Source organism: Callospermophilus lateralis, chromosome 5 (genome assembly GCF_048772815.1).
Source record: "Callospermophilus lateralis isolate mCalLat2 chromosome 5, mCalLat2.hap1, whole genome shotgun sequence".
Classification (NCBI taxonomy): Eukaryota; Metazoa; Chordata; class Mammalia; order Rodentia; family Sciuridae; genus Callospermophilus; species Callospermophilus lateralis.
The window spans coordinates 74,806,618-74,949,134 of NC_135309.1; the positions used below are offsets into that span (position 1 = coordinate 74,806,618).

The window sequence follows — 142,517 nt, forward strand, 5'->3', positions numbered from 1 at the left end:
TCCCTTCCTGAATCTGGGCCCCTGGATGGGGCCCCAGAGCATTAGGGTCAGGGTGTAACTCTGTTCTCAGAGTCTAATCCCCTGAGCTCGGAAGGCAGCATATTGGTTAGTTTGGTCATATGTTCTCATGCAGTGTATTAATCAGCTTTTTATCTTTGTGTGACCAACAAACTTGACAAGAACAACTTAGAGAAGAGGAAGTTTATTTTGGCTCAGTTTCAGAGATTCAGTTCATGCTCGGCTGTTCCATTGCTTTGGGCCCAAGGTGAGGCAGAATATCATGACCAAGGAGCCTAGTGCAGGAGTGCTTTCACCTTATGGCAGCTGGGAACGGGGGAGCTGGGGGAGGGCTGGAAGGACATGGTCCCAGTGACCTACCTCTGCCGCAGTCTGGCTGGGCACAAATCACGAGCCACTGAAGCAGGAACAAACTTTATTTCTGAACTCCACCAGCACACTCCACACAAGCTCCACGGGAACTCTCCCGAACACCACCCACGCGGCTCCTCCAGGAACACCACATACCAACGGGAATTCCCCCTCCCAGAACTGCCCCAACCAACTCGAACTCCCCAGGCAATCCTCGGGAGAACTCCAAAGTAGCGGACAGTAAAGGTCTAATATACAATTGAATCAATCCAGCATCATCTTAATGGCTCGCCTCTCAACCAATACTATTGGAAAAATGCCAGGGGCCATTCCGACTTGCTGTGGCTCTCAACATACCTCCCCAAGCCATGCCCTACCTGTCTACAGTTAGCACCCAGTTACTCCTTTTAAACTAGGCTAGACTGATTAGGTTACATCACTTATAATGTAATCATCTCACCTCTGAATACTCCTGCATTAACACAGGAACTTTTGGAGAAGACCTCATATACAAATAATAACATGCAAGCTAGGAGGGAGCTTCATGAACAATGAGTAGACACAATGCGGGCTCATTCACAAGTAAAAATACAAATTGTGACTGTGGTACAGATACCTGAAAGGGGTTAGGGAATTGGGCCTCTGTTCACTTTTGAATTCTTTTCCCCTTCAAGGGATCTGTGTAATATTTCAAGGAGAGGAGGGTTCTGGTTATAGAGTAAGTGAGGTAATGGGAGACTTAGGTCTGAGAGCTCTTGACTTTTAGATTGATCTTTGCTTCTGAGGGGTGTCAATTTTCCACTGAGAGAAGGAGCTGCACATTTCAAACATAGCAATGACACATTTCTCACTCTCTTTGAATTGAGTAACTACTGTTGCCTATGCAGGTCTTGAATTCAAGGATTCAAGTGATCCTCTGGCCTCAGCCCCCTGAGTAGTTGGGACTACAGGTGTGCACCACCATGCCTGGCAACAGTGACTTTTTAACTCTTAATTACATCATTATTTTAAAATTTATTTACTGTTAATAAACTTAAAACAAGGAAGTTACTGCCTCCTAATTTTCACAGAGATGATTTGAGCTCCAGTCTCCAACTGGAATTTATCAGAAGTAGAAGGAATCTTGGAAATTCTCTTGCTTAACTCTGTCATTTTAAAAGGGCCTGTGAGGAAAGGGAGTAGAAGAGGGGAGGAGATTTTGCAGATATATTTATTTATTTATTTTAATATTTAGTTTTTAGTTGCAGCTGGACACAATACCTTTATTTTACTTATTTATTTTTATGTGGTGCTGAGGATCGAACCCAGGGCCTTGCACGTGCTAGGCGAGCACTCTACCGCTGAGCCACAACCCCAGACCCTTGCAGGTATATTTAGATCATAGCAGATTTCAACTCTCTCTCATTCTCTAGCTCTCTCTGTCTCTCTGTGTCTCTCTCTCTCTCTCATTGGGGATTAAACCCAGGGGTGCTTTACCATGAAGTGCCATCGAGCTACATCCCCAGACCTTTTTATTTTTTGAGACAGTGTCTCACTTGCTGAGGCTGACCTCAAACTTCAGAACCTTTTGCCTCAGCTTCCAGAGGAGATGGAATTAAGATTTCAGCTCTTCTGTACCCCAATCCTGGGCTGCTTTTAGAAGTGGTAGTTATGTATGGGGAAGAGGCTTGAACTAGAAACACTGAGTCCTGGTTTCTTTACCTCTGAATATCTGGATAATCCCCAAACCATGCTATTTCCTCTTAGAAATGGTGATACATACTAAGGAATATTATTCAACCCCAGGGCTGAAAATGTCACAGTATTACAGTTTACCAATCCCAAAGAAAGAATTTGGAGGACTCAAAGAGAGTATTTGGACATTTTATTACTCATGTGCTCCTCAGCGTGGCAGACCAAGATAAAATGAAAGACCATACTGTGCCAATGAGCAGGGGAAAATATATACAGGATAGATTGCAGGCCAACCACTTGTATGGCTTTCTTCAGAGGTTTTATGAGTACATGATTAACTTTAAACCAAGGTTTGATTTTTAAAAAAAATTTTTTTAGTTATACATAGACACAATATCTTTATTTTGTTTATTTATTTTTATGTGGTGCTGAGGATTGAACCCAGGGTCTCACACGTGCAAGGTGAGCACTCTACCACTGAGCCACAACCCCATCCCCAGGTTTACGTTTTGATGCCCACCAAAAGATTGGAGATGAGGGAAGTGGTGAGTTTCCTTCCTCCTTGCCCTTCCCATCACATCTTTGGGAGTCTTTCTTAGTCCATATTCAGAAACAAGCCTTCACTGACTTGTATTTGCCCCACCAGTGTACACATCTGTAACTATTATAACAATGCCATAACATGGGTATTATTATTATTGCTGTATGTGTGTGTCTGGTGCTGGGTTTTGAACTCAGAATTTGTTTCTACTACCACTGATTTACATCCCATGCCTTAAAAATAGGTGTTAGTATCATCTGAAAAACGATATAGGATCTACTTCATAGGCTTCAATAACATTTGAAAATTATTTGTAAATGGCAAAATACACAAATAAGAAATAATAAAATGTTGAAATTATGAAAACATAGTAGAATATGGGCTTTTTTTGAATAGGACTTGAGGTCACCTCAGATAAACTGTTATCTGGATCTATTTTCTATTCTGTAAAATAGGAATAATGATTCCTATCTTGCTGCGTTATCAAGAGTGAGATAGAAATTTAGGGAGAGTTCACTGAGTCTCCAAAGGAAAAAATATCCCTGTTAAATTATAGAATGAATAGACAACTCGTGAACTGGACAAAGGTACCTAAGGGACAGAAATCCCATAAAACTCTGTAACTTTCCAGTTCCCTATATAAGTCTTCTGGAATATCACAAAATGGGAACAAGACTTTAGTAGTGGACCATTAGCCTTGTGAGGCTAGGGTTTAACTACTGGACCATGACCCTCTGATCACCCAATGGGCCACCCACCTCTACATACTTGGATGTAAGCTGAAACCTATATTCCAGACAAGATCCCCTAATGGGGAAACAGGATGTTGCTCAATATTTCCAAACCAGGAGAGAAGCCCAATCCCTTTGGAGCACACATTTCCCACCTAATTATTTTAAAAACCTAACCTTGGGCTGGGGTTGTGGCTCAGTGGTAGAGTGCTTGCCTAGCATGCATGAGGCACTGAGTTTGACCCCCAGCACCACATTAAAAAAACTAAATAAAAAAATAAAGGTATTATGTCCACCTAAAATAAAAGTGTTAAAAGAAAAACAAACCTAACCTTAAGCCCTGGCATCATCTCTCACTCTTGAGATTGAACACATTCTCTCACCCTCCTGTGTCCTTTCTAAAAACCTCTTCCTCTCTTTTTAAAAATCTGATTCTTATCAGGTTTGGTGCCATATGCACCAAATAGAGCCAGGCATGATGGTGCAGGCCTGTAATTCCAGTGACTCATGAGGCTAAAGCAGGATTGCGTTGAAACCAGCTTCAGCCATTTTTCAAGACTCTCAGAAACTTAGCAAGATCCTATCTCAAAAAAAAAAAAAGGACTGGGACTGGGAATGTATTCAGTGGTAAAGCCCCCTTTGTTCTAGTCTAGTATCAAAAATAATAAATAAATAAAACCTGACTTGGCCTTAAATATTTAAATATTTTGCAATGACTAAGAACAGAACAGGGAGGAAGAGCATGAGGAAAAGATTAACATTAAACAGAGACGAGTGGGGGGAGAGAAAGGGAGAGAGAAGGGAAATCGTATGGAAATGGTAGGAGACCCTCAATGTTACACAAAATTACATGTAAGAGGTTGTGAGGGGAAAGGGGGGGGGAAACAAGGGAGAGAATTGAACAACAGCAGATGAGGTAGAGAGGGAAGATGGGAGGGGAGGGGAGGGGGGATAGTAGGGGATAGGAAAGGTAGCAGAATACAACAGTCACTAATATGCCATTATGTAAAAATGTGAATGTGTAACCGATGTGATTCTGCAATTTGTATTTGGGGTAAAAATGGGAGTTCATAACCCACTTGAGTCAAATGTATGAAAGATGATATGTCATGAGCTTTGTAATGTTTTGAACAACCAATAAAAAAATAAAAAATAAATAAATAAATATTTTGCAATGGAGACAAGAGCCTAGAAGGTTCAAGTACAGGTCTCTCATATCCTCTTCATATCTCTTCTCTTCATTCCTCCTCAGACATCAACACAGTGACAAAGAGGATTAGTGATTCAACATGTCAAAATCCTTGCAGGACCCAGGACCTGTGGCATATGCTTGTAATCCCAGTATTGGGAAGATGAGGCAAATTTGAGATCAGCCTGTGCAGTTTAGCAAGATCCTGTTTCAAAATTTAAAAATCAAAAAAGCTGGGGATGTAACTCAGTGGTAGAGCACCCTCGGGTTCAATCCCCAGTAAAGTAGGAAAGGAAAAAAAAAAATTAGGGAGTAAGAGCTCAAGAATAGCTTACCTATAGCCAGTATTTACTATATGTTTAAAAAAATTGTCCTAAATATATTACACGGAATATCTAATTTAATTCTTATCCAACTGAATAACAGGAATCATTATCATGATCCTTATTTTATCAAGGAATGACCTGAATCCAGATAGGATGGATCTGAATTCATGTTCTTGAGTTCTGTCCTCTACTGTTTCTCAATTTAAAAAAAAAGAATTTGCATTCATATACTGTATTTTATTTATGTTATACAGCAATAAAATTGGTTTTATAGTCTTTTTAAAAAATTTTATAGTTGCAGATAGACAGAATGCCTTTATTTTATTTGTTTATTTTTATATGGTACTAAGGATCAAAACCAGTGCCTCACACATGCTAGGCAAGTACTCTGCCACTGAGCACTACAGCCCCAGCCCATGGCTTTACAGTCTTTAATATTGTATTAATCAGAACCAGGCATGGTGGCACATGACTGAAATTTTAGCAACTGGGAAAGCTGAGGCAGGAGCATCACTAGTTCCACACCATACTCAGCAACCTAGTGAGACCTTGTACCAAAATAAAACATTTTTAAAAAATATTTTTTTAGTTATAGTTGAACACAACATCTTTATTTTATTTATTTATGTTTATGTGGTGCTGAGGATGGAACCCAGAGCCTCACATGTTCGAGGCAAGCACTCTAACCCTGAGCCACAACCCCAGCCCCCGAAATAAAACATTAAAAAAAAAAAAGGGACTTGAGATGTAGCTCAGTGGTAAAAGGCTCCTGGGTTCAATCCCCAGTGGTTCCCCACCTCCACCTGGCAAAATAAGTATTAATCTACAACTATAACTCTTCTAAAATCACTTCTAAATCTCACCCAATGAGCCAGGCATGACTGTACTCCCAGCAAACCAGGAGGCTGAGGCAGAAGGACACCAAGTTTGAGGCCAGCCTCAGCAATTTAGAGAGACCCCAAGCAACTCAGTGAGATCCTGTCTCTAAATAAAATATATAAAAGGTCTCGAATGAGGCTCAGTGGTTAAGTGTACTGGATTCAATCCCCAGGACCAAAAATAATTTAATAAATGTAAATAAATAACACCAAAAGAATGACACAAATGGTTCAAAAAGTTCCCAAGAGAGTAGGTAAAAAAAGTGCTGTCAGGCACAGTGGTACACACTGGTAATTTCAGTGACTCCAGAGTAAGAGATAGGAGGACTGAAAGTTGAAGGCCAGTCTCAGCAATTAGTGAGGGCCTTAGCAATTTAGCAAAACACTAATTCAAAATAAAAAAGGGAATGTAGCTCAGTGGTAAAACACTCCTGGGTTCAACTCTTAGTACAAAAAAAAATTTTTTTTTTGTTTATTGTTATGAAAAGTCTTCCAGGTTTTTAAAAGCAAATTGCAAATCTTCATGTATTTTATTATTATTATTATTTTTTTCAGTGCTGGGATTAGAATCTCAGGGCTTCTGACATGCTCACTCCTGGTCTTCTTTGTAATATTAAAGAACACCAGGCTTTGGAATTAGATCAGGATCATAAACTAGCCTCTTTACTGGGCTTGTTTTCTTTTCTTTTTGGCACTGGGCATTATGTCACTGAGGTACATCCCCAGCCTTTTATAATAAGAACAGGATCTTGATAAATTGCTGAGGCTGGCTTTGAATTTGCTATCCTTCTGCCTAAGCCTCCCTAGTCAGTCCCTAGTGCCTAGGTGACACCTCGCCCAGCCCTTGCTTTCTTATCTGTAAAATTGAGAAGATACGAATATCATAGTGTTGTTTTCAATTATTTATTTAAATTAGGTTATTATTATTTTGAGGTACTGGGGATTGAACCTAGGGGCCCTTTGCCACTGAGCTATATCCCCAGCTCTTCTAAGTTAAAAATTTTGAGGGAGATATATATATGTAAAAAGCAGCTAAATTAAAAAAATTTTCTTGAAACAGTCTCGATTTAGCGAGATTAAGTTGCTGAGGCTGGCCTCAAATTTGCTATCCTTCTGTCTCAGCCTCTGGAGTAGCTACTAGTACAGGCTTGTGCCACCGTTCCTGGTTCTTACAGCTGTTTTTAGAGTTAAACCAGATTATGCTTGTAAAAGTACAGAACCTGTCACCAAGTAATCCATCATGGAATGTTACCTTTCTCCCGGCTGGGGTGCAATGAAGGGAGATAAAGAGGAAGAATTCTCCGTAAAGTGAGAGATACATCCTCTTACAGTGCTTCGGGAAACCATTCATTCTTCTTAGACCACAAACATCACTTTTATCCCATGGCACAGAATCTGCCCAGAAACTACACACTATCTGCCAGCCAATCACATCACCCCGAAGGAATACAGTATTGTCCCTTCTCAATCCTTTCATGCCCTTACTTTCATCCCCAGCTTTCCAGTCTACCCAGGTGAGGGCTCTCTCCCTCCACTTCTTGCTCTACTTTTCTGGCCTCAGTAGCTTTTGGCCAAATGAGAACGTAATTGTTTTTTTTCCCCCCTCCCTGTTCACCGTGATGGTAAGAGAAAGATTTCTGATTGGTTGTTCCGGAGTAAGAACTAGCCAATGACAGTCACTCTTTTTCGGAGCAAGGGAAGCAAGTATTATTGCTGATGATTGGTCGGAGTGGTCCGAGTCAGGAAAATGGCTGCGAGTACCTCTATAGTCCCGGTGGCGGTGACGGCGACGGCGACGGTGATGCCCTGCCTATCCACGAACGCAGATTTCTCAGATTTGCGGGAAATTAAAAAGCAGCTGCTGCTCATTGCGGGCCTTACTCGAGAGCGGGGCCTGCTGCACAGTAGCAAATGGTGAGATGTCGGGGTCGGAGGGGACCAAGCTTGGATGCTTGGCCTTGGGGGCTTCTCAAGCTGATCCAGTTTGTGTGCGTGTTCCAGGTCCGCGGAGTTGGCCTTCTCCCTCCCCGCGTTGCCTTTGGCCGAGCTGCAGCCGCCGCCGCCTATTACAGAGGTAAGAGCATCTTCACAGTGAGCAATCCTCGCCAAAGCAATGTGCTTGAAGAGGCACATTGAATGCCCTGTCCCTGGAGAGGAGCTAACCGTTTAGCAGCAGTGTTTGCTAGAGGGAATACAAGCGTTTAAAGAGCTGGGTGTTATAAGTGGTTTTTATCCGTGGTGTTTTCGTGTTTCGTTTTGTTTTTGGTTTTGGTGGTGCTCTTACTTTAAGCCAGAGAGACCACGTATACAATAATTGCTTAAGATTTCAGCTTTTAGGGTTTTGTGGCCCAACCTAGAAAATATCAGAGATGAGAAAAAGCAAAAGTTTTCGCAACAGCTTGGGACTATTTTTTTTTTTTTTTTTTATTGGTTGTTCAAAACATTACTAGGGACTATTCTTACTGTATTGTTTGATCCGCATTGCAAAATGTGTGTGGGCTCTGGGTTCAAATCTAAAACTAATGACTTTTGGCAATTTACTTAACCTCCTGAGCCCAGTTCTTTTATCTGAAAATGAGAATAATAATGACTACTTTGGGAGGGGACAATTTAGGGAATTAGATAATATCAGGCACTGAGTAAGTAAATACCGGACTCAGTAAAATCAGGTATTCTCAACATTCCCATTCATAAGAGAGAGGTGGCTTGGTAGGGTGAATATTTTGCATCTATATTCCAGTCATGTTCTCTGCTCCTATCATCATTGTGGGCAAGTGAATGCTAAGTGACAGCCTTCCATCTATAGATAATATTAACAATAGTTGGGTTTTCAAGATTAATTAAGACAATAGAGGTAAAATTTTTATTTTTATTTTTTAGAATTAAAGGTAAAACTCACTCTTGTATGATTATTTTGAGTCAGTGTGATTTATATCTCTTATTAGCTTTTACTGCCCTGTGATTATTGTCACAGTGCCTAGGCACATTGATGGTCCTGAATAGAATAAAAATTGCTGAATGAGTAATAAAGCACAATGCCAGGTGAGACATAGAGCCTCAGAAAATAGTCCTTGCTCCTAACAGTTCATATAACACAGGAATTTTATAGACATTTCAGAAACCTAACCATTATTGAATTATTAGAAAGTAATAGCTATTGGTGCTGGGTATTGCATGCCTGTAATCCCAGAGACTGGGGAGGCTGAGACAGGAGGATCACAAGTTCCAGGCCAGCTTCTGCATTTTAGTGAGACCCTTCTCAAAATAAAAGGGTTGGAGCTGTGGCTTAGAGGTAAAGTTCAGTCTCCAGAAGCAGGAGTGAGGGTGTGAGGGGTGATATTAGCTATTGGTTAATTTCAGCTTACTTTGAGTATATTGATTTAGCAGCTTCTTTTTTAAATTGTTGGGCATTTAGTGTTCTCTGGGGAGTGTCCCTAAAAAATGCCAGAGAAACATATTAATCTCATTTAGCCTTGATCCAAAATTTAAACTAGAGTAAACCTTAAAACATTGGTCTTCAAAGAATTACTGAAATTGAAGATTCTTTTGCTGTGTTCAAATCTGTGTAGTAGCCATTTGTTATATAAACATTCTTGCCAGGTGTGATGGTACACCCTGTAATTGCAGCAGCTCAGGAGGCTAAGGCAGGAGGATCGAAAATTTGAGGCCAGCCTTTGAGACCCTGTTTCAAAATTAAAAAATGAAGAGGGCTGGGATGTGCCCTTGGGTTCAATCCTTGGTACTAAAAACAAAACAAAATGATGTGATTGGTACTAACTGTGGCTACTTAAAAACTCAGCTTTAATGCTAAATACGTCTGAATCACATAGTGTGTAACCTTCATTAGAACATTCTAGGTTCTCATAAGCAAGAATGAAAATATAAAGCTATATAGTTCAAATAGTAAAACTTTGTGGACTTTGTGGATTTTTTGTTGTTGTTGTTGTTTGTTTTTTATTTTTTATTTTTTTATTTTTTGGTTCTAGGGAATAAATCCAGGGGCACTTTACCACAGAGCTATATTCCCATTCCTTTTTAAATTTTTTAAAAATTTGAAACAGGGTCTTGCTAAGTTCCTGAGGGTCTAGCTAAGTTGCTGAGACTGGCCTTAAACTGCTTCTGCCTCCTGAGTTGCTGGGATTACAGGTGTGTGCCACCAGCCCTGGCAAAATAGTAAAACTTTCCGAGTTATAAATGTGTGTGAAGAGTTATAAATGTTTTGTGTATGATCTATAATATGTATGTTTGCACAGTGTTGTGTAATTGGAATGATTTTTATCATTATCCATTTTTCCCTGAATATGCCAGTTGATTTTTTTCTCATAACTATAAAACAGTGACTATTTCTTATTTGGCAAGGTGTAATGCACTAGTACTGCAAAAACAGAGAGAGACAGGTGCATAATGAAGGGAGGGGTTCAGTGGAAAAGAAATAAGCAGCTGGTGAGTAGAATGTGAAAGGGACCTTCAGAATCCTAAGCTGAATGGCAATATTTAGGACATGTTGATCCAGTGAAGAAAATGCTAAATATGTTGTGATTCTACTTCTGTACTGGTGATATTTGGGTCAAGATGGATAAGAAGAAATGAAGTTTTTCATGTTTTAGTTAACTCATTCCTAGAATTTGGGTGATCATACATTTTTCTTTTTTTGTTACCTGGAATTAAATCCAGGGGCATTTAAGCACTGAGAAGGCCAGCCCTTTTAAATTTTTTTATTTTGAGACAGGGTCTCACTAAATTGCTTAGGGCCTTGCTAAGTTATTGAGGCTGGATTTGAACTTATCATTCTCCTGCCTCAGCCTCCTGAACCACTGGGATTACAGGTGTGCACCTCTGTGCCCAATATGTTTGTAACTATGTTTTTAACTTAAATGTGCTATGAATTATAACTGTATTTTATTTTTTTTAAATAATTTTTTTAGTTGTGGGTGGACACGATAACTTTATTTATTCATTTATGTATTTATTTTTATGTGGTGCTAAGGATTGAACCCAGTGCCTCACACATTCGAGGTAAACGCTCAACCCCTGAGCTATAACCCCAGCCCCTATAACTATATTTTATGTTATCAACAATGCTAACATATGATAAGACTTTGTTGAAATACAGAAAATATAAGTGATCACACACTTGTATGTTGTACTTATGTAGGAATTTAAAAGACGAGAAGGAAGAGAATGCCACATATGATATTTTAAGTGACTTTTTCACATTTTCCTCATATCAAATCTGTAAGATCAATATTACTTATTCTACTTTACAGAAGAACAGATGTTCAACTAGGTGTGGTGGCACACTCCTATAATCCCAGTGATTAGGAGGCTAGGACAGGAAAATTCAGGTTTGAAAGCAGACTGGGCCACTTAGTGAGACCCTATCTAAAAATAAAAAATAAAATGGACTGTTGAGACCCTGAGTTGATTTTTAAATTTATAGCTCAATGCTGAAGTGCCCTTGGGTTCAGTTCCCCTCCAACCTCCCCCAAAACTTGCCAAAAAAAAAAAAAAGAAAAAGAAAGAAAGAAAGAAAAGAAAAAGGAAAAGGAAAATGCATGCTCATGAAACAGAGACCAAGAATCAGAAAATGAATTCAGGTCCTGAACACAAAACCATTTGCAACTTCCTAATGACATTTGAAGAAACAATATAAGTTTCTGAGTATGTTGATTTAATGGTTTGTTTTGTTTTTTTTGGTACTGAGGATTGATCTCAGGGACACTTTTTTTTTTTTTTTTAAAGAAAGAGGGAGAGAGAGAGAATTTTTAATATTTATTTTTTAGTACTTGGCGGACACAACATCTTTGTTTGTATGTGGTGCTGAGGATCGAACCTGGGCCGCACGCATGCCAGGCAAGCGCGCTTACCACTTGAGCCACATCCCCAGCCCCTCAGGGACACTTTACTACTGAGATACATCCCCAGTCCTTTTTATTTTTTTATTTTGGGTCAGAGTGTCTCTAAATTGCTGAGGCTGACCTTGAATTTGAAGTATTCTTATCTCAGCTACCCAAGTTGCTGGGATTATAGGCATTGGCACTGCACCCAGCTATGTGTGTTGGTTTAATTTTTAAGATTTTTGTCTTTTGCCAGGTTTTGTGATGCATACCTGTAATCCTAGCTACATGGGGCTAAGGCAGTAGGATTGCAGATTCAAGACCAGCCTGGGAAAAGTTAGTGAGACCCTGTCTCAAACAAAAACAAAAAGAAAAAAGAATAAAAAGGGCTGGGGATGTAGCTCTGTGGTAGAGTACCCCTACATTCGATACCTAGTTATTTAAAAAAAAAAAAAAATGTGTGTGTGTGTGTGTGTGTGTGTCTTTGTCTTTTTCACCACCTTTTTATTTGAAAAGTATTTTGGAAAGAAGTAGTTCTTTCCAAAGAAAGAACTTGCCTGGTAGTACATATATAAAAATGCTGCATGAAAAATCTACATATGTGTTAGCTTTCTGGAAATAGAAAAAAAAAACACTTTTCTTATATCTTGAAATTACTGAATATGTTTCTTATGTTTGAACTTTTGTTGTCCTATTTTCAGTTATTTACATGGACTTGTCTCTTTTCTAGGAGGATGCCCAGGATATGGATGCTTATACCCTGGCCAAGGCCTACTTTGATGTTAAAGAATATGACCGGGCAGCACATTTCCTACATGGCTGTAATAGCAAGAAAGCCTATTTCCTATATATGTACTCCAGATATTTGGTGAGGGCAATTTTAAGGTGTTACTTTGCTTTCAGTGAGGCATTCATATTTAGAATTAAATAGAAAAATCCCAGCCTGAGTTGATTTTTAAATTTATAACAGTGTGGGATGGTGGTGCATGCCTATAATCTTAGTGACTTGAGAGGCTTAGTCAGGAAGATTACAAGTTTGAGGCCAGCTTTGGCAACTTTGTGAGACCCTGTCTCAAAATTAAAGGGCTGGAGATGTAGCTCAGTGCCTCAGGGTTTAATTCCCAGTACCAATAAATAAACTATTCAGTTTTCACTTTATTTGTAGTACATTTGTTGTTTTGTTGCATGGCTGTTAAATTGTAAATGTAAAGGGCAATACAAGTATTTAATTCTGGAATATTATGAATGTATTTTCCTACTTTTTTTTTTTTTTTAGTTATTTTATGTGTGAACAGATCTTTTAAAATATTTTATAAGGCTGGGGGTAGCTCAGTGGTAGAGTGCTTGCCTATAATGTATTTATTTATTTATTTTTATGTGGTGCTGAGGATTGGGTTTGATCCCCAACATTGCAAAAAAAATTATATATATATACTTTATATATTATATACATTTACAAGTGTAAGCATTTATAATATAATGTAATCCTTACATTACTGGTGTAAAGATTGAATTTAGGGATGCTTAACCACTGAGCTACATCCCCTGCTCTTAAAAAAAAAAAAAAAATTTAAGTATTTATTTTTTAGTTGTAGTTAGACACAATACCTTTATTTCACTTATTTGTTTTTATGTGGTGCTGATAATTGAACCCAGGGTCTCACATGTATGAGGCGAGCACTCTACAGGATCTTGATAAGTTGTCCAGGCTGGCCTCCAATTGCAATCCTCCTGCCTTAGCCTCCCAAGTAGCTGGGTTTATAAGCTTGTAACACCAAGCCTGGCTGGATTCCTATATTTTTAATTATTTATAATTATTTACTGTACTTACTGAACTACTTTGGTACTCAAAGTATCCCACATTTAGGCAGTGGGAGCCCCCAAATGATTGTTTGAAATTAATGACCAAAAGCAGATGCCATTTTTGTTGGACTTGAACTCTTGGGTAGTTTTAAAACATGTTTCAGAATAAATTGAAAAAAGACCTACCTGCTTGTTGAATTTCTTTTACAGTCTGGAGAGAAAAAGAAGGATGATGAAACTGTTGATAGCCTAGGTATGAATTTTTTTTCTCTTATCTCTTGGATTAAAAAGTAGCATTGCAGATTTAAGTGCCTGTTGGATCCAGTCAGGTAATATAACTGGACTGAGATGCATTGTTGCAAATTGCAGAGCACATGGCTTATCTCATGTACCCTGTTGGCACCCAGCTTCAGCTGAGGGCTGCCTTGTGGCACTCTGGGCCTGATGTTATTAGGGCCTTCTTCCTTTGGCCCTTCTCTGTTTCCTGAAGCTAAAAACTCAGATTTTTAATTGAGGCTTCTGATTTTTAGACAATGATAACTAATTCAAATTTAAAAACCCAACAACTATTTGGGTGTAGGTCTACAGACCCATTATTAGCTGCAATTTCTAGAATAAAGTAAACGGAACATGTAAGATATCAGTGGACACTAATGAGTATTTGCTGGAGGTTTCAAGTATAGCCTTCAGTTGAAACTAAAGGGAATATATACATCTATGAAAATGAAAGCCAGCATCCTTCTCTTAGATCAGAGACTTTGTTTCTTTCCTAGGTCCCCTGGAGAAAGGACAAGTGAAAAATGAGGCTCTTAGAGAATTGAGGGTAGAGCTCAGCAAAAAGCATCAAGCTCGGGAACTTGATGGATTTGGCCTTTATCTGTAAGTGGTTTTTATAGTAATTTGGAACTTTCTATATCTTTTTTGTGTGTGAGTGAGTGTGGTACAGGGAATTAAACACAGGGCCTCGCACATGCTAGGCAAGTGCTCTACCACTGAGTTACATCCTTAGCTATCTTTTTTATTTTGGGACAAGGTCTAACTAGGTTCCCAAGGCTATCTCCAACTTGTGATCCTTCTGCTTTAGCCTCCTGAGTAGCTGGAATTATAGACTTATGCCAGTGCACCCAGTTTCTATAATATATTCTTGAGTAGAGGGGAGATATTATAAAGCATTAACTTCTCCTGTGATTATTTCCTTCTTTCCCAGGTATGGTGTGGTGCTTCGAAAACTGGACTTGGTAAAGGAGGCCATTGATGTGTTTGTGGAGGCTACTCATGTTTTGCCTTTGCATTGGGGAGCCTGGTTAGAACTCTGTAACCTGATCACAGACAAAGAGATGGTAAATTGAGATGATCCTTGTGAAGATCCCTCTGCTTCCAATGTAATTGGGGGGTGGTGAAGTTTTGCCCATATGACCTCTTTAGCTAACTCTTTGCTGTGTCTTTAGTCCCTGTCACAATTTCAGAATTTAGATCTTCATTGGATGATAACTAGATCTTGCTCAGTAGCTGCTGTTGGATTCAAATCCATTGATATTGGAATGTTTTTTGTATTCATGTTTTGACATTCAAGTTTTCCTATAACTTGTTTTATGGAATAAGTGTTATAGTTTCTCCTCTAATTCTAGTGATACTATAGGAAAGATTTCTCTGATATCAAGGATTATACTAAAACATTTTCAGGCCTCTTTTGAGATATCATGGATTCTGTAAATATTTAGAAATTTATTAGTGAAATAATGTAAATGAAACTGCTTTATTATCTGCAATTGCTTTATTAGTCACTGTTAGAAGACTTTGTCTATGATGTTCATTCTGCTATTCTTCAGTGGCTAATGGAAGCAACAACACAATTCCTTTTGTTGGCTTTAAAGAGCCAAAGTAATGATTTATGCTAAAAATCTGTGTCTGAGATCTGACCTTTGTTTACTTATTTTCACCTATCTCTAATTACCTCCTGGATTTCCACTGAAAGTTTTACCTCTGAACTCAAAATATGCAAAACCAAATTTCTCATCTTGCTTACCAAATTATTCTTGCTATCTTGATATCTCACTACATTTGCTATTTCTCAAGACACTCACATCTTGACACCTCAGAGTCATATTTATTTGTCTTTCCCTTTCTCTTATTTTCCTTAATCTAGTCAATCATGAGACAGTGCCATGATTGCTTTCTTGTGTACATCTCTTTGTCTTGGTTCTCTTTGTCATCTCTGTTATCTCAAATTTGAATTACTTATAAGTAATAGATACTTTATCTCTGGCTTTCCCATTTTACACTTAACATTTCAAAGTCATCCTACATATTGTTTCAAAATTTATTCTTGGCATGAATGACACATCATCATGTCATTCTCTTGGCAGAAATGTATAGTAGTTTCCTGTTGTACCCCATTATCTGTTGCATGGTAGGATCTACCCTACCAGCCTAATCTTATTTTTCCTCTTTTTCTGGATATAGCTTCCTCAAACCAAGCTAGTTTCCTCATCTTATTCACACACATCATATCTGTTTTGGCCCTACTTAGGTTGTTGCCCTTGCCTCGAATGTTATCTTCTTAATTTTCCTTCCCCTTTTCTCTATTTAAACCCTACCCATTCTCTAAGACTCACCTTTTCTTTAAAATTCTCAGTAGATCATTCTTCCCTAATTGTGCTTATAAGCCATATTCACTTAGTTGGATTACCCTGTACTCATTATTAGGTGCTTTAATAAAATTTTAGTGGTAAATCCCTTTAGACAATAAAGATCGTTCCTTGATTTTCATTTGGGAGAGAGGTCAAATTTTATTAAGTGTGTCCCTCTCTCTCCTGCTGCCAGCTGAAGTTCCTGTCTTTGCCAGACACCTGGATGAAAGAGTTTTTTCTGGCTCATATATACACAGAGTTGCAGTTGATAGAGGAGGCCCTGCAAAAGTATCAGAATCTCATTGATGTGGGCTTTTCTAAAAGCTCATATATTGTTTCCCAAATTGCAGTTGCCTATCACAATATCAGAGGTGAGTGAATAAGGACAATGAAATACCCTCAGACCCTGATAGGTGCACTGTGTTGTTTTCTGAACTTGCTATGTTCTTTCTGCAGATATTGACAAAGCCCTTTCCATTTTCAATGAGCTAAGGAAACAAGACCCTTACAGGATTGAAAATATGGACACATTCTCCAACCTTCTTTATGTCAGAGTAAGCTGCTTCTCTTGCTTGGGTTTGATTAAGCTCTTTTGTATTTTAGTCTCCTGGATTGGATTGTTACCTGTTTGTGTTAGCTATAAGAGAAATTATTTAGAGAACCCTTTTCCATGACTTAGATTTTTTTTTTTTTCTTTTTTCTCCCCAGAGCATGAAATCTGAGTTGAGTTATCTGGCTCATAACCTCTGTGAAATTGACAAATACCGTGTAGAAACGTGCTGTGTAATTGGTAAGAGTTAAGTACATTTTTTTCTTTTAAGACTTATTTTTGTTATAAATATCACGAATGTAAAAATAACAGCAGTATTAAAGTGTCAAAGATGAGAAAATTATGTAACCAGAGAATATGAAAACTTACTGTTATCCCACCCTAAGGTTGTTTGGTGAACGTCACTCACTCCAGAATGTTTTTTGTGTGAATGCCAAAAATATGTGTGTGTTTATAGTGTGTAAAAACTAATCATTATATATACTATACTATATACTGCATTATTGGTATTAGCCTGTCTTATATCCACTAGGTATTGTGTAATAAGTTTTGTGTAATAACCTATTTTTGTGTAAATACTGCTTTGTAGCTTTTTTTTTAAAACGATATATGTTTGTCATCTTTCCATATTAGTACATTTTGATTTGTTTTACTTTTGATGATAGTACCTTGTTTTTGGTGTTGGGGATTGGATCCAGGGCCTTCCACAGGCTAAGCATGCACCCTATCACCAAGCTATGCCATCAGCCCTCAGCATCTTATTATCTATTTTTTCTTTCTTTCTTTCTTCTTTCTTTCTTTTTAAACATTTATTTATTTGTAGTTGAACACAATAACCTTTATTTATTTATTTATTTTTATGTGATGCTGAGGATCGAACCCAGGGCCTTGCACATGCAAGGCGAGTGCTCTACCGCTGAGCCATAACCCCAGCTCCTTATTATCTATTTCTATTAAATATTTCTGCTTAATAATTTTGTTTATTGATTTATTTTTTGGGGGGTGGTGCTGGGAATCGAACCCAGGAGTACTCTACCACTAAGCTACATCCCCAGCCCTATTTATTTATTTATTTATTAGTCTGTTTATTTATTTATTTTAAAATATTTTTTTAGATGTTGATGGACCTTTATTTTATTCATTTATGTATATGTGGTGCTGAGGAATTGAACCCAGTGCCTCACACATGCTAGGCAAGCGCTCTACCACTGAGCCACAACCCCATCTTTTTATTTTATTTTTTTGGTACTGGGGATTGAGCTTAGAGGTACTTTACCACTGAGCTACATCCCTAGTCCTTTTTATTTATTTATTTTTTTGTTTTTTAAAGAGAGAGTGAGAGAGGGAGGGAGGGAGGGAGAGAGAGAGAATTTTTAATATTTATTTTTTAGTTATCGGCAGACACAACATCTTTGTTTGTACGTGGTGCTGAGGATCGAACCCGGGCTGCACGCATGCCAGGCGAGTGCGCTACCGCTTGAGCCACATCCCCAGTCCCTATTTTTTGTTTTTGAGATAGGATCTCTCTAAGTTGTTGAGGATCTTGCTAAGTTGCTGAGGCTGGCCTTGAACTTGTAATCTCCTGCCCTCAGCCTCTGGAGTTGCTGGGATTACAGGCATGCACCACCATACCAGGCTTTATTTAGTAATTTTTTATAATATAAGTTGTGACTAGTCTTTGTTAATATAAATAAAAATTGCTTTAAGAAACATCTTTATGCATATACATTTGTTTTTGGATGCTTGAACCTATTTTTGTGTAATAAGTTCCTAATCGTAAAAGCCTAGATCAAGGGTGTGTGTGTTTGTTTTATACTTTAATATGACTAAAAAGTGTGTTAGAATTTCCAGTCCTATGAAAAGAGATGAGCGTGTCTATTTTCCTGTACCTGACCATCTCTTCTCTACGGTATTGATGATTTGGGCTGGATAGCTTTTTTGTTGGAGGCTGTCCTGTGCATCATCGGTATTAGCATAGCCTTGTCTTATACCCACTAGGTACTGGTAACTTCCTTTCCCCAGTAGTTATAAGTAAAAACATTTCTAGATGTTGCCAAACACCCTCTTGAGGGTTGAGAACCATAACCCTGTATAGGCCATACTATGTGGCCTGATAATCAGTGGATATAGACAAGTGAATGACTACTCCTGGAGAAAGTAAGCATGGTGGGTTCTGATTGAAAGACTCTGTTTTCTGAAGATGAAAGGAATATCTGTTCCTGGGTCTTTGGTCACATTATATCAAGATCATACATTTGTACCTTTCTAGGTCAGGATGTTATTAATAAACTAATGAAATTTCAGTTCATCAGTCATTTGATTAAATACTTTTAGCTCTTGAAATTATGGTCTATAAAGCAAAGTAAATATTAACAAAAATATAGTAAGTCCTTTGGGAACACAAATAGGCAAAGAACAAATGGTCTTTTCAATATCAGAATACTTTGAATGAACTCTAATGTACATTAGGTAAGGGTGGAACTCCAGTTTATTTAGAAATGTCTCTTGAGTTTCTTCTGTGTGCCAAGTCACTATGCTTTGTATTGCAGTACCTACCCTAATTGCCTACTGAAGAAGACTAATAAGAAAACAACTATCAGCAGGTTGAATGTTATAATTGAAGTAAACACAGGATGCTAAGGGAGTACACAGGAAAGGTATCTAATTTACAGTCTGTGATTAGGGAAGGCTCATTAGAAGTGATACTTGAATGATGGGCAGGAACAAAAGAATTCAAGAAGAGAGGAGAAGGGTTGACTCAGGAAGAGTATCATTTGACCAGAGGTAACAGACATTGTATCTGAAAATATTTCATTGTGCCTGGGCATTTTGTGAGAGGTAGGAATGAACAAATTTCAGGTAGCCTTTTGTACCCAATAGGTGTCTTCTGGAGGATTTAACTAGAGAGTGATGAAAGTGGTCAGATTTTTATTTTGGAGTAACAACCAGAAACAATTGTGCTGGGAGGATTAGAAAAAGGGCAAGAGTAGAGGTAGAGAGACCAGCTAGGAGACTCTTGTGTAGAGATGATGAGAGCCTAAGCTGACACATTGGCAGGAGGAGTGGAGAGGCTATTGGACTTAAAAGATATTTAGGAAGTAGAATGAACAGGAATTGGTGATTGGTTAACCAGATTGATAATAGTGACTTTTACATAATGAAAGAAAATAGAGGTAGAGGAGATAATGAATGATTCCTTTTTTTTTTTAACCTATTGACTTGAAACCATTTGAAATCAAAGGAGAACCCTAATATAGTTCTAGAGATAATTGCAATTGGTATTTTCAGTATGTCCTTCCAGACTTTTTACATGTATATATGAATGTATGTGTGATTTTGTATATGAGATTTAATCACCCTAGGTTTATCAGATATTAATATTTTGCCATATTAAAAGACCTTTTTTAAATATTTATTTTTTAGTTATAGTTGGACACAATATCTTTACTTAATTAATTTATTTATATGTGGTACTGAGGATCGAACCCAGGGCCTCGCACATGCTAGGTGAGCGCTCTACCACTGAGCCACAACCCCAGCCCCTATAAAAGACCTTTTAAGAAAAAAAAAGGGGTGGGGGAGATATGCCTAAGAAGAATAATGATTAAGGAGTTTCTTGGGTTTTTTTGCTTTTGTTTTATTTATTTTCTTTTTTCTTTCTTTCTTTTTTTTTTTTTTTTTTTTTTGTAGTTGTAGATGGACAGAATGCCTTTATTTTATTTGTTTTTATTTTTATGTGGTGCTGAGGATCAAATGCAGTGCCTCACACATGTCAGGCAAGCGCTCCACCGCTGAGCCCCAACCCCAGCCCATGCTTTTGTTTTATTTTTAATCATTCAATGAAATGTTCTTTTTTCCCTCAGTATATCCATAATGCCCAGCAAAATTACTGATATATAGTCAATAAATGTTTGTGGAATTCAGCCCACCTACCTTAAAAATTTAAGAATAGGGAACATTAGGTATGACAAAAAATGAACTTCATTTTTCATATTATAGCCAGCACAGAGAAAGTGGAAAGGAGAAAGAAGGATGGAGAGGAAAAAAGGAAACTGAGGACTTGAGAGAATGAAACAACCTGAGAGGAGAGTGATGGCAAGAATGGTTTAGTCCTTGCTTCTGCTTTTACGTCTTGATATGAATTGTTTCCTTCTGCACTTGTTTAGGCGTCCCAGTCACTTTCTCTAAGAGCCAGCATTATATGTATATCTTGGCATAATTAAGATTTGGACTCTAGACCCAGACTGCTCAAGTTTATTTATTTTATTTTTTGTGGTGCTGAAAATTGAATGCAGGGCCTTGCACATGCTAGGTAAGCAATGTATTACTGAGCTACATCCCAGCCCAGACTGTGCAAGTTTAAATCTGGATTCCGATACTTTTTTCCCTGCCCTGTACTAGGGATTGAACTCATGGAGCACTCTGCCACTAAGCCACATCCCCAGCCTCCCCCGCCCCTGCCTTTTTTTTTTTTTTAACATTTATTCTTTAGTTTTAGGTGGACACAATACCTTTATTTAGTTTTTATGTGGTGCTGAGGATCGAACCCAGTGCCTCACGCATGCTAGGCGAGCACTTTTCGTCTGAGCCAACCCCAGCCCTCCCCATCCCTTTTTGAGTTTTTATTTTGAGAGATGATCTCACTAAGTTGCCCAGGCTGGCTTTGAATTTGTGATCCTCCTACCTGAGCCTCCTGCGTGGGATACAGGCAGGGGCCACTGTACCTCACTAGGTTCTGATACTAAGTAGCTGACTTTGGACAGAGTTCTGTGCTTTAGTATTTTCATCTATAAGAGGAGAATAATAAATAAAACCTTCTTTCATGTAGTTGTAAAGATTTAAAAAATAAATACATATCCAAAACTTACAATACTGTAAATTGCCAGAAAAATTATAATCATTCAGTACATTTTAGCTCTTACATCTACTTAATCCTTATGCAGAACTTGCTAGTTCTGTCCTCCCTAATATCTTCTTTGTTATCCTGACTTCTTTAACTACTGAGTCTCATACCCTTGCTGTCACTATCCTACCTCTTCTTTATTACAAAAGTTCATCTTTGGGCACTCTGCCTAGATCTGCTTACGCTTCCATTTCTGAATCTGAGTCAGTGGCAGAAGCAAAGATATCTTTGTGTAGGACATAAAGTCCTCCATCCCGCTTTTTCCTAGATGAACATGAAATTGAGTTTAAACTTAAATAACTAGGTATAGAGTACAGATAATTTATATAATTGATTTCTCCTTAATCAAACTAAAAGGCTTGAGTCTAGACAGATTTAAAAGACATAAATGGAAGACTTGGGGGTTTTTTGGTTAGCTTATCAAAATGGAATCACATTATGTAATTACTCCATAATTTCTATTTTTTACTTGGTAGTTTATTATGTTTCTTGTAAGTGTATGTATGTGTAAATGTGTGTGTGTTTGTGTATCTAAATCTATTTTTGAATCTAATTTGTGCACATGCAATTAATACAATATATAAAGGACTTTTTTAAAAAAAATTTTAAGTTGTAGTTGGACACAGTACTTTCATTTTATTTATTTATTTTTATGTGGTGCTGAGGATCGAACCCATGGCCTTTCATATGTGCTAAGCGAACATTCTGCAGCTGAGCCACAACTCCCGCCCATAAAGGACATTCTTTTAAGTACAGGTTTTTTTTTTTTTTTTTTTTTGCTTGTTGCATTCTTTACCCTTAAGTTATTGTATTAACATGTTCTCATACCACATTAGAATATATACATATATGCAGGGTATAATGGGCTACTTGCTTAACAAAAGTAGGATCAAATTTTATACTAATGTTCTGCATTTTGCTTTTCTCATTAGATACCTCATGAAAATTCCACCAAGTCTTGGTATAGCTCTAATTTATTCCTTTAAAAAAATAGCTTTATTGGGGCTGGGGGTGTGGCTCAAGTGGTAGCTCGCTCGTGTGGCATGTGCAGGGTGCTGGGTTTGATCCTCAGCACCACATAAAAATAAAAAATAAAAGATGTTGTGTCCACTGAAAACTAAAAAATAAATATTAAAAAATTCTCTCTCTCTCTCTCTTTCTTAAAAAAAAATAGCTTTATTGGGCTGGGATTGTGGCTCAGTGGTAGGGCACTCGCCTAGCATGTGTGGGGCCCTGGGTTCGATCCTCAGCACCACATAAAAATTAATAAATAAAATAAAGATATTGTGTCCAACTACAACTAAAAGATATAAAAAAATAACTTTATTGAGGTATAATTTACATAGCATAAAATTTACCTATTTTAAGTTTACAGTTAAATGAGTTATAAATTTACAGTTTGGAATCATCATCATCATAATCCAGTTTATAATATTCCATCATCTCCAAAAGTTATCTTGTCTGTAGTTGGTCCCATTCCCATCTCCTGGCAAACATTTCTATTTTCCAGGTTTGTAGTTTTGCCTATTCTAGGAATTTGATATAAATGAAATTTTGCAGTAGTCTTATTGTCTGACTTCTCTGAATTAGCATGTTTTTGAAGTTTATCAATGTTGTTGCAGATATCAGTAGTTCTTTTTATTCCTGAGTAATATTCCATTGTTTGGATATACCACTGTTGTTTATCTATTTGCCACTGATGTAAGATGAATGGCTTTTAGGTTCTTAAAATAAAACCTTTCCCAGAATACTAAAGTCTTTTGCTTGCTGTTTTTGGAACAAGTGATTAGAACTGCCTTGTTTCTTGAGGAGGGAAAACTCTCTGAGCTCTATTTTTTTTTAACCCTTAGGGATACTTCCTTACAAATTTAGGCTTGAAGGGATATAGTTTGAAAACCACCAAGCTAAAGTATACTATTGAAATTTCATATACTATATTAAGAAAATGAGTATATAAATGCTATTTCCAGATGAGATTAATGAAGAAAAACTTGCAGTATTTGGGAACAACTTTATTTTTTATACTACAGGGGATTCAGCCTAGTGGTGCTTTACCTATGAGCTATATCTTCAGCCCTTTAATTTTTATTTTGAGACAGGGTCTTGATAAATTGCCTAGGCTGGGCTTAAACTTGAGATCCTCCTATCTTACCCTTCTGAGGTATTGGGATTATAGATTCATGCCATCACACCCAGCAGGAACACATTTGTTTGTGTGTGTGTGTGTGTTAACCAGAATTTGTGATAGATTAACTATATTTGCTAAGGGAATGATAATATTCCCCTTGTTTAAAATTTGGCTTTTCTGCAAAGTTTCATGCTTACCTGGTAGAATGTTATTTTAGAAGACTTATTTTTACCCTTCTGCCTTTATATATAATATATATATATATATAAATATATAAATATATATATATAAATATAATTTTTTTTATTTTTTTAAATCAGGCAATTATTATAGTTTACGTTCTCAGCATGAGAAAGCGGCCTTATATTTCCAGAGAGCCCTAAAGTTGAATCCTCGGTATCTTGGGGCCTGGACACTGATGGGGCATGAGTACATGGAAATGAAAAATACATCTGCTGCTATCCAGGCTTATCGGTGAGCATCTAGTTGGGGGTTGAGGATTGCTGTGTTAGGAGCCTCAGTTGAGCCTGCAAGTTTCTAGCCTTGATTATGCTTTCTTAACATTCTTTCATTTTCATTTCTTAGACATGCCATTGAGGTCAACAAGCGGGACTACAGAGCTTGGTATGGCCTTGGGCAGACCTATGAAATCCTTAAGATGCCATTTTACTGCCTATATTACTACAGACGGGCCCACCAGCTTCGGTAAGTCTGGTCACTTTACAATGTATCTGGTGTGGGAAGGGCTGTTTCAGTAGCTATTCATGAATCTCAGAGAATGGTTTCGGCTTTTGGAGACCTGAATTTAAGCTTGCTAAAGCTGTTTGGTCATTTTTATTTAATCTCTTCCACTAATGGATTAATAGTACAATTTATGAACACAAAGTAACCTAATTATATGAAGTATTAGAATAAAGGTCAAACCTTGCATAGATTTGAAATAGTGGTGCTAGTTCCTCAATGGAAGACTTCAGTTATCAATAAAGTCTTTGCACAAACTACCTATTCCTCTTTTTTCTTAGGCCCAATGATTCTCGTATGCTGGTTGCATTAGGAGAATGTTATGAGAAACTCAATCAACTAGTGGAAGCCAAAAAGGTACCTGAAACTGAGGTCTAGAGAATTTGAGTAGAAATCTGCTGTTTAGAAAAAGATTGGGCTATATGCTCTAATTTTCCTTTATATTGATCTATGTGTAAGGAAAAGTCTGAATATTTACAGGTGCATAGGCTAAAAAAAAGGTGTGCTGAGATCATTAGTGGGAATGCTGTTTATAGCCTGAACCTATTAGAAATGGCAAAAATGTCTTGTATTTTGCAAATCTGAATTCCTAGGAAGCTTGTAGGACCTTTCCCTTTATGTGATTAATGATGGCACATGGGATGATGGTCAAAGTAACTGGTTTAATTTTTTTTGACAGTGTTATTGGAGAGCTTATGCTGTGGGAGATGTGGAGAAAATGGCTCTGGTGAAACTGGCAAAGTGAGTGAAAGGAGAGAAATACTATTGATATTTCTGTTGTCCTTTTTTTTAATATTTATTTTTTAATTGTAGTTGGACATAATACCTTTATTTTGTTTGTTTATTTTTATGTGGTGCTGAGAATTGAACCCAGGGCCTTGGACAGCACTCTACTGCTAAGCCACAATCCCAGCCCCTCTATTGGCTTTTCTAGGATCGTGGGTCTTGCATGTTTTAAAGCCTCCCGCCCTTCCATTGTCATACATGAGTGTGGGAATTTGAATCTCGAAAATGTCATTCCTCTTTGAAGGGGAAATAGTTTTCCCTATTAGGCAAGGGATCAAGATGAATTGAAAAAAGTAAATGGATGGGTGGGATATAGCTCAGTAGTAGAGTGCTTAAATGGCACATATGATCCCTAGCACTGCATTTAAAAAAGAGAGAGAAGGCTGGAGATGTGGCTCAAGTGGTAGCTTGCTCGCCTAGCATGCGTGAGGCACTAGGTTCATTTCTTAGCACATAAAAATAAAATAAAGATATCATGTCCACCTAAAACTAAAAAAAATAAATAAATATTTTAAAAAGAGAGAGGGCTGGGGTTGTAGCTTAGTAGTAGAGCACTTACTTACCTCACGAGGTGTGAGGCACTGGTTCAATCCTCAGCATCACATAAAAAAATTAATATAAAGGTTTTTTTTTTTTTTAATTGAAAAGAAAAGAGAGAGAAATGACATTTTTGTGTTAGAGCAGTCTAGGAAAACTACGTTAAGGATCAATCTCCCTCAAAGGAAAAATTGGTAATAGCTCAAAATAGTTGGAAAAGAGGTATTTAAATGCAATTTAGTTTCTCCCAGTTTATTTATAGATTCTTAAATCTGAATTGCTTGGTTTATTTTTCAGTCTCATTTTCAGTATTACCAGGGAATTTTTACGAGATTATATACCCAGTTTAAATATTTATTCGTAACTCTCCCTCCGTTGGTAGTGGTAAAATAATGGTTTTTGCCATGTTGAGTATCAAACCCAGGGCATCACACTTGCTAGGTAAGCATTCTACCACTGAGCTATGTACACACCTTTTTTTTATTTTAAGACAGTGTTGTCTAGGCTGGCCTTGAACTTGAGATCCATCTGTCTCAGGTTTCCAGGTAGCTGGGATAATAGATGTCCCACTGCCCACCCCCAATCCTCAGCCTTTTTTTTTTCCCTTGTGCTAGGGATCAAACTCAGGGCTTAATGCATGCTAGGCAAGTGTTCTACCACTGAGCTACTCCCAGCCCCTGAATCTAAACTTTATTATAGTAACCGTAACATCTTGTGGGTACTAAGACTTTTTCAGGGTCTTGTGTCATTTATGTCAAAATTTGTACTTGTGTGTGTATTGTCATTTTTTTAGAACTTACTTATTTTTTTGTCACTCATTTGCTTTGAGGTCTGATTTGTATTTAAAGCCAATTTTCTTTTGTAGGCTTCATGAACAGTTGACTGAGTCCGAACAGGCTGCCCAGTGTTATATCAAATATATCCAAGATATCTATTCCTGCGGGGTATGTGTCATAACATGAGAGTTGTGTTGCCAGTCTTATTCTTACTATCTCAGACATTTCTGCTTTTCTTGTCTAGGAAATAGTGGAACACTTGGAGGAAAGCACTGCTTTCCGCTATCTGGCCCAATACTATTTTAAGTGCAAGCTGTGGGATGAAGCTTCAACTTGTGCCCAAAAGTGTTGTGCATTCAATGATGTACGTATCAGTTCTTTCGTAAAGGGTTTGGATTTGAGGCTAGAATGTATGATCATTACCATGATGTATAGGTGGAAAGTGGGTATGAATATCAGTGGAAAGCCTTCTTTGATCTGTGGAACTTGTATATCATCGTTGTCTTAATAACCTGTTTTTGAGAATAGCCTTGAATATATTTTGAAACAGTTGCCTGACTTTCTTTCAGACCCGGGAAGAAGGTAAAGCCTTGCTCCGGCAAATCTTGCAGCTTCGGAACCAAGGGGAAACTCCCACGGGCGAGATGCCTGCTCCCTTTTTTCTCCCTGCTTCATTGTCTGCTAATAACACCCCCACACGCAGAGTTTCTCCACTTAACTTGTCTTCTGTCACACCATAGTTGGCTACTTTCAAGTTAGCACTTTTCTAGACCCATATTAAGCCTTACCTTCATGTAAAGAATGGCCAGGTCTGTCCTTCCAAGGACTGCAGCTCTTTTTGTTTCTATAGATGGAAATAGCTCCTTGGGGACAGTTTATATAATTACCTTCAGAGGCAGATAGAAGAATACTGGCAGAAACAGATTCTGTCTTTTGCCAGTTAGAAGCAGAAGCACTTCTATCTTCCTTCTATTCAGAGTGGCTGTCAATCTTGGCCTTCTTCTCAGTGCCCTTTCTCTCCACCCCCATTAAAACATACCTTTTACAGCACTTTAGCACAGGCAATGCTACAGGAACAAGGTTTTAATGCTGCTGGGAGTGGGACAGGCAAGAAAGGGAGAGAAAATCTGCCACTCTACCCTTTTCTGGCAGTAAGGGCACTAACTACCCTAGGAAAGAGTCAGGGCACTAGACAGAAGTGACTCCTTGAATTTGCTGAGTTACGATCCCTATTCCGATATTAGAGATTAGGTTTAAACAAAGTGGAGCTATACATTTGTTCTTAACCTAGGAGACATTCTTCAAGACAGTTTTGAAAAGGAATCTGGAAGTAACTTACTAGGGTTGAAGGGCAAAAAAATCTCCACTTGAACTATTAATGACCCTTCCTAAGGGCAAAGATGGCTATAGCACTAGCTATACCTCTACCAAAGCAAAGCAAGAATTACAGATAATTCATGGACTTTTGAAAATAACATTTTTGACTATATTGAGAATAAACTTAATTCATGCTGGTTTTAATAAATTTTTGATATAATTGTTTTTTTCCTTCCTATCTCCAAAAGAATACATTTTGTCAGCCTTACCTGTCTAGACTAGGTAAAGGGAATCATTTTTGTGGTGCTCTTGGAGGATTTCAGATCTGTGCACATGTTCACTAGCAGGTAATATGCTTTGACTGTGATGTCAGCTATAATGAACTTGTAGATGCTATGAACCATTCTCGGCTCAGGATCTAGTTTTCCTTCTCTTGTTCCCAGAACATTTTTATTACCTCTTTACCTCCTAATGTATGATACTCATTTTATATTTAAACATGTAGACTATCTAATATCACTTGAATTCATTATTATTAAACCTTAGACTTGGTATATGCTAGTTCCTGGTCTTCGTTGCCATTTCTATGCAAAGTTCTTAGGGGCCAGAATGACATTGAGTACCAGGTTTTCTGCCCTTTTAATAATTTGTTTTAATGATTTTGCTAAATTTGATATTTAAATAAAAAATGTGAACAATAATCTTTATTTAATATAACTTTTTTGTGTACATAGAAACCATGAGTGAAAAAACATGAGATTACAAAAGTGATTATAATACAAAAGGTGTGGGGAACTAGTATATGAGTATTACATGCTGCATACAGTTCCAGGTATATGGTAAAGCTGAAAACAGGTCTGTTTATTAAGCTGAGCAGCTGACCCACATAGGGAGATGACTGTGTTCTTCCTCCCCAGTCTTAGTATTTTTTGCCAAAAGGCCCAGATTTGAGTAAAGGAGAGCGCCTTGAGCGCAAGATCCGAGCATAAGGGCTACAGTCTGTTGAGCTTTGGCAGGTAGGTGTTCGGGGAAGTAAGTTTCGAAGGAATGGTTTCTTCCCTGGAGGTTGCTGGTTTGGTTGCTGGTTTTCCTGGTTGGTACCAAGGCGCTTTTTGGCAGAAGCAGCCTGGCCTTGAAGCTTTTGCACAGTATGATACTGCTCAGCAATGCATGTTGCCTTCTTCTGAAGGTCCAGTTTCACTAGCATCATGTTGTTCTGCAGCTCAGCAAGTGTCTGGTCCTAGGGAATATCAGTAAAGTTAGAACAAATGCATCTTTGTATGGTATATTTAGAAAAACAAGGTGGCATGTATCCATTATTAGTAACTAGTAACTATTTCTTCAAAGATAAACTCTTTAAGGTTAGAGCTCATAACTGAATAGAGGATATATAATTTTAAGACCAAGCACAAGCAGTGCTGAACAGGACATTTTTTAACACAAGTTTATTTAACTTCCAAGAGCCTCAGTCCCTAGACACAAAATTTTGTGCATAACACCTGTAATCCCACCTATTCAGGAAACTTAGGAGGATCAAAAGTTCAAAGGTAGCCTGGGCAACTTGTAGGTCCCTGTCTCAAAAATAATAAAAAGAGCACACGCCTATAATCCCAGCAGCTGGGAGGCTGACATAGGAGAATCACCAGTTCAAAGCCAGGTTCGGCAACTTAGCAAGGTCCTAAGAAACTCAGTGAGACCCTGTCTCTAAATAAATTTTAGATTGAGTGTCCTTGGGTTCAATCCCCGGTAACAAAAATAAATTAAATAAAATAAATAAAAAGGGCCGCAGAGCACATGTCTAGCAAGTGTGATGCCCCATATTCAATCCCTTACTACCACTGAAAAAAGAAAAAGGTATGCTTAGTCTAAGATGTACATTTTTCTTAAACATTTTAAGATCTCTGGGATTAGAATGTATTGCCTTGGTTCCAACCCCAGCCTCATAATTAAAAACAAAAAAACAACAACAACAAAAAAAAACCAGTTTGTTAGTTTTCACAGCTTGTTAGTTTTTTTCTTAATAATATATAACATGATGGGCTGGGGATGTGGCTCAAGCGGTAGCGCACTCGCCTGGCATGCGCGGGGCGCTGGGTTCGATCCTCAACACCACATAAAAATAAAGATATTATGTCCACCTAAAACTAAAAAAATAAATATTAAAAAAAATAATAATATATAACATGATGCCAGTGGCATCTTAGATGAAATATGATAGTATATGCCTCCCTATGGTTGTTATGACAAGGTGCACATACATTACCACAGTACCTATTAGTATTTAGTAAATGCTTCACAAAGAATCATTTCTTATTTAGCAAGGAAGAGAAATTCCTCCTTACTCTAAGTTTATCCTAAAAATCTTTTTCTCTTATGTTCCTGATACCCTTTTTCACATATATACTGGAATGGGCTAGTAAGAGAAGAGGGGTATTTAGGCTGTTCTAACCTGTTTGATTAAGATGTCATCACAAGTGGTCAAAGCTTGACGAAGTTTTCCTGCCCCAGTGCTGTGGCAACAGGCTCTTTCTGCTGACTGAAGAGACTCACCAAGTTTCTGAAGCTCTGACCGCAGTAGTCTTATATTCTACAAAAAGGAGTAGGATCAGATTGTACCAAGATCAACCAGGTAATGATGTGGAGGGGTTAGATCACCATTTGAAGAGAAGTAAAAGCCATTCCCCAGAAAAAGAAAAAGCCATTCCCCAGAACCCTGCACAAAAGAACCCCTTGTCCTCATGAATCAGAAACTGCCTTAGGTAACAGCTTTTGTAACAGAAAGGTTACCTTCTGGCCCTCCTCTAACTTCTTGTCCACATCACTGGTAAAGGGCTTTGCTGAGGGTGGTGGTTCTAACATTCTCTGATACTTCTGCAGCTCTGAGGGAAAGAACAAGGAAACTTGAACACATAGATTTTCTAGTTTTAGACCTACCTCTTTTTAACGTAGTTAACAGTAAATATAAAAGGTGAGGCCACATAGAGCCTAGAGTGAAAGGTCAGGGGGACCTTTTCTGCAGCTTGGAGTTGAGGAAATTATGTTGAAATTAGAATCAGAAAGCCCAGTTTTGAATACGACCTTTTCCCTGAATCACTCATGCTTTCTGCCTTCTCTCCTTCCTCACCTTTAGTGGTAGAGTTTAGCTCTCCTTTGCATTGTTGTAGTTCAGCATTAACCTCCTGGAGCTGCTGAGTAGAGGAAGAAGCTGCCAACCTTTTTGACCGCCGCATGGATAATTTAGACCCTGACTGTTGATGGGCCTCAGATTGCTGTCTGGTTTCCTGCAAGAGATCTTCTAGTTCTTCAATTTTTTCATCCCGTTCCTAAGAGGGAAGTAGAGAGCACAATTCTGTTAAGGGTCAGACAAATACTTGCAGAAACAGATGACAAACAATGAACAAAAACTTTCCCAATACTTCAAAAACCTATTTGCTACCACTTCTATTAATTCTTGCCCAACTAAACCCCTTAATTCACTAAACATACATTAAACATGTACAAAGCACCTAAAGGGAATACGGAAAAGGAGTTCTATATATTATAAATGCTTGCTCTTACCAGAGTTTATAAAGTCTGTTAACCTCAGGCAAATTAGTGACAGAAATCTGAGTAGCTAATTGGGGCTGGTTCAGGGTAACTTACCTGAATCTCCTCGTGGTAAAAACTTGTGAGTGACTCCTTGAGAATCTTTAGTTTCTCTTCATACATTTCCTCCATTAGTTCCTTTTGGGTGTCCAAATGCTCACTGTCAGAGGAGAAAAAAGAAGTGAGTGAAGATTTTTTTTTTTTTTAAATATCTTTATTTTCATGTGGTGCTGAGGATTGAATCCAGTGCCTCACGTGTGCAAGGTAAGCACTCTACTACTGCCCCAGCCCGTGAGTGAAGATTTTGAGGAGTAAACTTGGAGGATGATCCATTCCCTGTCCCACTTGACAGTAAGAGGGGTCAGTATGCCAGTACCTGCACCACTGTTCCCGTTGTTGCATTTGTTCTACCATCTCATTGCAAATTTCATCACGGAGTTGCACCTCCAGGTGCAACTTTTCCTGTCGTTCTTTCAAAAGCAGAGTTTTCAAGGCTTCCACCACCTGTAGGAGCTCCTAAAAGGAACATACTTGTCAGATGTATGCCCATGACCCCAAAAGGCCCAAGACTACGTGGAAAATGTATAGCCATTAAGCTGCTGCACCAAAGCTTTTTTGTATTCTCACCTCCTTGCTGTACATGGAGATGTCAACTTCATTTTCAGCGTGGTTGTCAAGGCCTGGATCTGCCTTACTCCCTTTCTCTAAACCAGGGGATGCCTGAAGACTCTGTTCCTTGATGAATGAATGCAGTGATGGGAGTCCTAGTTGCACAGGTGGGCCATGCACAAGCTAAAGGTGGGGAAAAAAACCTTAATTATAAACTCCTTAACTGTTCACTGGTAAATTTCTATAAAGTTAGCAGCCCAAGGTAGGCACAATCAGAACACCTACAGCTTCTCACCTGGCTGGCAATGGCTGAAAACTTGGCCACGTGAAGAGTCTCATCATAGGTAGAAGCACAAGGATTCACATTGACAATCATGCAGGATCGGCCTCGGCCTGTGAAGAAGCCTTGGAACACTCGAGTCAATTTGCTATCACGGAAAGGAACCAGGTTCTGCTTTGACCTAGCAAAGAACCAGAGGTAATAAATCTGTGAATAAGAACTCTAATCCTTAGGTATCCTAAGGCTATCCCCAGTTGTGACCAGGAAGTCTTGGTAAATTGCAGAGTCCTAGGCCATCCCAGCCCAAGTTTACAGTCGAAAGCTCACCGGTTCTGTTGGTTTTGGCGCAGAGCAGCAATACAGCGGCCCAGGGTGTGCAGAGAAGTGTTAATGTTTCCTGCTTCCTTTAGCCGTTCACCACTCTTTTGATCTTTGCAGCGCTCTGAACCAGCCAGATCACAGAGTGAAAGCCTAAAATGATGCACAGGATCAGGCATAAGGACCTCATATAATGTAAGCTTATGGCCCATCATATTGTTTTGGAGAGGAGAGGGCCCACCAAGAATCTCTGTACCCAAGTAAGAACAAGTAATTCTGAGGACCTCCCTCTGCTCCCACAATGACTAAGTGATCAAGAAAATCAAACTTTCTTTTCTTCCTTTCTTTTTTTCTTAATAATGGGATTGAACCCAGAGCCTCATGCATGCTAGCCAAGTGCTCCATCACTGAGCTACATCCCCTTTCCAAGTGGCCTAGACTGCCTTTCAACTTGTGATGCTCCTGCCTCAGCTTCCTGAGTAGATGTGATAAGAGGTGTGCACCCACATCTGGCAAGATCAAATTTCTAAGTGGAAAAACTTACTCGCTGATCTTGGGAATTATATCCCCTTCTCCCTGAAGGTGCAAGATCCGGATTGAGAAGATGCTATGACTGAAAGTTAAGAAAAAGAGGAAAATCATTGAATATCTTTCCTGACCAGGTGGAAGACTAATGTTTCCTAGATATAGTCAAGGGTTTATTCTCAAAATTCACTCACCTACGGCTAGAGTTCTGGTTCAGGTGTGTACTGGCAAAGCTCTGGTTCTTACGACCCACTTTTAGGAGTCTCCAGGCTTCCTCAGCATCTTGAACATGAATCCAGTTGAGATCTGGGGTCAGAGGAGAGAAAGGTGTTAAGATGGTAATATTCAACCCCCTCCAGGGTTTCTTCCTGGCTTTTCTCCACATTCACATACCTTTCACATAGGGATTGCCATTTTGATCCTCGCATAGCCGCAGAGTCTGCCTTTTCCGCTGCTGGTTAGGTGGTTCTAACAGGTCATAAAGCAGCTCATTGTAGATCTCAAAGAAGGAGATCCAGATGGAGAAGCGAATGTCTGCTGGTATGCTTACTGGGGCAGTGTCTGGCTGTGCCCATTGGTGACTTGTTTCTGAGGAGAAAGCCAATGTATAGACTATCAATCCTTGGGCAATTCATCTAACCTCTGGACTGCAGGGGCCATTGGAAGGTGGAGCTCAAGTTGTAACCTTGGGTCTGCTCCCCTGGTAGCTGCTAGGAGGAGGGAGTAGGTTCCTCTTATTACTTGGCAAAGAGCACATTCATGATACGTACCATCCAGCTGGCTACTGCTGATAAATTGACTGGTAGAAGAGAGCCCAGCAATGCCACTGTCAAAGCTGGTAGTGGTGCCCATCCGACTTTCAATGTAGACACTCCTCTTCAAAGAGGTAGATAGCTCCTCCTGAAGGGACATGGGGAGGAGGTAAGCACAAAGCTTTCCTGAGATTTGTATCCCCTACCCCTGCCTCATGTATACCAACACTTCACCTCTTGAAAGCCTCCACTGAGCAGGGACATCTTCTTCATTTCTTCCTGTCGAATCTGCCTACTATCTAGCCAGATTACCTCATTGGAGAGTGAGGGCTTCAGGTCAGGTGTTGAATGAAGTTGGCCTTGGAGGCTATTGAATATCAGAGCCAATGACCGAGGCAGGATCCCTCCATCTTTGATGGTACCTAGAGGCATATGAATGATGGACAGCTGAGGCAAGTGTCTTTCTCCCTCTGATTCAGAGCACCAAAAAGTAATTACAGGTCAATCCACCATCAAAGGCCAATCAGCAATACTGTGAAGCCTTACTACTCACCTTGAATCGTGTGAGTTTTCCCTGAGTTGGTGACTCCATATGTATAGATAAGCCAGTTCTGCCCTTTGAGTACATCCTTTACCATCTCCTTCACCGTCAGGTTGAAGAAGGATGACTGTCCCACTTCTGGCCCAAAGATCTGTAGACAGACCCAGTAACTCAGAGGTCCATTCTTCATCTCCCACTTGCATTCTATGCAGAGCCAGCATTCTATGCAAGCCACCCTTCCTGGGTGGTTGGCTCTGGAGCCCATTACAGAAGGTTCTATCTGCCTTGCTGTCAACTATTCCTAATCACTGAGGACTCAACTACTCTCTATTAGTCCATCTTTCATCCAAATCAAGAAATACTTAAAGAATGCTATGCACCAAGCCTGATTTGCACACACTATGGGCTAATATAATGGTCACAAGCAAGGGCTTTGGAGATGGATAGACCTAAATCCTAGTCCTGTTTCTCCCACTGATTAAAATCCCTGCATGCTGATTCCTTGGTTAAAGACTAGTATATCCATACCTGGGAAAAGGTGAACTTGTGGGTAGCTTGGCCAATTCCCCGCTCGTTGCTTTTCAAGGCAAAGGAGTCCTTGGGTGCTTGCAGAACAAGGGTCTCCATATTCTCAATTCGAACACAGCCCTGAGAAGGGGGAAATACAGTTTTTATAGAAGGAAATGTTGCTGGAGAATCTCTTCTTTACTGTATCATTCCACTTTAAAGCCTCCTCCTCAAACACTCACCTGATCCTCCTGTCGTTCCAACTCGGAAGGTAACAAGGGCCTGACCCTCAGGTATACTTTCACCTTCTCTGTACTGTCTTCACATGGAACCTGTGGTAGAATTCCAGCCCAGAATCACATATTAATCTCGGAAGTTACCTCTGAACAAATGGGCAAATAGCACACTTCCTAGGAATCAGGTTAACACAAGCCCATTCCATCTCAAATGTTTCTGTGCAACTACTCTTTGGTTCTACAATCATTCTAACCCACATGACCTTTTTTACTCCTTTGTCACCCTCTCTCTCTCATCAGTACCCTGCAAACCTGGCTTGCCACACCAATTATCTGAGTTAGAATTGGTTGAGTGGTATGAAAATCAGCATGTGATACAATAGCAGAGTATAGTAGTTAGAGCACCTTGGACATAGACACACCTAAATTTGAGTACCAATTCCATTATTTAATAATTATGAGCTCTTGAACAAGTTCTTTAAATTCTCTTTGCCTCAGTTTCCTCATCTGCATAGTGAGGTTAATAATAGCACCAACATCATTCATTCAACAAATAGAGAATGCCTACTATGGCCCAGGAACTCTAAAAGGCTCCAATAGCTCCTAATGAGGGATGTTAAAGGCTCCAGTAGTTCCTAATGAGGGATGCTATCAAGGATTTTGCTTTCATAAAAACTTTGTTAGTTCCTAAGAGGGGGGAAAAAAACAATGTGATGACATATGTTAACATTTAGCATAAGGCCTAGCACAATAGTTTTTAACCAGGGCCATTATTTCCCCTCAAAGAACACTAGGTTGTTAAAGTGGGAAGGCATTACTGACATCTAGTGGGCAGAGGCCAGGAATGATGCTCAACATTTACAATGCACAGGACAGCTCCTTACAATAAAGAATCCAGCCTCCAAATGTCAGAAATGCTGTAGCTGAAAAACCCCAGCTTTGCAGCAAGAAAGGCTAAAAAAAATGGAAGCAATGGTAGATATTATTAAAACCTGAATGTACATTCTACTTATGTAATGTCACCATGTGCAAATAATCGTGGGGGGTGGGTGGGGGAGTGGGGGGGGGTTTGAATCAAGGGTCTTACATGTTAAGCATGGGTTCCACTTACTGAGCTACCCTCTCCAGCCTGTACAAATCATTTAACATAACTGGGTCTCAAAATGGACAGAAGCATTTATCCTTGTCTCAGAGATTACCTAAGAGTTATGCACTTTATTTAATTAGTGCAATGCAAATAGTAGTTATTCTTTTTTTTTTTTTAAGAGAGAGAGAGAGAGAGAGAATTTTAATATTTATTTTTTACTTTTCGGCGGACACAACATCTTTGTTTGTATGTGGTGCTAAGGATCAAACCCTGGCTGCACGCATGCCAGGTGAGCGCTCTAAATAGTAGTTATTCTTATGGGCATACAAGTCTACATTTTTTACTTGTCATGCCCTTAGTTTAAATTGTTGTCTCAGACCTTAGGGATTACTGGTCGTTGACATTAAACTATCCTATATGGAGGATTATAGGCTGAGAATATAATTTTCTGCCCCCAAGCCACTATCCAATTCTTTATGTGTGTTTGTTTTTTGGTACTGGGGATTGAATCCAGGGGCACTTAACCACTGAGCCACATCCCCAACCCTTTTTTGTATTTTATTTAGATACAGGGTCTCAATGAGTTGCTTAGGGCTTTGCTAAGTTGCTGAGGATTCCTTTGAACTGGTGATCCTCCTGATGCTGGGATTATGGCATGTGCTGCCGCCGCCGCCGCCGCCGCCGCCGCCGCCGCCACCACCACCACCACCACCACCACCACCACCACCACCACCACCACTACAGGCCACTATTCAATTCTTTTACCTGCTGCTTGTCCTCCAGGGAGGTGGAGATGACAGAGCAGTCTGATAGTAGGTCTGTCCGGATCACAGATCCCAAATCTGCAGCTGTGGATTCAAACATTGGGGAGACTACCACATTCTCATCAGACAGCAGGCCCACAGGTGGAGAAAGGATTCCTTGAGACATGGCAGCAGAGGCAGCCTAGGTCTAAAAAGAGACAGAGTATGTAGGAAGAATAACAAATGGAAGGAGCAACAATGCCCTTGCCCCAGGGCACTCGGTTCACAACCTGAATTGCAACTCTGTATTTTCTCTAATTACTAGCAAAGAGGAAGGGGAGGGGATATTGAATAATTTAAATCAAGTCTAAGGCTTCTTTTCTAAACGTGAACAGCAACTAATAGATATCTGGCTCCAAAAGTGGAAGGCCACGCTCCAAGCAGGGTGCCTGGCCTGCCAATGCTGTGGAAGTGATGTCAGGATCCAAGAGTCCATTTGCAACCTCACCCGAAAGCCCACCGAAAGAATACAGGTATTAAGGGAAGAAAGAGAGCGGGTAGTGCGGAGAGGGAGATGGCTGCAGTTCCTCTTTGTGAAAGCCTACTCTGCATGGGCAAGAGTTGGGAACCTCAGTTCCAGCCCGGCGGCACACTTACTGGAAGACGCGGCCCTCGCTGCTTCTCAGGTACCAGCTGAATCCCAGCAACAGAACCTGGACTTTCGCTACCGGAGAGCTCAACTCCGCCCATGAGGTGCAGCTTTGTTCCTAATACAATGTTTTAAATTATGCACTGAGTTCGTTCGGCCAATCAGAAACGAAGCCTGCAGTTACCAATCAGCGTAAGGAAAGGGGCGGGGAAGACCCGGGAGACCGTTTGATTCAGCTTGACCTCTCACCTGTAATGTGGATCCGGGTTACCAACTGTCATGCGTTTGGAGTTGTTTCTCCTGGGATTACTTCCCTTCAATTCTTTTCCTTGAACTCAGACATTTCTTTTATAAAAAGCCTAAAGGAAATCCTGAGGCTTCGGTTGCCATCTCTGCCCTACTTTGGCAACAGTGCTTTCCAGGAAAGCACAAGATAACTGGTTTAAGGCTCTTGCTTCGACTTGGATGAAAAACCTACATTTCCCAGGAGGCACCGCGAACCAACGCCCGTACTCTATTTCCCAGAGTTCCCGGTGTTGGGTCTTACATGACTCTAGCTCGCAGGCGTTGGAGACTTCGGGGCCAAGATGGCGACAGGATCGGGCAGTGAGTATCTGCGTGGAAGGCTTTTGTGGAGCGAAGCAAGGCACAGCATTTTTGGCACACACTAAGGAAGTGGGAGGAGTGGGATAACAGATCCTAAAGTGTTCAACGGCTTCGTGAGGGCCGGCGTTTGGGGTTTGAGACATAACTATAAGCTGCTGCGTCTCAGGGAAGGAGGGAGGTTTGAGAGAAGCAGGTCAGCGAGTCTTTGTATCAAGAGTTCTGCGGGGTAGGAGAGAAAGGTACTCTAGAAACTTGGGCGTTAAAACGAAGAGATGGGAGCCATATGGTGTGGCCGGCAGCTCAGAGTCATTCATTTTCTGAACAATGTGAGGCATTCGAAGTGTGATCACTTTAAATCACGAGTTTTTTCTGTCACTGGGAAATTGCGTTTCGTGAAATTCAGTCATTTTTATCCGTTTCATAGACAATGTTTTTAGGTTCGTCGGTTGGGGGAGGGGCTGAAAGAAGTAAACAAGTTTATGCTAAGAGGGAGGCGGGGCAGTAGGAAGGGCGGGCGCTAGGAATCTTGGGAAATAAGCTCGCGTTCAAATTGGAATAAAGGCTTTTAAAAAAAAATTTATTAGCCCCTCCGTGTCGCTTTGGGATTGAACCCCTCAGTGGCATCTTACCACTGAGGTACAACCCTATCCCCCCTACATTCCCCCCCAACTTTTTTTTTTTTTCCGGGCTGTCCTCGAAATTGCAATCCTCCTGCCTCAGCCTACCTAGTATCTGGCATTACAGGAAAACACCCCTGCACCCAGGTGGAATAAAGTATTCTTTAAACTGAACTTTCTAAAGAATTACTTCATATTAATATGACTTTCCCAATTTTTAAAAAATAAAGCCGAGCTTAAAGTCGTGGCATCTGAGGAAATAGAATGTTCTACTATAATTCACATGCATACAATAGATAAGATCAATGTAGTTAATTGTGGTGGTGAAAATCGAGTGTTGGTGATTGCTTAAGAGTGCTGGGCTTGGTGGCTCATGCTTGTAATCCTAGCGGTTCTGGAGGCTGAGGCAGGAGAATCACAAGTTCAAAACCAACCTAAGCAATTTAGCGAGACCCTGTTTGAAAATAAAAAATAAAAGGGGCTGGGAATGTGGTTTAGTGGTTAGGCACCCATGGACTCAATCCTTGGCACCAAAAAAAAAGTTGCCGTGGTGCAAGCCTGTTACCTTTGCAGCTTAGGAGTCTGAGGCAAGAGGATTGCAATTTGAGGCCAGCCTCAGCAAATTAGCCAAGCCCTAAGCAACTTAGACCCTGTCTCAAAAAGGGTGTGTGTTTGTGTAGCTTAGTGGTAAAGATCTGGTTCAAGAATCAATCCTAGTTTAAAAGAAAGTTGGTGATAGTAGCTTGTTTTGTTCTAACAATTGGTATATTTTGTATTAGGCTTTTAGTTGTTGTTTTGGTGCTTAAAACTCCTCAGAGGTTGTCTCTAAGCCTTGTTTCTTTTCAGAACACAAGCTGCTGAGTACTGGCCCCACAGAGCCATGGTCCATCCGGGAGAAGCTGTGTTTAGCATCTTCAGTCATGAGGAGTGGAGATCAAAATTGGTAAGATATCTAGGATGTCTCCGTTCTTGGGTCTTAGAAACTTGTCCCCCCTCACACACACACACACACACTTTGGTGGATTCTTACAGTAATATCAAATAGTATTTTTTTCCAAACAGTTTTATTGAAATATTTATATATCATAAAATTAACCCACTTAAAATGTAGAACTCAATAGTTTTTTAGTATATTCACAGAGTTGTGCATCCATCACCACAGTCTAATTTTGAACATTTTCCTTATCCCTACAATAAATCCATTACTCCTTAGCTGTCATTGCATTCTCTCTTCTCCTCTCCCAAGCAACTACTTATCTACTTACTTTTTCTACAGACTTCATTTCATATAGAAGGAATCATATAACATGTGGTCTTCTGGCACTGATTTCTTTTTCTTTTCTTTTCTTTCTTTTTTTTTTTTTTTGGAGGTTAAAAAAGGTTTATTACTTAGAAAAAGGTTTATTGCTTTGCTAGCAAAGGAAAAAAAGTGGGACTCTTGTCCCAAAAGCTGGATTCTGCCCATCAGCAAGAATAGGCTTTTAAAGAGGTGATTCAAAGGCTACATTCCTCATGTTCTCTGTTTCAGTTGTAATTCGCTTGTTAATTTGGGAGATATTCATTTCTGAGGTCTTTTGGTACCATCCCCAAAGTCTCATTACTTTGTTCCTATGGTGGGTTTGTACTCAAGGACAGATAACTCTGCCTAGGAAGGGGTAGAAAGGTAATTCTGTTTCCCCAGAAATTAGGGAGGAGCAGGGAGAGAAAGAAAGTAACATGTCCATTTAAAAAATAAGTTACAGTGGCAGAGCAACAAGAGCTATATTCAAAGCATAAAGTAGACACTCTTACATTTCCCCACTGTCAATTTCTACATTCCATTTCTATGGAAAGATGGGTGATGACATCTTCAAAACTGTTCCTGCTGCAAGGGGGTGAAATTGGGGGAAGTAACCCAAAGCCCTTGTTCTCTATTAGGTGGGGTGTGGACAGTTAAGGGGTTTCAGTATCAGTGTAGTCCATAGGTCCACAGTTGGCAGGTGGCAGGTGACTGGACAAGGTGTACACAGGCAGGGATCATGAAAATGGTCAAAGTTGTCCCACTTTCCTGAGTTCAATTTCCTTTTTCTCAAAGTGGACCAGGATGGAGCAACCTTTATTGCTTGGGGAGAGAAGGCAGGAGTTCCATGAAGCAAAAGGAGTTTAGGCAGCTGTTGGGAAGCTCCTTCCTTCAGTCCCTTTACTCACAGGAGTATCTCCCCTTGTTCAACCCTAGGCAAACTCACCCATCTCCTAACTCTCCTGCAGTTGGTTCTCAACAAGTTTTGCCAGTCACCTTGCTGACTCAGCATGAAAATGAGGTTCCTTGGAGAACCAAGCCTGCCTAAGAAAACTGGAGCAGGGGCTTCTTTGGGGTTCCTGGAATGCCAAATTTGTTACTGAAAGCTTGGTCCTTGTCTCCAGTGCCAATCCAATAAGGACATGGTTTTGAGAAAAAGGGAAAAGAAGGTTTATTGCTTTTCTAGCTAAGGAGATACTCAGGACTCCTGTCCCAGAGGCTGTGATTCTTGGCACTGGCTACTTAATCAGTCAACAGTACTTTTTCAGGGTTCACCAACGTGTACTATGTATTAATGCTTCATTCTCTCTCTTTTTTTTAGAGAGAATTTTTAATATTTATTTTTTTTAGTTTTCGGCGGACACAACTTCTTTGTATGTGGTGCTGAGAATCGAACCCAGGCTGCACGCATGCCAGGCAAGCGCGCTACCACTTGAACCATATCCCCAGCTCGCTGCTTCATTCTCTTTTAAGGCCAATAACAGTATGAATATATTATCACCCCTTTGTATGCATTGGAGATTGGTTCTAGGACTCACAGATACTTTAAAATTATCTCTAAATTACTTGTTACCAAATATGATATAAACAGTTGTTGTATTGTATTATTCAGGGAATGATGACAAGAAAAATAGTCTGTACATGTTCAGTACAGATGCAGTCTTTTTTTTTTTTTTCTCCCCAAGTATATAATTTTCAACCCATGGTTGATTGAATCCAAGAATGCAGACCCTGGATATAGAGAGTTGGCTTCTTATTCAACACTTAAGGATCATTTGGATGGTTCCTCCAATTTAGGACTAATATGAGTAATGCTGTTATAAACATTTGTTTACAAAGTTTTATGTGAACAGTATTTCAATTCTCAAGTTTTCCACCCCAGTAGTGGAATCTCTGCATCATATGGTAATTATATGTTTAACTTTTTGAAGAGCTGCCAAACTTGTTCTTTTCTCCTGTTCAGTGTTTTTCTCCAATATGAGGGATTGAACCCAGGGCTTCAGTCATGCTAGGTGAGTGCTCTACCACTGAGCTACATCCCTAGCCCTTTGAAAATTTTTATTTTAAGACAGAATCTGACTAAGTTGCTCAGGCTGGCCTGGAACTTGTAATCTTCTTGCTTTAGCCTCCAGAGTAACTAGAACTGTAGGTAGCCACCTACAGTGCATACACCTGTAGGTGTATGCCACCATGCTGAACTGAATACGAATTCTAAGAAAGTTCCTGGCAAGAAAAAAAAAAATGACACAAACTGAACAAGTAGAATTTTTATCAAAACTAAGCATGAAAGCTGGGCATGGTCTACATACCTATGATCCCAGCAACTTGATAAACAGGAGGATTGCAAGTTCAAGGTCAGCATTGGCAACTTAGTGATACCTTGGCTCAAAATTTTAAAAAAATAAGAAAGGCCTGAGGATGTAGTTGAATGGCAGAGTGCCCCTGAGATAAGAAAAAAGAAAGCAAAACATGATTGTGCTAATTTTAACCAAAAGCTGAACTCTGTGGTCAGTAAAATCCAATTATATGGAATATCTATGGTGTATGTACTCCCCTTTATGCCTCCTGATTGACAGACTTAAGTCAAACAGACAGACTTCATTTATTCTTTTTTCAATTTGGACTTTCAATTGTGACTTTCTTTTTTCTAATTCGAGCAAAAATTGTTTGAAACCAGATATATAGTTCTTGGAAATTTCCCAAGTGCCTCAGCAGAATGGCATCTTCCCAAGAAAAAATGTTTATTCTTTTTTGCACCCAGTCTCTAAGAAAGGAATCCTGGGCTAGGTCTGCTTTTTGCTAGATAGTCCAGTTGCATGTAGTTGCTCTGTAATCTTGGCCATAGTTCAGAACTGTCATCATCTTGTGTTTCTCTGTATCATTTTTTTTTCTTGTTTGTTTAATTGCATTTCTGGGGATTGAACTCAGGGCCTCGTGCATGCTAAGTAAGCAGTCTACCACTGAGTTTCATCCCCAGCCATGTGTCAAAAAGGGCTAAAGATGGTAGCTCAGTGGTAAAATCCCCTTGGACTTTATCTCAAGCACCAAGGAAAGAAAGGGAGGGAGGCAGGCAGGCAGGCAAGTTTAATTTGAAAAAGGAATAAATGAGGTGTAACTATCTGCCTTAAATGTCTCAATTTAGGAAATTGGAGGAACAGTACATAGACCATAGTTCTGTCCCAATTAACTGGACTTAATTGACCAATTAAAGGAAAAAAATGAGCAATAAAAGAGGGGGAGATAAGATACTTCTTTCCAGGCTTTATAATATTATCATCTACCAGGTATCAGGGAGGTGTGGGGGCTTGCTGCAGAAATTGGTTCTCTTTCATGTTCCTACCATATGGGTTGGGACATAATGCAGGCTGCATCCTGTTTGGTGTTTCCCAGTAGACAGGTTAAGGGATTGTTGACCAAGACAGCACTATATTCTTTGTATTTACTCCAAAGGCTTTTTCTATTTGCACCCAGGGTTGTGGAGAAAGAGCCAACCTCACCAACCAAGCTTTGACATTTTGTGAACTAGCAGGGTGGATATATACTCACTCCTGAGTCTCTCAGTCTGTGCACCACAGGGCAGGGCAGACATCCACACCTTGTTGTATTCCCCAATGCCTCAGAGAGTTGGAGGAAGCAATCAAACCTCTGAATTGTGTGCTGGAGATGGGGGTGCTAGTTTTGAGTACCAAGCAATTTTATTCTCAGTCTTAGAGCTTTCAAACATGGATGCTGTGCAAAACCACATGGGATTGGTCTCTCTCCTTGTCCTAGAGAGCAGGACCATGAGATGATTAGCCCTTTGGTCCCCTCACCATGATCCCTATTGCTCAGTCGGGTTTGTGACAGACACTCCCTTTCCATGAATGTCTCCTGGCTATTTCCCACCGAGTTGTGTTGGGCCCAAATAGTGATGCATGTTTTCTGATCCCCAGAGCAGGTTAGTCCTTAACAGTAGAATCCTTGTAAAGTTATTGTGTTGTGCAGGAGTAATCACTTTCAGACCAAATCTCAAACTGGATTTAAAGCTTGCAAAAACTGGGCTTTGCTGAGTATGATAGCGCATGTCTTTAATCCTGATGGTTCAGGTGGTGGAGGCAAGAGGATTGCAAGTTCAAAGCCATTCTCAGCTTAGTGAGGCCCTAAACAACTTAGACCCCATCTCAAAATTAAAAAAAAAAGGACTGGGAATGTGGCTAAGTTAAGTGCCCCTGGGTTCAGTCCCTGGTACCAAACAAACAAAAAGGATGGGTTTCTCCCACTGTTTTCTTCAGAGTTATCTGCACTCTTTGGCTTACCTTAGCTTGCAGAGTTGGGTTCATTTCCCCAGTTAGGGGCGTGGGTTGAAGTTGGAAATTGCTTTCTGCTTTTCTGCCTCTCCAGTTTTGTGTGCTATTCAGGTTTCCCTTCACTTCTTTATTCTCAGAATTCTTCTCTTTCTAAAACAGTTTCCTTTTTGTACTGACTATTCTTACTCAGAGTTGCTAAAATGGTACCTCTCTTCCTTCATCTTGTTGAAGACCACCTTATGTCTTTTGTGTGTGATGCTGGGATTGTGTCTTTTTTTTTTTTTTTCCCTCCTCGTTCTTGCCAGGATTTCAATTGAATTGATGTTAGGGGTATAGCTCAGTGGTAGGGGGACAGGGCGTGTAGCTCTGTGGTAGAATACAATAGAGACAGACCTTGAGTTCAGTTCCTAGTACCCAAGAGGAAAGAATTAATGTTCAGTTGGATTAATATTTTTGGGGGGGGGGAGCAGTGATAGGTATTGAACCTAGAGCCTCTGCACATAGTAAACAGGTGTTTTACCACTGATGCACATGCACAGCTTCCCCCATCTTTTAACTTTTCTTCTTGGTGTGGTGTTTTTGTTTTGCATTACTGGGAATAGAATCCAGGGTGTGTCATGTGCAAAGCAAACACTTTACACTAAACTACATTATAAGGTTTTGTTTGTTTGTGGGTTTGTTTGTTTTGAGACAGGGTCTTGCTAAGTTGCCCAGACAAGCTTCAAACTTATAATTTGATTCCTACCTCAGCCCCGGAGTAGCTGTGTTTACAGGTATGTGCCACCATGCCTACTGAGCAAATTTTTAATGGTGTAATTGATTTGTGGTAAATTACACGTACTTGAAGTATAAGCCCATGGTATTTATAACATATGGATACATCTGTGAAACTCTTCACAATCAAGATAATTTTGAACAGTGTTCATTAGTGGTGAACAGGTGAAGAAAATTGTGGTGTATAAATATGCAAAGGAATATCATTGTTATAAAAAAAAGAAAGAAGGGAACCCTAACATTTGTGACAACATGGATAAACCAGGAAGACATCATGTTAAGTCAAAAAAGTCAGGCCCAGAGACAAATACTGCATGATCTTACTCATGTGGAATCTAAGAAGGGTTATCTCAGAATTAGAGATGGTGGTTACTGGTGGCTGGAGTGGTTGAGGGTATGGTTAGGTGGAGTGAGTTTAGAGAGTCGGTCAAAGGATACAAATTTTGAGTTATATTCAAGGAATAAGTTCTGATCTGTTGTAGAGTATAGTGACTATAGTCCTCCACCACCACCACTACTAGAGGCATAGACAGGTTTATTTTGGAAAATAGAGGCATATTCAAGAAACAGTGTGGGCCATCTCCTCAGGAAGAAATAGTAGCCAGTTGATGGGTATTAATATTTATAGAGGGACAGTTGCAGTTGCTAGGGTCTGGACTAGAGTTAGAGTTGGGGTAGAATTGCACCAATTTGGTGTCAGTTTTTCCAGCGCTTGCACATTAACCTTATATTACTTTTTTGCAGGAAGGGGTCAAGAGTATGGGTGGGGCTGCTCTGGAATATGTTTTGCATTTCAAAGATTTATGGGCATTTATTGCATTCCGGTGGCTCATGGGCTACTCTTTTAAGGCTCAAAGTTTATCTTTCTTTTTGTGTATCCCCAAGTTTCCATATGATTCTCCACTTCTACCATCCAAACTTGGGACCCCTTCAGGGTTGATGAGGGCCAATCTCTAAAGAACCTTTGGGTAAAGCAAGGAATATACATTCAAGGGAGAATGTGGGCCACATCTCAGAAGCAGTCACGTGCTGCTTATATTTATTAACAATATTGTATTCTCAAGAAATGCTAAGAGTACATATGTTCTCACTTCAAAAATAACTACGTGAACCAGGCAGCCTGTAATCCCAGCAGCCTGGGAGATTGAGGCAGGAGGATTTCAAGTCCAAAGCCAACCTCAACAATTTAGCAAGGTCCTAAACAACTTAGCAAGACCTTGTCTTAAAAGAATTTTAAAAAGGGTTGGGGATGTAGCTCAGTGATTGAGCGCCCCTGGATTCAATCCCTAGTACCAAATAAATAAATAAAATAGGGCTAGGAATGTTGTTCTGTAGAAGAGCACTTATCTAGCACGTACAAGGCCCTCAGTTCACTCCCTATTGCCACAGAAACAAACTGGTTTTGAAATAAAATCCAATTTGTATATTTCCTCATATTTTTGTAAGAAAAATAGTATAGAGGCTGGGGTTGTGTCTCAGTGGTAAAGCACTTGCTTAGTATGTGTGAGTCACTGGGTTTGATCTTCAGCACCACATATAAATAAATAAAATAAAGGTCCATTGACAGCTAAAAAATACTTTAAAAAGAAAAATAGTACAGGAACACTATGTTTATGACTTTTTATAAATCAAAGTGTAGTGCATGTTATCAGTGTTTGCATTATTGTCTTTCATCTATCAGTGTCAGTTTCTTGTGAATGTCATATTTTTGATTTGCATTTATCTTAGGTGTGAAATTAAGTGCCTTTATATGTTAAAAAGTCACTTGCATTTCCTTTACTGCAAATCATTTTCCCAGTTGTCTTTTTTTATTAGTAGTACTGCCTTTAATTGGGGAACGGGGAGGGTTCCATCTAAATTAGGGAGATAAGCTGCTGAGAGCCACAGCCTAGTTGGATGATGCATGGCATTTTTGCCAGAAGGGAGTGGTTGAGAGGTGTCCGCCTCATGGCTGGGCACAAAATAACCCGAGCCTCCTTGAGGCACTTGTAGGTTTTATTACCCGAACTCCCTCAGGGCCACCCAGGCCACCCACGTGGCCCTTCCAAACACCACCAATCAGAAATCCCTCCTCCAGAACTTCCCCTACCAATGAGAACTCCAAAGTAGCGGGACAGCAGGGGTCTAATATACAATTGAATACACAGCTTAACATAACCATCATCCTCTCAATGGCTCTCTGGTCACCTCTCAACCACTCCCTTTTGGCAAAAATGCCGGGCTGTGGCTCTCAGCAGTAAGCTATTTGCCTGATCAATGAGATACATTTTTTTCTATTTTTGCTATCATACCAATTAACTTATTTTACTATTTTTACCTTGTTTCCCCCCCCCCCCATACCTTTTGGTGTTTTCTTTTTTGAGACAGAGTCTTGTTAAGTTTCCCAGGCTGGCCTCCAGCTTGCAATCCACCTGCCTCAGCCTCCTGAGTAGCATACACCACCTTACTCAGCTAAGACTTTTTTTTTTTAAAGAGAGAGTGAGAGAGGAGAGAGAGAGAGAGAGAATTTTTTAATATTTATTTTTTAGTTATCAGCGGACACAACATCTTTGTTTGTACGTGGTGCTGAGAATCAAACCCAGGCCGCACGCATGCCAGGCGAGCGCGCTACCACTTGAGCCACATCCCCAGCCCTCAGCTAAGACTTTTAAAATATAGTGTATGAAGATTTTTCTTTTATGGTTCTCCGCTTTTGCATCATGATTAGAAAGGTCTTCTTTGTGAGACTATAAAGAAATTATGTTCTTCTAGTTCTTGCATGATTAAAATCTTGGATCTACTTGGGAGTTTTTCTGCTTATGAGATATGAGGTCTCGATCAAACTGTAAGGGTCTGGCGAAGCGTCGGAGGAAGAGACCACCAAGAGACTGACTTTATGCAATAAGCAGGAGGGGGTTTATTGGGGATCCATTCCAATGCGCTGGGGCTCCCGGCCCACTCAAGAAGGGAGAGAAGCCAAGAGCCCAGAGCAGGGGCTGAGCACTGCTTAAGTACACTTCTTGGGGAGGGCGGGGACTTTACATACATCACAGTCTCCTTTAACAAATCATCATACACCTCGGGAAAGTCAAACAACAATTCCTAAACCTGATTAGCACATTCATTGGCAGGTACAGGTCAGGCGAGGGTGATAGGTCAGTTCCAAAGCGGGGTACACAGTCAAACTGATTGGTTCAGGCCCTGCCATGCCTACGTGCAAGATCGCAGGGGCCCTAGGCTATTAATCAACTTAATGGCCAGTAGGGCCTTGTCTTAACTGTCTCAGGAATTTCAGGTTCTGGGTGTAGCAGAGGAACTTAACAATACAATGCCCAGTCTTTTACATTTTAACTCGGGCTTTGCAGTTTAGAAGCAGCTTAGAAACTTTACCCTTTCAAAACTTTCTTTTTTTTTTTTTTTTTTTTTTTGCCTTTGGTACTGGGTATTGAACCCGTGGGTACTTTACCACTGAACTAAATTTCCCAGCCCTTTTTATTTTTTATTTTGAGATAGGGTCTCATTAAGCTACTCAGGCTAGTTTCACACTTGTGATCCTCCTGCCTTAACTAGCAAGAGTAGCTAGGATTACAAAAGTGTGCCACTGTGCTTGGCTTAAACTTTTTCCTGATAGGTCGTCATATAACCATTATGCCAACACAAAATTTAAAAACTTTTTTCTGGGAGCTGGGGATGTGGCTCAAGCGGTAGCGCGCTCGCCTGGCATGCGTGCGGCCCGGGTTCGATCCTCAGCACCACATACAAACAAAGATGTTGTGTCCGCCGAAAACTAAAATATAAATATTAAAAAATTCTCTCTCTCTCTCGCTCTCTCTTTAAAAAAACAAAACAAAAAAAAAAAACTTTTTTCTGCAGCTGGGAATGTAGCTCACAGGCAGAATATGTGCTTAGTATGCTTTTGGACTTTAATTCAATCTCCAGTACCACAAAATAAGCACCAAAAATAAAGTAAATAGTGGGCTGGAGTTGTGGCTTAGTGGTAGAACTCTTGCCTAGCATGTTTGAGGCACTGGGTTTGATTCCCAGCACCATATAAAAATAAACAAGTAAAGGTATTGTGTCCATCTACAAAAAATATATATATATATTTTTAAAACTAAGTAAATAAAGACTTTTTTTTAAGGGCTGGGGATGTGGCTCAAGCGGTATCGCGCTCGCCTGCCATGCATGCGGCCCGGGTTCGATCCTCAGCACCACATACAAACAGAGATGTTGTGTCCGCCGAATACTAAAAAATAAATATTAAAATTAAAAAAAAAGAAAAAGACTTTTTTAAGATTGTGAAGTTTTTTAAACTCATAGAGAAGGGTAGAGAATAATATATAGTACAGTCCTTTTACACCCTTTGTTGATCCTATTTCACTCTATTTTCATTTTTGCTTGTTTTCTTTTTTTGTGTTTATACATCCATCATTTTGGAAACTTGGTTGGCTTTGTTTTGTTGAGGAGGCCGTGATGGAGAGTCTTTATTTATGGTCCTAGGGATTGGACTCTTGTGTTCTAGGGAAGTGTGTTACTACTTGAACTATATCCCCAATCCAAGGCAGTTCTCTTTTAAAAGAACCAAACAACCAAATCAACATAAAAATGTTTTTCCAAGTGAAAAAAATTTTTAGTATCTTTACTTCATCTAGTAAATAGTATATCACCCAGGAAAATGGTTCAGCAATGACTTTTTTTTTTTTTTTTTTTTTTGGTACAAGGGATTGAACCCAGGGGTATACCACTGGGTCACACCCCAGCCCTATTTTTATTTTTTGAGACAGGATCACACAAAGTTGCTTAGGGCCTTGCTGAGCTGCTGAGGCTAACTTTGAACTTGCAGTCCTCCTGCCTCAGCCTCCCAAGTCACTATGATTATTACAGGCATGCGCCGCCATGCTCAGAAGCAATGACTGTCTTTAAATGGTTTTATTTTTTTCAAGGGGTTGGGAGATAATGAGGATTAAACCCAGGACCTTGAACATGCTAGGCAAGCTGTCTTTTGCTGAGCTACACCCCTTTTATTTTTACTTGGAGACAGGGTCCTGCGGAGTTGTCCAGACCAGCTTTGAATTTGTGATTCTCCTGCCTTGATCTCTTGAGTGACTGGAATTATAAGCATATGCCACCAGGTCCATTTCTCTAAATTTTTTTTTTTAAAGGTCACAATTTGATTCTATTTGAGATTCTGCTGAGCTTCAGACTTGAGCAGACTTTATAGTCTCTTTTTTTTTTTTTTTAGAGAGAGAGAATTTTAATATTTATTTATTTTTAGTTTTCAGCAGACACAATATCTTTGTTTGTATGTGGTGCTGAGGATCTAACCCGGGCCACACGCATTCCAGGCGAGTGCGCTGTCACTTGACCACATCCCCAGCCCCTCTCTAAGTTTTTTTTAGGTAGTTGTGTCATTTTTCATAGTCAGATATTCTGTGACTGGGGGTATATAGCTCTGTAGTAGAATCCTGGGTTCAATAATACTAATTAAAAAAAAAAAGATATTCCAGAATACTTCCCATTTGGCGGTTTTTATTCTAAATTTTGAAACTGCAAACCTTGAACTCAACCAACTACCTCTCCCGTTTTTTTTTTCTTTTTTTTTCTGTTTGGTGTGTAATGAGACTTCTCTTACTTCATAGGGTATCAGTTAGCAGAGCCATCAAGCCCTTTGCAGAACCTGGCCGCCCTCCAGACTGGTTCTCTCAAAAAGTAAGTTACTAAATAGGTGCTTTATTATAGTCATTGGGATTTAAAGTAGGGCTCTCTACCAAGTTCTGCCTTGTAATTACAAAGCTTTTATACCATGAAATGAGAAAATAGTTGAAAATGCTTTTTTTTTCCTCCCACTTTTCTAATCTGTGTATGCTCATTCTTATAAAATCTTCTTGTCAGTGTTGTATAACAGTTAAGAGCCCAATTTTGGGTGTTAGACAGATTTGGGTTCTGTATGATTCCATTTAAAAACTTTAGACCATGATCCTCAGTTCTCTTGTTTATGAAATAGACATAAAAATTGCTTCGGTAATGTTGTAAAGTAATTGAGCTGATACATGTAAAACACTTTAGTAGAATACTTTGCATATGGTAATTACTCTGTAGGTGTTATTATAAATATTGGCTAGTGGGTTGGCTTTCCCCAAGACACCTGAGGACAGAAGACTTCTTTTTCTTTCCTGGTATTAATTATTTTGAACTGATTGGATTGCAAAGTAATTTGTCCTATAAACTGTACGCACTGCTGGGTCCTGTGATGTATGCAAAAGAAACCACATACATCTTAAACATAGCTCTCTTTTCTAAACTTTGCTTAAATTTGTTGAAACTTGAAAAGCTTATTCGTTTCCAGGATTGCTCATCACATTTTTACTTTTTTCCATAGCATTGTGCTTCTCAGTACTCAGAGCTCCTAGAAACTACTGAGACCCCAAAGTGAGTATAAAGCCAGATATTTTAGGCAGATCCCTTTAGTGGCAAGTGTTTACTGTGGAAATCTAGTTTATACCTATTTTGGGATGATAAAAGTATTGCAGAGGGATGGGGTTATGGCTCAGTGGTAGAGTGCTTGCCTAGCATGAGTGAGGCACTGGATTTGATCCTCAGTACCACATATTGTGTTCACCTAAAACTAAAAAATAAATTTATTATTAAGTAGTAGAGAAGTCTTGAAGAAAGCAAGTGGGAGTGGAAACAAATGTCCTCTTAATAAGATATGAATTTTTCCCCTCACAGACGCAAAAGAGGTGAAAAGGGAGAAGTAGTAGAAACTGTGGAAGATGTGATTGTTCGGAAACTGACTGCTGAAAGAGTGGAGGAACTGAAAAAAGTGATAAAGGAAACCCAGGAGAGATATAGGTACTCAACTCATCAGAGCACATATTAAATGGTTTGGAAAGACAAAGGGGACTAATTTCTTATACTGGTCAGAATTTTTAAAATCGATTATTTTTAAAAACCATTATATTTTTAAAAGCTACCAGAATGGACTGGGAATATAGCTCAGTTGTAGAGTGCTTTCCTAGGTCCTGGGTTAAATCACTAGCACCATAAAAAACAGTTGAGCTAGGTGTGGTGGTGCATTCCTATAATCCCAGCAATTTAGGAGGCAGGCAGGAGAATTGCTCGTTCAAAGCCAATCTAAGCAATTTAGACTCTGTGTGAAAATTTAAAAAAGGGCTGGAGAATTGGCTTATTGGTAAAACACCTCTGGGTTCAATCCCTAATACCAAAACTAAAACTAAAATAAAATAAATAAAATACCAGTTGTCAATTTGAAGATTGAGGTGGAACAATCACTTAAGCCCACAAGTTTGGGACCAACCTGGGCAACATAGCAAAACCTTGTTTCAAAAAGATTATCATTCTGTCTGCTTTTTCTTCCTATAGACGGCTGAAAAGAGATGCAGAACTAATTCAAGCAGGGCACATGGACAGCAGACTGGATGAGCTTTGCAATGACATTGCCATGTGGGTTATAATCTTCCATCTGTGCTCCTTTCTGTCTCACCTCTTTCCTTCCCAAGTAATCTATCTTCTTTCCTCCTCCTGCCATCCCTTTTGACTTGAGACAGATTCTAGGAAAGGAATAGCACTGGTTTGGTGTGTGGGAGTGGGGAATGAGGCCTTAGAGGGTTATAGAATATTTCAATATGAGAACATATTAATTCTAACTTAAAAGGTCTCTGTTTTGCCTGGGTGAAGAACTGAGAGTTAGTATACCCCAATTCCCTGTTTTGATGATTAGACTCCCTGCTTTCAGAAAGGGCGGATGTGGGCTGGGGATGTGGCTCAAGCGGTAGCGCACTCACCTGGCATGTGTGAGGCCCGGGTTGGATCCTCAGCACCACATATAAACAAAGATGTTGTGTCCGCTGAGAACTGAAAAATAAATATTAAAAAATTATCTCTCTCTTTCCTCCCTCTCTCTCTCTCTCTCTCTCTCTCTCTTTAAAAAAAAAGAAAGGGCAGGTGGTGGTGGGGGGATAAAAAGGGCTGGGATTGTGGCTCAGTGGTAGAGTGCTTGCCTAGCATGTGCAAGGCAGTGGGTTTGATTCCTGGCACCACATAAAAATAAAAACAAATAAGATAAAGGTAAATAAATGAATGAATGAATAAATTAATTAATTAATTCTCCATGAGGGCTCAATGAACTATGGGAAGGAACTAGATATATGGCTACCATCTAACCCTTAATTCCCTCTTTAGGAAAAAAAAATTAGAGGAAGAGGAGGCTGAGGTGAAGAGAAAGGCTACAGATGCTGCATACCAGGGTAAGCTGAACTTAGTGCTTCTGCTTAACGGTTAATTATACGCTGCATGCTATGATAGACTACTTTGTAAATTTAGTAGTTCAAATTTACATGCATATTTCTCTCTTGCCATCTTCTTTCTCTCTCTCTCTTTTTTACATTGTACCCTTTTGGGGGTTTGGGTGGGGTTGGTGCTAGTGCTAGGGACTGAACCCAGGGTCTTGTGCATGTTCCATATTTTATTGAGTCAATCTCTTAAGTCCTGGGAGTAGGTCAGTTTAGTTCTGTGTCATTCAGGATTTAGTGTTACAGGTGTGCTCCCATCAAGGTTAGGCATCCATATGGTGCAAACTAATAGACTTTTAATAAGCTGCATTTCCATTACACTGGAAAATCAGAAACATGTACTTTTCTGAATTTTTCCCATCCTTTCTATATACCTTATTATTATCATTTTCGTCATGTCCCATAAAATCTTAGGTGTAACCTCTGGAGGAAGCAGAATGTTTTGGTATCCTGGCTGGCTTGCCAAAATTTTCCCTCTCTGAAGTTTCAATAATTTGAGTCTGTGGGTCAAACTGACATACATAGATTAATAAGAGGAAAACCATACCAATTTATTATTACATTCATATGCACAAGAGACTCACAAAACATGACTCCTGGGCTGAGGATGTACCTCAGTGGTACAGTGCTTGCTTAGCATATGAAGTCCTGGGTTCAGTCCTTAGCACTGCCATAACAAAAGATTCATGTTACCAGAATAAAAATAATTCTTCATGTCCAGGAAGAAACAAGAAAATGAGCTCTGCTCAGATGTCCCCATGTCTCAAATTTACTTTTAGGACATAAAGTCTTTTTAACAATATATTGAACATAATTGAGGTTTTAGAAATACAAGGCCCGTGAAAAGATTGAGAATAATTTAGTTATTAGACAATGAGAGAAACAATTTAAGCATTTGCAATTCTGGGAATGTCTTTCCCTCTAGTTATTTATGTGTTTATTTATTTATGCAGCACTAGGAATTTGAACAAAGAGTCACTTCACTACTGAACTACATCCCCAGCCCTTTTTTCATTTTGATACAGGGCCTCACTAAATTACCTAGGCTGATCTCAAACTTGTGATCCTCCTGCCTCAGCCTCCTAAATCACTGAGATTATAGTTGAGTACCACTGTGTCTGGCCTTTCCCTTTTTTTAAAAGCAGAATCTTGAACTGGTGACGTAGCTCTGTGACAGTGCCTTGCATGTACCATGCCCTGGGTTTGGTCCCTGGCATCAAAAATTAAAAGCAGAGTCTTTATAAGTTACTAAAGAAGATGTTGTTTTCCCACTCCTTGGAAACTTAAATAGTAAAGAGTTTACTTAGTGTAAGAATTGCAGTTAGGAAAAATTAGGCTAAAAAATTACTCCTCTCTAGTGTTAAAGTAAGTTTTTAATCCACATTCATAATTTAATAATGCAGCATTCCTATTTGACCTTTGTTGTACATCAGTGGAGTAGTGTCTAACTTCACTTATTTAGTACTGAAGATTTGGACTTTGTTTTAATGTTCTAGCTCGTCAAGCAGTGAAAACACCCCCTCGGAGGTTACCCACTGTGATGGTCCGCTCTCCTATAGATTCAGCCTCCCCAGGAGGTGATTATCCACTTGGGGACTTGACTTCAACCACTATGGAAGAGGCCACCTCTGGGGTGAGTGTTATTTCCATCCATTGGAATTGATCAGTGAAGGGTGCAATAAGGCAGCAGAGAGCTGAGTGATGAGGAAACCACTTTTGACCTAGGAGCAACTTCTTGGTCTGAACACTAAAGACTATAATTTACCGTGTTCTATGCTCTAAGATAAGGATGGACCTAAAAGCACTGAGGCTTTTGACCTTTTTGAGAGATAGGGAAAAGACTGCATTCAGGAATTCTTTGCTGTGTATCTTAGTCCTATGAAATTCCTGCTGAAATAAGAGACAATTCCTTGTAAATATAATACTGGTAGGAGGTGAGGAGTTTGTAAATGGCAGATTGGATGGAATGGTTGGGTCTTTATGGGTTTGAGTCAGTAGAAGAGAAAATAACATGGGGAAGAAAAGTATAGCTAAGATTAGGGGGTAGAGGGTTCTGGGCATTTCCACTCAGAACTAATAAAACAATAGACACACTAACCCATCCAGATTAGTAGGGAGCCTTCCATAGTTTGAGAAGTCAGATAAAGGTTCTCTGTTGTCTCTTAGGTAACCCCTGGGACTTTGCCGAATACCCCAGTCACCTCGTTTCCTGGGATTCCTGACACCCTTCCTCCAGGCTCTGCACCCTTAGAAGCCCCCATGACCCCAGTAACAGATGATTCACCCCAGAAAAAGATGCTTGGACAGAAAGCAACTCCACCCCCCTCCCCTCTGCTGTCAGAGCTCTTGAAGAAGGGCAGCCTCCTGCCTACTAGCCCCAGACTGGTATGGAGACTTCTGTGGGTGTTTGAGAGCTGTGGTGATTTTAGTACTTGGAAGGGAGTGCCTGGGACCTAAAATGTGACATGGACAAAAAAGTTCAAAGGAGGAAGAGATGTCTTAGTTAAATGTTAATTTAAAACAATAAGTTGATAGTATCCTTGGGTCCTGAGGTATCTGAGCCACAATTATTTTGGTTTTCTTCCCAAAGAACTCTTGACAAATAAGTTCTGAACATTAGAGTTTCCCTTGGGTTTGAATTACTCTCTGTGGATAGTAAGTTTTAGTTTTCAAGAAGTTTGGTTGACAGAGTTTTGGGGGGAAGTAGTAGTAAAGGAAAGCTTGAGTGTAGCCTTCACCTCTATTCTTCCCTGGTAGGTCAGTGAGAGTGAAATGGCTGTTACTTCTGGCCATCTGAACAGTACAGGTGTCCTCCTGGAGGTAGGCGGGGTCCTTCCCATGATACATGGTGGGGAGATACAGCAAACACCCAATACTGTTGCAGCTTCCCCTGCTGCTTCAGGTAAGTCATCACTCTTCCTTTGTCTACTTCAGAGATGGTTTCATTATTATTAAGGAATTGTTAATCCATAACTACTTTTTTTTTTCTAACTTTGTTTTGGAGCTGCTTTAGCTGTTAAAACACATAGTGCTTGAAGGGCTGGGGTTTTAGCTCAGTGGTAGAGTGCTTACCTAGCATGTGTGAGGCACTGGGTTTGATTCTCAGCACTGCATATAAACAAAAAAAAAAAATAAAGGTCCATTGACAACTTAAAAGAACAAACAGTGGCTTGAAATTATTAATCCATTCCATCTTCAAATTGTTGACATCCCTGATTAACTACAGCATAGCTATTGATGAGAGGAACATGAAGTTAATAGTGAAGCTGCTTCTCTGTGGCTTGTAAAATTGTGTAAAGGTGCTGGAGATACCTGAGATAATAGAATATGGGAAAGAGATTTGGCTTAAATCTCAGGCCTGCTACACATTGGGTTTGTAATCTGATAGAAAATTGAGCCTCAATAGTTAAGTCATCTGTTTTATTAATTGTGATGTATATGCTATTCATTGATATAGTGAGAATTAAATGAGATAAAATAAAGCAAAAAAATGCTTTACAAAATACCTTATAAACATTAGATATTGGTATTTGAATCATGTTGAAGTTGGGTAGTGTATAGCATGTTGAATCTCAACAAAAATGATATTTATTCAGACCAGTTTTTTTATTCTTGGTGATTATTTAATTTTCCTCTGAGGAAAGGTACTACCCATTTTTCTTATGTTGTGTATTCTAGTACTTTGGTTTATTCCTAATTTAGAATTTTGGTTCATTCCTAATTTAGAATTTTGGTTCATTCCTAACTTGGAAAAAAGTAAGGTTAGAGAAAATAAAACTATAGCTCAACATAGGAGTTGCTTTCATTCTTTGAGACCATAAATTTTTTCTTGGTTAAATCTTAGAGTGGCTATTGCTTCTTGTTGGTGTGCTTTCTTCTTACCTCATTTTGTATACCTCTTTGTTAGGTGCTCCCACTCTTTCCCGGCTTTTAGAAGCTGGTCCTACACAGTTCACCACACCTCTTGCTTCCTTCACTACTGTTGCCAGTGAACCTCCAGTTAAACTTGTGCCACCCCCTGTAGAGTCTGTGTCCCAGGCTACCATTGTCATGATGCCTGCGCTGCCAGCACCATCCTCTGCTCCGGCTGTCTCCACTCCTGAAAGTGTAGCTCCAGGTGCGTCCTTGACCCACGCCCTGAGCAGCCACTAGGACCAAAATTTCATTTTGAACTTCAGTTAAGGAGAGATAACCAAGAACATTAACTCTAATTTAGATGCTTCTGTTTTCCATAGACATGTGCCATCTTTATCCTTAGAAAAACAAAGATGTGAAAAGGGTGGGTATTTGTTGGGGGAAAATGGTTAAGTGTACAAATAAAAGCAGGCTTGAGAATGTGTTCTCACCTTATTTTTTAAGTAAATGGGGGAGAAAAAAAAAAACATAGGCATATATGTTTCTGACTTTAAGTGTACTTGACATCTGTCTATAACTCTAGTGTGATTTTTCAGGTGGTCACTTGGTATCCAATAAGCTGAGATACTTTTCCCTTTTTGTTTAGTGAGTCAGTCTGACACCTGTGTTCCCATGGAAGCTGTGGGGGATCCACACACTGTGACTGTTTCCATGGATAGCAGTGAAATCTCCATGATCATTAATTCTATCAAAGAAGAGTGTTTCCGATCAGGGGTAGCAGAGGCCCCTGGAGGATCAAAGGCTCCCAGCATAGATGGAAAGGAAGATTTAGATCTGGCTGAGAAGATGGATATTGCTGTGTCTTACACAGGTGAAGAGCTAGACTTTGAGACTGTTGGAGACATCATTGCCATAATTGAGGACAAGGTAACCATTCAGCAAAGTCCCAAAGAATCTCATAGCTTCTCTCCTCTGCCTTTCTTTTTTTTCTCATAGTAAAACAGCTGTTGTGCTTCATCTCTGTAATCTGAAAGCCTTTGGTATTTGGCATTAGTCATTTCCCCAGCCATTCCTATATTATTGATTTGCAGAGGGCAGGTGTCTGTCCCTACATGGGGGAAGAGAGAGAAATGGCAGGTTTATTTTCATTCAGTGCTAGCAAATTTGAGACACTTGGATGGGCTTCTTTCTGTGACCTCAACAATCTGTATATTATGGGACAGGTAGATGATCACCCTGAAGTGCTAGATGTGGCAGCTGTGGAAGCAGCACTGTCCTTCTGTGAAGAAAATGATGATCCCCAGTCTCTTCCTGGCCCCTGGGAACACCCAATCCAGCAGGAACGGGATAAGCCAGTACCTCTCCCTGCACCAGAGATGACAGTCAAGCAAGAGAGATTGGACTTTGAGGAAACAGAAAACAAGGGAATTCATGAACTCGTGGACCTCAGGGAGTCTGGTGTTGACATTAAAATGGAACCTGCAGAACCAGAGCCAGGCATTTCAGGGGCTGAAATTGTAGCAGGGGTTGTTTCAGCCACAAGTATGGAGCCACCAGAACTCAGGAGTCAAGACTTAGATGATGAACCCAGAAGTACCGCAACTGGAGAGATTCCTGAAGCAGATGGTTCCAATGGGAAAGGCGATGAGATGCCACTTGCAACTGTGAAGACAGAGGTAAATAGTAAGATCAGGAGCTGGGAGTATGTAAGTTTATAATTATAATACTGTAGGTAAGAAGTGATGGGTTTCCTGTTGAATTCCTGAGTCTTGGTGTGTTTCATGTATCCGTAGCCCATAAGTTGTGATCAGTGTTAAGTATGCTTGTCCTATTCCTGTTAAGGTGACCATTAGAATCATATCACATTAGTAGGACTTAAAATTTCTTCTATAGTCTCATTATCATTGAAGAATAAGATTGTGTGAGCTGTAGCAGTTTACCAGTACTTAAGACACTTGTTCTTTTTTTGATCTTCAGGCATCCCCCGAAAGCATGTTGTCTCCATCACATGGCTCAAATCCCATTGAAGATCCTTTAGAGGCAGAGACTCAGCACAAGTTTGAAATGTCAGGTAAATAAAAGACAGGAAATCTATACTCTGTAACTAACTTGAAATAATTTGCTCTGTCTTCTGAGGGATTGTGGGTTGTGGGTAAGTAGAGGAGATAGAACAGGTAGGAATGGAAAGGAAAGCTGCAGGGGATTATGGTCCATAGGAAGGGGAAGGCTAAGGTGGAAAAATCTTCAGGTAGTCTTTCTCTCCTCTGCAGACTCATTGAAAGAAGAATCAGGGACTATTTTTGGAGGCCAGATAAAGGTATTTCAGACTTTTCTTTATTCCTCTTGCCATGTGATTAGATTTCCCTATAGCACTACCTTTTTAATAAATTTTGGTGTACTCTCACATCTTTATTCTCTGAGACTGGTAAGGAGTTGCATGGGGAAAAGCTGCAGTGGACAGTGTGGCATAGTGGGAGTACTACAGCAACATGCACTTCCCATCTGAAAGAGTTTGTAAATATCACACAGTCCTTTCTTTACATTTAGTGCACAGATAAATTTTGATATACCTAGAGTGATTTAGAGTGAATAGGGATATCAGAGCCAGGGAGAACATAGAAGAAATCAGATTATTAATTATCCAGTGAGATATATAGAAAATTTTTCTTTTTTAGAGCAGTGGTTAACAGAGACTTAATGTGATGTGAGTTTACTCCATCAGATGAGACATGAAATAAAACTTTTTTTTTTTTTTTTAATTTCTGTTTATTTTTAAATGTGGTGATGGGGATCTAACCCAGACTCACATGCATGCTAGGCAAGTGCTTTACCACTGAGCTATCTCCCCAGTCCCCAAATAAAACTATTTTTGATAACTTTGTACCCAGGGTCAGAATTCCTCTTAAAAGCAAGGGGAAAGAAGGAATGCCTCTTAGCTTAGTCTTAAGAAAGTAGCTTTTTTTAGATCCTGGGTTTTATTCTTAGTCAAGGTTTGAGATTACTTAGCCAGTGGCTATAAGTAGATAGTAGTATAAGTGATAGAGGGCTCAGTCAAGAATCAGTGTCAGGCCATTTCTAGAACTGATCTAACTCAAAAGGCAGATCATGTTTAATGATGCTTTGCTGGATAGCTTTGTTTGCATATGTTGACTGGAGCACACTGTGTCTAAGGATGCCGCAGGTGAGGAGGAGGAGGAGGATGGAGTCAGTGAAGCAGCCAGTCTAGAGGAACCTAAGGAAGAAGATCAAGGAGAAGGCTATTTGTCAGAAATGGATAATGAACCCCCTGTAAGCGAGAGTGATGATGGCTTTAGCATACACAATGCTACCCTGCAGTCACATACACTGGCAGACTCCATCCCCAGCAGCCCTGCTTCTTCACAGTTGTAAGTATCTGAAATTCTTTTTTTTTTTTTTTTTTTTTTTTGAGGCAACACAGTAAAGATGAGAAGGAGGAGAAGAGAGAATCTTTATTCTTTCTTTCTCATCTTCCCTTTCTGGGCTTGGAACAAATAGTTGACAAAAAAAATAATTAGGACTTTCTTTTTTTTTTAAACTTGTGCCTGCTAGAACTCCTGTATCTCTGTTTCAGCTCTGTCTGTAGTGAAGATCAAGAAGCTATTCAGGCCCAGAAAATCTGGAAGAAAGCCATCATGCTTGTATGGAGAGCTGCAGCTAACCATAGGTAAGTGAGCCTTATTAGTTTCTCTTGCTCCTCATTGTTGGAGTGGTTTTCTGTGGGACTGCTGGTGTCTGCTCCTTACTACCTTCAATTACTTAGAGTAAGCTTCCTCTCCTATGCTTCCGGAAAATAAATCAGTATTGCACCTCATTCTTTTTGGACAGGTATGCCAATGTCTTCCTGCAGCCTGTTACAGATGACATAGCACCTGGCTACCACAGCATTGTACAGAGGTAAGCCATGGTTCATCCAGTATACTGACTTGCTTAAATTGAAAGTCATCCAGACTTAGTGAGTATTTGTTTTACATAATAATAAGTTCAAAGTTAGCATTTTTGATGTAAGGGTATCCACATGCTAAAACCATTCTAGTGACCGGATCACCATTGATTGTCTAAAAAAATTAACACCCACATACACACTTCACAGGCTGAGGTTGTAGCTCAGTGATAGAGCACTTGCCTAGTATGTATGAACACCGGGTTTTATTCTCAGCACCAATATAGATAATAAAGGTCCATTGATAGCTGAAAAATATTTTTTAAAAAATTAACCCCTTTAATTACCTTTCTCACTGCTTACTATACAAACTGACCTTTTTGGAGCTAAGTTTATGTTTTGGGATGAGGGGTTGGCATTACAGAGTCCTGGAGGCTGAAATTGAGATATGTAAGAAGTTGTATATCTTAATAATGTTTTCAGAAATCCAGGCAAGTTTTCTTCCTACCTCCACTGCCATTTTACCTCTTTTTTTTTTAGGCCTATGGATTTGTCAACTATTAAGAAAAACATTGAAAATGGACTGATCCGCAGCACAGCTGAATTTCAGCGTGACATTATGCTCATGTTTCAGAATGCTGTAATGTATAACAGCTCAGATCATGATGTCTATCACATGGCAGTAGAGATGCAAAGAGATGTCTTGGAACAAATCCAGGTACTTTGAGGCTCCTTTGTGTTTCAGCAAGGATGAAGTGAAAAGGATGAAGGGAAGGACTCACATTGATGACAGGGAAGGGTGCCATAGCTTTTACTTGAAATAGCCATAAGGAACAACGTTAGGAATATAACATTTTTGTTCTTGTGCAATTCGTGTTGATTTTCTCTCTTTGGGGAAGGAGTTAGAAGATTCTTCCTTTCTATCACTACTTGGCATGTGTGCATAACAAAAAGAGTTTCTTCTCTGTTCCTTTTTATCACAGGTAACTTGCTTCTATCCTATAGTTGCATAACCAGGCATCCTTTGGGAAGTTGACCTTGAAGGAATGTTGTATCTTTGCATGTATGCCAAATTACTTGAATTGCCAAATGGTCTTGGTTCATCCTATATTTATTCTTTTTCTCGTTCTTAGAGGTTAGAGCTCTTTTGTTCTGTTCTTGAGGGTAGAGATTTTGGTCCTATTATTATAAACGTATATTAAAGCAAAAAAAGACATTTTGACATTTTCAATTTCTTTAGAATACCTATTATAACTAGAATTAAAACCTAATGTGGGGCTGGGTTGTGGCTTAGTGGTAGAGCGCTCGCCTAGCACATGCAAGGCCCTGGGTTCGATCCTCAGCACCACATAAATAAAATAAAGATATTGTGTCCGACTTCAAAAAATAAATATTAAAGAGGAAAAAAACAAAAACGTAATATGCTGGGCTAGGGTTGTGTGGCTCAGTGGTAGAGCACTTGTCTAGCACACATGAGGCATTGGTTTGATCCCCAGCACCACATAGAAATAAATAAAGGTATCGTGTCCATCTACAACTAAAAAAAGATTTTTTTAAAGGGGGAAAAAACAACAAAAGCCTTAAAAAATAATAATAATAAAAAAACCTAATGTGCTAAACTTCCAATAAGGCAAAAAACTTTTGATGCTGGATGCAGTGCTATATACCTATAATACATATACCAGGTACTTGGGAAGCTGAGGCAGGGGGGTTGCAAATTTGAGGTTAGCCTTGGCAACATAGTGAGACTCTGCCTCAAAAAATAAAGATAAAAAGGACTGGAGGTGTGACTCACTGGTAAAGCACCCCTAAATTCAAAACAAAAGCAAACAAACAAAACTTAAAGTGTCTTAATTTTTTCTACTATATCAGGTCTCTGGCCAACCCTGTTTCTTTTCCCTATAGCAATTCTTGGCCACACAATTGATTATGCAAACATCTGAGTCTGGAATCAGTGCTAAAAGTCTTCGAGGAAGAGATTCTACTCGAAAACAAGATGCTTCAGAGAAGGTGAGGTGATAGATCAGAAAAGAGACTATTCACCAGTGTTCCAGTGCTAAAAGTCTGAAGTATTCAAAGAACCTTATGTTAGTACTTGGTATTGCCAAGCTTCTGCATTCTAATGGTGCACAGAAACAGATCATAGAATAGTAATTATTTGCTCCCATCCAAACAAAGAAATATGCTGTTAACTGAGAGGCCCAGTAACATGGCAGAAATTTTGAACTGAGTGAATGAAATATTAATTCCTTTTGGGAGAGTACTCTCAAGGGGGTGGGGGGAATTGACCTAGCTTGCAGCAGTTAGGGACCATCAATTCCTGTTCCACAAACATGATGACTAGATTGCTTTTGTATCTCTTTCCTCTTATTCTTGGGTTTTTAAATTTTGTCTTTGTGTGTATGGTGCTTGTGTCTCTGTCCTGAGGTTTGGGGTGCTTGTGGCTGAGTTTCCGTGGAACCTGATCAGTGTTTGTTTGTCCTCTAACAGGACAGTGTCCCCATGGGCTCTCCTGCCTTCCTTCTCTCTCTCTTTGTAAGTATTGAATGGCTGCAAAGGGTGGTGTTGCCAGAAAGGTTCTCAGCTCCTGCTGGGGGTGGGTGGCAGAGGGAAGTCCAACACATAGACTGTGGCAATGTCTTAAACTTCTGTTTACTTAGGTCATTGAATAAGAAACTGTCTTTTCTTCTGCGTTTCTGTCTTCTTGCATGTGTGTGTGTGTGTGGGCTGGGTAGGGAATGTTGATGGTATCACTGAGGTATTCTTGGGGTAACGATCTAGGATGCACCTGCTCTCCATTTCTTGACTCCACCACTTACTAATTCTTTACCTCCAATAGAAAATTACTTAGAGCAGCAGATACTACCCGACTTTTTATTGGTGTTCTTTATGCTGGCAGATATTTAGCAAGTACTTTTCTCCTTTCTCTTAAAATAAAGTTTCAAAAATAATCCCTGATACACACTCAGTAAAACTTAAGCTAAAGATCTCAGTATTAATGCCCACTATAAACAGTAGTGGCTGGTGGAATTAGAGGTAAGCTTAGTAGAACTAGCCTAAAAACTTGTATTCTTTTTCTCCATGAATTAAATGATTTTCTTATTCTGTGTGGTTCATTATAGAACATGAGGCATACTATACTGGAAGGGCATCAGGCTAAAAAACTATATGGTCTTAAGGTCATTGGGTAATTTCTTGGGGCCTTGTTTCCTCCTCTGTGTGATAGAACTAATATATAATGAGGTACCTGTCCAGCCTACCTCACAGGGTTGTTGTGAGGATAAAATGAGAATGATAATTATGAAACTGGCTTTAAAAAAATTTAAGTGTGTATATAAATGCAAGGTGGTATTTTTGTTCTTACAAAAGTTACCTCATAGGTAACTTAGGTTCATGAGCTCAAAATATTTTAGAATCCTTGCATATTAGAAATGTAAAAATGGTCTGGCCCAGCAAAAGTGTTCACTAGTTCATCTTGCCTACAGGCCTTTCAGCCTGTACCACAGACAGAACACTATGGTCTCCGTTCTTTCTTATTGGCCTGCAACAGTGACTCTGGATCACCAAGCAGTTGGCTGGCTATTGCAAGGCTGGTTAATAGGATCTTTTATCTATTGAAGACAGCAAAGTATTGCACAAGAGGAAGGAGCTGGGCTGCAGGGAGAGAGCAGCAGATGGAAAGAAGCCTGATTGTCCTGATCTCATGGAAAACAACTGTCAGGAGGTGCTAGGGAACTAGTGCCAGGGTCAGTCTGCAGGAAAGGCCTTTCTTATAGGGACCAACAGCTGGACAGGTATGTTAGCCAAGAACCTCACTATCCAATTCCCTTTCTAACTTTCCCACCTTTAGTTTACTCTTCCTGTTCCTTTGCACATGATTTGGGCCTGGGTGGTATGACTAACAGTCATTCTGTGGGACCCCAGGTGAATTCCAAGGACCTCTGTGATGGTCATGATCCAGATAATCTGTCCTACATTTCCTCTCACAAACTACAAGGTGTTTTTTTTTTTAGCTACTCTGTGGGAAGAAAGAAATATGCCCCCTCATCCCTCTGAAGTTTTGGGCTGATTCCCCCCCCCTCCCCCACTAAACCAAATCCCTGCATTCCTGTTGCACCTTGTCTCTTAACTCTTAACCAGCTTATTCATACCCTCTTTCTTTCTCTGCTGTCATCTAGGATGGGGGCACCAGAGGACGCCGCTGTGCCATTGAAGCAGACATGAAGATGAAAAAGTGAAGCCTCAAGAGTGTTCTCTTTGAGCTAAACCTGAAATAGAAGTAAACAAGATAGAGCTCGGGCTTGTGGGCCCTGTTCCAGAACTGGGAATTACAGAAGAGGAGGCGCCTGGGCCGCATGTCATGAGCTGGAAAAATCTCTCTCAGAGAGTTGGAAGTAACACATTTGCCTGTTTTAGGGCAAAAATCATGGGCTGTGTTAATGCCCTCATGTGTAGCTAGCAGATTGTAGCTAGTTTGTTGTACTGTCTTGTGAAGTGTACAGACTTTTTAAAAATAAATCTGTGAAGTGCGTGTGTATACAATAAAATGAAAAAAAATCTCTGGCCTTTGGGGTGTCTTTTGTTTGTGTGTGTGTGTGTGTGTGTGTGTGTGTGTGTGTTTGTGTTTGAAGCTTGTGGTTTCTTCTACATTATCACTGTTTACTCATTTGTGAAAATGAGATTGTCAGGGAAAGTGGTCTTATGAGCTGCCTGCTGCAGCCAAGAAAAGGTAAGTAACCAAGATCAAACTAATAATGTTTTAAAGTATTGTGCAATAAGGACTATCTTTTCTTAAATGTTAGGGAAATTAAGGGTTATAAGAGATCTGTTCATGGCATCGCTTGAAGATTAATAAGATTGTAGACAGAGGTAGCATTGACCTTTATCTCAATGACATTATGTCATTTAACACTCTTCACTGATGTTTCTAGGGTATTATTTTCTCCTTTTTTTTTTTTTTTTTTTTTTTTTGGTCAATGGACCTTTATTTAATTTATTTTTGTATTGAACGTGGTGCTGAGGATTGAACCCAGTGCCTCTCACATGCCAGGCAACTCTCCACCACTGATCCACAGTCTCGGCCCTCCTCTTTATTTCTACGTGTAGAACTCTTATGTACAGAGTTTTTGTTTTGCTTTGTTCTTTTTATTATTTATTATTATTATTATTAGTTGTAGAGGAACACAATATTTTTTGTTTATCTTATTTGGTGCTGAGGATTGAATCCCAGGCTCACACGTGTGAGGCAAGCACTTCACCACTGAGCTACCACCCCAACCCTTGCTTTATTTTTATTGAGAGAGGATCTCACTTTGTTGCACATGTGGGTGTGAATTCACAATCCTCCTTAGCCTCCCAAGTAGTGCACCACTGCACCCGCAGAGTTCTTTACATTGTAGTTCTTGAAACGCTAACCTCAGTTTAAGAATTACCAATGTTGAGCTGGGGTTGTAACTCTGGTAAATTACTTGCCTAGTGAGTGCAAGGCCCTGGGTTTGAGCCCCAGCATAGCACTGTAGTGTGTGTGTATTATTAGATACATATAATATGTATATATTTATAATTTTATATATATAAATACTATTTTTATATATAATGAAGCAAGAGGATCTCAAATAGTTCAGTGGTAGAACTCTTTGCCTAACAAGTGCAAGGACTTGGATCGAGTCCCAGCACTGCAGAAAACAAAAGATGGGGGGAGTAAAGGTGAATAGGATGTTTTGTAGCACTTTATACCATCTTGAGAAAGATGAGTTTAAGAAAGATACAATTAGGACTGGGGATATGGCTCTGTAGTAGAATGTTTGGCATGCACAAAGCCCTGTGTTCCATCCCCAGTACTGCCAAAAAAAAAAAAAAAGTAATGTTTAGAAGTCACAGTTCTTTTCGCCTTAAATAGAACTGTTTATAAAGCCTGTTAGAAAGATAAGCAAGTAGAAGATAGTCTTTATGAGACTGTGGAAAAGAGTTCAGTCCAGGAGTTAGAAAAATGTGAAATAAAGCCATCCAAACAGGCATGTGATGTTACTGAAGCACTAAAAGGTGAAAAAGGTCTATTAAATAAAGAACATAGATTTAGGGTTGGTAGAGAAAGTGATGGATGAGATTAGGAAGCCGAGTTGAAGTTTAGACATAGGTGGTGGGGGCAATAAAGTGATTAATTAGCACAGATCATAGTAAGAAAATACACCAGAGGGGAAAAAATAGGGCCATCTTAGGACTTTGAATAGCCAATTGAAATTTATATTTGAGATTTCTAAAGCCTTTAATAAGGAGACTGTTGAGAGCAGATTGAATATAGAAAATGAAAGAGATGTATTTGTACAGCAACAAAGGCACAGAAGAATCATAGTGGGGGCAAATTGGGAAGAGAATTTGCTTACTGAATACAAGAGAAGTGTTAAAACACAATTAACAAGTTCTTATAAAGTAATAGTGTTGGTGATGGAAATAAGGAAGTTGGAAAGAACAAATTATTTTGGGTTTAGGAAGAGGTGATTATAATTTTAGAAATGTGGAGTTGAAGCAGATGGTAGGGTATTGACTTAGATACATAGAGAAATAAGATAAAAGTGCATATAATTAAAGATGGAGAGATTTGGAAATTACCTGAATAGAGGACAAAATTGGAAATTAAGTGTGTGTGTGTAATTTTTTTTTTTTTTTTGAGGTGTGATATGGAGGTTCAAACCCAGGGGCTCTTTACCACAGCCCATTTATTTTTAGAGCCTTGCTAAATTGCTGAGGTTGGCCTTGAACTTGTAGTTCTCCCTCTTCCACCTCAAGATGCTGGGATTACAGGCATGTACCACTGCACTCAGCTTCTGTATACATTTTTTGGTTGGTTGGTTGGTTGGTTAGTACTTGGGATTGAACCCAGGGGCACTCAACTACTGAGCCACATTCCCCAGCCATTTTTATTTTTTATTTAGAGAGGATCTCACTGAGTTGCTTAGTCCTCACTAGGTTCCTGAGTCTCACTTTGAACTCCCAATCCTCCTGCCTCAACCTCCTGAGCTGCTGGGATTATAGGTTTTCACCACTGCACCTGGCTCTATATACATTTTTTAATGGAAGTATTAAGGAAGCAGAGAACCAAGCAAAAAAAGAAAAGCCTGTATTCAAAGTTGTAAAAGGGGGGCTGGGGATGTGGCTCAAGCGGTAGCGCGCTCGCCTGGCATGCGTGCGGCCCGGGTTCGATCCTCAGCACCACATACAAACAGAGATTGTTGTGTCTGCTGAATACTAAAAAAAATAAATAAATATAAAAAAATAAAAAATAAAAAAAAAATAAAGTTGTAAAAGGGAGAAGACAAATCTAAAAAAAATTTTTAAAGCCAGGATAGTGTAGTATAATGAACAAGGGAAGATAGCATTAAAACTTGATGTTTCTGTTTTTACTATGAAAAATGATACAGTTGGATATGACCAAAAGTGATCTCAAAAGTGAATTTTAAGGATGTGATGGTTAATAGGTTATGTATTTGCTGAGGAATATACCTCTTGTTCCCTCAAATTTGATGCCTTTTAGCTGAATTTATGGGTTATTTGGGATAAAGGAAGTCTGTTAAGCTAACTGTGTCTAGTTCTTTCCCTTCTTACGGAGTATTAGGAAATCCAAGTTAAAAACATTATTGGGTAATATGTATTATATTGACATGAAGCTTTTTCTAAATATATCATTTCTTAATGTCTCCTTTCTGCTAGTTTTTGTACTTCCTAATAATGAATAGAGAAAAAATTCTGGCCCCTTGTATTTCTACTGAACTTGGAAGATGGAGATGCCTTAGGGATATTATTTGAATAAATTAATGCATTTTTGTTCTGTGTATTTACAGATGGGGCGTGAGTGGGTTTGGTTGGATTCTGAACAAGACTATCCCAATGACTCTGAGTTGAGCAACGACTGCAGGTCCCTCTTCAGTTCATGGGACTCCAGTCTGGATCTTGATGTGGGCAGCTGGAGGGAAACTGAAGATCCAGAGGCTGAGGAACTAGAGGAAAGCAGCCCAGGGAGAGAAACTAGTGAGCTGCTTGTGGGAGATGCAGGCAGTGAGGAATCTCAAGAAGAGGCAGAGCAAGTCAGCCGCCAGAACCTCCTCCACTTTCTTTCTGAGGTAATAGAGGGCATTAATTCCAAAGTCAAAAGAACATCAACTTTTTAAGAGAATGCTCACCCTTACATGTAGCTACCTTTCTCCATATTTACTAAAATATGAGGCCCATAGTGGCAATGACTAAGCTAATTGTTGTGTCACCTGCACTTGGTGCTGATACAGAATATGCACCAAATATAGTCTTTAGGGAGCTAAAATCAAAGGAGTGGAATTTCTATATGTAGGACTGCCTTATGAGAATCCTTGCAATTTATTCTTTTTAAAAATTTTTTTTGGGGGCGTGAATCTGGGACGGAACTCGGGCATTCAACCACTGAGCCACATCCCCAGCCCTATTTTGTATTTTATTTAGAGACAGGGTCCCACAGAGTTGTTGAGCACCTGCCTTGCCATTGCTGAGGCTGGCTTTGAACTAGTGGTCCTCTTGCCTCAGCCTCCCCAGCCACTGGAGCAATTCATTCTTTAAGAGTCATGAGAAGTTACTCTTGACAAAACTCTCCTTGAAGCTTAAAATATTATAATTTAAGGCAGTCCCCCCACCCCCATACTAGAAATTGAACCCACGGGCACTCTACCGCTGAGTTACTCTACAGCCCTTCCCCTAACCCTCATTTCCAGAGACTGCATCTCACTAAGTTGTTGAGGCTGACAAATTTGAATTTGCAATCCTCTTGCCTTAGCTTTCTGAGTCACTGAGATTATAAGTGTATACCATTGTGCCTCGCTGCAAGTCAGAATTTTAAAGGGTTCTTATTAACTTGATACAGAGATAAGGACAAGAAATATATTGATAAGAAATATAGGGCTGGGAATGTGGCTCAAACAGTAACGCGCTTGCTTAGCATGCGCGGGATGCAGGGTTCGATCCTCAGCACCACATACAAATAAAATAGAGATATTGTGTCCACCGAAAACTAAAAAAAAAAAAAAAAAAAAAAAAAAAAAAAAAAAAAAATTTAAAAAAAGAAATATAATTATTTGGACAAAAGAATTTATTTATGCTACAAGTGAACACAGGATGAGCAAGGATCTAGTTCAGATGTTGCCACTTGTCTCTGTAAAGTCTGTAGCAAACACATTTTTCAAGTTTTCTAGACAGCAAATCCCAATTGATCAAAACTGAATATTGAGAACATAAGCTCCTTGAAGATGCATGAACTATATCTTTGTTTACTATAGCATCCCTAGCAACTAACCCAGTGCCTGTGTATACATTTGATAGGTTTGATTTCAAACCTATCTGCCATCTCAAGCATAATCACAGTGTCAGTGTAAGCATATGCCATTACTGATGTGTGGATAATTTGCATGGAGTTTCTGTATACTTTGATTACAGGTTGCTTATTTAATGGAGCCATTGTGCATTAGCAGCAAAGACTCAAGTGAAGGCTACTACCCTCCATCTGGTACCAATCAACAAGAGGGAAGGGAAATTGAAGCCACTGAAGGAGAAGGGAATCCCTGCAGAGAAACTGAAGAGCCTTTAGCCAAGGTAGAACCCTTAATAGCTGAAAAAAGGCTGCAGGGAGAAAATGGAAAGCCTGAGGTGGTTCCTGTTCCCTCAGATATTAGTGCGGTTCAGGGACTACCCACAGAGAGTGAAGAGGTAAGTAAATAATTTAAATCAGCTGTCTGGTTGGTCTTCAAGGGGAGGTAGAGCAGAGTGGTTAGAGCTCGTAGGTTAACTGCAGAGGTTTATAACTACCTGGTCCAAATCCTGGTTTTAGTACTACGTTTAGCTGTGTGTTCTTCGGCATATTACCAAATATTTTAGAACCTCAGTTTCTCTGCTCCAAATAGCATAATGTGTTCTATTTTGTAGGTTTGCTGTGAGATTTAAATGAAACAGTTCACCCAGTGTCCTAGCTGAGTTCAGGAGTTTGAGACCAGCCTGGGGGACATTATCTTGCCAGTGGTTGTGGTGGTGCATGCCTGTAATCCCAGCTACTTTCGAGGCCCAGGCAAGGGGATTGCAAATTCAAGGTCAACCTGGGCAATTTAGAATCTGTCTTTTTAAAAAAAAAAAGGATTAGGAATGTAGCTCAGTGGTAAAGCATCCCTGAGTTCAATCCCAAGTACCAAAATAAAAACAAAACAAAATTTTATACATATAAAAATATATAAAAAAAAATTCTGGCCAGCTATAGTTGTTACTCCAGGGCCCATAGATTCTATTGATAATTTCAAAGAGTACAGCATCCAACTAAAATTGAGTAAATATTGTTTTTTCATTTGGGGGTTGAGGAGGCAGAGTTAAAATTCTCTAGCAAGATACTTACTAAGAATTTATTCATTTAGGTCTAGTTAAGTCGGCTTTCTCTAATTTCTTTTATAGCTTTATAATAATTTGCCTCTTCTCACTTTAAGTTTAGCCTTATTTTATTCTGTGCAAATAAAATTACCACACAAATAGTAAAAGTTTCCTTAAATTCTCAGGGTGAGGTTCAGCTAGAATCCAAAGAGGAGGATCAAGGTGAAGGGTATGCTTCAGAGATGGAAGACCAGCCCCCTTCAGGAGACTGTGATGATGGCTTCAGCATTCAGGAAACTCCCCTTGTGGATATCCTCTTCAGTCATGCAAACTCCTCCAAACTGTAAGTGTAGATCTGAGGGAATAGTTAAGTGGTAGAGAATTTGCTTAACATGTTTGAAGCTCTTGGTATGATGCCCAACATCATATAAACAAATTAAAAAAAAACAAAACCTATAAGTAGAGATTTTTATCCAAGATTAAGATTCATACTTTAACTTCTGTTTATTATTCCTATTTAAATGTGTTACAATGAAATGAGTTACTTTTATAAGTTAAAAAAAAAAGAAAAACACTGTGAATTAAATATGTTTGTTGGATTTTTGTTTTATTTTTGTTAGGTTTGAGGAAAGGTCTTCTTATATTGCCTAGTCTGGCCTGGAATTCCTGGACTCAGAAATTCAGGCATGTGCCACTGCACTTAGGTTCTATATACATTTATTGGTTGGTTGGTTGGTTGGTTGGTACGTACTGGGGATTGAATGCAGAGGCACTCAACCACTGAGCCACATTCTCCAGCCATTTTTATTTTTTTATTTAAAGAGAGGGTCTCACTGAGTTGGGCTCCCTGTTCTGATAGAGTTCTACAAATAATAGCATTTGTACTGGGCATGGTGGCACATGCCTGTAATCCCAATGACTCAAATATAATTTGGGGGGATACCTGGGATTGAACTCAGGGGTGCTTAACCACTGAGCCAAATCCCCAGTCCTTTTTTGAATTTTTATTTAGAGATAGGATCTCATTAATTTACTTAGGTCTTGCTAAGTTGCTGAGAATGGTTTTGAACTCATTATCCTTCTGCCTTAGCTTTCTGAGCTGCTGGAATTACAGGCGTGTGTTACCATGCCTGGCACCAACTGTAAATTTTAACATCATATAAATACAGATCTATAGGCTCTCCTATTATAAAACAAGTCTGATTCATCAACACTGAGTGTCCTTTAATTCTTCTTTCTTAATTACTAGGCTTCATTTGTTCAGGAAAGATTGCTAAGTCAGAATGTTTCTTAAATCTATTGCGGGGTGCAGTACTAGAGACTAAACCCAGGAGTACTCTACCACTGAGCTACATTCCCAGCCTTTTTTTAATTTCAATTTTTAAATTTTGAGATTGGGGGGTGGCTCTCACTAAATTGCCTAGGCTAGGTTCAAATTAGTGATCCTCTTTAGTCTCCTCAGTAGCCGGGATTACAGGTGTGAGTCACTACACTAATCATATAATCTTTATTAGAAAGCAATAGATACTAGTTTCCATATTTACTTAGCATGATACCTTAAGGGGAAATTAAAAAGGTGATTTTTTGTTGTTGTTATTGGTAGGGAAGCTTAAAACTACTTTAAAAGAAGACATTCAGAGGTGGGGAGTGGAATATAGTTATCTAGTAGAGTGCTGCTTACCTAGCATATCCAAGGCCTTGGGTTCAATCCCCATCACTGTAAAAAATAAATGAATAAATCTCTAGAGCCTTCTTCTTAGGTACTTCCCTTGGTCTGTACTGATCTGTCAAGAAGAAAAGAAGAGTCTTTGTAGCACCATTCCCAGTCCGAAGGATCTTTCCAGTCTCACTTTTATTTTACTATCATTGCTTGGCATTCATTCCCATAAAGGTAGGCAAGGAATTTCTACAACAAAGTTGTGATTATGAAGTTAAAATCCTAGCATAGTGCTTTTCATATGGTAGGTACATTAAAGGTCTGTTATATGGATATGTGAATGAAGTTGTACCACCAGTACCAAGGAGAGATTGTTCATTCTGTTGAGTGACCAGAAACAAAGAAGTTTGTTTTGGGCTCCCTGTTCTGATAGATTTCTACAAATAATAGCATTTATACTGGGTATGGTGGCACATGTCTGTAATCCCAATGAATCAGGAGGCTGCAGGAGAAGGATTGCAAATTTGAGGCCAGACTTAGCAATTTAGCAAGACCTATGTCTCTAAATAAAATATAAAAAGTGCTGGGATTATGGCTCAGTGTTTAGGTGCCTTTGGGTTCAATCTTCAGTATTAAAAATAATAATAATAATAATAATAGCATTTTTTTGGCATGATGCGTTCTGTAATCCCAGCTACTCTTGAAGACTGAGGCAAGAGGATCACAAGATTAACCAAGGTCAGTGTGGACAATTTAGCAAGACCCTGCATCAACATTTAAATTTTTTTTAATTAAAAAATAAAAGAGGGCTGGGATTGTGGCTCAGCGGTAGAGTGCTGGTCTGGCACATACAAGGCCCTGGGTTCAATCCTCAGTACCACATTAAAAAAATGAATAAACAAAATAAAGGTATTGTGTCCAACTACTTCTAAAATATATATATATATATAAAGATTGGGATGTAGCTCAGTAGTATAGCGATTAGCCTTAGTTCAATCCTGAGTACCACCAAAAAGAAAAAGAAAAAGAAAAATTGAACCAGTACTCTTCTAAAGAAAAGCTAAATAGGGCTGGGAATATAGCTCAGTTGGTAGAGTGCTTGCCTCAGATGCACAAGGCTCTGGGTTCACATCCCCAGCACCATAAATAGATAGATAGATAGATAGATAGATAGATAGATAGACAGACAAATAAATTGAGACAGTTTAGCTCAGAGAAGGAAGGAAAAAATGGTTTTGTCTTAGGTATTTTAAAGATCACTATACAGGGGAAAATGAAAAAGAAAATTACTTAAATTGTTATTTGGTATGTGAATGTTTCTTTCTTTGGAAATATGGGAGAGGTTGTATTAGTGTGACATATTTCTGCATAAAAACAGGACCAGACTAACTTATCAAATACCTGCTGAGCACCTATTATGTGCCATGTTCTGTCACAGGCACTTGGGAAACATTGAACAAAGACTGCTTTCAGCCTGGCATGGTGGTGAATGCCTATAAACCCAGCGATTTGAGATGCTGAGTCAGGATGATTGCAAGTTCAAAGCCACCCTCAGCAATTTAGGGAGATCTAGTCTCAAAAATTAAAAAGGGCTGGGGATGTAGCTCAGTGATGGAGCACCCTGGGTCCAATCTCCAGTACCAAAAAAAAAAAAAAAAAAAAAAAAAGAGCGTTATCCTAGACCAGTTCTTTAAAGTCATGGCTGCTACAAAACAAATCTTCAAGAGTAGTAGAAAAGGTGGGGCTAGGGTTGTGGCTCAGTGGCAGAGTACTTGCCTTTCACATGCGAGGCACTGGGTTTGATCCTCAGCACCACATAAAAATAAATAAAAATATTGTGTCCATGTATAACTAAAATTATATATTTTAAAAGAGTAGAAAAGGTGCCAGGCATGGTAATGCACACCTGTAATTCCAGTGGCTCAGGGGGTTGAGGCAGGAGGATTGAGAGTTCAAAGCCATCCTCAACAACTTAGTGAGGACCTGAGCAACCCACTGAGACTCTGTTTCTAAATAGAATACAAACAAGGGGTTGGGATGCGGCTTAGTGGTTGAGTGCCCCTGGAGTCAATCCCCAGTACTCTCCCCTGGAAAAAAAAAGGCATTAAATATATTTTTATTCCTGTGGTATTGTATTCCTTCAGGTATTAAAATTAGGAGCACTATGCATTGAGAAAACCTCATCATTGGAGAGACAGAATATCATTTGTAAAGTTAACTATCTCTTTTCTGTCATGTTGTATCTTCTAGGACTGATCTAAGTCAAGGTGACCCTGTTCAGGATCATTTGCTATTTAAAAAAACTCTTTTGCCAGTCTGGAAGATGATTGCCAGTCACAGGTGGGTCTCCACAGTGGTAATAGGATTATGTTCAGAACTGAGGCATTAGCACGTTAGGTCTTAAGTATAAAAGGAGATATGTTTATCCCTCAAACAGGTCAGAATACCTAAAGACTCAGCTGCTTTTACTGGTCTGTACAAGAAATAGTTACTGCAGCTAAATTCAGTAGCCAAGCTGTGGAACCAACCTAGGTGCCCCTCAACAGATGAATGGATAAAGAAAATGCGATATATATATACACAGTGGAATATTACTCAACTATAAAGAAGAATGAAATTACGGCATTTGCCGGTAAATGGATGGAACTAGAGAATGTCATGCTAAGTGAAATAAACCAGTCCCATAAAACCAAAGGCTGAATGTTCTCTCTGATATGTGGGTATTAACCCACAACAAGGAAGGATGAGGAGGGGAAGAATAGAAGTCCATTGTATTAGACAAAGGGGAATGAAGGGAAGGGGAGAGGGGAGGAGAATAGGAAAGACTGTAGAATTAATCAGACATAACTTTCCTGTGTTATATATGAATACATGACCAGTATAATTCCACATCATGTACAACCACAAGAATGGGATCTGATCCTAATTAGAATAAGTTATACTCCATATATGTATGATATGTCAAAATATGCTCTACGGTCATGTATATCTAAAAAGAAATAATAAAAATGTTGCTGTGCCATTTGAATTGTCTCCTGAAATTGATTTATATTACATGATATTTCGTACTTAAAATATGTATGCCTCCTTACAATATGACATATAGTAGATTCTTTTTTTTTTAACAGATAAAGGCCCTCAGGAGCTTTGAACAAATTTCTGAGCTCTAAATTAGTATATTATAATAATAGTTAAATATTTTACTGTATTTTTTTAAACTGGCAAGAGAAAATGTATAGATTTAGATTTCTTTTTTCTCCTTTTTTTTTTTTTTTTTTTTTTTGGCAGTACTGGGGATTGAAACCAGGTTCCCCCAGTTCTTTTTATTTTTTTATTTTTTTTTTTTAATATATATTTTTAAAGAGAGAGGTGAGAGAGAGAGACAGACAGAATTTTTAATATTTATTTTTTAGTTTTTGGCGGACACAACCTCTTTGTTTGTATGTGGTGCTGAGGACCGAACCCGGGCCGCATGCATGCCAGGCGAGCGTGCTGCCGCTTGAGCCACATCCCCAGCCCCTCTTTTTATTTTATTTTGAGACAGGGTCTCAGTAAGTTACCCAGGCTGGCCTCCAACTTGCCATCCTCACTGAGATTCACAGGCATTCACAATAGATTTCCTCTTAATACTGCTCAGTTTGCATTCCACTAAGGGAAATCTAACAAGAACTGAGCCTTAACTCTGTATTTTTAAGTAGTATTGTTCATAGCCACTCTTCTTATTTAGAGTAATTGCCAGGGTTTCTTTACTTTTTCTGGGTTTGTCCCTTAACAGGTTCAGCAGTCCATTTTTGAAGCCTGTGTCAGAAAGGCAGGCCCCAGGATACAAGGATGTGGTGAAAAGGTCAGTGGAAAAAGTGTCAAGAAAGGTTGGCAGCTTTTTTATATCTGTCTTTTCATTCTTTTCCCATCTATTAGATTATTTCTTTATATTACTTATAAATTCAATACACACACACACACACACACACACACAATTTTTGTACCAGGAATTGAACCCAGAGGTGCTTAATCACCAAGCCACATCCCCCAGCCCTTTTAATTTTTTTATTTTAAGACAAGGTCTCTCTAAAGTAGCTTAGAGCCTTGCTAAGTTGCTGAGGCTGGCTTTAAACTTTCAATCCTCCTGCCTCAGCCTCCCGAGCCACAGGAATTTTAGGCTTGCACCACTGGACCCAGCAGACTCAACATATATTTTACAGCCAAACAAGTTTATAAAGTTATGAGTTCAGTGTCTTCACTTGAGAAGTAATGCAAGTAATTTTTACTTTCTTTTCTTTTTATTTACTTATTTTTGCAGTATTGACTTTTCAAGTAATATGATCCATTCATTATAGTCTTAAATTAGTCTTTGACTTTTTCTTTTTTTTGAGAATGTGTATGGTACTGGAGATTGAACCCAAGGGTACTCTAGCACTGAGCCACATTCCCAGCCCCTTTTTATTTATTTTTGAAATTTTGAGACAGGGTCTAAGTTGCCAAGCCTGACCTTGAACTTTCAATTAATCCTCCTGTCTCAGCCTCCAAAACTTTAAGGCAATTAATTAGTTATAGGTATTCTGAGGCAAAAATATTAACCCAAAAAGAAGTTGCATACAAAGTTTCAAACATTGGTTGAGTACAGTATTTTGAATTTTTATTTATTTCTTACATACATGACAATAGTGGAATGCATTACATTCATAATTATTCATTCACAGCACAATTTTTTGTAACTGTATATAAAGTATGTTCACGCCAAATTATGCCATTATATGTGAACTCTCTTTTTTTTTGCATTAAAATTCTTAATACACCTTTATACCACAGTTTATCATATCTCTGTGTATAAAGTGTGTTGACACCAAATTCACATCTTCATACACGTATTTTGTATAATGACCATCACCTTCGACAATCCTTTCTATTCCCCTTCCCCCTCCCTTTCCCTAAAATGCTATTATAAAACAGTGTGGTAATAGAATATAAAAGATCGTGGCTGAACCTTTAGTTCATTTGTAGCGCTAAAACAAAATACCTCAGATTGGGTAATAGAAGTTTATTTCTCATGGTTCTAGAGACTGGGAAGTCCTAGATGAAGATGCTGGCAGAACTGGTGTCTAGTAAGATCTCCTGTCTGCTTCCAAGATGGTACTTTCTTGCCTCACACATGTGAGGCACTGGGTTTAATCCTCAGCATCACATAAAAATTAATTAATTAAAGGTATTGTGTCCATCTATAATTAAAAATATTTTTTTAAAAAAAGATAGTGCCTTGTTTCTATACACTCCTGAGAGGACAAATGGTTTGTCCTCATGTAGGGAAGGACAGTGATTATTGAAGACAAACTGAACACTGGAGTTCCTTACAGCCTTGATACCTGAGGCTGACTCTGTTCCTATAATAATTGAAGAGTGTCTTGACCTGTGGACTTTGGAGTCAGGCTGCCTCTGAATTGGAGTCCAGAATGTGTTACTTTGGGCAAGTGCTTAACCTTTTTAAGTTTCCCAATTTGCCCAACTAAAGTTTAATAATAATCAATCCTTTTTTTATTTTTTGGTACTGAGGATTAAACCAAGGGATATCTTACCACCAAAATACATCCACAGTCTTTCTTTTTTTCCTTTTTAATTTTTTTTATCATAAGACAGAGTCTTGCTAAGTTACTTAGGGCCTTGCCAACTTGCTGAGGCTGTCCTTGAACCTGCAGTCTTGCTGAGTTGCCGGGATTACAAGTGTGTATAACCACACTTAGCCCTGTTTTTGTTTTTAGATGGAGTCTTGCAGTTTTCCAGGCTGTCCCCATAATTCTCTTGCCTCAGTCTCCTGAATAGCTGATATTATAGGCACACACAATCATGCTTGGTTCTCTTGTCATTTGGGAGGCTGTTGCAGGAAGATCTACGGTTCAAGACCAGCCTTGGAAACAGTAAGATTCCATCTCCTGTTCCTCTTTCTCCTCTTCATCAGCATCATAACAACAGTAATAATACCTACATTATCTGTTTATTGAGAGGATTAATTTGTGATAGAATGTATCTATCATAGTGCTTGGCCTGTTGTAAATAGTCAGATGTTAGCTGCTGCTGCTATTTTATTATCTGATGGGCTTTATTATCTTTGCTACCATTTTTCATTATAGCCAGTTTGCTGGGTGCAGTTTCCATGCCTACCTCATAATAAAAATAATTTTGAAAAGCTAAGAATGTAGATCAGTGGTAAAGTAATCTGGGTTCAATACCCAATATGAAAAATAAAAACAAAATAAAACAAACAGTTATCAAAGAGAGCATGTTAGGTCACCACTTTTTCCACATTACAGCTTGATTTTCTCTGGTTTCTCTTGCCATCTGCAGACCCATGGACTTAACTAGCCTGAAGAGGAATCTGTCTAAGGGGCGGATTCGTACCATGGCCCAATTCCAGCGGGATCTGATGCTGATGTTCCAAAATGCTGTGATGTACAATGATTCTGATCATCATATATATCATATGGCTGTGGAGATGCAGCGTGAAGTCTTGGAACAAATTCAGGTACTACATGGAGTGAGCTGCAAGGAAAAGGTGCATAGCCTCTGGAATCTGATTTTGAAAAGTTTATAAGAATGAGGGTGATGTTGAGGTGATTCAAGGACCTTAAGGATTGATGATTGTGCCTGATGATTTGGAAGACTCTGAGACTCAATAGGACTTTAATACATAGTGAAATGAAGTAGTCTATAAAGGTAGGTAGCAAGAAAGCTGGAGATAAACAAGTAATAGGACTCTTACTTCCAGAGAAGCTTCAAATCAGAGGGCTAAAAATGTAAACTACAGTCGCTGTCCATTTTTTGGTTGCTTAATCTGTTAATATTATTGTACATTCACACTTTCTCATCTTTAGAGGATTAGACATAGTAGCTTCAAAGGAACATTTGAGCTATGCAAAGGGTTGCATGCTTGTAATCCCAGCTACTCAGGAGGCTGAGGCAGGAGGATCACAAGTTTGTTGCCAGCCTGTTCAACTTAGTGAGAAGAGACCCTGTCTCAAAATAAAAATTTTAAAGGGCTGGAGATGTAACTCAGCAATTAAGCACTTGCTTAGCATGAATGAGGCCTGGGTTCAATCACCAGTACCACAAAAGAGAAAAAAAATTTTTTTTTGCCTGTTTCTTTTCTGGGCAGCATCATACTTTAAAGAAAAAAAGTGTAGTTGGATCTATTTGCCAAAAAAGAAAATTGCATTCAATTCTTTGTAGCTTCTAAAATTCATAGCTTACTATCTATGCCTTGACTCTGTAGGTGCTGAGTATTTGGTTAGACAAGAGAAGAGACTTAAGTAATCTGGAATGAGTGCCAGCCAACCCGGTGGATGATGGAAATCTGTTTTGTTAACCTGGAGCTGCTACCCTGACCCTTTCTGGAGTTTGGACCTCTCTTTGAGACTCTGACCAGAGATCTCAGGGCTTGTTTACCACTTCTCTGTTGTCTTTTCTAATAAGAGTAATGCTTTTATCTAACAACCATGGAGTCCACACTGTCTTTGGGTCTAATATTTTTAAAAGGGGGGGGGTGTTGAGATTTGGATTTATGCCATAAATGTTGCCCATATTTTTGTTCCAAAGGATTCATTTAGGGGCAATTAGATTAAACCTTAACTACTTCTCTATAAATAAATATTTCTCAAACCAAAGGTTGCTTTTTAATGATTTCAGAAGCTGGGAATAGAGGGAGGTACTTCATGTAGTGAAACAAGTAAGATATCTGGTCTTTTTACATCGGCTGTCCAGAAGGGAATGGGACTGGCTGAGGGGAGCATTTATGATTTGTCTGATTTATAAAGAGGGGATATCAAAGGATCCTTCAAATGGATCGGGGTGGGTGAGAAATAATGAAGAAAATGAATGTCTAGTGCTTTAAGATTCACAAGGGAAAAACTATAAAACAACAGCACTGTTACTGACTCCATTGGTTCAGAATCCTTCAGGGGACTGGAACATATGTGTAGCTCAGTGGTAGGGCCTGTGCTTAGCATGCAGGGGGCCTTGGGTTCAATCCCTAGCCCCAATCACTCCCCAACCCTCAAAGAAAAAGAACCGATCAGAGGCTTGTGAAGTGCCTGCTTGGATTGGCCCTCAGCAGCCACCGTTGGCAAGCCGGGACTTCAGGTCTCCTAGCAACAAGTTTGTGTGGCGGCAGAGGGGTGTTCACCAAGGCGAGTGCTCAGAAAGTCTTTCCTGGACCGTACCAGAGGACTTGGGCATCCAACTTTTCACTCACGCTTAACCCTGTATGTAGAATGGTCTTGGTAGGGCGGGGTCTTTTAAGGCAGTTGGCTGGAACCATTCCCCTCAATGAGTGGTGAGCTGCGTGGCCGACCAGTACTCCTCCCCAGCTACAGCGGCCTCCAGGTGTCTGGTCTAGTATCAGGCCTTTAGGTCATCCCTTGGCCTCTGATCTGAGAGCTCTTGGTCCTCCCTTCCTTGATGAAAGCATGTAGGAAAACCCAAGGCTTGACTTGGGCACAGTAGAAATTCGTATGTCCAGACTGTTTGTAGAAAAACATGGCAGTTCTCCCTTTATAAATTAATAAAATCTATCACCTAATACTACTATTATTAATTAAAGTTATGTTGTATTTGGGGTGGGGGGATGTATGTCATTGCAGTTGATATCTGTCAAGAAACTTCTAAATTGTACCCAGAAAAGCCAGAATGGAGATATCAATGCCCCCACCTCAGATATATGTAGAAAAAACTCTGGCTATTATCAAACCAGATATTGTTGACAAAGAGGAAGAGATACAAGATATTATTCTAAGATCTGGATTCACAATTGTTCAGGTAACTTCTGGGCATGATCATGCTTTTTAAAAAATCTTTGACACCCCCTCCCTTTAAATGTTTATGTAAATGTGCCTACCCATTTAGAGCCTTAGTGTTAAGCATTAAATTTAGCTTTATTTTTCTAAATATAAAATGATATGTGACAGTTAAGTTTTTGTCACAGTTCAAGTGGAAATAAAATGAGAAGTAAATCGCTTTTTCCTTCACCTTCCCATCTCCCACCCCACATCCCAATCTCCAGAGAGAGACAACCACTTAACACTTTCTGGTCTTCCAGGAGTTATCTATGTGTTTAAAAACTTTTTTAAGAATTATTTTTAGTTGTAGATGAACACAATACCCAATTTTATTTATTTTTTTAACATAGTACTAAGGATCAAACCCAGTGCCTCACATGTGCTAGGCAAGTGCTGTACCACTGAGCTACAACCCCAGCCCCACAAACATTTTTCCCACTTAAAACAGAGCTGTTCCATCCCCTGTGCCCCTTTACAAAATCCCTTAGATAGCATTCAGATTACATCCGAATCTATTTTATCCTTTCTAATTTAGGTGTAATATTTGCCCATACAGTTAATTTACTTGATTCTCTATGGATGGATTTTTAAATTGTTGCTATTTTTTCAATTATTATAAACATTTAGTATTTTACACCTTACATTTGTTTTACAGTATTCTAGAGGTTTGAAAATGAATATAAAATGTAGGGACTGGGATTGTGGCTCAGTGGTAGAGCGCTCCTCTAGCATGCTGATCCTCAGCACCACATAAATATAAAATGAAGATATTGTGGTCACCCAAAACTAAAAAATAAACATTTTTTAAAAATGTAGAAATTATCAAATAGAATTGAATTTGGGGGAGAGGGGGAGTACCAGGGATTGAACTCAAGGGCATTCAACCACTTAGCCACATCTCCAGCCTTTTTTAGTATTTTATTTAAAAACAGGGTCTAACTGAGTTGCTTGCTGTCGCGACCCCTTGCCCGCAAGGAAGACGCAACTCAGGAATCTTCTTTCAGCAGTTTATTCAGGCCTTGATTTAAGTATCTTTTTGTGACTCCCTTTCTTTCTCCTCTCTCTCGAGGGCCCAAGCACAGCCTAATAAAACCTCCCACGTACCAATCTTAAGCCGCCGCGTGGGTCTTTCTTATAGGGTGGCAAGAGATAGCGTGCCAACTCTCCACAAAGGAATTTGCTTATCACAGGCCACAGTGGAAGCCGGCGCCATCTTCTAATGGCGGCCACAATTTACAACAATGGCTTACCACAGCTTGCCTAGCAGAATTGAAGTGTGTGTGTGTGTGTGTGTGTGTGTGTGTGTGTGTACGTGCTTGTATGTATGGTGCTGGGGATTGAACCCAGGGCCTTTTGCATGTGAGGTAAGCACTCTACCAACTAAGCTGTATCCCCAGCCCAGAATTGAATAATTTTAACTTGTCCTCTTTTTACTATCTTATTTGAATTTCTAATATTTTATTCTTTTTTAAAAAAATATTTTTTTAGTTGTAGATGGACACAATACCTTTATTTATTTATTTATTTTTATGTGGTGCTGAGGATCGAACCCAGTGCCTCACACATGCTAGGCAAGCACTCCACCACTGAGCCACAAACCCAGCCCCTAGTATTTTATTCTCTTACATGTATGTATATGGTACCATAGTGCTTATTTAGTTAGTATTTTAAGAATAAAAAAAACTTCAGTTGTCTGTTCAGACATGTGATTTCAGTTGAGCTTTCATGGATAGGTGAGGGCTGAGCATAGGAATGGTACAAGAAAGTGTAGGGACATATTTAATATAATTAAAAGATTCAGTTGGCACAGTGGCATATGCCTGTAATCCCAGTGAATTGGGAGGCTGAAGCAGAAGGATCACTAGTTCAAGGCCAGTCTGGACTGTTTAGCAAAACTGTGTCAAATAAAAATAGAAAGGGCTCAGTGTTAAGAGAGCTCCTGGATTCAGTTCCCAATAGTCTACACACACACACACACACACACACACACACACACACAAATACAAAAAAACTCCTAAAAATCAGTTTGTGTGTTTGTATATCACTTGGTTTAGTTAGCAGTAAGTTTCAGACAAAAGCAGCCATTGTATATTTTTTACTTTTCCCTTTCAGTACTGGGGATTAAATCCAAGGCACTCAACTATTGAGCTACATTTCCAGCCCTTTTATTTTTATTTTGAGGTTTTTTTTTTTAAAACTGTATCCAGCTTTATTAACGATACTTTTCATAAACAATCATAGTATTTCAGGCAGGACATGGGCAGACAATCGTTAACAGTATACAAAAACTTTCAAACTCCCTTCTTGGATGAACTACCAAAATCAGAAAGCCACTATAAAACCCAATGAAGTCTTCATTTGATGCTCTGAATAGGGAAAGTTTAGAGTGAGGGTTGACATTTCACATTTAGCATGTTGTTTAACAACTTTTCACAAGCCACCCCTGACTTTCAGGAAATGAAAGGAAAATGGCAAAAATTATTAATCTGAAGATCCACAATCTAGAAAAGGAACGGCTGCTCTTCTGAGGGACATATTCTCACTGGAAAGTCCAGATTGCCCCACACACTGGTAATCACACTGGAATCAGGTCCCAACAGGTCTGCGTTTAGGGGAGTTAAGTCTATGCTGATGACAGAGAGGGACAGGAGGACATACAGATGAGTCTGAGTTTTTCCATACCACAAGTCATTTGTGCCAAAGTGGCTTTGTGTGCCAAGGTGGGTATGTGTGCCAACATCAGGGAATCCCTTCCTCTTGGGAACAAAGAGGAAGTCTCTCAAAACTAGAAGGGAAAGGGGTTTTCCCCCACAGCAATCCAGCTTTGGAGACATTCTACTAGTGACATATGCTCCTTCTCCCCCAAAACAACAATGAAGTGTTCTGTGTGCTAACAACATAGCTTAAAAAAAAAAAAAAAAAAAAGTAAAACAGAATTCTGCATTTTTATAAAACTTGATAAAAAATAGTATTTCAAACTGTATAGTCACCAGAAGTACACAGTTATCAAAAATGCACACACTTCACTTGGCATCTCCAGCACCTTCAGCTTTCTGTGCCTGGTCTGTTTTGGCATCTCCATTTTCTCAGGGTTATTCCCATCCTTGCCAGTGTCAACTTTTCCCTTTTTCCCTTTGGGTACCTTCTCTCCCTTCTTTGCAGGGGCCTTTTTAGGCTTGGGCTCTGGCCTTGGAGGAGCAGGTTTGGCAGAAAACCTTGCAGATCTTCTCTGTGGTTTATCTTTCACCTTGGCTTTATCTCCTTTAGCATCCCTTTCAGCCTTTTTCTTGGGCATAGTGGCCAAGGCAGCAGGACATAGGCGCTGGACTTGGGGATGCAGCAGCGTGCAGCTTTGGTCAGTCCGGGTCATTCTCGCCTTTTTCTTCTTCCTATTTTGAGGTTCTTAATAAGTTGCTGAGGCTGGCCTTGAACTTGATCCTTCTGCCTCAGCTTCCCCTGGGCTAGGATTGTAGGCATGCCATCTTACCCAATAAGCCATGGTGTATTGTATGTTGCTGTTACTGCTGCTGCTTTGTTTTTCTTCTTTAATTGTGGTAAAATATACATAATAAAATGTACCATTTTAACATTTTTCTTTCTTACACCGGGGATTGAACCCAGAGGTGCTCTACCACTGAGCCACATCCTCAGCTTCTTTTTAGGTTTTTTCCTTTTGATACAGGATTTCACTAAATTGCCTCAAATTTGTGATCCTCCTGCCTCAACCTCCTGATTTACTGGGATTACAGACATGAGCCACCGTGTCCAGCTCATTTTTAAGGGTACAACTTTTTTTTTTTTTTTTTTTGGTCCTGGGGAGTGAACCCAGGGGCACTTTACCAATAAATCCTAGTCTTTTTTATTTTGAGGAGGTGTCTTGCTAAATTGTGTAAAGTTTTGCTGAATTGCTGAGGCTGATCTCAAAATTTCAATCTTCCTGAATCACTAGGGCCACAGTCATGAGCCAGCACACCTGGCAAGGGTACATTTAAGTGCCATTAAATACATTCACATTGTATAAATATCACCATCACCCATCTCTGGAACTAAAAACTACTCATTAAAAAATAATTCCTTGTTCCCTCTCCCCCATCCCCTGGTAACTGCTATTATAGTTTCTATCTCTAGGAATTTGACTATTCTAGCTGTTTCATGTAAGTGAAATCATACAATATTTGTCCTTTTGTACTGTATGCTTTTAAAAACAGGCTTTCTTGGAGTTAGGAGTCCATTGAATTGGATGCTTTCCTGTTCTATTTGGGAAAGATTTCTGAAAAATTATATATCTTCTTCTCAGTAGGTGGCAGTCTTTCCTTTGTTTCAAATTAGGAGTTCTGTACTGGTTGTAATTGATATTACTGCTTCTTCTTCTTTTTTTTTTTTTTTTGTCAACCTAATTTCAAAAAATTTCACCTGATTTAATTTTAAAGCAAACAATGGCATACTGGTTCAGTATCAACTTTAAAGATGGTCCTTACTTTTTTAAATGATGCTATATTGCTTATTGATTTCTACTTATGGACACAATATTTTCTAGCAGGAAACCAAGGGGGAAATTTTCTTAGAGCTTCCTTACACTTAGTATTCACTTAGCACTTACATTCAAAGCTTATTCAAATGCATAAGAAACTACTGCAGAAACAAAAATGTTGTATTCACTTAGGAATCTAAGTTTAAAAATTACATCCCTGTATCAGTCTGATACCTTTTTTGTGGTAGCAACTGCACATGATTTTATGTTTTATACAGGATTACCCATGCAAAAGGTCAAAGGGTTGTATTGTCACATTTCAGCTCCATGTACCACCATGAGTTTGAGTTTATTTATCCAGAAAATAACTAGAAATGTGAGTTTAAAATTGAGTCACTGAAATATTTTTGTTTTAAGAAGCATGTCATTTATATTTACTTTTTCAGTTGAATAATGTTAACTCATTTTGCCTTGAACAGAAGTGATAAATAACTTGGATCTAAGTAATTTACTTCTTTATAACTGCCAAAAAAAAAAAAAAAAAGATGCTACATTAGCTAGCATACTGCAGAAGGTAGCTTTCCCTGCTTAAGAGGCATGTGATACATTGGGAATGGTAGAGTGCTGGGGAGGAAGGGGACAACTGACAGACCTCTTTGGGAGTCTGCTATAGAGTCAAGTAGAGCTCCCTTTAAAAGGTTTAGGGGAGGGCCTCGTGCAGTGGCCCACTCCTGTAATCCTGCGGATTTTGAGTTCAAAGCCAGCCTCAGCAATTTAGTGAGGCCCTAAGCAACTCAGGGAGATTCTGTCTCTAAATAAAATACAAAATAGGGCTAGGGGATGTGGCTTAGTGGTTAAGCACCTCTGGGTTCAATCCCCAGTACTAAATAAATAAATAAATAAAAATTTTAAAAAAAGTTTTGGGGCGGGACCCAATTCCACATTAGCCCTGGGAAATAAACCAAGATTTTGTTTTCAAAATGCAAAGTATATCAGGCTTAGCCATGATTTTACCCAGCACTCCACAGGCCTGTGTAAATCCACCATCTTACCTTATAAATGGTTCACAAAAAGAACCGATGAGCCAGGCACAGTGGCACACACCTGTAATCTCAGTGGATGGGAAGGCTGAGGCAGAAGGATTTGAGTTCAAAGCCAGCCTCAGCAGCTTAGCAAGAGCCTCTCTCAAAAAAAGAAAAAGGAGTGGGGCTGGAGTTGTGGCTCAAAAGTAAGGCACTTTCCTAGTATGTGTGAGGCCCTGGGTTTGATCCTCAGCACCACATATAAATAAAATAAAGGTATTGTTTCTACTTACAACTAAAAAATAAATATTAAAAAAAGAAAAGAAAAAAAGAAAGCTCTAGGGATGTGGATCAGTGGTTAAGCACCCCTGGTAATGGTTCATTCCCCAGTACCAAAAAAAAAAAAAAAATATATGAGCGCAACACTTTGAGCATGAGAAAGAGTAAGGAAAACAAGATCTTCACTGAATTCCTAATACAGTGTGGTAAAACTTCTTTAAGTAGTAAGTAAACAATCAGATCTTTTCAATGAAACCAGCATCTTCAACATAAGGAAATGGCAATTTCAGAATGTCAGTGCATCTGAATCTAAATTACTTGATACTGGGTCATACATACAGTGTTCTCAAAATGATTTTGTGAATGAGAATCCTAAACAAGGACTTATTTTTCTGTTCTTTTCTTTGGTCCTGGGTATGGAACACAGAGGCATCTACCACTGAGCTATATCCCTAGACCTTTTTATTTTTTATATTATTTATTTTTTTGTGGTGCTAATGATTGAACCCAGGGGCTTATGCATATGAGGCAAGCATTCTACCAACTGAGCCATATCCCCAGCCCTTTATTTTTTATTTTAAGATGGGGTTTCACTAAGTTGCCAAGGCTAGACTCAAACTTGCAATCTTCCTGCCTCACCCTCTGCTCCCAAATTTCTGGGATTACAGGCATGCACCATCACACCTAGCTTTAAACAAGGATTAAATGAAGAAAAAGGAAAATTGATGATGTATCATTATTTATCATTCACAATAAAGAAGGTCTTTTTTTTCTTTCTTTCTTTCTTTTTTTTTTTTTTTTTTTTGGTAGCAGGAATTAAACCCAGGGGCACTTAACCACTGAGCAATATTCCCAGTCCTTTATATGTTTTATTTATTTTTTTATTAATATTTTTAGTTGTAGATGGACATATAACTTTATTTTATTCATTTATTTTTATGTGGTGCTGGGATCAAACTATGTGCTAGGCAAACGCTTTACCACTGAGCTACAAACCCAACCCCTTATGTTTTATTTTGAGAAAGGATTTTGCTGCGTTGCTCGGGGGCTTACTTAATTGTTGATCTGGCTTTGAACTCATTATCATCCTGCCTCAGCCTCCCAAGTCTCTGGTATTACAGGTTTGACAAACTCGTCAAAACCTTCTTTGAAGGCTAAAATTAGTCAAAATATATAGATCAAAAAATGTCTTATTTACAGTTGTTAATAAGGAAGTGAGAAGTTTCAAAAGCACTTGATTTAGCTAATCCTTGATACTATTATTTAAAATTGAGACATGATACTATGTATGGTTCTTATGCAAATTAGTGGTCTTTGTTGGGCATGAATGAGTGTAACTCTGTGTGTGTGTGTGTGTGTGTGTGTTACCAGAGATTGAACCCAGGGTCCCTTAACCACTGAATCACATCCTCAGCCCTTTTTATGTTTTATTTTGAGACTGGGTCTTGCTAAATTGCTGACTTAAATTTTCAATCCTCCTGCCTCAGCCTCCTGAGCTGCTGGGATTACAGGGTGCCCCACCACACTCAGCCCTTTATTTTTTTATGTATTGGTACTAGAGATTGAACCCGGAGCACTTTGTCATTGAGCTACATCCAATTCTTTATTTTCTGTTTTGAGACAGTATCTCTCTTAAGTTGCTGAGGGTCTTGCTAAATTGAGCAGGCGAGGCTTGAACTTGGGATACTCATGTCTCAGACTCTTGAGCCTCTAAGATTGCAGGTATGCCACCATTACCAGCTGAATTTAATTTACCTTTATTATGATGATGATTATTATTATTGAACATAGAGGTGCTCAACTATTGAGCCAAAATGCCAGCCTTATTTATTTATTTAGGTACCAAGAATTGAATCCAGGGGTGCTTAACCACTGAACCACATCCCTAGCCCCTTTTTATATTTTATTTAGAGACAGGGTCTCATTGAGTTGCTTAGGGCCTCACTAAATTGCTAAGGTTGGCTTTGAATTCACAAACATCCTGTCTCAGCCTCCCTAGTCCCTGGGATTTCAGGCATACACCACTGTGCCTGGCTCCTATTTTATTTTGAGACAGGACCTCACTAAATTGCTGAGGCTGGCTTTGAACTTGTGATTGTCCTGCCTCAGCCTTCTGAGCCACTGGAGTTACAGGTGCCGGCCACCATACCTGGCCATTTATTTATTTATTTAGGAACCAAGACTTGGATCTGGGGTGCTTAACCATTGAGCCACATCCCCTAGTTTTTTTTTCGGTACTGGGGATTGAACCCAGGGATGCTTTATCACTGAGCTACATCCGCAGCAACCCCCTGCTTTTTTTCCCCCTTGATTTTGAAATAGGGTTTTGCTAGTTTGCCGAGGCTAGCCTCTAACTTCCAATCCTCCAGCTCCAGCCTCCTGAGTTGCTGGGACTTACAGGCATACTTCCATGCCCAGGTAGGCCAAGAATTTTTACACTAGTTTAGGTTTAGAAATTCATCAGATTGGACTCTTTTAATATTTAAAATAAAACTTTTTACCACACACAAGAGAATGGGGGAGAGTTGGAGTGATGAAGAGAAGTTGATCTATAGGTACTGAACTTTAATTAGATTGGATAAGATGTTCTGGCATGCTATTGCACAGTATGATAATGGACTATATATTTCAAAAAGCTAGAAGAAAGGAGTTTTAATGTTTTCTCCATAAAGAAATGATAATGTTTGGGGAGATGGATATGTTTAACCTGATCTAAACATTATACAATGTGCCAAGTGTGGTAGTACAAGCCTGTAATTCCAGCTACTCAGAAGGCTAAAACAGGAGAGTCTAGAGTTTTGAGGCCAGCCTGGACAATTTAGTGAGACCCTGTTTCAAAACAAAAAGGACTGGGATGTAACTCAGTGGTACAGCCCCACTGGGTTTGATACCCAGTACCTAAAAAAAAACAAAAAACAAAAAACCCAATGGTGGGCATAGGGTTCACACCTGTACCACACCTGTAACTCCAGCAATTTGGGAGACTGAAGCAGGAGGATTGCAAGTTCAAAGTCAGCCTCAGCAACTTAGGGAGATCCTGTCTCAAACTTAAAAAAAAAAAAAAAAAATACAGGACTGGGATATAGCTCAGTGGTAAAGGAGCCCCAGGGTTCAGTCCCCAGTATCCCTCCTATCCCTCCCAATTACACATTTTTTTTTGTGTGTGTGTGTATGTGTATCTCACATGGTAGTATAATATTTATTTACATCAATAAGTATAATGTTTATTCTTCTGTTCGTAAGTTAAAAAATAAAGTTAGTCTTGGGGTGTAGCTCAGTGATAGAATGCTTGCCTATCATGTGTTAGGCCCTAGGTTCAGATCCCTGGCACCACGGCCAGGGCTTGATGGACATACCTATAATCCCAGCAATTTGGGAAGCTGAGGCAGGAAGATTGCAAGTTCTAGGCCATCCTGGACCACTTAGTGAAAGCCTATTTCAAAATTCAAAAACAAAATAACAAAAATGGTGGAGCAGGACTAGAGATGTAGCAGAGCCCTTGCCTAGCCTATGTGAAACCTGGATTTAATCCCCAGCACTACAAAAATAAAAATAGAAATTAAAAATGTAGCTTAGTGGTAGAGTGCTTGCTTATCATGTGCGAGTCCAAGTTTCAGTCCCCAGCACTACACACAGACACATATACACACAAAGTAAATTTAAATTAAAAAAAAAAAATGATGGAGATTTTTATCCTTTGCCTAGTGACTTCTCTCCATGTCTTACTATCTTTACTCCATACTCTAGTCAAAAGTTCTTTGATGTCTTTTTTTTTTTTCTTTAGAGAATGTTGCCCAGCTGGCCTTTTAACTCATGGGCCCAACTAATTCCTTCTGTCTCAGGCTCCCAAGTATTGGGACTACATGTGTGGACCACTGTCCCCACATATTGGTGTCTATTTTTATCCTTCTGTTCTAGAGATTAACCTAGGGACACTACCACTGAGCCACATTCCCAATCCATTTTTAATTTTAAGACAGAGTCTCAGCCAGGCACAGTGGTGCACATCTGTAATCCCAGAGATTTGGGAGGCTGATTTGGGAGCATTGCAAGCTCAAGGCCAGCCTCAGTGAATTATCGAGGCCCTAAACTACTTAGTGAGACCCTGTCTCAAGATAATAAATAAAAAGGGGATGTAACTCAGTGGTAAAACGCACCCCTTGTTCAATCTCTAATACAAAAAGAAAAGAGAGAGAGAGAGAAACAGAGAGACAGACAAGGTCCCAGGAGATTCACTAGGCTGATTTCAAATTTGCCAAACCCTGCCTCAACCTTCTGAATAGATGGAATTACAGGTGTGTAACAACACCAGGTTCAACTGGTGATCTGAACCCAGGAGCACTTAACCACTGAGCAACATCCCCAGCCCTTTTTAATTTTTTTTTTTTTTTTAAATTTTGAGACAGGTTCTCTCTAAGTTAGAGCCTCTCTAAGTTGCTGAAGTTGGCTTTGAACTTGTGATCCTCCTGCCTCAGCCTCCCCAGTTGCTGGGATTACAGGCATGAGTTTCTACAAGGTTGGTGATTTATTTACTTTTTTTTTTTTTTTACAGCACTCAAAATAACTGCTTTTAGAGAATAAGTGATATTCAAATTGGGGAAAATGATTGACCCAGCTACCATGATTTTTAAAGTTTAATTGCTCCTTCTTTTTTTTTTTTTTTTTTTTTTTTTTTTGTGGTCCTGGGGATTGAACCCATGGCCTGGTACATGCCAGGCTAGCGCTCTACCAACTGTGCTATATCCCCAGCCCTAATTGTTCCTTCTTATAGCTTCACATTTGTTGGGGAGAAAAAACATTTATTTGTCCAAAATGTTTCATATTATGTCAAATGGAGAGATGAAACACAACTAATTTTTCTTAGGGTTACAATAAAATCAACAGATATGTCAGAACCAGAATAAAGAATACATAACATTCAAGTGAAAATGTTCTTTACTGCATCATTATTCTGCATGATATTTCTAATGACCATAACAAAACAGCTTCCCAAGTAATGTAGGAAAATTTAACAAAGAATGGAAAAAATCACACATATATAGTGAAAGATGAATTTGAAATATTCAGAAGTCCAATTTTGTTTCTTTAATATGTATGAAGTACACATTAACAACATCTTGATAATTGGAATATTACTTTAGGAAGGAGATGTGATGGGGGCTTACATGTATTATCTCAGTTACTCAGAGGCTGAGGGAGGAGGATCACAAATTTGAGGCTAACCTTAGCAACTTAATATGAGACCCTGTCTAAAAATAAAAATTAAAAAAGGCTGTGTTTGTAGCTCAGTAGTAAAGTGCCCCTGTGTTCAACCCCCAATTTTAATTAATTAATTCCCAAATAAATAAATTCTCAGTTTAAATAAATAAAAAGGGCTGGGAATGTAGCTTCATGGTAGAATATCCCTGAGTTAATTCCAAGAACCAAAAAAAGTGGGAGGGAGCAGTGTGCAATTGTGTATGCCTGTAATTTTAGCAAGTTGGAGGTTGAGGAAAGATTACTACAAATTCAAGTCCAGTCTGTTTCAAAATAAAATTAAAATAAAATAAAAATGGCTGAGGGTATAGCTCAATGGTAGAAAGCCCCTGGGTTAAATCCCCAGTATCACTAAAAAAAAAAAAAAAAAAAAGGAAATGTGATGAATTTGTCATTAGCAAGGAAGGTTGCCAAACTGGAATCATTTTTCTTCAGTAGGTTACATAATACCTCTTATTATCTTATTTCAGTGTACATTTAATTATCATGTTCTTTCTTCATAATATAAAGATAAGCCAAGTTTGTAATTAGATTGGTACTAATTTCAAGTTATTAATGACTTAATAAGGTACTATTGAACTGTCACTTTAAATGCTTTTGTTGACTTTGTTTTTCTTATAGAGAAGAAAACTACATCTTAGCCCTGAGCACTGTAGTAACTTTTATGTGGAACAGTATGGGAAAATGTTTTTCCCAAATTTAACAGCCTACATGAGTTCTGGACCACTTGTTGCCATGATATTAGCTAGACATAAAGCCATCACTTACTGGAAAGAACTTTTGGGACCAAGTAATTCTTTAGTAGCTAAGGAGACACACCCAGACAGGTAATCTTCCTGGGATGGGAGAATTGAATCCATCTGTAAAAATTTTTTAAAAAGAAAGTCTGATTTTATTGTAATGGGAGTTTTCTTTTATTTAGAAGTTTTCCTCAATTAGCTTTTCTTTGAGGAGTCTGTGGGGTTTTGATTTTCTATTTTAACTATTTCAGTGTCTATCTTAATACCAAATACTACAAAAGGCCTCAGAAAATTATAATTTATGATTAATTAGCCTTATTATTTTCTTATCCTTGAATTAAACTGCCACTGAAGTAGGATTTTTCATGGGAAAATTGGTATGGTATTTTAAAAGAATATTGGTAATTCAGAAGAAACCCAAATTTTCAGCATTATCACTAACGTCTGAAAACAAGAGGACACTGAGTTCTTGAACGCCATCAACCCACACCCATTGTTGGGGATTGAACCTAGGGCCTCACACATGCCAAGCAACCATCTACCACTAAGCCACATCCTTACCCTGAGTTCTGGCACTTCTGTGTATGCATTGCTTTTTCAGTTCTCACAAAATAATACCTCTTTCTTACATAGAGAACTCCTATTTTCCCAGTATATCCTTCCTGCAGATTTAAATGTATTTGGCCCTTATCTAGATAGATATAAGCTAAAGTTCAAAATATATCAAAGCCTACATATGTAAGAAGTGGCAATGCTTCTGTAAGATTTCTAAGTAGAATGCATTCATATGAAATAAGGAAAAGGTGTGGATTAGATGGGCATCAACTGTAATTTACTTTTAGTCTAAGGGCAATTTATGGCACAGATGACCTGAGGAATGCACTTCATGGGAGTAATGACTTTACTGCAGCAGAAAGAGAAATTCGTTTCATGTTTCCTAAAGGTGAGTTACATGTGACTGATCTGTCAACTCTATCGCCTTATTTGATTTTTCTTTTCTTTTGAAGATATGGCTGGGAAGGAAGATAACAGGAGTTTTCTCCAATATATTTTGTCATATTTTCAAGTTGGAGTTACTCAAAAACTTGAAGCCACAAATTGAAAACTAAACATTTTCCACAGAACTAAACTGTGCCCTTTAGGGAATCTTTTGAAAGTTTCTTTCTCTTGGACTAGACATATTTAGGGTTGCTCTTCTCCTAATCTTTAGTGCTTCAATAAAACTTTTTATACGAGAAGTAGGGGAAGGAAGGAAGAAAAGGAACTCTCTTAGAAATTACAATTGATTTACCATCTTCTCTAACAGTTAACTGTGTGCCTAACAAAGTCTCATGCAATTATGAAATTAACAATTCTAGGATCTTTTTTTTTGTTTCCATTCTACTGTGGACGTTATAAGCTTCTTGGAAGAGGACGTAGTAAGGAATAGCATGATATTTTGGGATGGTTTTCAATCATATTTTTAACAAAAAGAAAAATCTGGTGACCAGTAGCGTCACTTTCTCATCTTTATTAAAAGTAACACATTGGGCTGGGGGTATATCTCAGTGTATCTGGAGAAAAGCACTTGCTTAAGAATGCACAATATCCTGGATTTGATCCCCAGCATTGCAGACAGGAAAAAGAAAAAAGAAAAATAAGTGGACCTACTATTACTTATTTTATATATATATGGAAGGGTGGGGAGGTGCAGGTCCTGGGGATTGAATCAGAGGTACTTTACCATAGAACTACTTCCCCAGCCCTTTTTATTTTAAGACAGGTTCTCACTAAATTGCTGAAGCTGGCCTTGAACTTACAATGTTCTGTCAGTTTCCTGAATATAAATATATTCTTTATAAATTCTATTTATTGTAAGACTTGTCACTTGTAGTATGACAAGAAAATAAAACTGAAAAGACTAAAAATTTCTGAAGCTGACATATTTAAAAAATTGAAATTAATAAAATTTTATAGATGGAAACATTTTATATGTATACTCAGTACTCTGTAAGAGCAAGGACTATGTATTATTTACTATTGTTTCTGTAACACTGTGTAAAGTACTTGTTATTTGTTGAATGAATTATCTCCTAATTTTGAACATTTATTCATTCACATTTTTCATAATATTGTCTACTATAAAATATATTTTATATAAAACAGTATTTATTTTATAAAAACTGGGCGTGGTGTTGCACATATGTGATCCTAGTTATAGGTGGACACAATATCTTTATTTTTTTTTTGTTAATTTTTTTTTTAAAGAGAGAGTGAGAGAGGGAGGGAGGGAGAGAGAGAGAGAGAGAAGTTTAATATTTATTTTTTAGTTATTGGTGGACACAACATCTTTGTTTGTATGTGGTGCTGAGGATCGAACCCGGGCCGCACGCATGCCAGGCGAGCGCGCTACCGCTTGAGCCACATCCCCAGCCCCGACACAATATCTTTATTTTATTTTTTTAATGTGGTGCTGAGGATCAAACCCAATACCTCACACATGCTAGGTGAGTGCTCCACCTCTGAGCCACAATCCCAGCGCCCTCCCCCCCATTTATATTTAAAGATAGGGTCTTCCCAAATTGCTTAGGCTGGCCTCAAACTTGTGATATTCCTCCTTAAGCCTCATGAGTAAGCTGGGATTATAGGTGTCTGCCACCATGCTAGGTTTCAGGTATCCTTTTTTTTTTTTTTTTAATAGTTTTTAGTTGTTGATGGAGTTTTATTTTATTCATTTATTGATATGCAGTGCTGAGAATCAAACCCAGTGCCTCACACAGAAAGCAAGCCCTCTACCACTGAGCCACTATCCCAGCCCTCTGGTATCCTTTAAAATGACTTTCTTATATTTCATCACTTATGTTTGTTTTAACAAGAATATATTTGTATTTGCAGTGATTGTTGAGCCCATTCCAATTGGACAAGCTGCTAAGGACTATTTAAATTTATATGTCACACCAACTCTGCTTAAAGGACTCACAGAGCTTTGTAAACAAAAACCAAGAGATCCTTTTGTAAGAAATCTTTTGTACATTAAAAAAATGTTGTCTGTAGTTGTCATTTTAAAACATTGTATTTTTTGAAATAGTGAAAGTATTGAGAGCTTTTTTAAAATGAACATTTTAAAAACTATTTTATATACATAGCAGATATTTAGCATAACTATTGATTACTTATTTACTTGCTGAATTTTGTTCAGCATTTTAATTCTCATGTTATCTAATGTTTTTTAAAAATTAAACATTTTTTTTATCTATTTGTTCTACCATGCGTCACGTGTGAGAATGGCTCCCGACAATTTGTAGTACTTGAGTTTGAACCCAGGAACACTCTACCACTAAACCACATCCCAGACCTTTTTATTTTTTTTTAATTTTTAGACAGGGTATCAATAAATTGCTGAGACTGGCCTTGAACTTGTGATCCTCCAGTTTCCCCAGTCATTGGTATTACAGTTATGTGCCATGGTGCCTGGCATCATAATATCTATTTTTTTTTTAAACTAGAGCAACTTATATTTATTCACATTCCCAAATGCCTCCACAATGCTCAGTAAAATGTAAGAATAGTTTGGTAGAAGGAATTAGGATAGTTATTCAGGGTCAACTGTCATCCAATGTCTTCTTTACAGTTACTCCTACCCATTTGAAGACTCTCAAAGATCATCAGGGAAGGTTATTTTATTTAATGCAATCCTAGGGACAGAATCCACGAATACCCTACCACTGAGGTATAAAACCCCAGCACTGCCCCTCACCCACCTTTTGAGACAGAATCTTGATAAATTGCTGAGGCTGGCCTCAAACTTGAGACACTTCTGCTTCAGCCTCGGAAATAACTGAGATGGCAGGCATGTACCACTGCCCCAACAGGGAAGATTACTTTAATGCCAGCTTTTCTTTTCTTTGCAGTACAGGGAATTGAACCCAGGGCTCTCCTGAATGCCACACAAATGCTTTACCACTGAGCTACATCCCAGCTTTTTTATTTTGAGACAGGGTTTTAATACATTGCTTAGGCTGAATTTTCCATTCTCTTACCTAAAAACTTCTTGAGGATCTTGGATTATAAATATGTACTACCTTGCCAGATGGAAAAGATCTAATCCCTTCTACTAATTTTCTGCTTTCACCAGAAAATAAAATAGGCATATTGTGAAAATAATATGTTTATTTAATAAGAAGCTTGTGACTGCTGGGTGTAGAGGTGCATGCCTGTAATTCCAGCAGTTTGATAGCCTGAGGCAGGAGAATTGCAAGTTCAAAAGCAGCCTCGACAAATTAGTGAGGTCCTGTGTCAAAACAAAAAATAAAAAGGTCTGGGGATGTGGCTCAGTGGTTAAGAGCCCTTGTGTTCAATTCCTGTTAACAACAACAACAAATTAATAAAATAAATAAATAAAAAGGGCTGGGGATATAGCTCAGTGGTAGAGAGTCCCAATACTGGCGGGGGGGGGGGGGGGGGGAGGAAAATTTAAAATTTTAATTCTTTAAAAATAATTTTTTTTTTTTTAGTTGTAGATGGACACAATACATTCATTTTATCTATTTTTATGTGGTGCTGAGGATCGAACCTAGTGCCTCACATGTGCTAGGCAAGCTCTCTACCACTGAGCCACAACCCCAGGCCCCAATTTTAATTCTTTTTTTTTGTACCAGGGATTGAACTCAGGGACACTCGACCACTGAGCCACATCCCCAGCCCTATTTTGTATTTTATTAGAGACAGGGTCTCACTGAGTTGCTTAGTGTCTCACTTTTGCTGAGGCTGGCTTTGAACTCGAGATCCTCCTGCCTCCTCCATCTCCTGAGCCACTGGGATTACAGGTGTGCGCCACAATTTTAATTCTTATTTTACTTTTTACAATTCTGAGAATCAAACCCAGCACCTTGTGCATGCTAGGCAAGCACTCTACCAAGTGAACTACATCTCCAAGCCCTCTTCTAGAATTTTTGTTTTGTTTTCTCAGGGATGGAACCCAGGGCCTCACACATACTAGGCAAGTACTTTACCACTAAGCTACATACATCCCCAGTCCTAGAGTTTTTATGTTTGACTTTATCCTGCATTGGATTTATTTTTGCATTTAACACAAAATGAAGATGCATATTGATTATTTTCCTGACCAATTGTCCTTGTACATTGATTTGTAAAGCTTGATTTAATCACATAATAAATTCTGTACTCTGCTCCATTGACCTGTAGTTTTTGTTGTTGTTGTTTTTGGTTTTTTTGGTACTGGTTATTGAACCCAGGGGTGCTTAACCACTGAGCCACATCCCCAACCCTTTTTTAAAATATTTTATTTAGAGACAGAGTCTCACTAAGTTACTTAGGGCATCACCAAATTTTCTGATGCTGGCTTTGAACTCATAATCCCTCCTGCCTCAGCCTCACAAACTGCTAGGATTATAGGCATATGCCTCAGCACCCAGCTTGATCAATAGTTTTGACAAGTACCCCCCAAAATAACTTTTAACACTATTTTCACTACTTTTGTATATACCTGATTTTTAATTTTTACTGTGGTGTAATATGTATAATTTATATATGCATAAAATTTGCTATTTAAATTTTTTTTAAGAATATTTGTTTTAGTTGTAGATGGACATATCTTTATGTGGTGCTGAGGACTGAACCCAGTGTCTCACATACATGTGCGAAGCAGGCACTCTACCACTGAGCCACAACCCCAGCCCCCATTTTAACTTTTTTTTTTTTTTTAGGTGTAGATGGACACAACACAATGCCTTTATTTTATTTATTATAATGTGTTAAGTGGGGGCTGCATGCTTGCCTCTCACATGCATGAGACACTGGGTTTGATCCTCAGCACCACATTAAAAAATCTTATAAATAAATAAGAAAACCAATGCACTAATTCTTTTTTTTTTTTTCAGAGAGAGAATTTTTTAATAGTTATTTTTTTTAGTTTTCGGTGGACACAACATCTTTATTTTATTTTTATGTGGTGCTGAGGATGGAACCCAGTGCCCACACACATACCAGGCAAGATCGCTACCGCTTGAGCCACATCCCCACCCCAATACATTAATTCTTTTTAAAAAAAAAAAAAAGTGATAAGTGAACTAAGCCACCACAAAAGAACACATATTGCATGATTCTGTAAAATTTTGCTCATTTGTTTTCAGGATTTTATTAGTTTTTAGTTCTTATAATTAGGTCAGTCATCCTAAGATGGAGTTAACTTTTATATGTATTGTGAGGTAAGGGTTCAATTTCATTCTTCTACATACAGAAACCTAGTTGTTACAGTACCATTTGTTTAAAGCAATTATTCTTTCTGTATGAGCGGAATTGGTACCATTGTCAAAATTGGGGCTGGGGATGTAGTGTGAGACATTGGTTTTGAGTCTCAGCACCACATATAAATAAAATAAAGGTCAAGAGACAACTAAAAATATTTTTAAAAAGTAAATTGGCCACAGATATATGGATTTATTTCTGGAAATAGTTAAAATCACCTCTTTTTTTTTTTTTTTTTTAATCTTCCAATATTTATTTTTTAGTTCTCGGCAGATACAACATCTTTGTTTGTATGTGGTGCTGAGGATCGAACCCGGGCCGCACGCATGCCAGGCGAGCGCGCCACCGCTTGAGCCACATCCCCAGCCCCAAAATCACCTCTTATGCCAGGTACAGAGGTGCACACCTGTAATCCCAGCAGCTCAGGGAGCTGATGCAGGAGGATCACAAGTTCAATGCCAGCCTCAGCAAGTTAGTGAGATCCTATGTCAAAATAAAACAATAAAAAAGGGAATGGGGATGTGGCTCAGGGGTTAAGTGCTCCTGGGTTCAATCCCTGGTACCAAAAGAAAAAAAAAAAAGTCATCTCTTATGCATAGCACGGGGGGGGCCCTGGGTTTGAGCCCCATCATTGAAAAAAAAATCCCTTGTTCTGAACATTTGTATTAAAGCAAATAATTATTAACATAATTATATCTTTGTAACTTTTTAAAATTTTTTCAGTGGACACAACATCTTTATTTTATTTTTATGTGGTGCTGAGGATCGAACGCAGTGCCCCACACATGCCAGGCGAGCATGTTACTCTTGAGCCACATCCCCAGCCCCCTCTTTGTAACTTTTTAAACTACACTATCGGAACTGTGGGCATTAATTATGCTTTTGGATATGGGAATGCACTTGGGGAAATTTACAACTAAACTTCTATGTCTGTCTTTGTTGTTTTGTTCATTTATTTATTTACTTATTTATTTATTTTGCTACTGGAGCTTGATTTACCACTGAGCTACACCCCCAGCCCTTTTTTATTTTGAACCAGGGCCTCACTTAGTTGCTTGGAACCTCACTAATTTGCTGGGGCCAGCTTCAAATTTGTAATCTTCTTGACTCAGCCTCCCAAATCCTGGGATTACAAACAGACCACAGTACCCAGCTTTTTTTTTTTTTTTTTTTTTTTTTAAGAGATGGGGTCTTGCTGGGCGCCATGGTGAATGCCTGTAATCCCAGCGGTTTGGGAGGCTGAAGTAGGAGGAGTTCAAAGCCTCAGCAAAAACTAAGTGCTAAGCAGCTTGGTGAGACCCTGTCTCTAAATAAAATACAAAATAGGGCTGGAGATGTGGCAGCTCAGTGATTGAATACCCCTGAGTTCAATCCCTGGTACCAAAAAGGAAAAAAAAAAAAAGAGAGAGAGAGAGAGAGAGAGAAAGAGAGAGAGAGATTGATATGGGGGCCTATTATTTTGCTTTGTTTCCTTTTCTTTTTAAATGGTACTGAAGATCAAACCCTAGGCATGCATATGGTAAGCATGCTGTCTCTACCACTGAGCTATGCAACCTCTGTTCACTTTCATGAATTCTTTGAGTTGTTTTTTTTTTAAGTAGGATTATGCTATCTATGAACAATTTTACTTCTTCTTTTCCAATTTTGACATATACTTTACAATTTTGCATAATGTAAATCATAGTGTTTTGATTTTTAATGGTCATTTCCTTAAAGTGATATTGAAAACTAAGTTTCTAATTAATATAGTATGTATTAGAAAGAAATATTTAAGTGTTTAACTTAAGATTTTTTTTTCTTCCATAGATTTGGCTAGCTGATTGGTTGCTGCAGAATAATCCCAACAAACCCAAATTTGATTATCATCATATAATTGCAGAAGAGCCTCAAAATCCTCCAAAGAACAAATCATGAACTATCTTATTGCAAAAGCTTATGCTTCTGCTTTAAAAAACAAAAATAAAAACAAAACAAAAAAATCTACCACCTTATTCATTGCTTATCTCATGTGTAAGGTCCTGGGTTCAATCCCTAGCACCACACAAAAAGGAAATAAATAAAGAAAAGAAATTAAAAAGAAACCTTATTCTTAAGGGTTTATTTCTTTAAAATAAGCATGGTGGCATGCACCTGTAATCCCAGTGACTTGGAAGGCTAAGGTGGGAGGATTGTAAGTTTAAGGCCAGCCTTAGCAATTTAATGAGCTTCCTATCTCAAAATAAAATTTATAAAGGACTGGGAATATATCTCTGGTAGCCAAGCATGAGTAAGGCCCAAGGGGGGAAAGAAAAAGAAAATGGAAATAGGAAGAACTATTCTAGATTAAAAGACACTAAAGCAATTATCTTAACCAAGCTGCACACTATGGTACATGCCCATAATCTCTGCAACTCAGGAGGCTGATGGGAGGATTGCGAGTTTGAGACCAGCTTCAGCAACTTAGTGAGACTCAGTCTAAAAATAAAAAATAAAAAGGACTACAGATATGAGGCTAGGGTTGTGGCTCAGCGGTAGAGCGCTTGCCTCACATATTTGCATCACTGGGTTCGATCCTCAGTACCACATAAAAATAAACAAAATAAAGGTATTGTGTCTGTCTACAACTAAAAAAAAAAATAAAATAAAAATAAAGGACTGCAGATGTGGCTCAATGGTAGAAGGCCCCTACGTTCAATCCCCAGTTAAGAAAAAAAAAAAAAAAAAAAAAGAAAAAAAAAAGGGGGAGATAGGGAAAACTGTTCTAGTTTAAAAGATACTAAAAAGATGATTAAATGTAATGAGTAAATCTTGACAGGATTATGATTTTTAAAAAAATTCTATATGGACTGGGGATATACACAGTGGTGGAATGCCGCACAACCTACTACCAGAAAACAAAACAACAACAAAAAAGAAAAACTATAAACAACATTTAGAGGACAAAGAGATTTAGATATTTAAATAGTAGATAACATTAAGAAATAATTGCAAATTATTAAAAGGAGAATGTTATTATTTTTAGGTAATGAACTCTAAAATATTTAGGGGTAAATACCAGGCACAGTGGTATACAACCATAATCCCAGCAACTCAAGAAGCTGAGGCAAGAAGATGGCAAATTGCTTGGCCAGCCTCAACAATTTAGTGACATTCTTTCTCAAAAAGTAAGAACAGAGGCTGGGGTCGTAGTTCAGTGGTAGAGCGTTTACCTAGCATGTGTGAGACATTGGGTTCGATCCTCAGCATCACATAAAAAATAAATACATTAATTAATTAATTACAGGTATTGTATCCATCTACAACTAAAAATTAAATAAAAAGAGTTGGGGATGCAGCTTAGTGGTAGAGTATTTGCCTAGCATGCTCGAGGCCCTATGTTTAAACATTTGCTCTGAGAGGAAAAAAAGTATATATGTGTACCAGATTAAGAAAGTATATATGTGTACCAGGTATATTTTATTTATAAAGTACTATACACACATTTGTTCTCATTAAGTACAGATGCATTAATGCATTTTTCTCACACTGAATTATAGTGTGGTATTCTTATTAAGCTAGATACATCACTTAATTTAGTTTCTTTCTCCAGGATTCAAATTAAAAAGATCCAAAGAGGGCTGGGGATGTGCCTCAAGCGGTAGCGCGCTAGCCTTGCATGCGTGTGGCCCGGGTTGGATCCTCAGCACCACATACAAAGATGTTGTGTCCGCCAAAAGCTTAAAAAAATAAATAAATAAAAATTCTCTCTCTCTGTCTCCCTCTCTCTCTCTCTCTTTAAAAATAAAAATAAAAAAAATAAAAATAAAAAGATCCAAAGAAACAAGCAAGCAAACATGCAGCTTTTTTGCACTTAGAACTAAATGGAAATTTACATTTTTCTCCACTTCTTTAGAAGCTTAAATCTAAGGTAACATCTAGAGGCTCCTTCTTTCCAGGCTTCTTCATATACTTGGCCAAGAAATATGATACATGTCTAGCTGGGCATTTCTACCTCATTTTTCTAGTTAGGGAAGTTTTAAAGAATAAGATACTGCCTACATCAGAAGACAGCCCAAGGCAATAGTTTGTCTTGGGTTAAGGATGTCATAGACCAGCATGATTTGAAAGTGTCACAGATACTTGAGACATACTTTCCCAACTCTGAAATACTATCACTTTTCTTAGGCAGTTAACTATAAGAACTATTTAGATTAAGCTTTGACTTGATTAAGAGGTGGCCATTTCTTCTCAGTTTGCTACTTCTATAACTTCAGTTGTTTTCCTTGGGTTCTTTATTATGTTAGTCTCCTCTCTGAGAATATTTCCTATACTAACTTTGTACCTTTCATTTAAGATCCATAATTACTTTCCAAAAAGTTAATTAAGTTAGAAACTTCCAGGCTTATGAGGGCTTTTAACAGAGAAGTTAACTCCTAAATGTAGAATTCAGTGACTCTGGCAACTTCAGATATAGACTGTAAATGAGATAGCTTTAATCCTACCTCACCAAAGGATATGACTAAAAGAGAGAGAGAGAGAGAGAGAGAGAGAGAGAGAGAGAGAGAGAGAGAGAGAGATATCTTTGTGGTGCTCCAGAATTAATGCATTAACTTTCCTATTAATTTAATTAGACCATTTAGTCCACTAGAAGAAGGAGATGACTAAATAAAGTGTTCCTTTTCTGCTTCTGACTCAAGAAAGTTCTCTTCCCCTGTCCAAATCAAAGGTTAATGACGCTGCTGTGACTGATGCCTTTTGTTCCCAAACCAAATTGTTTTTTATAGCCCACCCCCTGCCAGCACTTTCCAAGTGCCACTGCCATCAGCTCCAGAGGGAGTCTCTTCCTCATGCTTCCTGGGCAGCAGCTGCACTGTGATGGCAGGGAGCACAGAATGGGAGGAGAAAGCAGCTTGCAGACAAATGGGCAGCTAATCGGACCAACAGCCCCACCACTAGGACCATAAAAAATTCCATTTCTTTTTCTCTCCCCCACCCCACCCCTTGCCTCATCTGCATTTCTTGGCTGAGGTGGGAGAAATGTTTCTTGAAAAATTATGCCTTCAAATAGTTTCTCAGAGCAAGCTCAAAGACCCCAATCCCCTTTTCTCTATCATACAAGTTGTACTCATTCAGCCCAATAGTTGTCAAAGGATTACAGACCTTACACATATTAAAAGGACAGTGAGGGGATATCACAAACATCTTTATGTCTATAAATTGGACAAATTAGATGAACTAGAGAAAACTCCTGAAAAACTATCAACAACATGTCAACCTAAACCACAATTTCTGGGTCTTCTTTGAATTTTCAAGATTTGAATCTCAATATTCAGTTGTTTTCATTCTGAAGCAACCCTACTGAGCTTAGTTAATTAGCATTCTCAACTCTGGGAGCTGGTTAGTTTTCAGCAAACATTATCTAATGGTTGGATAGGAAAGGTTAAGTTATTTTATAAGAATAAGCATCTCCATCTTGGGGTAGGATGGTTAATAAATCTTATCTTAATCAGGATTATAAAATCCTGATCCTTCTGGGGGGCCAGAATAACAACCTCTCTGGGCTTCCTCTAGTCTTTCTGGCTCTTGCCAATGTGAGAATAATCCAAGAAGTCTTTAACATATATATGTGGTTAATGCCTTCTTGCACCATAAAATGGTTAGACAAGGACCAATATAATGCAGTCAGTCTACAATGAGTTGAAATTTGGAAACAAGCACATCCTTTTCAGTAGTGCTTGCTTTTATATGGTGTCATTTAGTAAATGAACTGTAAAGAAATTAGTCATGCCAAACTCCTAACCATCCAATGGATACAACTAACAGACCAGATGAAAATTTTCAGATTTTTAAAACTTTTTTTATTTTAAAGCTCAATTAAAATAAAGTGCTATTTATAAGAGAAACCCCAAATTCTGATCTAATTTAACTTGGCTTGTTTGTGTCTTTTAGAGATACAATTTTAAAACAAAAGGAAAACTATTATTAATTTCTTCATGTGTCTCTGGAATGATTTGAGAAAATATAATATGTGAAACCACTGTGATCTTTGTAGTGAGAAACAAAATTCTAAATTAAGTAAAAATGTAAAATTATTAGGGTATTATTCCACTGGTGAAATCACATTATGATCCATCTTTCTCTCACTAAAATAGAAGGTCCCTACTGCATACAATATTGTATATAAGAAACCTGACTGACTCTTGCCTAGCTTGCTACAGGTTCTATGTGCCCCACGTGATCTTTGGGGCCCTTGAATAGTTACCTAGCTCTAAGACCTGGCTCTCAGCTCTCCTGAGCCATCTAAACTTGCCTTTTTGCCCTTGCATTTTCTTATAATACTTTTCTTCCTCTTTAGCTTTGTTCTTTTTTTTTTTTTTTAATCTCCTCATCTTTTTTCCTGCTATCATTTGATCATTTTCTTCACCTTATTAGTGGGTTTGGAATATACCTGATTTCCACATAGCTGGTGTACCCATTTTGCTATTATGAAGCATGAGCTGGGAATGTGACTTGGTGGTAGAGGTTTGCCTAGCATGCACGTGGCTCTGGGTTTGATCCCCAGCACTAAAGAAAGAAAAAAAAGAAGTTATGAAGCATGTCACCTTTAATTCCAGTGATGCGGGAGACTCCAGAAGTCAGCCTGGAAAACTTAGCCAATAAAAAGGGGTAAGATGTACTTCAGTGACAGAGTGCCCCTGAGTTCAATCCCCAATATTGACCATAAATAAATAAATAATAAATATTTTAAAAATAAAGTGTGTATATGTGTGTGTATACACACACACACATATGTACATATGTAAAGTACATATATATAATTACTTATTGATTATGTAGTGAAATATATAAGATGAATTTTTTTTAAAGAGAGAGAGAAGAGAGAGAAAGAGAGAATTTTTTAATATTTATTTTTCAGTTTTTGGTGGACACAACATCTGTATTTTATTTATGTGGTGCCGAGGATCGAATCCAGTGCCCTGCGCATGCCAGCTGAGTGCGCTACTGCTTGAGCCACAACCCCCGCCCCAGTGTTTATCTTTCTAAGTGCATTTCTCCAGAACCTGCCTTTATGAACTCTGCTCTAGCTAGAATGATCTATTTGCTCACCTTGCTCATTCCTGTCTACTTGTGCAAAAGCTATTCTCTTCTTTTGTTCCCACGCCCCCACACCAAAAACATGGGAAGGCCCTCCTACTCTTCTCTGCTAATACAATTCTTAGCCTAAGAGATAATTTGCTATAATTTTTCTCCCTAATACATGCTTGTCTCTTGCTTGTGAACTACTCATCCTTAAATTCTAACTTGTCTGGCAGTTAATAATATACTCCCTTGACATAATGTACTGGGTGGTACATTAAGAGATGGATTAGCATTTGGCCTTTGGTGGCAGCAAAATAGTTTTTATCATAAACCTGTGACTTCCTAGCTGTATGATAGTGTGAAAAATTGCTTAATCTCAGTGTCTCAGTTTCCTCATCTATGTATTGGGTTGTTGAGAGGGCTGAACATAATAATATATGTAAAAGTAGTTAACAGTGCTTGCTAGCACAGAGTAAGCAATCAACGCTAGTTTTTATATTTTACCTCTAATAATTTTCTTTCTTCTTTTCTTTTTTTCTTTTATACTAGGGATTAAACCCAGGGTCACAACCACTGAGCCACATCTCTAGCCCTTTGTATTTTTTCTTTTGGGACAGGGTCTCCCTAAGTTGCTTAGGGCCTCACTAAATTGCTGAGACTGACTAAACTTGTGATCCTCTTGCCTCAGCCTCCCAAACTACTGGGATTAAAGATGTTCACCACAGCACCCAACTTCCTTTTGTCTTTTTAAAATTATTTACCTCTAGTATTTTTATTTAATGTTTTAATATATGAATTACATTCCCATCTTTAAAGGAAGGATTACTAGCTGTTACTACCTACTATATGCCAACCACTGTGTTTAGCACTTTCATTTATGTTATGTAATTCTCACAATAACTCAGAGGTTGAGTGATTTGATCTAGAGGCCTTATCTAGGAATTAGTGGAATCAGGATTTTGAACTCTCTTTTCTTATAGGGGCCTCACCCATGAACACATAATTTGGGTGAGGGAAAGATATTTTCCTCCCTACAAAATTCAATTATATTTGGTTCAAAAGTCTTTATACTTCATGGTGCTTTATCACAGACTAAGATACTTCTTGTTTTTCTCACCAAGCTAACTAACGTTGAATATAAACCAAGTTCACTCGTGTAATGAATTTATTTACTTACTATGTATAATCAATAGTAGAGTAGAACCTGGGGTTTTTGTTGTTGTCGATGGACCTTTATTTTTATTTCTATGTGGTGCTAAGAATCCAACCCAGTGCCTCATACATGCTAGGCAAGTGCTCGACCACTGAGCCACAACTCTGGCCCCTGAACCTGGGCTTTTTATTCAGGTTATCCTACTGGTTTTCATAGCTGATGATCACAGATTTTTTTTTTTTTTTTTTTTGTCTTTCTTGCTCTCTTTTCTTTTGGTACTGGGGTTTGAACCCAGGGGTGCTTACTCACTGAGCCTCGTATCCAGCCCTTTTCTTTTTTCTTTTTTTTCTTTTTATTTTTTATTGGTTATTCAAAACATTACAAAGATTGCAGAAACACATCGGTTACACATCTCTTTTTTCTTTTTTTGAGACAGGGTCTCACTGAGTTGCTTAGGGCCTCACTAAGTTGAGGAGACTGGCTTTTTGAATTTGTGATCCTCCTGCCTTAGCCTCCCGAGTTGCTGTGATTACAGGTATGTGCCACCCACAGCGCCCAGCTCTTCTTTTTTTTTTTTTTTTGTGCTCTTGGGGTTTGAACCCAGGCTCTCACACATGATAGGCAAGTACTCTACTACTGAGCTATATCCTCACCCCTTTTCATTTTTTTTTTTTTTTTTTAAAGCAGGATGGGGTGCCTTTAGGGCCTGCCTGGATGGAGTGCCTTTTATTTATTTATTAATTTTTTAGGTGTAGATGGACACAACACAATGCGTTTTTTTTTTTTTTTTATTGGTTATTCAAAACATTACAAAGATTGCAGAATCACATCGGTTACATATCCACATTTTTACATAATGCCATAATAGTAATGCGTTATTTTTATGTGGTGCTGAGGATCAAACCTGGATCCCACCTGTGCTAGGCGAGCACTCTACGCTGAGCCACAATCCTAGCCCTTCATTTTTTATTTTGAGACAAAGTCTTACTAAATTGTCCAGTCTGTCCTTCAGCATGTGAACTCCTCCTGCCTCAGCCTCCCAAGTTGGTAGAATTAGAGTTGTGCATCACCAAGCCCAGTTTTTAAACAGTTTTTTTTTCCCCAGTGTTTTCTTTTCTTTTTTTTTTTTTTTTTTTTAGAAAGAGTGAGAGAGAGTGAGAAAGAGGGAGAGAGAGAGAATTTTTTTTTAGTATTTATTTTTTAGTATTTGGCGGACACAACATCTTTGTCTGTATGTGGTGCTGAGGATCGAACCTGGGCTGCACGCATGCCAGGTGAGCGCGCCACCGCTTGAGCCACATCCCCAGCCCCCCAGTGTTTTCTTAAATTGTGTTGCTTGTGTAGGTATTCCTAATTAGTAGGCCAAGATTTGAAAGAAATTTTGTGTTATTGTCATTTTGTTTTTTTGTTTTTGTTTGTCCATCCCCCCACCCCCCCACAACTTAGCTCCTACAAATACTGGCCAGGTTTGAAAACAATCAAGTTGAATAGAATTTTATGACACAATGGGGAAATGCATCCATATCCTCAACCCAGGCCTGTCCTTCAAACTGTGGAGATTAGAGTCAACCCCAGGATACTGGTGAGAGAGGGAGGGTACTCTTATGAAGCTCCCTGCCAAGCTGGCCTGGGATTAACCCATCATTTCCCAACCAGAGCTATCCCAGCTGCCTTGCTTTCTAGGGGCCTCTCATGTTAATCTATGGAATTGACCAACTGAGTTTGACCGTGACTGGCTTTGTTTTGCAAAACAAAATTGGTAAGGCAGGCCTCATGCTGGCTGACTGAATGGTGTCATCAACCCAATTCAAGGGGTGCCACAAAAGCGAGGAAATGAAACTTCAATTTCCTCCTCATGTTAAATGATAGCTTATCATACTGATTATGACCCTTATGCAGCTCAGTGCAAACCATTTTATTGCTTTCATTGTGAACAGCAATAAACCACTCTCTTCTTCCACTTTTTCCTCTAATGCCCACCCCCACCTCACACCTGATTGATTAAGGCTCATTGGAAAGGGCTGTTCTCTGTTGTCAGCGAAGAACCAAAAGCCTTCTTTTTATTCCCACCAACCTGTCATGATTCCTCCTTAACCCTAGGAAGTACAAGGGTTGTTTAAAAATAAATAAATAAATAATAAGCAGAGAAGGAAAAGCTATTCTGGCTTCAGAGCATCCTCACCACTTGGGTGAACTTTGCTTTGATTCTGGGCCAGGCAGACAGATGTTGGTAGCTTTCATCCCTGAGTTCCCACTGTCCTTGTGTACATGGCTGTTAGAATGTTGAGCACACTGCAATGTGTGCTTTCCTTCTTGATTGGGGGGAACTATGTTCCTTCATCTTTATGTACTTTGGAGGCACCCAGAATAGTCCCCAGCCCATAGAAAGCATCTAGTGAGTGAATAAATTGATGGGGAGGGACATATCCCCCAGGTTAACTCTCTATTCCTTCATCCGCCAGCAAGTCTATACCTATCTAGTCCCAGAATCAGAAAGAGGTTTATTTGCTCAGCTTTCTCATTAGACAGTTGTGGACATCAAGGGGCTCCCCAGGGTTTGGACCTATGTCCTTTTCCCTTCACTTCCTACTCTTCTTCTTTGGAAACTTTATTTATTCTTATGACTTCAGAAACTATCTCGGTGGACTGGATAACAAGGAAAAGGAGAAGGAATTCAAGTGGCAAGAAGTAGTATAGAAGGGATAATGGGCTGACCTTTTCCTTTGAGTGGGGGGCTTAGATGGTAATGGTGTGTTTAAGAATCATATGTTCTTCTCATTCCTTCCCGCTTCCCTTAACTTGCCATAGCATATCTTACTTCTCCTATAGCATTTACCTCTCTTAGTTACTGTCCAACAGTTTGGTCCTGAAGTTACTATGAAATCACCCGAAACAGAGAGGTGTTACTTGAACACCCCTAAGGGTTACTTAAATTTGGAATCAGGAGGCCTGAAGTATAGCCTCAGTTTGACCTTTAATTAGCCAAGTGGCCTTGGACAAATTGCTTTCCTTCTCTAGCTCTGAATTCTTTGACATGTATACTCATACCACCATTGGGCAAAATCAGTTTTGTGTTGGGCAAGCTCTAATCACCCACCACTGGCAAAGTATTCTGGAGGCTACAGAAACTCCATAAGGGATAACACAGTCTTATCTCCAAGGAAGGGACTTGTCAGCCCTATTGTTGAGACATAAAAAATACATAATGCCTAGCTAACATAGAGAATGAAATATAGAGTCTGTCAGATAAATGGAAGTCAATTTCAAGAAGCAGATAGACTTTAAGAGAGTATTTGGAGTTGGAGAAGCAGTAGATGGGATGAAGGCATTTCAGGGAGGGAAATGGCCACGACTGGGACACAGAAGTCAGGTAGAAATGTTATATGCAAAGGAACTGTCATAACTTTGTGAATCTGGAGTTGAGGAAGAAAGCAATAAAATTGGGAAAGTTCATTAAGAGACACAGAGGTGCAAGCCTGTAATCCCAGGGAGGCTGAAGCAGGAGGATCCCAAGTTCAAAACTAGTCTCAGCAATTTAGCCAGGCCCTAAGCAACTTAGTGAGACCCTGTCTCAAAATAAAAAATAAAAAGGGCTGGGAATGTAGATCAATGGTAAAGTGCCCCTGGATCCTGGATTTATTCTCCAGTACCAAAAAAAGAAAAAAAAAAAAAAAAAAGTGTGATTCTAGTCTCTTGCCCCCATCCCCCCAAAAGAAGAGCAGATCAAATGAATATTTAGAAAGCATCTTAGTCTATTTTGTTGTTGTTGTTGTTGTTATAACAGAATACCTGAGACTGAGTAATTTATTTAAAAAGTTATTTAGTTTACGGTTATGGAGGCTATAAATCCAAGATTGGGCACTACATCTGGCAAGTACCTCATACTGTCATAATATGGCAAAAATGCAGAAGGGTAAATACATATACAGAGAAGAAAAACATGAGGTGAACTAGGGATGTAGCTCAGTGACTGAGTGCTTGCTTAGTATGTACAAAGCCCTAGATTTGATCTAGTACTGAAAATAAATAAATAAATAAATAAATAAATAAATAAATAAATAAATAAATAAATAAGTGAAAGCCACCCCAGGTAGCCTAGATGGGTGCTGAGAGGGGTGAGGAAGTGTCCAATAGTAAAGTTATTGAAAATAGTTCAACTTGAGTGGAAAAGTGGGCAAAATCAGAAGAAGGATAAAAAAGTAGCTGATAAATTATGGCCAATGTTGAGGATATGAGGACGTGACAACTTTTCATGAACACAGCAAGGAGCCACCATTGGAATAACTAGGAGCAGCTGAAGTTGAGAAAAGATAGGAGAGAGGTTTTGAAGTAGGCTAAGCCTGGAGTGAAGCAAAGAAAGCGGAAGTCGAGGGGAGCTTGGAGTTGGGGCCTATCCAGTTTCCAAAGGAGGGGAAAAGGCCTTAGTCCAGGCCAAAAGCTGTCTGATAAAGGAGCGCTAGACCATGCACAAATATACCCACTTGTGAATCATGGGATTGAGTGCCCTGATTGTCAATTTCATTTTCTTGTCCCGGTACCACTACAGGCCTCCAGCACAGGAGGACCTTAATGATTGAGTCACTCTGATGGGTCAATCAGAGCTGAGGGAGCTGAGAATCAAGGTTGCTTGGTTGGAATGGAAGGGGTTAGAAATGGACTTTAGCTATGAAAAAGTACAAATGGGGCAATTAATGCTCTGTGATGCCCAGGCATGGTAGCCTGTAATCCCAGGGGCCTGGGAGGCCAAGGCAGGAGGATTGCAAGTTCAAAGCCATGCTCAGCAATTTAGCAAGGTCCTAAGCAACTTTGCAAGACCTGTCTCAAAAACATAAAAAGCACTGGGGCTGTGGCTCAGTGGTAAGTGCCCCTAGGTTAAAAAAAAAAAACAAAAACAAGAAAAACTCTATAGTAGCTAAGAATAAGTAGATTCTTCAGAAACAAAAGAGAAAATTATAGTAGTCAAGGATTTGGAAGGTTATCTGGCTCATGCCCCATCTAACTCCTTGCAGAAATCTGATGTCAGTGCATCTGAGGACAGTGTAGAGAAAAGAGAAAAACAGTGAAAAACTAGAGTAATTGAGGATATTTTACTAGGAGAATAGGAGTGTTTGAAGGCCTTGAAGCCATAATGTGAGCTCCTAGAAGATGGCAGGCTTGGGGCTGGAATTGTAGCTCAGTGGTAGAGCGCTTGCCTATCATGTGTGAGGCACTGGGTTCGATCCTCAGTACTACATAAAAATAAAGAAATAAAATAAAGATATTGTGCCCATCTACAACTAAAAAAAAATTAAAAAAAAAAAAAAAAGATGGCAGGCTCAACAGATAGCAGTGAGAGTATTTCAGAGTAGACCTGAGCAAAGAGATATAAGTACTTGTCCAAGGAAGGGACGGTCTCCCTTTCCCCTCTGTGATGGTTTCATTTTCTTTCAAACAGGGAGCAAGGTATGCTTTTCTTCCTTTGGCCTTAGTTGAGGAACTCTTCTCTTAAGCAGGTAGCTGAATCAAGTGATTTCTTCTGAACTGCAAGAAGTTCCTGGAAAATAAATGGCAAATGACTTTCTCAAGATCAACAAATCCCACCCCAGGTCTGTATAGGTACCTGAGACTCTGAAAGGAACATGGAAATGGGTACTTTGGTATCTATATTTACTGAGAAATTAAACTCAGGGTCAGATAATTATGTTTTTGTTATTTTCTCTGAGTTCTAGTGAAATAATCTCTCCCCCGCTTTTTTTTTTTTTTTTTTTTTTTTTGGTAGAAGGGATCAAACCCAAGTGTCCTTTAACACTGAGCTTTTTTTTTTTTTTAGTTATCAATAGATCTTTTATTTTATTTATTTATTTATATGCAGCGATGAGGCTCGAACCCAGGGTCTCACGTATGCCAGGCAAGCACTGTACCACTGAGCCATAACTCCAGCTCGTCCCCAGTTCCTTTTGATATTTATTTTTTTGAGAAAGGGTCTTGCAAATTGCTGAGGCTGGCCTTAAACTTGCCATCCACCTGCGTCACTGGGCTTCCAGGCCGGTGCCACCACACTCAGCTAAACTTTTCCTTTGGTTGCTGTTTCTTCATCACCATTTTTATCCTCAGATAGTGTCTGACATCTGGGGTGACACAAGTTCTTTCCACATCATATTCCACCCACTTCCTACCCACATCACCACCTCCTCTACCCGTAATCTCCCTACTCCTTCGCTGACCAAATGCAGTTTGAGGCCTCGCAGATCCTTGCCCTAACTCCCTCATCCCTGTATTGTAATCTTGAGAAAGGCAAACCAACAATCAGGTAGATTGCCCAGAGCCCTGGAGTCTAGACTAATCTCTGCCATCTCCCTTAGGGATACTGGGCAGGATGCTTTTCTCTTCCAGGCCTAGCTTTCCTCCTGTGTAGGGACAGCAGTGAAATTAATGGTTAAGAGCTCTCTTTCTACCTGAAGATCTTCAACCTTTCTTAAAAGCCCTTGCCCTGGTCCTTGCTTTCATTTCATTTTCTCTCAACCCAGGTCTTTCGTCATCAGTGGGAAATATGAATAGTTTGTGAATTCATTTTGGGTTAGAAACTTATGTATTTTCCTCTGGATCCTGTTTTTTTCTATGTGTCCTCTAAAATAAACACCCCTGTGTTGACACCTCCTCTTGAAACTTTGACCTTTAATGTAGACCATAATGGTTAGCTTTTTACTTTGAGTACCCCCTGGAGAACTAGGATTCTGCCCTCCCAAGTCAGCAGGAGCCAGGCTATCTGCTTTATCATTCTAACGAAGGCCTTTGCAAATCAAAAGTTGGGTTCTTCATTCTGGTGAAGGGCTGAGAAATAAGACTCTATTACTTGCAGAAGAGGGAGGAAACTGACACCTTTCACTGCATATGAATGGTAGTCCTTCCACAAAACTGTCAGGATGCCAGAGACTCTGGTCTCCTAGAGTGTAAATGGTTGTAAAAGAAAGAATTTGAATTTATGAGGTGACAGATCTGAATTCAAATCCACTGCCTTGTGTTAATTTTACATTGAAGTGCTTTACCCTCTCTGAGACATTTTCCTCAATAACAAGAGGGGAATAATTGTAACTTTTAAACTTTATTTTTTGTATGTGTGCCAGGAATTGAACTTAGGGTTTCTCGTATGTTAATAGGAGATCTCTCATCTATACATCCCAGTCCCTGATACTTATCTCTTTTTTGTAATTCTTTTACTTTTATTTTAAAAAATTTAATTATTTACTTTTATTCTTTAATGTGTTGATTATCATAACTCAAACTCATTTTTTCCCATGGCTGCAAATGTGAAACACCTCAAAAACTTAAATATAGTATAAAATATATAATTATATGATAATACAATTATATAATCACATTATATTACATAATAATACTAATACAATAATATATAAACTTTAAATAATTTCCAACCTATTTTAGTGCACTTATGTCAATTTTGTTAAAATATTAACAGAATTGAAGATTTGGGATTTAATGGAGTAATTGGATTGTTCTGAGGATTGAAGGGGATAATATGTATCTATTAAGCACCTGGCACTTTGGTCATGCCTGGCACTCAATCACTCCCTTTCCACTGTGGTTCCCCTTCTGCCTTATGATTACCAACTGGCAAGCTGTGAGGAGATAAGTAGTAGACCATAGGAGACTCTGGGAACAGTTTTCAAGGTTTTCCTGGGAGTCCCTGATTCTGCCTGCGTCAAAGTTCAGATGGGAAGGGGGAAGAACACAAGTCAAGAAAGAAGAAGCTTGGGGGGACTGGCAAGCATAAGCTTATTTTCTAGTTTAGATTGAGAAACTACAGGAGTCTGTCCATTCTCCAGGTGAAGTGAGGCAGTTTCTGGGTTTACTGAAATATGATAGACTTCTGGACAAGTTTCCCTCATTAAGTTGATCCCTTTTTCAAGATCTACCATCAAACTGTGGCAAATCAGCCTGTCTTGGGCCCTGAACCTATTGAAAATGGGGGGTTTTATTGTTCTGTCACCTTAATGATAGCAGCTTGTTAAGGATGAGCCAAAAGGGAAGGAGCGTAGGGTTGTAACTAATGAATCTGAATGATGCTGTATTGCCTTGGAATGAATCCCTGACAGGAACATGATGGATGTAGAGAAATCTAAATTCCTTTAGGTTGTGAGAAGGTTGGTTGGTGTGATTGATTGCTCTGAAGGTAAGATGGATGAGGATGAGAGATGCTTGAAAGAAGAGACTAGGAAACTATAAGCTTTGGGGAACATCAGGCAAATTTTTCAAGGAATTCCCATTGCTCTGGATTTTTTTTCTTTTTTAATTGTTTTGTGTTACTAGATTGAACCCAGGGGTGCTATACCACTGAGCAATATCTCCAGCCCTTTTTATTTTTTATTTTGAGACAAGGTCTTGCTAAGTTGCCCAGGTGGGCTTCAAAGTAATGATCCTCTTGCCTCAGCCACCCAAGTAGCTGGGATTACAGGTGTGCACCATTATGCCTGGCTTCTCTGGGTTTTCTTGGTGAAAATTACTGATATAATTCCACAGTATAAACAAGGTTTGTGTCTCCTGCAATGAGCATTTCAACAGGACAGTGGGGGGATGGTTTTGTTTCTGAAAATCCCCCTTAAAATTATTTGACTATGTCAGCAAAGTCCTGGGGAAAATGTCCAAGCACCAGGTGTCTGAGTTCTTTGGACAGAGATTCTGTTAGGAATATGGGAGAAAATCCAGTTTGCTCATTTCTCCTGCACAGTGTCATGACTTAAGTTTCAGGGTAGCTACTTTGGCATCCATGTTTATTGAGGGTTTAACCTCAGGGCCAGATAATTTTATGTTTTTATTTTTTATTTTTTCTCTAAGCCCCAGGGAAATGATCTTTACTTTTGTCTGCCAATTTCTTCAAAAATATTGCTCTTAGTTTTTCTCCAGTTCCCCCTTCTTCTACCATAGCTCACTCCCACCCCTATACACACTTTCTTACTTTGTCATTGCTGCTGTGTTTTTTTACCTTCTTTGGAAGGGGGGAAATAGAGGAAGTCTTCCATGTCCTTGACACAGGCTGCAATTTTATGGATTTCTCATTGTCTCTGGTCTCTGACATCTGTAGTAGTTTTAAATGCACTAGATGCAATAGAGACCAGAATGGAATTTTAGGGCTATGTTTTCTGTTGAGATGCCCATTCCCTGAATGAAAATATCACTTTCCTTATCACTTAAAAATAAATGAAGACCTTTATTTTTAGGTATTTAAAAAATGAAACTAATTCTTTCTGATGACAAAAATATTTGTTTATTGTAGGCACATGTATAAATTTTTAAAAGCAGAAAAATGAATAAACCACTCAAATTTACTATTACATGATGGCAAATATTTTGATATTTTTAAAAATAAATTGGATTCATCATATACATGCTATTTAGTAATCATCTTTGTTAATATCATGTATGTTTTCCATGTTACTAAAGATTTTTCAAGAAAATTATTTTAGGGTTAAAATTCCACTAGAGGGCCATGATTTAAATGGTTTATCTTACTGTAAAACATTTAAATGATTTTCTAATTTAAAACAAGAAGCTGGGAGTGTTTCTCTACTCTTTTTGATCATCCTTTTACTTGTTTATTCAACCTCCCTGCAGGCTACCAGGCCCTCGCAGACAGGAGTGATTCCCAAGGCTGAGACATTCAGATTTAGGAAACCGGTGGCTGAGCCCCTAGGGCTCTTCATGGGAAACTACCCCTCCTCCAAAAATACCAGTGGAGGAAGATGTAGAAATGCAAATGAGGAAAGTAGAATCCACAAGTCTCCTAGTCAGTTGCCCTGGGGCCCCTGGCTTGGTGCATAGACAACCTAGGAAGCTCAAGTTAAGGGAGCAAACAAGCTTTGAATACAGTCCAAGTTCAAAGGGCTACTTTAGTGCCCAAATTACTTAGGTGGTATTAAAATAACACCTTGTAAATGTGTGAGTCTGTATTGTTTTTCTATTGGCCAGTGCCTGGATCTCAATTTTATTATCTGTCAAAATTGGAATCAAGGGAGTTGGATATTTCTAGCTTCCTCCATTAGCCTGCTGGATAATTGGGAAACAGAAGCAAGGTTCCAATTCCCTTCCTGGTCCCAAGGTTATCAAGGGGAGTAGTAAAAGGTCCCAGTTGGATGTATCCTAGAAACATTTTTTTACAAAATGCAGTTGAGTTCCCAATCTGGAAAAATGGCAAAATAGATGTTTTATAGCTCTCTGGGGAAAGTCTCTCTTATAGATCTTTGTCTGATAAATGAGAGTCACCTGTCTACTTACTGTGACCATTCCCTCTCCTTGATACCAGAATGGTTTATGAGCTGAAAAAGCCCTCCTCCTGATTTCCCTAGGCTCGGGTGAGGAGAACTTAAAAAGTGCATACTCAGGTGAAGAAAATCAACTTTCAAAAAACCTTCCAGTAGGAAATAGGCAGCCTCTGCCTCATATATCTGCAGGAATTTGCAGTTGGTCTTTCTCGACCTAGCCACAGTGGCAGAAGATTGCTCCTTCTGGGATCTGAACTGAACTCTTTTAAGTTTTTGCTTCTATTTTCCCTGATTCCCAGCAGCACAGTTGGGCTGGATATGGCCTAAAACTTGTAGGAATAAATACTTCGAGGGTTCCTTTGGATATGGACTCCCCCAAATTCCCATTTTAGCAAGCTGCATTATAAGTACAGGGACAAATACCAGGAAGTAACTTGCAGGAAAGATTGGGTCTGGCCAAGTTAGGAGGTGGCCCAGGTTTTAATATCAACTCTGTCAATATGCTAATCTTGGGCCTCCATTTCCCCATCTGTAGCAGATATCACAAGGACCACAGATATCCCTGTGACTGTCCAATTGTTTTCCAGACTACTCTCTCCAAGAGAGAAGAGGTGTCACCCTCCACTGTCATGCAACTGAGCAAATCAGTTCATGTGGGGTGTTATCAGGATCTCCCCTTTCCCCGGGTCCGAGCACTGCCCGGGGAGCGCATGCAGTAGTACTTGTTGACCACATGCCTACACTGGTCACACTTGACGGTGCAGCACCATTGGAATTTGCAGTTACAGCTGCTCACAGCCTCAGTTCTCCTTTCTTCCACTTGCAGCCCACACTCAGTGCACAGGTGCCCACAGCTGCGTTGCTCCTGCTTAGATGTGTTGTGGCTGTTCTGCAGGCATTCACGACCCTCTGTGCCATAGATGCCCAGGCTGGAATTGCGAGTACAGTAGTCTGGAGATTCCTCTAAAAAGATCAGCTCAGCTTCTATGCTAGGAAGGAAGGCCTCAGTGGGAGCCCAGCAACCTTCAGCGCTGTTCCCAGCCCTTAGCTGCCGCTTATCCATCTCAATTTTCAGTGCCTGGTCATACTTGGCCTTTAGGTAGTTTCCCATCTCCCGGAAGTCAGCCAGTTGCAGCCAGCATGTCTGGATGCTGCAGCTCCCTGAGATGCCGTGGCATTTGCAGATCCGTTTCATGGTAGCTCTTACTGCCTTCACAGAGAGAAAACAAAAGAAAGAATGGCTCTGGCAAGGGAATACCAATGGTTAGCAATTAAATGTAATATTTTAGGGGCTGGGGTTGTAGGTCGGTGGTAGAGTGCTTGCCTGGCATGTGTGAGGCCCTGGGTTCAATCCTCAGCACCCATAAAGACAAACAAATAAAACAAAAGGTGTTGTATCCATCTAATATATATATATATATATATATATATATATTAGAGCTGTGCTTCTTGGCTTTAGAGGATTATTAGGATTATTAGGGAGCATCATAAAAATATTTGTTCTTGGACCCTACCTCAGATTTTTCCAATAAGGATGTTTTGCGATTTAAGGACCTGGTGCTTTAAATCATCTTGGGTGATTCTGGTGAAGAGTCAGGCAAATGTTGAGAAGGTTACTGGAGTCAGGAAACCTAGGCCCCAGGCCCAACTCCATCATTTGTAGATCAACTGGGATAAAAATGGAATAAAATAGGGTCTGGAGCTAGGTGTGGTGGTGCAAGCTTGTAATGCCAATAGCTGGGGAGGCTGAGGCAGGAGGATCAGAAGTTCAAGATTAGCCTCAGCAACTTAACAAGGCCCTTAGCCACTTAGCAAGACTCTATCTCAAAACAGAAAATTAAAAGGGACTGAATAAGTTACTCAGTGGTAAGTGCCCTGGGTTTAATCTCCAGTACCAAAATAAATAAACGAATAAAAAATAAAATCATGGTCAAAGAATACTTTATAAAATATAGAGAAAATATGATCTTTGACACTGTAATCATCTGGAAGTGGGGAACTAGAGTATTTGTGGCAGTTTGGATTTTTCATCCTGACCCTCTCAGAAGGAAGGCAGCTCCTAGAATCTGAATCTTTACACTCCAAGGCAAGTAATTACCCACGGTTCTACTTGTCTTGAAAACCTTTTCCTTCTGTACTGAGCAACCAGAACATCTAGGTACAGGTCCACAAGGAAATTTCTATGATTTTGGCTATAAGTCCAAGTTCCTTGCAGATTTGAGTTTAGAATATTCCAGAGATTGCTACTCTACCAGAAATCAGGACAATAGATGCCCTCCCTCCCCAACTTCTGAAGCCTAGATAGTCCCAATCCTTCACAGCCCAGACTTTAGGACACAATAAACTGCTATTAATGTCCTAGAACATACAGTTAAAGTGATTAAAATTTTAAGTCATGGAAGCAAGGCCTTGATTCTGTATTGTTCTGTGTTCCCAGAAATCTGCCTATGGAGAGGGCCTAGTACAAGGTTTAGTGATGAGAGAACTAGCCTTATAGATCTGAGTTCATTGCCTGGTTCTTATGCTTATTAACTGTATTGGTGCAGACAAGTCATTCAGTATGGACTTAAAATTGGCTTTGTCATCCAGAGAATGGGGATAGCTGTCTCAGTTGTGCTGGATGGTTATGAGGATGAAACAAGGGTATGTCAGCTCTGGGTAAATTGTGAAGTGCTGTGCAGATGTGAAGCTGTTGCCAACATTGGCTGACTCCTATACCCACCAGCCTGCCGGCCCTGTTGTTGTGAAGATTCATCAGGGCTCTGGCATCCTTCCCTTTCTCCAAACTGTCCACAAAGAGTTTGGAGATCCTTTCCCCAAATTCCACATTGTCGCTGCAGCCTCCCCAGATCCAGCCATGGCCTCCTACACATAAGGAAAGAATAAATTCTGCATACAGCTCCCTGCTGTATGCAGGGAGAAGAGTCAGTCTTTTTGACTGACACAGCCAAATCATCCCCACGAACCCTAGGAGAGAGTAGTGCTTCAACTAAAGGTGAGAGAGGAAAATGAAGGTGCTTGGGGAAAATGAGGGGAGTCCTGTTCCCAAAGCCAACTTATGGCATTTCCCAGCTCTAAGAAATAAGTCTTCAATGCCCACAGTAAACGTAGGTGCATGGGGCCAGTCCAGATGATCTCAAAGGTTAAAAGAAGCTCAAACATTCTGGAGTTCCACACCATTATTATATAGTGGTCTTAAGAGTCATTTTTCTCCCTAATAAGTGACAAATTTGGGTAAGTTTCTTATGTGGTCTGAAAATAGTTTTGTAGCTTTGGGTTATGGACAAATCATTCCAATACCAGGGCTACCTTTAAACTCTCTTTGGTCTTCTCATTCCAGTCTTTGTTGGTTTTAGAGATACTTGCCAATCTGTGGACTCATGGACCAAGACTCATCTTTCAGGAGAGTCTAGGTCCAGGAGCTCCCATGACTTGAGGTGGGGGGTGCTGAAGTCTAGGGGTTTGATGACCTGTGTCCCTCAGCCTTTCCCTGGAAGACTTTACCCTGAGCTCTGCTCTGCAGCTCCTCACCTCTCCTCACCCCTGTTGAAAAACCCAACTTTTACCTGTTTTTCCATTTTTTGACTCATCACAGCCACAGTTTTCAAAGTCACCCATGCTACAGTTCTTGGTGATGGTGTACATGACTCCGGCAGAGCTGATGGCATGAATGAAGGAAGTCTCTCTGGTGGCTTTGGAGACAAAAAGGGAAATGACTAGAAGCTTGGGCTGATAACCCAAAGCAGAGGCTTTGAAAACACAATGCTCTTTTGCTCTCCCTGCCCCCCGCCTCATTTGGGTTGAGAAGATGCTCTTCTCCTAAGGAAAATGATGCAAGTCTTTCTAACCTCTTCACTTCATCCAGTCATCCCCATGCTACAGATGGGGAAGATGAAACCAAGAGATAGAATGATGAGACCAAGACCACTCTTTAGTTGTGGTGTTGGGATCAGGACACTGCTCTCCTGAGTCCAGCCTAGAGCCAGGTATCATGGCACATGCCTGTAATCCAGACTCAGGAGGCTGAGGCAGGGGGATTGCAAGTCCAAAGCCATCCTCAGCAACTTAGTGAGATCCTAAGCAACTTAACAAGACCCTGTATCTAAGTAAAAAATAAAAAAGGCTGGGTATATTGTTCAGTGGTTGAGCACCCCTGGATTCAATCCCAGAACCAGAAAGAAAAGAAAAACTGAAGTCCAGTCTGGACCTCTGTCTTCTAGTCAAAGTTGCTGATCTGTAGGCAGTGAGGCTCATGTCCACAAGGCTAGCTTAGGAAAGAGAGAAGGTCTGGGTGTAGTGGAGCATGGCTTTCAGACCAGAGACTTTGGAGGCTGAGTTAGGAGGATTGCAAGTTTGAGGTCAGCCTCAGCAATTTAGCTAGACCCTAAGCAACTTAACAAGACTCTGTCTCAGAATAAAAAATAAAAAGGGCTGGAGATATATGAGATATATGGCAGGTCAACAGATCACCAGTCACTTTACCACTTTTCAGTGGTAAAGTGCCCCTGGGTTCAATCCCCACCAAAACAAACAAACAAACAAAAAAACAAAGAGAGAGAGAGAGAGAGGGGACCTATTCTTTCTGACCTCAAAGCTATGTTCCTATAATAATTATAATCATTTGGCTGCTATTACTGAGCTCTTATCTTGCTAAACTCTTCACAAACACCATCACATTTCGTTTCCACTTATCTATATTCTGTTTACCCCTGGGAAGTTAGTTCTTCCACTCCCATTTTCTTTATTACCTTTCCCCTCAACCCTTCTCAGGCAACTCTATTGTTTCTACAAAAATTACTTTTATGCAAACTATTGCACATAGTTATAAACACACACACACACACACACACACACACACACACACATACACGCAGCCCACCTGAGGCAAAACTCAATGTGATCTCTCAGCTTCACTGTTGCTAGGATTTTAAGAAGAATTAGGCAGATGTAAAACTACCCCAGGAGCTGCAAATAAAAAGCCCTTTCCCTATTTTTATTTCATGTAAATTGGTGAATTATGTACAAACACACAAATTCAGGTATGCACTAAAAACATAATTTCTTACGTATGTTATGAGACACCTCTGCCTGCCTCATTCAACCCTTAGATTGGCTAACTAGAGCCAGTCTTACAGACTCAAATGACAAAACTGGGATTGAGAGAGGGAAAGTAACTCACTCAAGGTCACCCAGCAAGAAAATGGCAGGTCAACAGATTACCAGTCACTTTCTCATTTCTCTGAGCACACATATTAATAATGCTGCAAGCCCACCTCCATGCACAGGCACCCTCTGTACAGGTGTGCCCTCACACAGACTTACCACTTCTCAGCCTGTTGTGGGTGGAGAGCTGCAGAGCATTTTCAGGGCAGTTCCAGCGTTCCCAAGCAAACTGGAACTTACACTCCTCGATGCCACTCTGGGCACCCAAGGCCACACTGGTAGTATAGGTCAGATAGGCCTGGGCAGGGGAAAAGGGCTGTGAGCTTCTGCCCAGCACAGGTCATCTGGGGTTGGGGGAGCAGGGACAACTCCATTGGGTGAGTTCTCCACTAAGAAAACAATCCTGGATCTCTGGGTGAAGGGGTCTGGCAGTGTCTCCCCATCCCTCTTTTTTTTTTTTCCCCCAGAAGATTTCCCTTAGGAACCCCAAGGGCAAAAAAAACAGGAGTCCTACCTTGGGGCCTGTTATCAGGAAATTATTCACTGACCTATCAAAAAAGAAAAAGTGAGGCAGAGGTGAATGGGATGAGATAACGGGGGACTTTCTTGGAGGGGAGCAAAGAGTAAGGGAAGGGACTTACCAGGCAGAGGTACCAAAGGTAGCACAGCATATTCCTATGGTTACCCACAGCATGAACAGGTCCCTCATGGCCCTGCCTACCCTCAGGGGACCAGGTCCAGCTCAGGGCCAAGTGCAGAGAAGTGAGGAGTGAGCAGAGTCTTACTCAGTATTTATGTGGGCAAATTCTGAATGGCCAAGGGGGAAAAAAATCAACAGCCCTTCTCATTTGTTCCTCACTGGCAGGGCTGCGGGAGTCACTGACCCAATAGGGGATTAGGGAGGAGGGACTCAATCCAAAACCTTCCATGAAGCCCCGCCCCTGCCCAGCCCTTCTTCCCTCCCTGACAGGCAGAAGGCTGAAGCTGTTCTCCCAACCTTGAGGTTCATTTCCTCTGTAGGTCAGTTTGTCTCTTCCTGATTAGGGACCATTTCTCAGAGTCTTGTAGACTGGAACAACCTAGGCAAGTCACCTATCCCTTGGAGCTACTGTGTCTTCGTCAGTCAGGGAGACATCACTCTGTGCCCTGCTTTCCTCCCCAAGGTGTTAATAATCATAGAAAAACTCTCTTTTGGGGGGCCCCTCCTATTCATTTACCCAAACAATTGAGTGCAGTCAAGCCTACCTCTTCCCCTGATGACTATGAGGTGATGAAATTGTGGGACCATGGAGCAGAAATATTTCAGAGCCCATCTTGGCAATAGTTCCTTTTACTACATTCTACTAAAGTAAGTTCTGATGAATTTCCTTAATTCCAGCAGGTCTATTCTTTTGTATCTTAGGGTTAGGTCTCTAGTTTGTTAATTGTGTATATATGTGAGAATCAACCTTTGGGCTACCCAGGGCTATATTTCAAAAGACAGATGACTTTCTTTGTGATACTGATACCACTTTCTTTTTGCCGGGAGAGGGGGAAATGGGCCAGGTTTTCTGGGGATGGGACCAGGACCTGTGCATGCTTTACCACTGAGCTACACCTGTAGCCCCTTCTTTGTTGCTAGGTTTCAGCTACTTAAGCAGGAATCTGTCCTTTAGATTGACTTTGTGTTCTCAGAACATGCCTCTATGAAGGAAGGAAGGAAGGAATGGAAGAACTTGTGGCCTGTAACAGAGACATGGGGCACCACTAGGCAGGACTGGGGACTATGTGAAGGGCTAGAGGTCATTCTTAGTTGGTGAGGCTCTTTCTCAGGATTGGGGAAGGAAGCTAGAGTACTTCAGAGGAAAACACAGAAAGGGAAGTCACGTTCTGACTCATGGTCCTGTGACTATCATAGTATCCAGATTACTTCCCAGCACCCTAGAACTGGTACAACAATCCCCCCACCAAAGGAGTTCCAGGGGCCATGGAGTCCCCAGGCCCTTTTAGGGCAGTTCACTTAAAGTATGGGCCAGAAATGGTGTCAGTCTGCAAACTGATTGTTGTCTTTCTGTGACAAGATAAGCACTGAAATAGAATTGAGCATAAAATTTATAGTAATTTGATGGAATAGTTTTAAATATGTTGGACCTAATAATAAGATATTTGGATTCCCATCTGTGTGTGGCATCACATACCTATAATCTCAGTGACTCAGAAGACCGAGGCAGGAGGATTACCAGCCTAGGCAATTTAGTGAGATCCTGTCTCAAAAAATAAAAAGTTCTGGGGATGTAGCTCAGTGGATGTAGCTCACTCTGGGTTCAATCCCTAGTACAGGGATGGGGGCAAGAGTAGAGGAGAGAAATTTGGGCTACCTATTTTTTTTTTTTAAGTATTTTTAAATTTTGGTACTAGGGATTGAACCCAGGGGTGCTTTACCCCTGAGTCATATCACCAGCACTTTTTTTTTTTTTAAAGGTGTGGTGGTACATGCCTTTTATTTTATTTTATTTTATTTTTATTTTTTAAGATAGAGAGAGGAGAGAGAATGAGAGAGAATTTTTTAATATTTATTTTTTAGTTTTCGGCGGACACAACATCTTTGTTTGTATGTGGTGCTGAGGATCGAACCCGGGCCACACGCATGCCAGGCAAGCGCGCTACCGCTTGAGCCACATCCCCAGCCCCCCCAGCACTTTTTAATAACATTTATTTATTTGTTTGTTTATTTATTTATTTATTTTTATGTGGTACTAAGGATCGAATCCAGGACCTCTCATGTGCTAGGCAAGCTCTCTACCGCTGAGTTACAGCCCCAACCCTCCATCACTTTTTATTTTTTATTTTGATACAAGGTCTCACTAAGTTGCTTATAGTCTTGCTTGGTTGCTGAGGCTGGCCTTATACTTGAAATCCTCCTGCCTTACCCTCCCAGGTTGCTGGGATTACAGGTGTGCCATTATGTCTGGCTAGGCTCCCTATGATGTATGCTTTTATTCTGTTTCATTTTTCTTGAAGGATGAATGTGGAAAGTCCTCACTGGACTCTGTCTTTCAGACCCTGCAAGTTCTTGGCCTCTACTTGCTTGTCAATTTCTCTACTTGGTAAAAAGAGACATCCCACACTTGAGTCACTTGGGAAAAGTCCACTGAGACACTATTTTACCCAGTCAAGAATCTAATGTTGGGCTGAGTTTATGGCTCGGTGATGGAATACTTAGCATGTATGAGGCCTTTGGTTTGACCCCCAGCACTGTGGAACAGTGGGATGTGGGGCAGGAGGGTAGCGGGGGAACAATCTCATGTATAACTTTCACTTCTTAAAACAGTAGGGTTGGTTTCTATGCCACTCAGTGGGGTCAGAACAGGCTTAGCCCTAATATGATCCCCTCTTTCCCCTCTTGACAGAGTTTTAGGTATGACTGTGCATTTACTGCCTATGTATGAGTAATTGGGTCTTGTTCTTCTGTGTCCCAGTAACACCTGGCATAGAGAAATATTCTTCCATTTTCTAGGCAGCAGGAAGTGGGGGTTTTGTGTTTGTGCAAACTTTGTACTTTCTCCTGCTCAGATTCTCTAGAGATCATATAGTTTCTTAAGTGGAATTGAGGATGTCAAGGAAAGGCCTCTACTCCAGGTAAGAACCCTGGACTTTGGTGTGTGACCTTAAGCAAGCTACTGACCACCATGTAGACTCAGTTTCTTCATCTGTAAAATGAGGGAGTAGAGGAAATGGTGAACACTGAATGATCCCTAAAGCCTTCCCTAGCTCTCTTACATGTTATAATCCTAATTCTAAGATTTACAGAATTTATAATCTCAGAGGTGATTGTAGACTGGAAATGAAGAAATCATCCTTTTAAGCTGTGAGCATAGGAATCTAATTCATTTTTGAATCCTGCAGTTGGCCACCTTTAAAATGGGTACCTGAAGGATAATTAATGCCTTCTTTAGAGTTCTCTCTTTGTGTGTGTGTGTGGGGGGCGAGTATTGGGGATTGAACTCAGGGCCTTAATGCCTGCTAGGCAAGTGCTTTACCACTGAGCTATACTCCCAACCCTTCTTCATTAGCTTTTTTTTTTTTTCTTAAATTAAATATATATTTTTCAGTTGTAGGTAGCAAAATACCTTTATTTTATTTTATTTTTTATGTGGTGCTGAGGATTGAACCCAGTGCCTCATGCATGCTAGGCGAGCATTCTGCTACTTGAGCCACAACCCCAGCCCTTCATTAGCTTTTTTTTTTTTTTTTTTTTTTTTGGTACTGGGGATTGAACTCAGGGGCATTCGAACACTGAGCCACATCCCCAGCCCTATTTTGTATTTTATTTAGAGACAGGGACTCACTGAGTTGCTTAGTGGCTTGTTTTTGCTGGTGCTGGCTTTGAACTTGTGATTCTCCTGCCTCAGCCTCCGGAGCTGCTGGGATTACAGGCATGTGCCATCAGGCCTTGCTTCATTAACTTTTAAGCCATGAACAAACTTGGTTTCTCTGTTCCACAAATGGAAATCTGAAGCTGAAAACCAGAGCAGAAGATGACTTTGTAGACAGAACAGGCCAAATAGAGTTTCTGAAGTAGTGGTATGCTAGGAAATGTTTAACTACCAGCTTTGATGTGGCAGGGACCAGAATGGTTGCATTTCCTTATCGTCATGGTGCAAATACTTCCCCTATGGCTGATTTCAAACTACCAATGTGGACTTGGGTCAAGATGCACAGTAGCATATCATATAATATTTCTCTCATTTAGCTATAAATAATCACAATTGTTTGAGTAATAGAAAAAGGTAGCAAAATAATTAAGAAATAATGAATTTTGAGTATTATTTTTGTTTTAATAATAATTCACTTAATTGTAAGTTTGTATAATTTGAATTTTAATAAAGTATGTATTTAATAACCAGTTTGGAAAAATTCTTGAAAATTTAACACTTAGCTCTCAGGAGCCGATATAAACAGCCTCTCACACGCACATCACTGGATCCCAGTGTCTTTCCTCTAGGCCAGCATCCATGAAGTGCAGATTTCCCTGTGGAATTTAACACCAAACAATTGTTTGTTCCAGCTGTTCCAGAAAGACCCAGTTCCATGGATCTTTCTGTCTGCCTTCAAGAAGTTTCATGTCTAGTAAACAGGAGATGAGGTGTGTGTCCATAATGTAGGTCAACAAGCATTAAGTGGAATAAAATGCATAAGCGCATGGGTGTCTTTCACGGATCTAGAAAGGGGGCATGCCCAGGTAAGACTGAAGGCCCTCTTCTTCTCTAATGTTCCAGGAAAATGAGATTCCAGGAGTCCTAGGGAAGCACTGGGGTTGTAATCAGTGAAGAATAAAGTCACCTTTGCAGTGCCCAGCTTCAGGAAACAGAGGCCATTCATGGAACCATGGTGTCTCTGAGCCAGAGAGTCCCATTTTACAAGGAGGAAACCGGGGTGGGGGAGTGATCAGGGTCACACAGTGAGTTTCAGCCAAGACAGCCTGGATCCCACCATTCCGGTTTGCCTGGGATTGAGAGGTTTCCTATGACATGTGGGATCTTGGGTGCTGAAATCAGGAAAGTCTTGAGCAAACTGGGATGGTTGGTGACCCTACAACAACAGTGTGCAATCCCAGGCCAATACTTCCTTCCAAATGTGCACTCTCACAAAACTTCCCAAATCTTTGGTTTTGCCACATTTCTTTTTTAGGTTCCTTGGAGGGCTCTGAGCCTTTAGGGCTGCTTAGTCTGTGGAGCAAGTCGGGGAAGAATTGGGAGGGAATGGAGAGGGGGTGGAGGTGACTGGAGAATGCCAGAAGAGAGATAGGATTTCTGACTTTTTACACTTCTCTGCTAATTAGATAAGGAGGTGGGGAAGGGGGAGAATGAGCCTCCATGCATACTCTTTTGAGCTGTGACAATGAACAGAGTTTAGGGATTTTCAATCTCTGGTCTTCACCCTCCTCTCTGGAAATTTCCCACCCCCTGGGGATACTTGACTTCCAGTCCAAATGCCACAGCTGCTTGAGCTCCTGATCCTCCCTTTGGTCTCCTCAATTTAGCCTCAGTGACTTGCCAAGTTCCCCAACAGTGTGCCCAGAGAAGAAAGAGGGGAAATCTTCAAGTTTTCTTTTCAGGTCCAAGATTCCAGGTATAAGGAGGAAAATAGGAGGCAGTGGGTTATCTGTGGAACACATGGACTACTGAGGATTGGGGTACACTAGGGAATCAATCTGCAAGCCATGACTAGATCTGTTTCATGTTGGGGAGTGTGTTTCCTTCATCAGTCCTGAAATTGCTTAGGGCTAGGCTTTGTCAGTCTCAACCACACAGGGATCTCTCCAAGAATAAGGACATACTTCTCCCATTGACTGAGGAGCCTAGATGACAGAGGCTACTCCCTATTAGCCTAGTGAGAATTGGAGTTGAAAGGACTCATTCAAGGAGAGGTTTCAGTTTGCTAAAACTTCTACTATAGTTTTTTTTTTTTTTAATATTTGTTTTTTTAGTTGTAGTTGGACACAATAATCTTTATTTTATTTTTATGTGGTGCTGAGGATCTAACCCAGGGCCTTGCACATGATAGGTGAGCGCTCTACTGCTGAGCCACAATCCCAGCCCTCTATTATAGTTTTTATTCCCTCACTGTTCTAAGCTCCCATTTCTGGATACTGGATAGGATGCAGAAGTTCTCAATTAATATTCCTCGATTGATTGTCAAGGAAGAAAGTATGGAGCTAGTTGTGGGATTTTATTAATCTTCATAGAAATATGCATGTATGCATTCATTTATTTATTCCAAAAATGTTTATTTACAGTTATGGGTCCAAGTTGAATTAGGAGATATTTTTACTTGGAGTGGCTCTAACTCCGGTCTGAGAGAAGTTTAAGCTATTAAACAATCTATAGCAGTACAGAGAAATAACTTACTCTGGACTAGTTAAAAAGGAAGTGGAGATGATGAAATTCTGTAGAAGAGGACTTCTGAGTGAGACCCGCCACCTGGTGGCAGTGAATGGTACAGCAGGCTCCTTATTGCCAGGCTGTGGGATTTATTACTGAAAATTTAGCCTTTAGCGAGTGGCTGGCACTGAGGCAGCATAACAGTAAAGCTTATAAAGTGATCTTTGTCCTTGAAAAACTTGTAATGTACTTATAAGGCATGACTTTAAAAGTTATAATTTAAGCAATACATATTAGAATGTGCATGCAAAATCTGTTTTTATTTATTTGTTCTTTTTAGTTATACATGACAGCAGAGTCTATTTTGATATAATTATTCAAGCATGGAATAGAAAAACCTAGTTTAAAAAAAGGAATTCTTCCTAGGGCTGAGGTTGTGGCTCAGTGGTATAGCGCTTGCCTCGCACATGTGAGGCACTGGGTTCGATCCTCAGTACCACATAAAAATAAATAAACAAAATAAAGTTATTTTAAAAAGGCGGGGGGGGGGGCGGGATTCTTCCTAGCCATAGTGGTGCATGCCTGTAATTCCAGAGGTTTGGGAGGCTGAGGCAGGAAGATTGAAAGTTTAAAGCCAGTCTCAGCAACTTAGCAAGACCCTAAGCAACTTATTGAGATGTTGTCTTAAAATAAAAAAAATAAATAAATAAAATAAAAATTAAGCCGAGCTTGGTGGTGAAAGCCTGTAATCCCAGCTTGGGAGGCTGAGACAGGAGGATTGCAGGTTCAAAGCCAGCCTCAGCAATGGCGAGGCACTAAACAACTCAGTGAGGCCTTGTCTCTAAATAAAATACAAAATAGGGCTGGGGATGTGGCTCAGTGGTCGAGTGCCCCAGAGTTCAATCCCTGTTACAAATAAATAAATAGATAAATAAATAAATAAATAGGGATGAGGAGGTGAGAAGAGGCGAGAACCATCCCTAGACCAACCAAAGCCATGTGCCGCTGCATCCTTGAGTTCAGCACCTGTGTTCTGTCACTGTCGCCACCATGCCCAAGAGAAAAGCTGCAGGGGATGCTAAAATAGATGAAGCCAAGGTGAAGGACGAACCACAGAGAAGATCCTCAAGGTTGTCTGCTAAATCTGCTCCTCCAAAGCCAGAGCTCAAGCCTAAAAAAGCCCTCTGCAAAGAAGGGAGAGAAGGTAGCCAAAGAGAAAAAGGGAAAAACTTATACTGGCAAGGATGGGAATAGCCCTGCAGAAAATGGAGATGCCAAATAGACCAGGCACAAAAAGCTGAAGGTGCTGCAGATGCAAAGGGAAGCGTGTGCATTTTTGATAACTGTGTGCTTCTGGTAACTGTACAGTGTAAAATATCATTTTTAAGGGGCTGGGGTTGTAGTTCCATGGTAGAGTGCTTGCCTAGCACGTGTGAGGCACTGGGTTCAGTTCTCAGCACTCCATATAAATAAATAAATTAAAGGTCCATCAACAAATAAAAAATATTTTAAAAAATGCCATTTTAAAATCAAGTTTTATAAAAAAAGAAAATAAAAAGGGCTGAGGATATAGCTCAATGACAGAGCACCTCTAGGTTCAATTCCCAATAAGGGAGGGGGTGTTGGGAACGGAGACCCAGAGAGAAGAAATCTTTCTAGTGTCCCATGGACTTTGCTGGCAAAAAAAAAAAATTTAAATACCAACTTTGTTAGAAGAGAAAAACATTAGACAGAACCTGTTTCTTCATTTTTTCCTTTTTTACCAGTTGCTCACATCCTGATGTTTTTCAGCAGTCTCCTGTAGAGATATTTTGACTTTCATTTGAGTCAATGCTGTGCTATCTGAAGGTGCAGTGTCCATTGCAGAAGACAGAATTAGTTTTCTCCATCCGGAGCAAAGTGGCTTGTATGAAGAGAATGAGGAGGACTGTGTTCACACTGGTCCTCAGCTCCTGTGGTCTACTCACTTTGATGCGTGCTCTTCTTCCCCTCTTCAAGAAGCCTGGGACTCAGAGTGTGTAGCAGAATCCCCCACAACTACTCCAGATATGAGCACTGCTGGTTTTGCAGTAAAACAGATCTGCTTTCAAATACTATTTCAGCTACTTACTGTGTGACTTCCCTATGCAAGTTTTTTTTTCTCCCCCTGTAGTGGGGTTTAAACCCATGACCTCACACACTCTACCTCTGAGCTACATCTCCAGTATGTTATTTATTTATTTATTTATTTTGAGACAGGGTCTTGCTAAGTTGCTGAGATTGGCCTTGAACTTGTGATCCTCCTGTATCAGCCTCCTGAGTCACTGGTTTTGCAGGCGTGTGCCACCATACCTACCTCAGCCATGAAAGTCTTCCATAACCTGACTTTCTGCATCTAATAAGATGGATGTAATGCCATCACACTCAAAGTGGTAGTAGATATTAGCAGTAATATGGTGCCTACTGATTGTCCACAGGATGAATGTAAACAAGACCACCAACAGGGCATGTTGTAGTTGCAGATTGGGGTGTCTTGGAGGCTAACTATGACCTAGAGAGTAGCAAGAAAGACAAGTACAAGAAAGAGCTCTTGGAACCAACATCAGTGGGAGAAAGTTGAAGGAAACAAGATTGAGCAGAAGAAGTTGGGCTGCTGTGCAGGCCCTGTGAAGACCTTAGCTGGCTTTCCACAGCGGGTGCTACAGCTGGCAGAGACCTGCAGACTTGTTGCCAGCTGAGGTGAGGGAGCTGGGCCTTCACACCAGTGATGTCATCAATTGGATGCAGGCTGGCTCTGAATGCCTTTGGTTCACAGGTTCTCCAAAGAGGGCTGCCAGCTGAGTGGCATGGCCACGTTCCCAGCAGCTTGGGGTTCTGCCTTCTGAAGGAGGATCTGGGTAGTGAACACAGTAGCCATCACATCTAAACTCCATAACCAGGCAAAAAGAACAAATCCTAAAGCTTCCAGAGGCAAAAAATGGCATGCTCAAAGGGATGGGAAAAGAATGACTTCAGAATTCTCAAGGGCACCATTAGAAGCTAAACTGTGATGGAGAAGTACCTTAAAAAGGCCCATGGAAACCAGGCATATTGACTCATGCCTGTAATCCCAGCAAATGGGGATGTTGAGACAGGAAGATCACAAGTTCAAGGCCAGCCTGGGCAATTCAGTGAGACCCTGTCTTAAAATAATATTTTTAAAAAGGGCTAGGGATGTAGCTCAGTAGCAGAGCACTTATCTAGCATGTGCAAAAACCTAATACTGTCGAAGTTTCATGGAAATTGATTTCTCACCTAGAATTTTATTCTGAGTCAAACCACCAATAAGATGTGAGGATACAATATGAATATTTCAGATATGTAATTTTATTTTGTTTCATCCTCAGCGGGGAGTTATTGGGGATTGAACCCAGGGGTGCTTTACCACTGAGCTACATCCCTAGCCCTATTTATTTTTTGAGGCAGGGTGACAGGGTCTCACTAAGTTGTTCAGGGCCTCACTAAATTGCTAATGCTGGCTTTAAACTTGTGATCCTCCTACCTCAGCCTCTCAAGTAGTGGGATTACAGGTGTGTGCCATAGTACCTGGCTAGATATGCAGCTTTCTGTTGTTGTTCTTGTTTTTATTTTTTTTCTTCTACCAGGGATTGAACTCAAGGACACTCGACCCCTGAGCCACATTCCCAGCCCTATTTTGTATTTTATATAGAGACAGGGTCTCACTGAGTTGCTTAGCTCCTCGCTTTTGCTGAGGCTGGCTTTGAACTCATGATCCTCCTGCCTCAGTTTCCTAAACTGCAGGGATTACAGGCGTGCGCCACCACACCTGGCAGATATTCAGTTTTTATTTATTTTTCTTGTTGCTTATTCTGCACTATTTCTTAAGAAGCAAATAGACAGGAGATCAGAAAGACTGAACTCTGAAAAGCAGCTGAGCAGTCTGCAATGGAAGGCTTTAGGGCCTGGGAAAGAAGATGTTTCTTGTTTAAATCACATAGTGTTTACGGGTATGTCAATAGTTAGTAAAATTACAAAGAAAAATAAGAAATGGTGATTATAAAAGTTTTAGGTTATATCTAAAATAAAGAGCTAGGGATTATAACAGGAGGAGAAGCTTCTGAGATGCTGGCAAGGTTTCGTTTTGTGACCTGAGGTTTTTTGTTTTCTAAACATGGTGGCACATACCTGTAATCCCAGCTACTTGGAGGTTGAGTTAGGAGGATCACAGTTTGAGGCCAGCCTGGACAATTTAGCAAGACCCTGTCTTCAATAAAATTAAAAGGTTGGGGATTGTGACTCAGTAGTAGAGCTCTTATCTAGCATGTGTGAGGTCTTGGGTTCAATTCCCAGTACTGAAAGATTTAAAGAAAGAAATAAAAAAAAAGCAAAAGGGTGTGTTTGTTTTATAACAATTTGTAATTCTTTTCTTCTCTCTCTAAATATATGTGTATATGTATTTTCTATGTCTGTTATATTTTAAAATACATTATTTCAGAAATATTATAATAGAGGCTGGGATGTAACTCAGTGGTAAAGTGCTTGCCTAATATGTGTGAGGCCCTGAGTTTAATCCCTAGTGCTGCAAAAATAAATAAATAAATAAATAAGTTTCAATATACACACACATACATATATGAAAATAAATAATAAATGGAGGGCTGGGGCTGTAGCTCAGTGGTAAAGCACTTGCCTCACACGTGTGAGGCACTGGGTTCGATCCTCAGCACCACATAAAAATAAAGATTCTGTGTGTTCATCTACAACTAAAAAATATAAATAAATAAATAGTTAGATAGATAGAATGGAAAATCTTTAACATAGTGCCTGACTTGGTCCATAGAACATGTTCAATAAGTGTTATTTGAAGCCAGTTATGGTAGTTCATGCCTATAATCTCAGTGTCTTAGGAGGCTGAAGCAGGAAGATTGAAATTTTAAAGCCAGATTCAGCAATCTAGCGAGATGGTAAGCAATCTAGTGAGAACCTGTCTTTAAAAAAAAAAAAAAAAGGTAGGGGGATGTGGCTCAGTGGTTAAGAACCCCTGGGTTCAATCCCTGGTACCAAAAAAAAAAAAAAAAAAAAAAGTATTAGTTGAATACGATCTTTCTTCTTTTCCTTCTTCTCTCCCTCCCCTGCCTGACCTTGACCCAGCCACTACCATTCATTCCTGAATAATTGCTGTCTACTCTTGATTTCTACACAGGCCTTGAACAGTGTGAAATGTATTCAAAAAGGAGGAGAGTTAATGCTTGGCTCCAGCTCCAACTCTGACTTTAACTACTGGTATGTCTTGGTCAAATAATTCCCCTTGTCAGGCATCTATTTTTCTCGACTGAAAAACCGGTGTGCAGGGTGTGATGGTGCATGCCTGTAATCCCAGAGACTTGAGAGGCTGAGGCAGGAGGATCACAAGTTTGAGGCCAGCCTCAGCAATTTAGCAAGGTCCTAAGCAACTTAGTGAGATCTTATCTCAAAATTAAAAATAAAAAGGGCTGGGGGTGTGTCTCAATCCATAGTACCAAGTAACAATGACAACAACAAAAACAAACAAAGAAAACAATGTGCTGGGACTAGATCATCCCTGAGATCCCTTCCAGCTCTGACAGTCTGTGATTCTAATATCCTGCAAAAGTGGTGAGAGAAAGTAGTAAGGGTAATGGGTCATGTGAGTGTTGAGTCAGGCATTCCTGGGTTTGGATTCCAGTGCTACCACTCGCTAACAGCTTTCTGTCACTGGGACAAAATATCTGAGAAAACAACCTTAGAAGAGGAAAGATTTATTTTGGCTCATAGTTTCAGAGGTTTCAGTCTATTGTCAACTGATTCCAAGGCAGAAGCATCATGGTGAAAGGACATGACAGAGAGGTTGGGGAAGGAGCCAGGGACAAGAAATACCTTTCCAACTGGGCATAGTGGTGCACACCTGTAATCCTAGTGACTTGGGAGGTTGAGGCAGGAAGATTGCAAGTTCAAATCTAGTCTTAGCAATTTAATAAGAATAAAAATTAAAAAGAGCTGAACATATAGTTCAGTGGCAAATCCACGAAAAAAAAAAGGAAAGAAAAAAATACCTTTCCAAGACATGCCTCCCCATAAGCCCCACTTCTTACAGTGTCTACTACCCTTCAATAATGTCCAAATTATTAACCCATGAATAAATTGATAATCCAGTGATGAGGCCAGAGCTCTTGTGATCCAATCACTTCCCAAGAGCCCCACCTCTGAATACTACTGTAATGGAGACCAAGCCTTCAATGTAAGAGTCTTTGGAGTACATTCTGGATCCAAACCAATAACTAGTTACATGAATTTTAAAAATTATTTGACTGTCCTCATGTCATTGGAAAAGGGTTCAAGGAGGTGTCCCAGAAGGGAGAAGGGGAGCTCAATTCAGCCCCGGCACGGTGTGTTTGGTTTTTATATGGGGGATTGAACCAAGGGGCACTTTACCACTGAGTTATTCCCACTGCCCTCTTAATTTTATTTTTAAATTATTTATTTATTTATTGGTACTGGGGTTTGAACCCAAGGGCTCTTAACTATTGAGACACATCTTCAGCCCTTTTTATTTTTTATTTTGAGACAGGGTCTTGCTAAACTGCTTAGGGCCTCGCTAAATTGCTGAGGCTGACTTTGAACTTGAAATTCTCCTGTGGAATTACAGGTGTGCACCACCATTCCTGGCTAGGTCTCTGTTCTTGGCAGAGTTAATTTATAAGTCTGTAAGTCTTGCCTGAAATAGTTCAGCCAATGGAGACTGATGAGGTAATGCTTTCAGCCAATGCTTCATTAGTTGCTTTTCTCATGGCTTGGTGTTCTGCAGAGGCCGGAAAGTGATGTGGACTAGTTTTAAGGATAATGGGAACTTTTTCCTCTTGACTGTTCCTTCCCTCCACTGAATTTTCTGGTAGCAGGGCTGTAGAGGGAGCTGCTGAACACAGTTGGTGCTGGCAGAAGTGATTGAAGCCACATGGAAAAATTTTCAGGTTTCCTCTTCTTAGAAGTCCTGCAACTTGAGCTAGCTGTTTAATTGGGCTGGGAGGGTGTCTGTTCTGGCCTTTCAGCTTTCTGGGTTCTCAGCAATAAGAACATGATTGAGATGAAGTCAACCCTAAACCCTGAAGCTCCCAGAGAAAAGCCTGCCAGTCCTTGTATGAATACATTCCATAATGCTTGTCATTAAGTTTTAACCTTGGCCCTGGAGCAGTAGCACTGACTGTAATTCAGGCTGATTGCCTCAACATCTTCCTCACAAAGCTTGAAGGGTGATGACTAAAGGATCTAGGCCTTCTATCCATCTGTCTTTTCTCTATATTACTTTTCACTTTGCCCACCTCCATTCTGGAAAATTGCATGGTCTGCACTCTAGTGGCAAGTGAAGCCCCCTTTTGTGGCATGGGGGACCAATTCCAGGACCTCAAGTATGCCAGGTAAGTGCTTGCCACTGAGTTACACCCCAACCCAGGTAAGGTCTTTTGATAAGGAAAACAACTGTTTGCCCATGTCTCTAAAAACACTTGGGAAGCCAACTTGCAGTGGCCTACGCCTGTAATCTCAGCAACTCCAAAAGGCTGAGGCAGAATCCCAAAGAAACCAAAGGCCAAATGTTTTCTCTGATAAGTAGATGCTAATCTATAATGACAGGGGCATAGGATGAGTGGAGGAACTTTGGAATGAGCAAAGAGGAGGGAGGGGAGGGGAGGAGGAAAGGGGATAGGAAAGATGGTGGAATACGATGGACATCATTACCTTAAGCACATGTATGATTGCACGAATGGTGTAACCCTACTTCATGTACAACCAGAGAAGTGAAAAATTGTGCTGTATTTGTGTACAACGAATCAAAGACCATTCTACTGTCATGTATAACTGATTAGAATAAATAAATAAATTAATTTTTTAAAAAAGGCTGAGGCAGAAGAATGACGAATTCCAGGCCAGCCTCAGCAATTTAGCAAGACTCTCAGCAACTTAGTGAGAATTTATATCAAAAAAAAAAAAAAAAAAAAAGCAGAGATGTAGCTCAGTAGTAGAGCACCCCTGAGTTCAATCCCTAGTACCTCAAAACAAAACACACACACACACACACACACACACACAAAAGCTTGGAGGGTTTTCTGCCCCGCTTTTACACAAAGACCTGTATAAAACTTCCAGGGAAGGAGGGAAGGAACATCAGCTTCTAGGCTGTGTGCAAACAGAGAAACTTGAGACTGGAAGGATAAAGTCATTGTGGGTGAGGCTGGATGGGGGATAGTCAGCAAGTGCTTGTCTCTGACAACCAGGCATATGTACATTTTTTCTTTATTTATTTTTTTGGTTCTGGGGATCAAACCCAGGGCCTTGCACATGCTAAGCTTGTGTTCTACAACTGAGCTACACTCCCATCCCAAGCTAATTTTTTTTTTTCTTTTGGGTACCAGGGATTGAACACAGGGGCACTCAACCATTGAGTCACATCCCCAGCCCTATTTTTCTTTTTCTTTTCTTTTTTTTCTTTTTGTATTTTATTTAGAGACAGGTTATCACTGAGTTGCTTAGTGCCTCACCCTTGCTGAGGTGAACTTGTGATCCTCCTGTTTTAGCCTTTTGAGTTGCTGAGATTTCGGGCATGCACCACCCTGTCTGGCTCCCAGGCTAATTTTTGCCTGTAACTCATGCTTATTGACAGACAGCAAAGAAGCAAGACATCATGCTCATTTTCTTTTTGCTTGTGGTGGAGGCAAGAAAACGACACTGGCGAGTTTGTGGACCCTTAAGAGCCATAGAAATGCTCTGCCAGCAACCCTATCATTGGTGCAAAGGACCAAATGGGCTGATGTTGAACAGGTCATGGGCAAGTTTAACAGCCATTTAAAAACCTTTGCTAGCTAGTAGTGCATGACTATAATCCCAGCGGCTCAGTTGGCTGAGACCAGAAGATTAAAAGTTCAGGACCAGCCTCAGCAATTTAGTGAGGCAGCTTAGTGAGATCCCATGTCAAAAATTGAAAAAAAAAAAAAAAAAAAAAAAAAGGTGGTGGTGCTGGGAATGTAGCTCAGTGGTAAAGTGTTCCTGGGTTCAATCCCCAATACCAAAATAAGTAAATAAATAAAATAACAGTAAAATTAGAAGCCTTTGCTATCTGTGGAGCCATTCACAGGATGGGTGAGTCAGATAACTCCGTTTTCCAATTGGCCAAGGCTGATGGCATCTTCTCAAAGAACTCTTACAGGAGAGATAAATAGCGAGGAGAGCAAGCGAGCGAGAGAGTGAGCATTCTTACTGCAGAGTATGGGTACTATGAAGTTATTTTTTCTGGGCTAATTTGTAAAGAAGCAATACACACAAACTCTACAACAACCTGGGGAAAATGGGTAGGTAAAAACTTCTAAAATAATTGAAGCAAGATAGAATCTGTTAGCCCTGAGAGTTGAAAGTGACAGCATTCCCAAGGTGCATGGGCTACTTGGGTAGCTCTCTGGAGCAGGTGGTCAAACTGACTTGTGCATCAGTCTGAAAGGGTAAAGTTTCTTTAAATTCCTCTGCTACACCCTGAGGCAGTTAAGACACTGCCCTACTAGCCTATTTTGCTGATTCATAGCCTAGGGCATACAGGGCCCGAACCAATCAGTTTGAATGTGTACCCCGCTTAGGAGTAACCAATCACCCCTGCCCAATCTGTTCCCGACAATGAATGTACTAATCATGTCTCAGAGTTGTTGTTCAATTTTCCCGCGCCTCATGATGATTTGTTCTGATGTATGCATAGCCCCTGCCCTCCCCAAGAAGTGTACTTAAGCGCTGCTCAACCCCTGCTCGGGGCTCTTGTCTGCTCTGCCTTCTGGAGTGAGCCAGGAGCCCCAGCGCGTTGGAATGGATCCTCAATAAACCCCCTTCTGCAAATTGCATAAAGTCAGTCTCTTGGTGGTCTCTTCCTCCGACGTTTCGCCAGACCCTTACAAGTCCTGCCTTTCACAGCTGAGCTTCACAGAAGGAGATTCTGGGAGATGAAGAGAATGAAATTTTATTCCATTTTGCTGTGTAATCTTGGGAAAGTGGCTCTTTTCTGTGACCCAGTTTAACTGTCTTTTTTTTTTTCTCTTAATTTTTTTTAAGAGAGAGAGAGAATTTTTAATATTTATTTATTTATTTTTTGTTTTTTTTGGCGGACATAACATCTTTGTATGTGGTGCTGAGAATCGAACCTGGGCCGCACGCATGCCAGGCGAGCATGCTACTGCTTGAGCCACATCCCCAGCCCAGTTTAACTGTCTTGAAATAGGAAAATCATTCTGAATTCATAGGTGATTTTTTTTTAAGAGAGAGAGAGAGAGAATTTTTAATATTTATTTTTTAGTTATCGGCGGATACAATATCTTTGTTTGTATGTGGTGCTGAGGATCGAACCCAGGCCTCACGCATGCCAGGCGAGCACGCTACTGCTTGAGCCACATCCCCAGCCCATAGGTGATTTTATAAGGAAAGTCTCACACTGTTTAAAAGATTGGAATGTTTGAAAGTTTTAAGATTCTGTTAAATTGTTGAAGCATTCTGAAACTGACCCCACCCAGTCCTCCTCCCAAGGGATAAAGGTCTTTTCTGCATCCTGGTCTTGCCCTCTTACCCCCATTCACAGAGATCTGGCCCTCCCTAGATTAGATTTATCTTAAAGAAACAATGAAAGACCAGGAAGAAAAGGAATAATGAAAAAAAAAATAGGAGGCTCCAGGTTGAATTTGTAATCTTAATATGCATTTACAGGCTGAATCAGATAATATATTTGTGGGCTGGGACTGTGGCTCAAGCGGTAGCGCGTATGTGTGGCCCCGGTTGGATCCTCAGCACCACATAAAAAGATGTTGTATCCGCCGATAACTAAAAAATAAAAAAATATTAAAATTATCTCTCTCTCTCTCCCTCTCTTAAAAAAAATCAGTAGTAGTTTCATTTTAAAAAAAAAAGATAATACATTTGTAAAAGTGCTTTGAAAGCTGTTAGCATGGTAATGAATGAATGGTAATGAATCACTCCTCCAAAGAACAGGAGCCATGTTTTACTCATTGTAGGACATCCAGTGCCCAGCCCAATGCCTTACTTCCTCCTCCCCCATTTGAGATTTAACCTAAGGATGCTTAACCACTGAGACACATCCCAGACCTTTTTTTTTTTTTTTTTTTTTTAATTTTTTTTCTTTTTGTACTTGTGGATGGACAGAATGCCCTTTATTTTATTTGTTTATTTTTATGTGGTGCTGAGGATCGAACCCAGTGACTCATGCATGCTAGGCAAGCACTCTACCACTGAGCTACAGCCTCAGCCCCCCCAGACATTTTTTTAGATTTTATTTTGAGATAGGGTCTCACTAAATTGCTGAGGCTGTCCTCCTGTCTCAGCCTCCAGATCCGCTGGGATTACAGGTGTGCGTCACCACACCCAGCTGAAAACTTTTCATTATACTGAAGTTTTGAAAGAATAGTTTAATGAGCCTCCCTGTATTCATCACTAAGTTTCAAACTATTATCAATTAATTACATAGGTGTTGAATATATCCAGAAGGGAGTTTGGCAGTTTTTTTAGACATAAATTTCCCATCTTCCTTTTCTTTGGAATATCATAATGAATATGAACAATAAGACCAGAGAGTCACATTTCCTGTATTTCACTTTAGATTACCGAGATTTGGGGGGGAAAACACAAAAGATGATATTCTTAGGAACACCTTTTCATTATAGGTTATTTAATAAAAGGATTATAAAATAATCTTTTTTGATTTCATAGAAAGCAGAAGCTCAGGCTTAACTATAAATTTGTTATTCATGCCTGTGATTAAAAACCTTGGTTTTTAATAATAATCACATGTCAAGTGGGTGTTGGGAGACAAATGAAAACCTTACTCATCAGCTATATGCCCTCTGCTTTGACTATGATAGGGATGGAATGGGGCCAAGGTCTCCATGTTTCTTAGTGTTTCCATTTTATTTATCTTCGACCCTTGTCCTGAAGGCTGGTTCTTTATCTCTAAGGACACAGATAATAGGCAGCCAAGTTTGCCTGAACCGCCTTTT

The 142,517-nt window shown here is 39.6% G+C and overlaps 5 protein-coding genes and 3 pseudogenes across 11 annotated transcripts; 5 read left to right on the forward strand and 3 right to left on the reverse strand.

Annotated features, from left to right (window-relative positions):
* The first annotated feature begins 7,443 nt into the window (after nt 1–7,443).
* Cdc23 (cell division cycle 23) lies at nt 7,444–27,924 on the forward strand. 2 transcript variants are annotated; one of them, XM_076855999.1, is made up of 16 exons: nt 7,444–7,622; nt 7,710–7,782; nt 12,276–12,413; nt 13,559–13,601; nt 14,122–14,227; nt 14,556–14,688; nt 16,172–16,349; nt 16,435–16,532; nt 16,687–16,774; nt 23,880–24,033; nt 24,145–24,264; nt 24,582–24,657; nt 24,980–25,041; nt 26,489–26,567; nt 26,644–26,763; nt 26,969–27,924. In XM_076855999.1, the coding sequence occupies exons 1-16, from the start codon at nt 7,456–7,458 to the stop codon at nt 27,137–27,139; spliced, it is 1,806 nt and encodes a 601-aa protein (XP_076712114.1). In that variant the 5' UTR covers nt 7,444–7,455; the 3' UTR covers nt 27,140–27,924. The 2 variants fall into 2 exon arrangements, with proteins under 2 accessions (XP_076712114.1, XP_076712115.1); XM_076856000.1 differs by having other exon boundaries at nt 16,687–16,768.
* A 696-nt stretch (nt 27,925–28,620) lies between these two features.
* Nucleotides 28,621–37,623, reverse strand: Kif20a (kinesin family member 20A). The gene is made up of 19 exons (XM_076856001.1): nt 37,557–37,623; nt 36,922–37,107; nt 35,076–35,165; nt 34,855–34,974; nt 34,339–34,477; nt 34,020–34,207; nt 33,804–33,933; nt 33,427–33,621; nt 33,228–33,339; nt 33,053–33,121; nt 32,518–32,661; nt 32,206–32,371; nt 31,929–32,093; nt 31,678–31,817; nt 31,359–31,461; nt 30,841–31,039; nt 30,504–30,595; nt 30,166–30,303; nt 28,621–28,956 (listed from the first exon to the last, which is right to left on the reverse strand). Exons 2-19 carry the CDS (start codon nt 37,084–37,086, stop codon nt 28,636–28,638), a joined length of 2,676 nt encoding a protein of 891 aa, XP_076712116.1. The 5' UTR covers nt 37,087–37,107; nt 37,557–37,623; the 3' UTR covers nt 28,621–28,635.
* A 471-nt stretch (nt 37,624–38,094) lies between these two features.
* Nucleotides 38,095–80,494, forward strand: Brd8 (bromodomain containing 8). 6 transcript variants are annotated; one of them, XM_076856894.2, is made up of 27 exons: nt 38,095–38,154; nt 39,618–39,714; nt 50,729–50,798; nt 51,469–51,518; nt 51,819–51,941; nt 52,473–52,553; nt 53,292–53,356; nt 54,898–55,034; nt 56,159–56,303; nt 57,309–57,518; nt 57,903–58,183; nt 58,480–58,932; nt 59,234–59,327; nt 59,527–59,573; nt 60,428–60,642; nt 60,849–60,941; nt 61,103–61,171; nt 61,698–61,875; nt 63,063–63,167; nt 63,648–63,692; nt 68,996–69,274; nt 70,611–70,880; nt 71,711–71,868; nt 75,433–75,522; nt 76,958–77,026; nt 79,519–79,696; nt 80,444–80,494. In XM_076856894.2, exons 1-27 carry the CDS (start codon nt 38,136–38,138, stop codon nt 80,492–80,494), a joined length of 3,672 nt encoding a protein of 1,223 aa, XP_076713009.1. In that variant the 5' UTR covers nt 38,095–38,135. The 6 variants fall into 6 exon arrangements, with proteins under 6 accessions (XP_076713009.1, XP_076713010.1, XP_076713011.1 ...); XM_076856895.2 differs by lacking the exons at nt 68,996–69,274; nt 70,611–70,880; nt 71,711–71,868; ... (2 more) ...; nt 79,519–79,696; nt 80,444–80,494 and adding exons at nt 55,568–55,786; nt 65,336–65,689; XM_076856896.2 differs by lacking the exons at nt 63,648–63,692; nt 68,996–69,274; nt 70,611–70,880; ... (3 more) ...; nt 79,519–79,696; nt 80,444–80,494 and adding exons at nt 55,568–55,786; nt 65,336–65,689.
* Nucleotides 80,495–81,350: 856 nt separating this feature from the next.
* Nme5 (NME/NM23 family member 5) lies at nt 81,351–101,932 on the forward strand. The gene is made up of 6 exons (XM_076857675.1): nt 81,351–81,431; nt 81,810–81,984; nt 93,654–93,859; nt 94,615–94,715; nt 96,647–96,765; nt 101,825–101,932. The coding sequence occupies exons 2-6, from the start codon at nt 81,856–81,858 to the stop codon at nt 101,930–101,932; spliced, it is 663 nt and encodes a 220-aa protein (XP_076713790.1). The 5' UTR covers nt 81,351–81,431; nt 81,810–81,855.
* Nucleotides 85,028–85,299, reverse strand: LOC143399280 (non-histone chromosomal protein HMG-17 pseudogene; annotated as a pseudogene).
* A 17,197-nt stretch (nt 101,933–119,129) lies between the features above and the next one.
* Nucleotides 119,130–124,337, reverse strand: Wnt8a (Wnt family member 8A). Its single transcript, XM_076856002.1, has 6 exons — nt 124,270–124,337; nt 124,143–124,176; nt 123,788–123,926; nt 122,032–122,157; nt 121,188–121,330; nt 119,130–119,675 (listed from the first exon to the last, which is right to left on the reverse strand). Exons 1-6 carry the CDS (start codon nt 124,335–124,337, stop codon nt 119,130–119,132), a joined length of 1,056 nt encoding a protein of 351 aa, XP_076712117.1.
* Nucleotides 124,338–131,541: 7,204 nt separating this feature from the next.
* Nucleotides 131,542–132,513, forward strand: LOC143400449 (non-histone chromosomal protein HMG-17 pseudogene; annotated as a pseudogene).
* Nucleotides 132,514–137,865: 5,352 nt separating this feature from the next.
* On the forward strand, nt 137,866–139,697 carry LOC143400450 (small ribosomal subunit protein eS21 pseudogene; annotated as a pseudogene).
* Nucleotides 139,698–142,517: the final 2,820 nt, after the last annotated feature.

What these genes read in the sequence shown, in the direction of transcription:
- Cdc23 (XM_076855999.1), top strand. Translation starts at nt 7,456, where the DNA reads ATGGCTGCGAGTACCTCTATAGTCCCGGTGGCGGTGACGGCGACGGCG. An exon ending in TGATCACAGACAAAGAGATG is followed by an intron (nt 14,689 to 16,171) that starts GTAAATTGAGAT and finishes TCCTGCTGCCAG; the next exon opens with CTGAAGTTCCTGTCTTTGCC. An exon ending in AACTAGTGGAAGCCAAAAAG is followed by an intron (nt 24,658 to 24,979) that starts GTACCTGAAACT and finishes TTTTTTTGACAG; the next exon opens with TGTTATTGGAGAGCTTATGC.
- Kif20a (XM_076856001.1), bottom strand. Translation starts at nt 37,086, where the DNA reads ATGTCTCAAGGAATCCTTTCTCCACCTGTGGGCCTGCTGTCTGATGAG. An exon ending in AACCAGAACTCTAGCCGTAG is followed by an intron (nt 33,122 to 33,227) that starts GTGAGTGAATTT and finishes CTTAACTTTCAG; the next exon opens with TCATAGCATCTTCTCAATCC. An exon ending in CAACGGGAACAGTGGTGCAG is followed by an intron (nt 31,462 to 31,677) that starts GTACTGGCATAC and finishes CTCCTCTGACAG; the next exon opens with TGAGCATTTGGACACCCAAA.
- Brd8 (XM_076856894.2), top strand. An exon ending in CTTTGCAATGACATTGCCAT is followed by an intron (nt 52,554 to 53,291) that starts GTGGGTTATAAT and finishes TTCCCTCTTTAG; the next exon opens with GAAAAAAAAATTAGAGGAAG. An exon ending in AAGATGATTGCCAGTCACAG is followed by an intron (nt 75,523 to 76,957) that starts GTGGGTCTCCAC and finishes GTCCCTTAACAG; the next exon opens with GTTCAGCAGTCCATTTTTGA.
- Nme5 (XM_076857675.1), top strand. Translation starts at nt 81,856, where the DNA reads ATGGAGATATCAATGCCCCCACCTCAGATATATGTAGAAAAAACTCTG. An exon ending in CTGGATTCACAATTGTTCAG is followed by an intron (nt 81,985 to 93,653) that starts GTAACTTCTGGG and finishes TTTTTCTTATAG; the next exon opens with AGAAGAAAACTACATCTTAG. An exon ending in AAAAACCAAGAGATCCTTTT is followed by an intron (nt 96,766 to 101,824) that starts GTAAGAAATCTT and finishes TTTCTTCCATAG; the next exon opens with ATTTGGCTAGCTGATTGGTT.
- Wnt8a (XM_076856002.1), bottom strand. Translation starts at nt 124,337, where the DNA reads ATGAGGGACCTGTTCATGCTGTGGGTAACCATAGGAATATGCTGTGCT. An exon ending in GTCAAAAAATGGAAAAACAG is followed by an intron (nt 121,331 to 122,031) that starts GTAAAAGTTGGG and finishes CCTTATGTGTAG; the next exon opens with GAGGCCATGGCTGGATCTGG. An exon ending in ACAACAGGGCCGGCAGGCTG is followed by an intron (nt 119,676 to 121,187) that starts GTGGGTATAGGA and finishes CTCTCTGTGAAG; the next exon opens with GCAGTAAGAGCTACCATGAA.